This window comes from Nelumbo nucifera, chromosome 1 (genome assembly GCF_055504915.1).
Source record: "Nelumbo nucifera cultivar China Antique chromosome 1, China Antique-T2T, whole genome shotgun sequence".
Lineage (NCBI taxonomy): Eukaryota > Viridiplantae > Streptophyta > Magnoliopsida > Proteales > Nelumbonaceae > Nelumbo > Nelumbo nucifera.
In genome coordinates this window covers 209,978,120-210,122,298 of record NC_142649.1, presented here as the reverse complement: position 1 = coordinate 210,122,298, position 144,179 = coordinate 209,978,120, and the positions used below count along the sequence as shown (strand labels likewise).

General features: G+C 38.9%; 6 protein-coding genes, 1 long non-coding RNA gene, 2 other non-coding genes and 1 pseudogene across 11 annotated transcripts; 6 read left to right on the top strand and 4 right to left on the bottom strand.

Moving 5' to 3' along the window:
• The first annotated feature begins 2,743 nt into the window (after positions 1 to 2,743).
• Positions 2,744 to 2,850, top strand: LOC148804445 (small nucleolar RNA R71). The gene has a single exon (XR_016081710.1). It is a non-coding gene; the product is annotated as a small nucleolar RNA R71 (small nucleolar RNA).
• Positions 2,851 to 29,806: 26,956 nt separating this feature from the next.
• LOC148804444 (small nucleolar RNA R71) lies at positions 29,807 to 29,913 on the top strand. The gene has a single exon (XR_016081573.1). It is a non-coding gene; the product is annotated as a small nucleolar RNA R71 (small nucleolar RNA).
• A 9,311-nt stretch (positions 29,914 to 39,224) lies between these two features.
• On the bottom strand, positions 39,225 to 41,212 carry LOC148804443 (uncharacterized). The gene is made up of 4 exons (XM_088901364.1): positions 41,004 to 41,212; positions 40,485 to 40,619; positions 40,165 to 40,395; positions 39,225 to 40,011 (listed from the first exon to the last, which is right to left on the bottom strand). Exons 1-4 carry the CDS (start codon positions 41,210 to 41,212, stop codon positions 39,225 to 39,227), a joined length of 1,362 nt encoding a protein of 453 aa, XP_088757490.1.
• Positions 41,213 to 43,983: 2,771 nt separating this feature from the next.
• LOC104585645 (uncharacterized) lies at positions 43,984 to 46,677 on the bottom strand. 2 transcript variants are annotated; one of them, XR_016076013.1, is made up of 5 exons: positions 46,275 to 46,677; positions 45,945 to 46,067; positions 44,849 to 45,833; positions 44,456 to 44,773; positions 43,984 to 44,176 (listed from the first exon to the last, which is right to left on the bottom strand). It is a non-coding gene; the product is annotated as an uncharacterized LOC104585645 (long non-coding RNA). The 2 variants fall into 2 exon arrangements; XR_733338.3 differs by lacking the exon at positions 43,984 to 44,176 and having other exon boundaries at positions 44,302 to 44,773.
• A 5,728-nt stretch (positions 46,678 to 52,405) lies between these two features.
• Positions 52,406 to 53,498, bottom strand: LOC104585644 (agamous-like MADS-box protein TM6 pseudogene; annotated as a pseudogene).
• An 11,720-nt stretch (positions 53,499 to 65,218) lies between these two features.
• LOC104585643 (ABC transporter B family member 2-like) lies at positions 65,219 to 72,550 on the top strand. Its single transcript, XM_010242596.2, has 12 exons — positions 65,219 to 65,614; positions 65,717 to 65,771; positions 65,861 to 66,036; positions 67,963 to 68,163; positions 68,269 to 68,528; positions 68,638 to 69,187; positions 69,288 to 69,655; positions 69,847 to 70,262; positions 70,400 to 70,641; positions 70,800 to 71,047; positions 71,151 to 71,563; positions 71,658 to 72,550. The coding sequence occupies exons 1-12, from the start codon at positions 65,351 to 65,353 to the stop codon at positions 72,203 to 72,205; spliced, it is 3,741 nt and encodes a 1,246-aa protein (XP_010240898.1). The 5' UTR covers positions 65,219 to 65,350; the 3' UTR covers positions 72,206 to 72,550.
• A 6,297-nt stretch (positions 72,551 to 78,847) lies between these two features.
• Positions 78,848 to 80,850, top strand: LOC104585642 (transcription factor MYB92-like). Its single transcript, XM_010242594.3, has 4 exons — positions 78,848 to 78,922; positions 79,068 to 79,339; positions 79,450 to 80,205; positions 80,363 to 80,850. Exons 2-4 carry the CDS (start codon positions 79,077 to 79,079, stop codon positions 80,400 to 80,402), a joined length of 1,059 nt encoding a protein of 352 aa, XP_010240896.1. The 5' UTR covers positions 78,848 to 78,922; positions 79,068 to 79,076; the 3' UTR covers positions 80,403 to 80,850.
• A 36,827-nt stretch (positions 80,851 to 117,677) lies between these two features.
• On the bottom strand, positions 117,678 to 119,725 carry LOC104585655 (transcription factor MYB93-like). Of its 2 annotated transcripts, XM_088887254.1 has the most exons (5): positions 119,616 to 119,725; positions 119,283 to 119,550; positions 119,004 to 119,098; positions 118,328 to 118,904; positions 117,678 to 117,974 (listed from the first exon to the last, which is right to left on the bottom strand). In XM_088887254.1, exons 2-5 carry the CDS (start codon positions 119,546 to 119,548, stop codon positions 117,935 to 117,937), a joined length of 978 nt encoding a protein of 325 aa, XP_088743380.1. In that variant the 5' UTR covers positions 119,549 to 119,550; positions 119,616 to 119,725; the 3' UTR covers positions 117,678 to 117,934. The 2 variants fall into 2 exon arrangements, with proteins under 2 accessions (XP_088743380.1, XP_088743376.1); XM_088887250.1 differs by having other exon boundaries at positions 118,328 to 119,098.
• A 2,423-nt stretch (positions 119,726 to 122,148) lies between these two features.
• On the top strand, positions 122,149 to 122,577 carry LOC109115912 (uncharacterized). The gene has a single exon (XM_019200529.1). It carries the CDS (start codon positions 122,149 to 122,151, stop codon positions 122,575 to 122,577), a length of 429 nt encoding a protein of 142 aa, XP_019056074.1.
• An 18,123-nt stretch (positions 122,578 to 140,700) lies between these two features.
• On the top strand, positions 140,701 to 141,348 carry LOC148804442 (uncharacterized). The gene has a single exon (XM_088901348.1). It carries the CDS (start codon positions 140,701 to 140,703, stop codon positions 141,346 to 141,348), a length of 648 nt encoding a protein of 215 aa, XP_088757474.1.
• Positions 141,349 to 144,179: the final 2,831 nt, after the last annotated feature.

The window sequence follows — 144,179 nt, the reverse complement described above, 5'->3', positions numbered from 1 at the left end:
ACTCAATCCCTTTTTCACTCTAAGATTACATCAAGAATTTAGATCTAGAAGGATTCTTCTTAGTTTCTTGTTCTTGGATTCGTAAGAGACCTCCTCTGCAAATTGGGCTTCAGCCAGGCTTTTCTGCGAGTTGGGCTTCAGCTGCGGATTGGGCTTTCCTACGAAATTGCCGCGACTTCGGGCCCGGATTTGGCTTTGATGCAGGCCGCATCTACGAAAGCCCTAAACATGAAAGTTGTGGCTTTTTCTCTTATCTTTCCAGTGGATCTTGAATCAGCCCATTCGGAGTTTGGAGATGCGAGTTAGGCCTAGATCACTGAACGATGTCGAAACTATGAAAAATCATCAGATTTGTCTTTCTTTGCTCTTGATGCCTTCTTTCATATCCTGGACCAAAATACAAGAGATATGAGTCCAATTAGATGCTAATTTAGTATAAAAGATAGAATAATTGGGGATAAAAATATGATAAATTCTACTCTCATCAAATCCCCCACACTTAAACTCTTGCTCGTCCTCGGGCAAGACAAAACTCAAAACAAAATTAAAACAAGAACAAATTAACTAAAGTTTTGTTTTGGATTTCTCTCAATAGGGTATTTGTTCTCTCGCATGCCTTGATCAGTATCCATGCTTCTTCCCTTCGTCCACTTCCTTTCCTTTTTAACTTGTCCAAGAATAATCTTAAATTGCCAATCCTCATGTCCCCAAGTGAGATCGACAATCAAGGGAATCAGGCATCTCTTTGCATGAATAATTTAGGACTAGAGTAAGCCCTCTTTGTTTTCATAATCACATGTGGCAAGATTCAAAAAATACCCTCTCATGATTCTTCAGAAAGAAATAAGGAATGTTATTACCATAAGCTTGCTCATGTATCACATCTCCACCACTTATCATGAGTGCAATGCATCAAAAGGTGAATTAGGGTTTGGGATCTAGGGATGAGTGCATTTTATGCTCCATCTCACCCTTTTATTCTTTTAGTGTGAGTGCATTTTATGCTCCATCTCACACTAGCTCTTTTTTCTCTCGGTGTGAGTGCATTTTATGCTCCATCTCACATGAGTTTTTTTTCAATTTTTTTTTTTTTTTTGGATAACACGTTCCAATACATGAACTCATTATCGTGGTCTCAACATGCCTAACAAAACAAGTTCTAGAATAATCAAACCCTGTTTGTCCGTTAGAAACCAAATGCTCACAAGGGTCAACTCTATATTGCATCTTGCCCGTTGATCATTCAAACTACTAAGATACCTTCCCTAGCCAGAAATTTCAGCTAGATTTGCCTGCATCCTTTCTTATCTATCCTACCTAAGCACATGATTCAAGGTGATTTGCAATCATTTAAAAACAAATCTCTAATGAGTAGAAATTTCAAAAGGAAAGTTTAAAAAGTGATGATCAAAGCATACTAGAGTTCGAAAAAATTTTATCAACCCCTTAATCCTCCCCCACACTTAAGATCTACATTGTCCTCAATGTATGGAATCTGCATAGCAAGAACAAGGAGAGAGATTTAAGAGGACTTCCCTGCTATCTATGATTATGGTCTTAAGAAAGGAAAAAACACAATCATAATTAACAAAAGAAAAAATATTTTTTATTTTTTATTTTTTATTTTTTATTTTTTTATTTTTATTGTTATTTTATTTTATTTTTTATATTTTTTTTTGTTGTTAGCACGACCTAAACATAACCTAAAAGCAAAAGGAAAAAGAAAAACAAACTTCCTTATCATGAATCAGATCCTCTAACTCTCTTGGTTGCAACTTTCGGTGTGCTCCCCTTTCATCCATCATGGGCGGGTTCAGATCTGGAATAGGGGATTGCAAAATAGAGGGTAACGGTTTCTCATTAGGAATATAATGAGCATTACCTTGTCTTGGCTTGAACCCTTCTTGGTTGTCCTCTAAATAGTTCATCGCCTTCTTTACCTTTTCCTCCATGACCTCATTCTCCTTTTGCAGATTGGCTACATCAGCTTTCTTGTATTCTTTTTGGATTTCGCCAACTGCCTTCCCACTTCTTACGGCTATGGCGTTCACATGCTCTCTGGGATTCTTTTCTGTGTTACTGGGCAGCCTTCCTTCTTTCCGCTCTGATAACATGCTCACCACCTGCCCCATTTGAACTTCTAAGTTCTTAATCGATGATTCATGAATTTGGAATCTTGTTTCAGTAGCATTGATGAACTTAGAAATCATCTCTTCCAAATTACTCTTTTTTTCTTGTGGGGGCAGGTGGTTGGAATCCCATGGGTTTCTTTTGTTGATTGTTGCTCCATGAAAGGTTTGGATGACTCCTCCACCCTGGGTTGTATGTATTTGAATATGGGTTGTTGTTTGACCTGCCAGCATGAGAGATAAAATTAGCATTCTCATGAGAAATAAAATGACTGTTTAATTGAGAATCAGAATTAATATGTCCTATTTGACCACATAAATCGCATGAGATGCTAGATGGTGTATTCATGGCTGCAATACTAAAATTATCCAGTCTCTTATTTAAGTTGGCAATTTGTGCAGATAGGGATGCAAAGGAATCAATATGGTGTACTCTCCTCTGATTGGTTCGATCATTGCTCCACTGGTAGCTGTTTGATGCCATCTCCTCCACTAAGTCATATGCTTCCTCTGGAGTTTTCCTCATGATTGTACCACCTGCGGCTGCATCAATAATGGATCTATTAGAGGGGGTAATACCATTATAAAAAGTCAGTATTTGTCGCCAAATTGGTATCCCATGGTGATGACACCTCCTAAGCATCTCCTTGAATCTTTCCCATGCTTTATATAGGGATTCCCTCTCAAATTGAGCAAAAGTATTAATATCATTAATTAATTTAGCTGTTTTGGAGGGTGGGAAATATTTAGCCAAAAATTTCTAGGTTAAATCATTCCAAGTGGTGATGCTTCCTGCAGGGAGTGAGTTGAGCCAATCTTTAGCTCTATCACGCAGTGAAAAAGGAAATAATCTAAGCCTAATTGCATCATCACTAACTCCATTATGTTTAAAAGTATCACATATTTCCAAGAAGTTAACAATGTGTGCATTAGGGTCATCACTTGGTAACCCACTAAACTAAATACTAGTTTGGATCATTTGAATTATTGCAGGCTTTATTTCAAAATTATTGGCATGGATGGTAGGCTTGCAAATGCTGGATTTCGCCCCATCAATGTTTGGACAAGCATAATCCAAGAGGGTGTGATTTCCTTCTGCCATCTCTCCTTCTATCTCTATGGCTGGTTCGCAAATAACAACTGAAATCACACCCTCTTGGATTATGCTTTGTCCAACATTGAAATCAACTGCCGGCAGTTTGGTTTCCATCAGAGAGAGTGCATTCCCGATCATTACCCTTTGTCCAACAAAGTGGCTGATTCTGTCACTATGACCACCCACTCAAATGAATTCTCAAACTGCCCCAACATACCCAGGTTTTGATCCCCACTAAGGATCTCACTGATTGGCATATCAAAGGCAGCCTGATCCAGCACCTAGTGAAGTGTCATAATCGAGTCTAGGGGTCAGGTGTAACTTTCCAGTTTTGCCCATCTATCTCCAAGGCCCAGGGCAAGACTGGAAATCTGGTCCGGTTCAAGGATTCAAGTAATCCCATGCTGTATGTGCCTCGGGTCTTACCCTGATGGCTGAGACAGGCCATCCCAACACTTGAGGACACACCAGTATCAGCCTTGGCAGGATAAATCTCCCCAGACTTATCCAACGGCTGTGAACATTTAAAACTAACATGAGTCTCTACAAATGTCCAGTTTTAGGGTTTTACACAGAATTAAACCAAACAACATGAATCAAACATGCACTTTATTTATTTCCACTAAATAACAAAAGTACATCAAAATGATTGAAGCTAAGGGCATACAAAACTGTCTAACAGCTCCCACTTGCACTTAGGTCCAATCTGGTACAAGCCGGAGTCCCATACTTTCCACGTGTTTCTCAAACACCTTCTGTGTCAGTGGCTTAGTCAATGGGTCTACCACATTATCCGCTGATGCTACCTTCTGAATTAGGACGTCCCCTCTACCAACGATCTCCCGCAGTATATGGTACTTCCTCTCGATGTGCTTTGACTTCGAGTGGGCCCGAGGCTCTTTAGCCTGGGCGATCGCTCCATTGTTGTCACACAACAACGGGATGGGTGATGTGCTGGATGGAATCGCTCCCAATTCGTGTATGAACTTCTTCATCCACACGGCTTCCTTGGCAGCTTCACTTGCGGCAATGTACTCGGCCTCGGTTGTGGAGTCTGCAGTGGACCCCTGTTTGCTGCTTTTCCAGCAAACAGCACACGATCCTATCGTGAAAACATACCTAGATGTAGACTTTCTATCATCTGGATCCGACTGGAAATCGGCATCGGTATACCCTAGAACTTGCAGTGAACTACCATCGAATACCAGACAAAACTCTTTCGTCCTTCGAAGGTATTTGAGTATGTTCTTCACAGCAGTCCAATGCTCCTGTCCTGGGTTTGCCTGGAATCTGCTTACCACACTCACCGCCTGAGCTATGTCCGGGCGAGTGCACAACATGGCATACATGATGCTCCCTACAGCTGAGGCATAGGGAACGTCTCTCATGCTCTCAATCTCCTCAGAAGTCTTGGGAGACATCTTCTTGGAGAGAGTGACTCCGTGCCTGAAAGGAACGTTTCCTTTCTTGGAGTTTTCCATGCTGTATCTTTTGACAATTTTGTCAATGTAAGCAGCCTGGGATAATCCAATTATCCACTTCGATCTATCTCTATAGAGTCGAAGACCCAGTATGTATGAAGCTTCTCCAAGATCTTTCATGGAGAACTGTTGTGATAGCCATACCTTGACCGAAGTCAACATTCCTACATCATTCCCAATGAGTAGGATATCGTCCACATACAAGACCAAAATGGTGATCTTATCCCCACTGGATTTCCTGTAAACACAGGGCTCATCCGGATTCTGCTCAAAGTCAAACGTTTTGACTGCAGAATCAAAACGGATGTTCCAACTCCTAGAAGCCTGCTTAAGTCCATATATGGATCTATTAAGTTTACATACCATGTGTTCCTGACCAGCAGCAATGAAGCCTTGCGGCTGCTGCATGTAGATATCTTCACTAAGATCTCCATTCAGGAACGCTGTTTTGACATCCATTTGCCAAATCTCGTAATCATGGTACGCTGCTACAGCTAGCAGGATCCTAATGGATTTAAGCATGGCCACCGGTGAAAAGGTTTCCTCATAGTCGATGCCTTCTTTCTGAGTATACCCTTTCGCCACCAAACGAGCTTTATGTTAGACAGTTTTGTATGCCCTTAGCTTCAATCAGAATGATGTACTTTATGAGTTTATTGTAAATGAATAAAGATACATATTTGATTCATGTTTCCTTGGTATGTTTCTGTGTAATACCCTTAAACAGGACACTTAATGAGACTCGTGTTAGTTTAGAATGTTCACAGCCAGTGGGTCGGTCTGGGGAGACCTATCCTGACAAGGCTGACACTGTAGTGCCACCAAGTCGGTTGGGGTGGCTTGTCTTAGCTGCCAGGGTGAGACCCTAGGCACATACAGTGTAGGATTAATTGAATCTTTGAACTGGACCAGATTTCCAGTATTGCCCTGGACCTTGGAGATTGATGGGCAAAACTGGAAAGTTACACCCGACCCCTAGACTCGATTATGATGCTACACTAGGTGTCGGATTGGGCTGTCTTTGATGTACCAATCAGTGAGATCCTTAGCGGGGGTCAAAACCTGGGTATGTTGGGACAGTCCGAGAATTCATCTGAGTGGGTGATCATAGTGACAGGATCAGCCCCTTTGTCGGACAAAGGTAATGATCGGGGATGCACTCTCACTGATGGAAACCAAGACTGCCGGCAGCCGATTTCAACCGTTGAGATTTGTTTTGCATAATATATTTTATATAAGATATAAAAGTATATATGTATGGTTTCTAAATTGTTTGCAAGAAGGTTTTAATTCCTGGGATCCATGTAAGTGGAGAGTGCAACACTGTTCCTTGCAGCCGAGGGAGAGGTCCTCTCTTGTCGGGCAGTGTATGATCATTATGGGCTGAGAGGTTAAGTGTAAGACCATTGAGGATAATGCCTGATGGGCTAATCTTGCATCTGCCCACAGTCCCTGGGTGTTACAAGGTGGCTTGGCCCAGGGACCACTTAGTGTAAGTGTTGGGCCCATAGAGCCCATTTGATGGGTTTTAGGGGGTGCACTGTCATTAACAGTGTATTCGGCCCGGCCTTGTAACAAAGGCTGGGCCGAACCCATGTGGCTGATGTGTAGATCAATGCTTGGGTCCCACGCCATACAAGGAAGCCCAACTGGGCAGCAATTTGGAAGCCTTTTGAGTACATAATCTTAAATGGGCCTTAAGCCCATTTCGAACTGGGCTGATTTGATCAGTCATTTAAAGGGGGCGAATTCTAAAGAGGGTCAGCTGAAAGGATTGGGCTTAGACCCTATCCACTCAGAGAGTCCAAGATCTAAATGGGATTTAGATCTGGAAACCTCCTAATTAGATTAGGAGACAGCTGATCTTATCTGCAGATAAGATAAGGGTTATCCCTTATCACTAAGGGACTTCTAACCCAAATATGATTTGGATTAGCAGCTCCTAATCTGATTAGGAGCTGATCCCTTTTGAGATTATAAAAGGGGAAGGGGGCGGCAGCCTACTACACAACAACATCCATAGCATTCTTCTCTTTGAAGAAAGAGAGATTGAGAGATTTCCTGCATACTGCGAATTCTCTCCTGCCGCCACCTTCCTGCTTTTGCCATTCCTTCAGTTCGATCTCCAGTTCTTGGGAGCAATCAAGATTGGATCTTGATTTCAATCTTTTGTGAAAAGATTGGTTGGAGCTGTACTCAAGTCGTCCAGTTGATCCTTACGAAGGATCAAGTTCTTTTGAAGAACGTTGCTGATTCTGCTCCACCCTGCACTGCGCCATCTTCAGTGGGAGCAGATTTTGGATCCTTCCTTGGGCGTGAACACCTCCATTGGGAGATAGTATTTCTCCGTATCAGGTATAATCCTCTCCCACTCCTTTTGGTTCAGATCTGGTTCAGTTTATGGTTCAAGATTGATCCTTGAAAATATGATTTTCTAAATAGGGAATACGATTCCCAGTTGAAGGGAGAGATAAAATTTTTGAAATTCGCCCCTTATTCCGCAATCTTTTGGGCGTCCATAGGATGGATCTCTCATCCCTTCACTTTAAAGGTCTCAATCCTGCCATCGGGGCCCTTCTTCCTCTTGTAGATCCATTGGCAACCAATTGCTTTTACCCCGGAGGGCGGATCCACTAGAGTCCAGACTCCATTGGTCTCCATTGAGTCCATCTCGGCTCTCATGGCCTCCACCCACTTCTGGGAGTATATGTCTAACATAGCTTCCGCGTAAGTCACGGGATCCTCTTCACTAGTCAAGGCTTCCACCAGGTAACTATCCTGGTCATAACCATAACGGACTGGTGGTCTGGATACCCGGGTGGACCTTCTAGGTTGGTCATTACCTGGAACTTGTGGGACATCTCCCACTGCTCCTGAGCTCTCCTCATCAAGAACTATTTCCTGACGATGGGTGTCCAGGATGTAATCGGATTCTAAGAATCGGGCGTTTCGACTGCAGAACACTTTCTGCTCACTTGGGTCATAGAATAGATAACCCACTGAATCCTTTGGGTAGCCTATAAACAGGAAACGGCTGGTTTTAGATTCCAACTTGTCTGCACTTGTTCTTTTAACGTGCGCAGGAAAACCCCAAATCTTCAAGTGTCTCACACTTGGCTTCCTTCCGGTCCAAAGCTCATATGGAGTTTTCGGAACTGATTTGGTTGGAACCCTATTCAGCACGTAGATAGCTGTCTATAATGCGTATCCCCAAAAGGATGTGGGTAATTCTGAGCGTACGAGAAGTGACCGGACCATGTCCAACAAGGTCCTATTTCTCCTCTCTGAAACACCGTTGAGTTGAGGTGTAGCAGGAGGAGCTAGTTGTGACACTATCCCATTGGCCTTTAAGTAGTCCCTGAATTCGTCAGAGAGATACTCGCCACCTCGATCTGATCGAAGGGCCTTAATTTCTCTCCCTAACTGTTTCTCGACTTCCTGTCTGAACTCTTTGAACTTTTCAAATGATTCAGACTTATGTCTCATTAGGTACACGTAACCATATCGTGAAAAATCATCTGTAAAGGTGATGAAGTACACGTGTTGATTCCGTGTCCTAACACTCAGGGGACCACATACATCAGTATGTATTAGGTCAAGTGTGCCTGCACATCTTTCAGGCTTACCGTCAAATGGCCGCTTAGTCATCTTACCTTGGAGGCAAGGTTCACAAGTGGGAAGATTTTCTACGGTTAGAAAATCCAAAGGACCATCTTTTACCAGTCTTGTGATTCGGTCGACACCGATGTGGCCAAGTCGGTAATGCCAGAGGCACGTGGGATTTTCTGTATCACGAGTCCTTTTCTTGGGATTTTCGACCGACGTAGTTTCGGCTAAGTTAGTTTCCAAAGAAGGATGCAGAACATAGAGGCCGTTCTCTAGTTCCCCGCATGCGATGAGTTTATTATTCCGTTTAACAATAATCATATTACTAAAGTAAAGAGTATATCCATCAGCACACAATTTTGAAACAGAAATTAAATTCCTTCTCAAGTTCTGTACATAAAGACAATCTTCAAGTACAAGGACTCCTTCTTTAAAAACTAATTCTACGGTTCCTATTGCCGCAGCTGCAACACTTGCAGTTGTTCCCAAGAACAGTGTCACTTCACCTTCACTCAACCTTCTGCTAACTTTGAACCCCTGCAGTGAGTTACATGCATGAGTTGAAGCCCCGGAGTCAACACACCAGGACACAGAAGTAACTAACATATTAGTTTCTATGACACAAGTTTCGATATTACCTTTCTTAGATTCCAGGTAGGTAGGACAGTTCCTCTTCCAGTGGCCGGTCTGCTTGCAGAAGTGACAGACATCAGATGCCTTGTTCTTCTTCTGCTTCTTGGGTTTGGTAGTCTTCTTCTGGGGCTTCTTTGCCTTTCTCTTTCTCTTGCCCGATTTGTTAGCTTCAGCAAGCATAACCACAGGCTCATCCTTCTTGAGTAAATCCTCGGCCCTCTGCAACATATTGCTGAGTTCCTGGACGCTGACATTCAGCTTATTCATATTGTAGTTCATAGTGAATGCATTGAAGGAAGAGGGCAAAGAATTTAGGATGGCATCCACTTGCGTGCCAAGATCTAGCCCGGATCCAAGAGCTTCAAGTTCGTTGATGTATCCCATCATCCGAAGACAATGGTCATGAACTTTCTGCCCTTTGGTCATCTGCGTGGTCATGAACAATTTCAGGACCTTCTGTTGAGTAGAACGGTTCTACTCCTCATACATTGTCCTTAGACTGTCCAATATGTCTTTGGCAAGTTTGATCTGATCGAACTGCCTCTGTATTGAGTTGTCTAATGAGGCAATGACAAAGCAGCGGGCTAGGGAGTTCTTATCCTCCCAATCTTGGTAGTCCCTCCTACGGGCCTCAGAAGCCCTATCACCCGGACGTTCCGGGGCAGGATTTTTCACTACCTTGTCTAACTTTTCAGAAGTTAGGACCAGCATAAGATTTCTGTACCAGTCGGCATAGTTTGGGCCCTTAAGCTTGTTATCGTCTAGAAGCTTTGCAAATTGACCGTTTGCCATTTTCTGATAAAACAGCAAAATCATTAGTCCACAACCTTAGTTTGATTCATGTTTACCTACATAGATATGGCTTTTAATCTATGTTCCATTCCCATTTGTTCATCTCTGAGATTTCCCTCCTATCTCAGTGACGGAGACGACGAAATGTCTCTGGAAATGTGGGAAATCACATGGGGTGCGTGAAGCCAACTGTTTCAGCTGCATAACCACACCACCTTTCTGTGACGGATCATATCCACTCATCAAATGAGTTTCCCTTTGGCCTCTGTCAGACAACGTTCAGAGCCGTTTTCAGGTTAACCCTTCTGTCCAGGGAGTGCACACCCATCATTTTTAGGTTACGCCAAGGTACCGTGAGAGAGTTCCCATTTTCTGGTGAAGCCCCTCCCACATCGGTCTATGACGCCCCTATCATCTTATGAAACACTCTAACAGATCCAACAGCAAATGGATAGCCCAATTTTATGGTGCGTTTCCTCATTACTGATGGACCCATCATTGTGCTAATGACGGAAGGCCTTTAGAGAGTCCATCATATGGATCTCCCTATCACTTGCATCCATATTTGCTGGAGGGAACAAAATTACGCCCTAGTTCTAATTTAGGTCAAACCAAAGTGGCTCCCACTGACTTTCATAAAGTCAGATTTCTGGTGGGCCTTAATCGGCTAGGGGTTCCGTACGCATCCCTTTTTAGGGTTGTGGGGCCCACCAGGCAAAGAGGGGGTCATCCAATGACTTTCAGGGACACCGTGGCAATGATGTGCATTCAGCCATGGTGTGCGCAAGAGCCACTAATGAGTCATCACGGGCCAAGTACTTATGGCCCATTCCACTAGGTGTATGGGCTGAATCGCAGATAGCAGTTCGGCCCATACAGCTTATCTCACAATAATGGGCTTTTGCAGTTTTAACCCTTTAAAACAGGGCTTTACAGGTGGGCTGAATTAATCCCTGTAATTGAACATCAGATTTGGAACAAAAGTGTGAGATAATTGGACTGAAAACAGCCCCTTTCGAAACCCAGATTCGGTCCAAACAGTTTTGGTCCAATCTAGTCCGAAATGGTCCAAAACTGATTTTCAATTCAAGAATTAATTATTGAATGATCTGAAATTAATTAGACAGTTTTGTATGCCCTTAGCTTCAATCATTTTGATGTACTTTTGTTATTTAGTGGAAATAAATAAAGTGCATGTTTGATTCATGTTGTTTGGTTTAATTCTGTGTAAAACCCTAAAACTGGACATTTGTAGAGACTCATGTTAATTTTAAAAGTTCACAGTCGTTGGATAAGTCTGGGGAGATTTATCCTGCCAAGGCTGATACTGGTGTGCCACTAAGTGTTGGGATGGCCTGTCTCAGCCATCAGGGTAAGACCCGAGGCACATACAGCATGGGATTACTTGAATCCTTGAACCGGACCAGATTTCCAGTCTTGCCCTGGACCTTGGAGATAGATGGGCAAAACTGGAAAGTTACACCTGACCCCTAGACTCGATTATGACACTTCACTAGGTGTTGGATCAGCCTGCCTTTGATATGCCAATCAGTGAGATCCTTAGTGGGGATCAAAACCTAGGAATGTTGGGGCAGTTTGAGAATTCATCTGAGTGGGTGGTCATAGTGACAGAATCAGCCACTTTGTCGGACAAAGGGTAATGATCGGGAATGCACTCTCTCTGATGGAAACCAAACTAGCGGCAGTTGATTTCAATCGTTGGAATTTTGTTTTTTTGCAAAATTAATATATTTACATATATATGTACGGTTTCAAAATGTTTGCAAATGGTTTTAATTCCCGGGATCCATGTGAGAGGAGAGTGCAGCACTGTTCCTTGCAGCCGAGGGAGAGGTCCTCTCTTGTCGGGCAGTGCTTGATCATTAAGAGCTGAGAGGTTAAGTGTAAGACCATTTAGGATAATACTTGATGGGCTAATCTTGCACCTGCCCACAGTCCCTGGGTTTTTATAAGATGGCTTGGCCCAGGGACCACTTAATGTAAGTGTTGGCCCCATAGGGTTCATACGATGGACTCAAGGGGTTCATTGAGATTTTCAGTGAATTCGGCTGGGCCTTGTATTAAAGGCTGGGCCGAACCCATGTGGCTGGTGTGTAGATCAATGCTTGGGTCCCACGCCATACGAAGAAGCCCAACTGGGCAGCTGATTGGAAACTAATTAAACAGTGAATACTTAATGGGCCAAAAGCCCATTTCGAGGTGGGCTGATATGATCACCCATCCATGGGGCGAATTTGAGATTGAAGTTAGCAAAAAGGATTGGGCTCTTAGCCTTATCCACTCTTAGAGACCAAATTCAAATCAGATTTGAATCTGGTAACCTCCTGATAAGAACAGGAGTAAGCTAACTCTATCTGGGAAAGGGATTAAGATTATCCCCTATCCAAATACTGATTTGGATTGGGATAACTCCTAATTAGGAGATTTCTTAATCAAGAAGAAAGGAGGAGATTTCGAAAGTACCAAGAGGGAGAGAAATCAGATTTCGATCCAAGGGGTTTTGGTAAGCAAGAAGGGTTCCTGCGATTTGAGATTAGATCTCATACTCTCCAGAAAAGAAAACAGTTCAGCCTTTTCGTTTCTGGAAATCTCCTCCTGCCGCCGCCATCTGCATTATTGCAAGATTTGATCTTTGTAGAAAAGAAAGTCAAGAAACCAGTTCTTGACATCAGTCTTGCAAGAAAGACTGAAAGAATTCAGTGTTTAGTACATCCAGGGGATTCTTGTGAAGGATCCAGTGTGTAGGACGCACCCTGCTGGTTCTGTTCCATCCACAGCTGTGTCATTTTCAGCAGGGACAGATCTTGGAGCATTCTTTGGGCGTGAACACCAACTTTGGGAGATACTGCTTCTCCGGATCAGGTATAATCCTCCCATTTATCTTTTGGTACAGATCTGGTTTGATTAGGGTTCAAGTAGATCCTTGAATATTGTATTCTAAATTCAGGGAATATGATTCCCAGTTGGGAGAAGGTAGGAAATTTTTGAAATTCGCCCCACCCATTCCGCAACCCTTATGGCGTCCATCAGATGGATCCTACCATTCTTTCACTAAGTTGGTCACTACTTGGAACTTGTGGGACATCTCCCACTGCTCCTGAGTTCTCCTCATCAAGAACAACTTCCAGACGATGGGTGTCCAGGATATAGTCGGTTTCCAAGAATTGCGCATTTCGACTGCAGAACACTTTCTGCTCACTTGGGTCATAGAAAAGGTAACCTACAGAGCCTTTTGGGTAGCCTACAAATAGGCAACGGCTGGTCTTAGATTCCAATTTGTCTGCACTCGTTCTTTTAACGTGTGCTGGACAACCCCAAATCTTCAAGTGTCTGACACTTGGTTTCTTTCCGGTCCAAAGTTCATATGGAGTATTCGGAACCGATTTGGTTGGAACCCGATTCAGCACGTAAATCGCAGTCTCTAATGCGTAACCCCAAAAGGATGTGGGTAACTCTGAGTGTATGAGAAGCGACCGGACCATATCTAATAAGGTCCTATTCCTCCTCTCTGAAACACCGTTAAGTTGTGGTGTAGCAGGATGAGCTAATTGTGATACTATTCCATTGTCCTTTAAGTAGTCCCTGAATTCGTTAGAGAGATATTCGCCACCTCGATCTGATCGAAGGGCTTTAATTTCTCTCCCTAACTGTATCTCGACCTCTTGTCTAAACTCTTTGAACTTTTCAAAGGATTCAGACTTGTGTCTCATTAGGTATACGTAACCATATCGTGAAAAATCATCTGTGAAGGTGATGAAATACACGTGTTGATTTCATGTCCTAACACTCAGGGGACCACATACATCAGTATGTATTAGGTCAAGTGTGCCTGTACATCTTTCTGGCTTACCGTTAAATGGCCGTTTCGTCATCTTGCCTTGTAAGCAAGGCTCACAGGTGGGAAGATCTTCTACAGCTAGAAAATCCAAAGGACCATCCTTTACCGACCTTGTGATTCGGTCAACACCGATGTGGCCAAGTCGGTAATGCCACAGACACGTGGGATTAACTGTATCACGGGCTCTCTTCTTGGGGATTTCAGCCGACGTAGTTTCGGTTATGTTAGTTTCTAGAGAAGGATGTAGAACATAGAGACCGTTCTCCAGTTCCCCGTATGCGATGAATCTGTAGTTTCTTTTAATAGTAATCGTATTACTAAAGAAGACAGAATAACCATCTGCACACAGTTTTGAGACAGAAATCAAATTTCTTCATAAATTTTGTACATAAAGACAATCTTTCAATACAATTATTCATTCTCTAAAATATAATTCCACGGTTCCTATAGCCGCGGCTGCAACAGTTGCAGTAGTCCCCAAGTAGAGTGTGACTTCTCCTTCACTCAGCCTTCTGCTTACCTTGAACCCCTGCAGTGAGTTACACGCATGAGTTGAAGCCCCGGAGTCAATACACCAGGACGTAGAAACTACCAATAAATTGGTTTCTATAACATAAGTTTCGAAGTTACCTTTCTTGGATTCCAGGTAGGCAGGACAATTCCTTTTCCAGTGGCCGGTCTTCTTGCAGAAGTGACAGGCATCCGATGCTTTGTCTTTCTTCTGCTTCTTGCTTTTAGTGGCTTTCTTCGGAGGCTTCTTTGCCTTCCTCTTTCTCTTGCCTGTCTTGCCAGCTTCAACAAGCATGGCTACAGGCTCATCCTTTTTAATCAGTTCTTCAGCTCTTTGCAACATATTGCTGAGCTCTTGTAAGCTGACATTCAGCTTGTTCATGTTATAGTTCATGATGAACGGATTAAAGGAAGGAGGCAAAGAGTTAAGGATAGGATCTATCTGGGTTGCAAGGTCCCGCCCGGATCCAAGAGCCTCCAGTTCGTTGATGTATCCCATCATCCGAAGACAATGGTCGTGAACTTGTTAACCCTTGGACATTTGTGTGGTCATGAACTGTTTCAAGACCTTTTATCGAGTAGAACGATTCTTCTCTTCATACATTGTCCTGAGACTATCCAATATGTCTTTGGCAAGTTCGACCTGATCGAACTGCCTCTGTATCGGATTGTCCAAGGAGGCAATGATGTAACACCGGGCAAGGGAGTTTTTTCTCCTCCCATTCTGGATACTCTGTCCCTCGGGCCTCAGAAGCCCTATCTCCCGGACGCTCCGGGGCAGGATTCTTTGCCACTTTGTCAAGTTTTTCAGAAGCAAGGACCAGCATAAGGTTCCTATACCAGTCAGCATAGTTTGGGCCCTTCAACTTGTTGTCATCAAGTAGCTTTGCAAATGATCCGTTTGCCATTTTCTGATAAAAGAGCAAACATCAGTCCACGACCTAATTCGATTCATGGTCATTTCATAGATATGGTTTTTAATATACGATCCATTTCCATTTATTCATCTCTGAGATTTCCCTCCTTTCTCAGTAACGGAGACTACGAGTTGTCTCTGGAAATGTCGGAAATCACATAGGGTGCATGAAGCCAACTGTTTCAGCTGCATAACCCCACCACCTTTCTGTGAAGGATCATATCCACTCATCATATGAGTTTTCCCTTTGGCCTCTGTCAGATAAGGTTGAGAGCCATTTTCAGGTAAACCTTTCTGTCCAGTGAGTGCTTACCCATCATATTCGTGAACGCCAAGGTACCGTGAGAGAGTTCCCATTTTCTGGTAAAGCCCCTCCCACATCGGTCTATGACGCCCCTATCATCTTATGAAACACTTAGACAAGCCCAACAGCAAATGGATAGCCCATTTTCTGGTGCGGTTCCTCTTTACTGAAGGACCCATCCTCGTGCTAATGATGGAAGGCCTTTAGAGAGTTCATCATATGAATCTCCCTATCACATGCACTCATATTATCTGGAGGGAACAGATAATTACGCCCTAGTTCTATCTTTAGGTCAAACCAAAGTGGCTCCCACTGACTTTCATAAAGCCAGATTTTGGTGGGCCTAAATCGGCTAGGGTTCCGCACGAAACCTTATGATGAGGTGTGGGGCCCACCACTAAGGGAGGTCATCCAATGACCAAAAGGGAGACCATGGCAATGATGTGCATTCAGCCATGGTGTGCGAAAGAGCCACTGTCGATTGAGCATGGGCCAAGTACTTATGGCCCATGTACGTAGCACATCACACTACATCACATGTAGGGAAAAATTGATCCAATCAATTAATTATCTGTAAAGCCCATTTGAAGCCCATTTTAAATCCATAATATTAACCATTAATATTATTCAGGTATATGGGCCGAATGGTTCAACCCATATAGCTTTAAGGGTTAAGTGGGCTTTTAGCAGTTTTAACTGTTTAAAACTGGGCCTTTACAGGTTGGGCCGAATTAACCATTTAATTAAATATCAATCCTTAGGCCCATTAGTGGGAAATTAGGGCTGACTTTCAGCCTTGATTAAACCCTAGATTCGGTCCAAACAGTTTGAACCAATCTTGGTTCGAATGGGTCTAGGGTTTGATCTTTAATTAAATCTTTAATTCAAGAAAATAATTTGAAATTAATCACTGATAAAAGAAAAACAACAATCAGTAAATCAGGGCTGTTCGCACAATCCATCCTGCAAAACAGAGGTTAGATCACAGAATGCAGTTTCACAAACTGCAAATCGCAGATAGCGATTCTCCCATCTGCGAAATCTTCTTCTCTGTGAAATCTCCCTTTCTGCGCCGCCATCTTCAATCCATAATTAAAATAAATAGAAATCCTATTTCTATTAATAATTACATCAGATCGAATACCTATACATTGAGTCTAGAAAATAAAAAAAAAAATTATTTACAGACCAAATGTAATAAATAAATCAAGAAACTGCAAATCTTGCAGGTTCCCTGCGCAAACCAAGATTTCGATCTCCTCTTGTACGAACAGCCCATAAATCAAGAAAATCATAAAGAACAATTCTAAATAATAATCAGATTTATATAAAATTAATTTCAGATTATTCACCCATTAATCTTCGGAACAAATTTCCCAAAACCCATATCTGCGCAAATTGGGTAGAACACCTTCTGCCCAATTGCGCAGGTTTAGATCTAAAACAAACTGGTTCAAGATTTGAACCATGGCTCTGATACCACTGAAGGGATGAGAGATCCATCCTATGGACGCCCAAAAGATTGCGGAATAAGGGGCAAATTTCAAAAATTTTTCTCTCCCTTCAACTGGGAATCGTATTCCCCATTTAGAAAATCATATTTTCAAGGATCAATTCTGAACCATAAACTGAATCAATTCTGAACCAAAAAGGAGTGGGAAGGATTATACCTGATACGGAGAAGTAATATCTCCCAACGAAGGTGTTCACGCCCAAGGAAGGATCCAAAGACTGCTCCCACTGAAGATGGCGCAGTGCAGGTGGAGCAGAATTAGCAGTGTTCTTCTCCAAGAACTCTGTCCTTCGCAAGAATCAGCAAGATGGTACGTGAGCACAGCTTCCTTTCAATCCATTCTCAAAGGACTGATGTCAAGATCCAATCTTGACTTCTCCCACAAGTGGAGATTGAACTGGCAAACAGGGCGGCAAGAACAGGGAGGCGGCAAGAGAGTATTTGCAGGGAGCAGAATTCTCTCTTCTTGATTTCAGCACCAAAGAAAACCTGATGATCTATCTGTCTTTTAGGCTGCCGCCTTCTTCTTTTATAATCTTAAAGGGATCAGCTCCTAATCAGATTAGGAGTTGCTAATCCAAATCACATTTGGGTTAGAAATCCCTTTAAGTGATAAGGGATAATCCTTATCTTATCTGGAGATCAGATCAGCCATCTCCTAATCTGATTAGGAGGTTTCCAGATCTAAATCTTATTTAGATCTTGGACTCTCTAAGTGGATTGGGTCTAAGCCCAATCCTATTAGCTGATCCACTTCAGATTTTGCCCATTTATTAACTAAATAAACAGCCCAGTTCGAAATGAGCTTTAGGCCCATTAAGCTTATGTGCTCACTTAACCCTCTTAACTGCTGCCCAGTTGGGCTTCCTTGTATGGCGTGGGACCCAAGCATTGATCTACACATCAGCCACATGGGTTCGGCCCAGCCTTTGTTACAAGGCCTAGCCCAATACACTGTTCAAGACAGTGCACCCCCTGAAACCCATCAAATGGGCTCTACGGGCCAAACACTTACTCTAAGAGGTCCCTGGGCCAAGCCACCTTGTAACACCCATGGACTGTGGGCAGTTGCAAGATTAGCCCATCAGGCATTATCATCAATGGTCTTACACTTAACCTCTCAGCCCATAATGATCATACACTACCTGACAAGAGAGGACCTCTCCCTCGGCTGCAAAGAACAGTGTTGCACTCTCCACTCATATGGATCCTGGTAATTAAAACCTTGTTGCAAACATTTTAGAAACCATAATATATATATATACTTTTATATCCTATATAAAATACATTTGCAAAACAAATCTCAACGGTTGAAATCGACTGCCGGCAGTCTTGGTTTCCATCAGTGAGAGTGCATCCCCGATCATTACCTTTGTCCGACAAAGGGCCTGATCCTGTCACTATGATCACCCACTCAGATGAATTCTCGGACTGTCCCAACATACCCAGGTTTTGACCCCCGCTAAGGATCTCACTGATTGGTACATCAAAGATAGCCCAATCTGACACCTAGTGCAGTATCATAATCGAGTCTAGGGGTCGGGTGTAACTTTCCAGTTTTGCCCATCAATCTCCAAGGTCCAGGGCAATACTGGAAATCTGGTCCAGTTCAAAGATTCAATTAATCCTACACTATATGTGCCTAGGGTCACACCCTGGTAGCTGAGACAGGCCACCCCAACCGACTTGGTGGCACCACAGTGTCAGTCTTGTCAGGATAGGTCTCCTCAGACTGACCCACTGGCTGTGAACATTTAAACTAACACGAGTCTCATTAAGTGTCCAGTTTAACGGTATTACACAGAAACATACCAAGGGAACATGAATCAAATATGTATCTTTATTCATTTACAATAAACTTATAAAGTACATCATTCTGATTGAAGCTAAGGGCATACAAAACTGTCTAACACCAAGTTCTTATGAATAACTTAAGCTTATCAAATTCCCCCACACTTGAATTGTTACTTGTCCCCAAGTAACAAGGACACAAATCAAGTGATCTGTCATCTAGACTCTAAGTTTGGATAAAGGAAAATGGTTGAGCCAGGTTGGCAACTAATACTAAAAGTTTTGTTCAACTCTCATGATCATTGTAGACTACTTATAATTGGTTCACTATGTTCGGTTCACAATGCTCGGTTCATAATAAGCACAACTATGCTCGATTCATAATAAGCACAACTAATACTAAAAGTTGTTAAACACAACTATGCTTGGTTCACTATGTTAATCACAAGAGTCTCACCAATGCACTGCCCATGTTTTAATTAAGAGCACACAAGTCAACGAAATCCAGGATAAATCACCAACTCACAATGTAAATTCAAAAAAATTCAACAGACATCAATATGAGTATATGAACACTTTATAAACACTTCATAATAAGCACCTCAACTAGATTGTCAATAAATGAAATTACAAATGCAAATTCAAATGCCATGGATTTTACCAACTAAATAGCATAGAGTCACATGAGATCATTAAGGTCAACTCTCTTAAGCTTTTTACACGCCACTTGTGGGGCATTTTATTCTTTCCTAAGTTATTAAAATTCCTTTTGACACAAATACAAACGTGGGTAACGAATGCACCTGGTTACTCAACATATAATATACTTAGAATGCTTTGCATACTCTTATTCCCAGTCACCGTTTTACGTGAAAATCAACATTTATGATGAAGATTCCCGGTTACTAAGCAACCAAAAACATTGGAGTAGACACATTTTAATTTAATTGACCTTAAATCATGTCTCTGAATTAAATAATTTGACTTCCATTACAATTACAATGAATAGCATCCAAAGGAGTAAATGTAATTTCATTCATCAGCTACCTTGCCAAACTACCCATTAATCTGCATCTCAAAAGTATCATACACACCAAATTGATTTCCTAAATTTATGCACTTTACATTACAACTTAGTGAATTCACCCTAAATTCTTTTAACTTGATACGTCCTAAAAATAGCATGACTAGCATTCTTTCATTGACTCTGAAAAAGATTAACACTATTAATACCGAGCATAGTTCACACAATTTCTGCAAAAATTTTGCCTAGAATAGAGAAATTCAAAAGAAAAGACTGCTGCAATTAATTAAACATCACACCTAATCCCCCCCACCCCCCCCCCCCACACACTTATGCATGACATTGTCCCTATTGACAAATACATAATCAGAAATGGAAACTCCCCTGCATGGCAGTATCAAACGAGCTCAATAAGGGACACTATCTCCCTTTCTCTAAGCATTTCACCCTGAAGGTATGGCTTGCAATGGTGACCATTCACCTTAAAACGCTCTCCTTTCAAGTTTTCCAATTCAAGAGCACCATGAGAAAATGTCTGAGTGATTGTGAACGGTCCACTCCATCTCGACTTCAGCTTTCCTGGAAACAATTTCAAACGAGAGTTAAACAACAAAACCAAATTACCTACCTAGAAGTCCTCCTGAACAATATGCACATCATGCCATCTCTTTGTCTTCTCCTTGTATAGCCTAGCATTCTCATATGCCTGTAGTCTAATCTCATCTAACTCATTAAGTTGTAGCATTTGCTTTTCACCTACAGTCTTCATATCGAAGTTCAATGCCTTGATTGCCCAAAAGGCCCGACGTTCCAACTCGACAGAAAGGTGACACGCCTTGCCATAAATCAACCTATAAGGGGACATACCAATAAGGGTTTTGTAAGTAGTCTGATACGCCCATAAAGCATCATCAAGCTTTGCAGCCCAATCTTTCCTTGACCCATTGACAGTCTTCTCCAAAATCTTCTTAAGTTCCCTATTAGATACCTCGACTCGCCCACTAGTTTGGGGGTGATAGGGTGTAGCAACCCTGTGATAGACATTATATATCTTGAGGAGAGAATCAAACTGTTTGTTGCAAAAGTGGGATCCCCCATCACTAATGATAGCTCTAGGAACTCCAAACCTTGAGAAAAGCTTCTTCAAGAATTTAATCACTACCCTAGCATCATTGGTGGGGGATGCAACCACATCAACCCAATTGGAGACATAATCCATTCCCACCAAAATGTAACGGTTCCCATGTGAGGATGGGAAAGGACCCATGAAGTCAACTCCCCACACACATCAAAAAGTTCAATATCCTAAATAGAAGTCAATGACATCTCATTTCTCTTGGAGATATTTCCCTCTCGCTGGCAGGGATCACATCTAGCAACAAACCCTCTAGAGTCCTAAAATAATGTAGGCCAGAAAAACCCACTCTCTAGAACCTTAGCAGTTGTCTTTGTTGCACCAAAATGACCACCATATGCTGAGTCATGGCAATGAGTAAGAATGTCAAGCATCTCTTCCTCAGGCACACATCTCCTAATGATATTATCACCAAAAATCTTGTAAAGGTAAGGATCCTCCCATAAGTAATGCTTAGCTTCCGACAAAAGCCGCCTTTTCTGCTAATAAGACAAATCTGGTGGCAGGATATAACAAGCTAAATAATTTGCCAAATCTGCATACCAGGGTGCACTCAAATGTTGAATAGCTAGAAGGAGTTCATCTAGGAAGTTCTCATTGATCTCAAGCTCATCATCTCTTTTCTCAACACCCTCCAACCTAGACAAGTGATCAGCTACTACATCCTCCGATCCTTTCTTATCTCTAATCTCAATATCAAATTCTTGAAGGAGTGAAATCCAGCGAATGAGTCGTGGCTTTGCATCCTTCTTGGCAAAAAGGTACCTGAGAGCAGCATGGTCAGTATAAATTATTACCTTAGAGCCAAGCAAATATGATCGGAATTTGTTCACTGCAAACACCACTGCTAACATCTCCTTCTCAGTGGTTGTGTAATTAAGTTGGGCATCCGCCAAAGTTTTTCTTGCGTAATACACAGCATGCATCATCTTATCCTTCCTTTGCCCTAGCACAACTCCAATAGCTTGATCACTGGCATCACACATAATCTCAAAAGGCAAAGACCAGTCTGGTGGTGAGATACTAACGCTAATTTTAACCTACGAAAAGCATTCAAACATGCATAATCAAACTCAAAAGGGACATCTTTAATCAACAAATTAGTAAGAGGTTTAGCAATAGATGAAAAATCCTTAATAAATCGCCTATAAAAGCCAGCATGGCCAAGAAAATCTCTTAGTTCCTTTACTGATGTAGGAGGTGGCAACTTTTCAATGATCTCTGTTTTAGCTCTGTCAACCTCGATACCTTTGCTGGAAATTTTGTGGCCCAAAACTATGCCTTCCTCCACCATAAGGTGGCACGTCTCCCAAATTAGAACAAGGTTAGTCTCCTCACATCTTTTAAGAACCCGGTCAAGGTTAGCCAAACACAGATCAAATGAATCACCAAAAATAGAAAGATCATCCATGAATACCTTCATTATGCCTTCAATCATGTCAGAGAAGATGGCCATTCCCAAACACCAATTAACCCAAAGGAAGATGAAATTTAATCTTTCTCAAGAGTCAACTAGCTAACCCTGTGTTCAACTAAATGGAATTACAATCAATTAATTATCATTCTTTCGATCAAAATTCTCTTTGCATAAACACAAACTGTTAATACACCTATAAGGAAATCCTACCAACAAATGATATCTCCACCTAATTGAAAGAATGGTAGGATCCATCTAATGGACGCATTAAAGGTTGCGGAATGGGTGGGGCGAATTTCAAAAATTTCCTACCTTCTCCCAACTGGGAATCATATTCCCTGAATTTAGAATACAATATTCAAGGATCTACTTGAACCCTAATCAAACCAGATCTGTACCAAAAGATTAATGGGAGGATTATACCTGATCCGGAGAAGCAGTATCTCCCAAAGTTGGTGTTCACGCCCAAAGAATGCTCCAAGATCTGTCCCTGCTGAAGATGACACAGCTGTGGATGGAACAGAACCAGCAGGGTGCGTCCTACACACTGGATCCTTCACAAGAATCCCCTGGATGTACTAAACACTGAATTCTTTCAGTCTTTCTTGCAAGACTGATGTCAAGAACTGGTTTCTTGACTTTCTTTTCTGCAAAGATCAAATCTTGCAACAATGCAGATGGCGGCGGCAGGAGGAGATTTCCAGAAACGAAAAAGCTGAACTGTTTTCTTTTTCTGGAGAGAATGAGATCTAATCTCAATTCGCAGGAACCTTTCTTGCTTACCAGAACCTCTTGGATCGAAATCTTATTTCTCTCTCTTGGTTCATTCGAAAATCTCCTCTCTTTTCTTCTTGATTAAGAAATCTCCTAATTAGGAGTTTTCCCAATCCAAATCAGTATTTGGATAGGGGATAATCTTAATCCTTTTCCTAGATAGAGTTAGCTTACTCCTATTCTTATCAGGAGGTTACCAGATTCAAATCTGATTTGAATTTGGTCTCTAAGAGTGGATAAGGCTAAGAGCCCAATCCTTTTTGCTAACTTCAATCTCAAATTCGCCCCATGGATGGGTGATCATATCAGCCCACCTCGAAATGGGCTTTTGGCCCATTAAGTATTCAGTGTTTAATTAGTTTCCAATCTGCTGCCCAGTTGGGCTTCTTTGTATGGCGTGGGACCCAAGCATTGATCTACACACCAGCCACATGGGTTCGGCCCAGCCTTTAATACAAGGCCCAGCCGAATTCACCGAAAATCTCAATGAACCCCTTGAGTCCATCGTATGAACCCTATGGGCCCAACACTTACATTAAGTGGTCCCTGGGCCAAGCCATCTTATAAAAACCCAGGGACTGTGGGCAGGTGCAAGATTAGCCCATCAGGTATTATCCTAAATGGTCTTACACTTAACCTCTCAGCCCTTAATGATCAAGCACTGCCCGACAAGAGAGGACCTCTCCCTCGGCTGCAAGGAACAGTGCCGCACTCTCCTCTCACATGGATCCCGGGAATTAAAACCATTTGCAAACATTTTGAAACCGTATATATATGTAAATATATTAATTTTGCAAAAACAAAATTCCAACGATTGAAATCAACTGCCGGCAGTTTGGTTTCCATCAGAGAGAGTGCATTCCCGATCATTACCCTTTGTCCGACAAAGTGGCTGATTCTGTCACTATGACCACCCACTCAGATGAATTCTCAAACTGCCCCAACATACCCAGGTTTTGATCCCCACTAAGGATCTCACTGATTGGCATATCAAAGGCAGCCTGATCCAACACCTAGTGAAGTGTCATAATCGAGTCTAGGGGTCAGGTGTAACTTTCCAGTTTTGCCCATCTATCTCCAAGGTCCAGGGCAAGACTGGAAATCTGGTCCGGTTCAAGGATTCAAGTAATCCCATGCTGTATGTGCCTCGGGTCTTACCCTGATGGCTGAGACAGGCCATCCCAACACTTGGTGGCACACCAGTATCAGCCTTGGCAGGATAAATCTCCCCAGACTTATCCAACGGCTGTGAACATTTAAAACTAACATGAGTCTCTACAAATGTCCAGTTTTAGGGTTTTACACAGAATTAAACCAAACAACATGAATCAAACATGCACTTTATTTATTTCCACTAAATAACAAAAGTACATCAAAATGATTGAAGCTAAGGGCATACAAAACTGTCTAACACTAATCATTGGTCGAATAAGTGTTATTAATTCCACCTCGACTATCATCTCTCGATTGATAATCTTGATTAAAGAATGAATCATTGGTGATCAATCAATGATAAGTAATTAGCACAAATAACACAATATAGCAAGAATCTCATCGATTTTATTAATGACTGAAAATCAATGCATGATCAGTTATTAATCCCTAACAATAGAAACCTAGCCCCTCGTGATGTAATTAAGAACAACAAACTACCCTAATTAATTTTGGATCAAACCACTTTTAATGATACAAAGAGTACTGCATACAAGAATTGATAGAACCGATTTAGCAATCATATCTTTAGGCTGTCCAACCAAAGTGAATTCAGTCTTGGGTTGGTGAAACCCTAATTTATGAGCAGCCTCTCTCGAGTGCAGCCCACCCTGTCTACATACGACAATTCCTATATCTTTATCAGAAATTTAATCACCATAGATGCATTAAGAACACATAATTCGCAGGTCATCAATTTAGGTATGAATGATTGCCAACCAAACAATGCAACTTATCTCTAAGATGCATTCAGTCCGTTTTCTTGATTAGATGATCTGATTACCTAAACTCTTTCTCAAGTAATTCATGTAATCCAAGATGTAAGAACAATTCGGCCAAGATTATTCTATAAATCGAAACCCTAATCAAGAATCCCAAGACTAAATCACACTCAATCGGATCTGCTAAAAATTAATTACAAGTCAGAATAAAAACTCATCATGGTTTGCATAGAAGAAAGAAAGAAGAAAGATTCAATAGAGAAACCTCAAGAAACCCTAATCGAATCTAGGTTACTAAACTGTAGAACCAAAGAAGAAGACAACTTATGAATCTTTACATCAATCTTCGATCTCCTTGTTGTGCTTCTTCTCCAATTCGCATTCAACAGCCCTCTCTTCTCTCTAGCAATTCCTCTTCTTCAATTTTCTTTTTGGGGTTTGAACCCTAATCCTTTCTTTTTCTTTTCATTTTATACCTTTCCTCTTCTCTAATGGCAGCCGCCTTTCTCCCCTCTAGGGCTGCGAATTGGGCTACTGTTTTTGGTGAGCCGAACTGCTGTTCTTTTGATTTTCAGCTGGGTCTTGCTTCTTTGTGAGCCGAAGTGCTGCCCTTTTCACCCTATATTGTCCCAAATTGGCCCAGAACCTTCATCTTTGGTGATTAGTTACCTGAAAAGTGACAAAACATCCGAATGCATTAAACTGACTCATAAATACCCAAATTAACCCTAGAATCTCAACAATTAAGCCTAAAAAGACCCCAAGTTCTTATGAATAACTTAACCCAAAGGAATTTAATCACTACCCTAGAATCACTAATGATAGCTCTAGGAACTCCAAACCTTGAGAAAATCTTCTTCAAGAAATTAATCACTACCCTAGCATCATTGGTGGGGGATGCAACCGCTTCAACCCACTTGGAGACATAATCCACTCCCACCAAAATGTAACAGTTCCCATGTGAGGATGGGAAAGGACCCATGAAGTCAACTCCCCACACATCAAAATGTTCAATCTACTGAATAGACGTCAATGACATCTCATTTCTCTTGGAGATATTTCCCACTCGCTGGCAGCGATCACATCTAGCAACAAACCCTCTAGAGTCCTAAAATAATGTAGGCCAGAAAAACCCACTCTCTAGAACCTTAGTAGTTGTCTTTGTTGCACCAAAATGACCACCATACGCTGAGTCATGGCAATGAGTAAGAATGTCAAGCATCTCTTCCTCAGGCACACATCTCCTAATGATATTATCACCACAAATCTTGTAAAGGTAAGGATCCTCCCATAAGAAATGCTTAGCTTCCGACAAAAGCCACTTTTTCTGCTGATAAGATAAATCTGGTGGCAGAATATAACAAGCTAAATAATTTACCAAATCTGCATACCAGGGTGCACTCAAATGTTGAATATCTAGAAGGAGTTCATCTAGGAAGTTCTCATTGATCTCAGGCTCAACATCTCTTTTCTCAACACCCTCCAACCTAGACAAGTGATCCGCTACTACATTCTCCGATCCTTTCTTATCTCTGATTTCAATATCAATTTATTGAAGGAGTAAAATCCAGCGAATGAGTCGTGGCTTTGCATCCTTCTTGGCAAAAAGGTACCTGAGAGCAGCATGGTCAGTATAAATTATTACTTTAGAGCCAAGCAGATATGATCTGAATTTGTTCACTGCAAACACCATTGCTAACATCTCCTTCTCAGTGGTTGTGTAATTGAGCTGGGCATCCGCCAAAGTTTTGCTTGTGTAATACACAACATGCATCATCTTATCCTTCCTTTGCCCTAGCACAGCTCAAATAGCTTGATCACTGGCATCACACATAATCTCAAAAGGCAAAGACTAGTCTGGTGGTGAGATGATTGGTGCAGATACTAACGCTAATTTTAACCTGCGAAAAGCATTCAGACATGCATCATCAAACTGAAAAGGGACATCTTTAATCAGCAAATTAGTAAGAGGTTTAGCAATAGATGAGAAATCCTTAATAAATCGCCTATAAAAGCCAGCATGGCCAAGAAAACCTCTTACTCCCTTTACCGATGTAGGAGGTGGCAACTTTTCATAGATCTCTGTTTTAGCTCTGTCAACCTCAATACCTTTGCTGGAAATTTTGTGGCCCAAAACTATGCCTTCCTCCACCATAAGGTGGCACTTCTACCAGTTTAGAACAAGGTTAGTCTACTCACATCTTTTAATAACCCTGTCAAGGTTAGCCAAACACAGATCAATTGAATCACTAAAAATAGAAAAGTCATCCTTGAATACCTCCATTATGTCTTCAATCATGTCAGAGAAGATGGCCATCATACACCTCTGAAAGGTAGCTAGTGCGTTACACAACCCGAAAGGCATTCGCCTATAAGCAAAAGTGTCATATGGGCATGTAAAAGTGGTTTTCTCTTGATCCTCCATTATGTCTTCAATCATGTCAGAGAAGATGGCCATCATACACCTCTGAAAGGTAGCTAGTGCGTTACACAACCCGAAAGGCATTCGTCTATAAGCAAAAGTGTCATATGGGCATGTAAAAGTGGTTTTCTCTTGATCCTCTGGAAAAATAAAAATCTGGTTATATCCAAAATAGCCATCCAGAAAGCAATAATAGGCATGACCTGCTCACCCTCTTCGTTTTTCACAACAGTCATACCACTTTTCTTGGGTACACACTGAACAGGATTGACCCAAGAACTATCAGAAATAGCATAGATAATACTTACATCAAGAAGATTGACAATCTCTTTCTTCACTACTTCATGTGCGGGTTCAATCTTCTTTGCCTCTCAGCTGTGGCATGAAATCCATCCTCCATGTGAATCATGTGCATCACAATAGAAGGATTAATGCCCTTTATGTCAGAAATCTGCCAACCTAAAGCCTAAATCCTACGCCTTACCACATTTAACACTTTTTGTTCCTACTTATTCGACAGTTTGTTTGAGAAAATAATTGGCAATGTATTATCATCTAGCAAGAATGCATACCTCAAATGTGATGGTAAAAGTTTCAAATCAAGCTTAGGTGGCTCCTCATTAGAAGGAGGAGTGGGGTTAGCACTTCTTACCAGTAATTCAGGTTTAGCAAAAGGTTCAGTGTCACAAGCATTGCCAGCCACTGCATCATCTTCAAAATCTTGTTCTACCTCACTAACTTGACATACTTCTTTCACACATGAATTGATCACATCAATTCTCATACAATGTTCTTCCTCCATAGGATGCTTCATAGCCTTGGACATGTTAAACTCCACTTTGTCATCACCAATTCGAAGGGTCAGTTTTCCTTCATACACATCAACCAAAGCTTTCCCTATGTTTAGAAACGATCTGCCAAGGATCAAGGTGCAATCACGATCCTCCTCAAAATCGAGCACAACAAAGTCCACATGGAATATAAACTTGTCCACTTTCACAAGTACATCATCAACCACGCCATGAGGTTTCTTAATGGAATGATCTGCCAACTACAAAGTCATCAAGGTAGGTTTCACTTCTCCAAGACCAAGTTTCCAAAAAATAGACAAAGGCATCAAGTTAATGCTAGCACCTAAATCACACAAACACTTAGGAAACTCAATGCTACCAACAACACAAGGAATTGTAAAACTCCCTGAGTCTTTCAATTTGGCAGGCATCTTGCTGTTGATGATTAAACTGCACTTTTCATACAATGAGACCATTTGGTGATCCTCCCATCTCCTCTTATTATTGATGATCTCCTTCAAACATTTAGCATATTGAGGCATTTGGGCAAGAGCCTTATCCAAAGAAATATTGATTTGCAGCTTCTTAAAAATATCCAAAAATTTGGAAAATTGTTGTTCAGTCTGCTGCTTCTTCAGTCTTTGAGGAAAAGGGATTTATGTGACATAGGGTGAAGGTTGGGCATTAGAGTGATTCTCCTTGTCACCTTGGTTCCCCTATGACTTATCACTGGTTTCTTCATCATAGATTTCAGCATTGGTTGATGAAGGACTCTCAACATCTGTACTTGTCCTCTTACTTTACACATCTTGCTTTGGCTCCAGCACTTTCCCACTCCTTAGTGAAATTGCTTTGAGTCGCTCCCTTGGATTAGTCTCAGTGTTGCTTGGTAAATTACCTTAGTTCCTAGTCGAAACAGCATTGGCTAGTTGGCCTATCTGCACCTCCAAGTTGTGAATTGAAGATGAATAGCTCTTTGCAATTTAATCAAATTTAGCTTCCATCCTTCTCTGGGCCTCATCCCGGCTGCTCATCTTGCTACTCATCATGTCCATGAATTTATCTAGCTTGGCTTCAAAAGAAGTTGATCTATCCTGTTGAGGATGTGGCTGGAATCCTGATGGTCCTTGCTATCTAGGCATGTTGTTGTTTTGGAAACTGGAACTGCCAGCATTGTTGTTATTGCTACTCCATGAAAAATTGGGGTGGTTTCTCCACCTGGGTTATATGTGTTGGAGTAAGGGTTGTTGACCTGCCTTCCTTGGAATTGATTCCCCACAAAGTTGCATTGCTCCATAAAATTCCCTCCTACAAAATTAAAATTTCCATCACAACAGTCAGAACTAACATGACCTATACCATTACAATACTCACAGATTGGTTGCATAGAATTGTTGATGGCATTGGCTTGCACGTTCATGGTGACCAATTGCTTGATTTAGCTTAAAATTTGAGCCTGCAAGGACGGTATGGAGTCTGCTTCTGATTTGCCTCCCTGTCTAGGTGGATTTAGCCGCTCGGCTGGCCACAAATAATTATTAGCTGCCATTTCCTCTAAGAGATCAAAAGCAGCATCTATAGTTTTCCTCATCAAGGAACCTCCTTTTGCAGCATCAATAGTATCTCTAGTAGTGCGAGTGGCTCCATTGTAGAAAGTCTGAATCAAAAGTCCCTTAGGTAAGCCATGGTGAGGGCAGCTTCTCTATAAATCCTTAAATCTTTCCCAAGCCTCATACAATGATTCATTCTCAAATGGCTGAAAGGTAGTGATGTCTTTTTTGATGATCTTTGCGGTTTTAGCTAGGGGAAAATACTTAGCCAAGAAAGCCTGTGCCAGTTGTGCCCATGTGGTTATGGAATTTGCTGGTAGAGAATTTAACCACGCTTTAGCTTTATCCTTCAAGGTGAAAGAAAAAAGTCTCAGCCTAATAGCATCATCTGAAACTCCATTTGAAGGTATCGCAGATTTCCAAGAAATTTGCGATGTGAGCATTAGAGTCTTCATTGCCCATGCCATAAAACTACAGAGAAATAGTCATATTTTTCAAGGATCAATCTTGAACCATGAACCGAACCAGATCTAAACAAAAGCAGTAGGAAAGGGATATACCTGATACAGAGAAATAGTATCTCCCAATGGAGGTGTTCACGCCCAAGGACGAAACCAAAAACTGCTCCCACTGAAGATGACACAGTGCAGGATGGAGCAGAATCAACAGCGTTCTTCTAAAGAACCAGATCCTTTGCAAGAATCAGTTGGACGGCACGTGAGCACTTCTTCCAATCAGCCATTTTACAAAGGGCTGATATCAAGATCCAATCTTGATCACTCCTACTGACAAGAGGAGATCGAACTGGCAGATATGGCGACAGTAGGAAGGAGGCGGCAAGAGAGATTTCGCGCAGTGATGCTGAATTCTCTCTTCTGTGATTTCAGCTCTGATGACAGAATGTGATGAGTATCTAAAGGCTGCCGCCCCCTCCTCCTTTTATAACCTTAAAGGGATCAGCTCCTAATCCCATTAGGAGTTGCTGATCCAAATCATATTTGGATCAGAATTCCCTTTAAGTGATAAGGGTAAACCCTTATCTTATCTGTAGATTAGATCAGCCCCCCCTTATCCTATTAGGAGGTTTCCAGATATGAATCACATTCAGATCTGGACTCGCTGAGTGGATAGGGTTAAGACCCAATCCTATCAACTAATCTAATCTTAGAATTCGCCCCTCATTTAACTGATCAAATCAGCCCATTTCGAAATGGGCTTTAGGCCCAATAAGGTTATGCGCTCACTTATCCTTCCAAACTGCTGCCTAGTTGGGTTCCTTGTATGGTGTGGGACCCAAACATTGATCTACACATTAGCTACATGGGTTCAGCCCAGCCTTTGTTACAAGGCCTGGCCGAATACACTGTTATGGACAGTGCGCCCCCTGAAACTCATCACATGGGCTCTATGGGCACAACACTTACCCTAAGTGGTCTCTAGGCCAAGCCACCTTGTAACACCCAGGGACTGTGGGCAGATGCAAGATTAGCCCATTAGGTATTACCCTCAATGGCCTTACACATAACCTCTTATCCCATAATGATCAAACACTTCCCGACAAGAGATGACCTCTCCCTTGGCTGCAAGGAACAGTGTTGCACTCTCTACTCACATGGATCCCGGGAATTAAAACCCTTTTGCAAACATTTGGATACTATAATATATATATATGTATATCAGTATATAAATATATTTTGCAAAACAAAAGTTCAACGATTGAAATCGGCTACCGGTAGTCTTGGTTTCCATCAGAGAGAGTGCATCTCCGTTCATTACCTATGTCCGACAAATGGGCTGATCCTGTTACTATGATCACCCACTCAGATGAATTCTCAGACTGTCCCAACATACCTAGGTTTTGACCCCCGCTAAGGATCTCACTGATTGGCATATCAAAGACAGCCCAATCTGACACCTAGTGCAGTATCATAATCGAGTCTAGGGATCAGGTGTATCTTTCCAGTTTTGCCCATCAATCTCCAAGGTCCAGGGCAATACTGGAAATCTGGTCCGGTTCAAAGATTCAATTAATCCTACACTACATGTGCCTTGGGTCTCACCCTGGCAGCTAAGACAGGCCACCCCAACATTTGGCAGCACACCAGTGTCAGCCTTGGTAGGATAAATCTCCCCAGACTTATCCAATGACTATGAACATTCTAAACTAACACGACTCTCATAAGTGTCCAATTTAAGGGTATTACACAAAAACCCACCACAGGAACATAAATCAAATATGTACTTTATTCATTTACAATAAATTCATAATGTATATCATTCTGATTGGAGCTAATGGCATACAACTGTCTAACATGAAGTGTTGCCCTTTTCACCCTAGATTGTCCCAAATTGGCCCAGAACCTTCATCTTTGGCGATTAGTTACCTGAAAAGTGACAAAACATCCGAATGCATTAAACTGACTCATAAATACCCAAATTAACCCTAGAATCTCAACAACTAAGCCTAAAAATACCCCAAGTTATGAATAACTTAAGCTTATCAAGTATCTTTATCGACCTTGCAAATGACTCTTTTCCCATTCTAAGTTGATTATAACAATCAATTTCCTTTGTATGATAAAGGCATTTTAATAAATCATTATTTGTACATCTTGACTATTGAATGGTTCTTTATTAACATAATTAAAATATTCATCTACTAAGGCAATGCTGACTCTAGTACTGTAGCAGTAGAAGAAGCAGCACCACCAATTGCAATCGATGTCAGATCATCCAAACTATCCATCTAAAGTACATTCAATGAGAAATTTTTAAAATTTTCAACGAAAGGTATAAGGATTAACTTTATACAACATATATCCTCATACTAAAACCACTATTTAAATATGCGATCATATGACACTTATATGGATGAGGTTAAGCTTTTCATAACTTTTTTATCCAAAACAAAAATGAAATTTCGGAAGGAAAGTATGTCAATGCTCCATTTTGTCTCTTTTGTTTACATGCATTTATAAAGATAACTAGAAGAGAAGAAGAGAACTAGAAAAGATGAGAATATGTGAGAAATAATGGAGGAGAAGCAAAAAAAAAAATCTATCTGCTACCAATTTCATATCTACTTATATATAAAAAGAATCAATCAACAACTAAATATCAAAGAATAAACAAGATCCATGGTTGTAAGCTAGCTAGCAACTCAACTGACGAAATTTATTGTAATCAACACTACCAATTTAAGTTTATGGGAAACCAGAAGAGAGAAAAAGAAAGTGGAGCTTCTATATGATATATGCAATAGTGAATAATAAATTGGTTAATTATACCTATATACAACTTTGAGCATGTTTATACAGCTCTTGAGAAGTTGTTGAAAGATTTTTCTAGGCAAATGGGATAAACAACTGAGGGGTGGGAGTTTAACTCATTCCCAAACACCAATTAACCCAAAGGAAGATGGAATTTGATCCAGGTCTCTATTACAATGAACATGTTACATCACCAACTCAGCCAGTTGGCACCTTCATGAATTTCCTAAGAAAGGTTCTATTTATGTCATTGTCTAATTCCACCCCACTATTATGATTCTTGTTGATGTTCTTGATCTTCCCCACCCTTCTGTTGAAATGACTTAAGTCCCACCTTTTTGTGACAAATGATAACCTGATGCTCCCCCTCCCTTTGAGCTTGGGACTAGTAGTGCAAGACAAGCTTCAACACCAATGGAGTAATCTTTCTTTCTAAATACTACTGAAATTGTTGGCTTCATATGTTTGAATATTCTCAACTATCCATTCATTTTCTTCTATAAATGATGTTTGGTTAGAAATATGTAAAATTTAAGATTTAGTAGTAAGGTCTCTTTGCAGTTAAAAATGTCTTTGTTATTGCCTCTATAATCATAGCCTAAATGTTTTGTCATTAATAAAGTTCTTTTATGTACTCAAATACTTTATTCTGAACAGCATTATGGGATGATTAATTTCATGCAACATTTATCACATTACTTGATGGTGGCAACGAGCCGAGCTTTTCATGAGATGCTTGAGCTTGGCTTGCGAACCGGCTCGAATATATACAGATTTGATATTTAATATATAATATAGATATATACATAAAATAAAATTATAGAAAATAATATATATATATAATAAAAATATTAGAATTATTAATTATTATAATTCTTAATTTTTTAAATATAAAATAAATAATTTTATATACATAACTTTTATTTTTATAAAATATTTTTTCTAAATATTTTTATAATAAAATATTTATTAAATATATAATAAAATATTTTTATAAAATACAAAATGAGCCAAGTCAAGCTGAGCCGAGCTCGAGCTTATGAACTTTTGACTCAAGCCAAGCTCAAGCTCAAGGTTCTAGTTCAAACCGAGCTCGAGCTCAAGCTCAAGCCTTGTAGAATAGTCATGAGCTGAGCTCGAACCTGGTACTATTCGGCTCGAATCCACCCCTATTCGCATTGAATGAATAATGGGATTTTTATTTAAGGTAGATTGCTAAAACCTCACCTAAAGTTTCTAAGCAATGTTGAAACCTCCCCTTAAATTTGGCAAATGCCATCACTTCCCGTGAACTTTCTAACATAGTTGTAAGTAGATCCCCTGTTAGAACCATCTAAGAACAGACACAAAAATGTTCAAAATACCAATGCATGCAGTTACTATTGAGGATGGTTTTTACAAATATATATATATATATACAAACTATATGAACAAAAAAAGTTATAGCTTTACCTTTGAGTGATTGATATGAAGGGAAAATTGGGAAAATAAATCAATTTCTAAAATGAGATTGGAAGGATTTGGGATAGCAATTGACGTGAAGAGAAAATTGGAATAATAAACGTTTTGTAAAAACTACTTACATGGGTATTTTTGACATTTTCATGCCTCTTGTTAGAGGATTCTAATAGGGGATATACTTGCAACTATGTTAGAAAGTTACAGGGAGGTGATTGCAATTACCAAACAAAAAATTTACCTTTTTCTAAGTAGTTGTGCTAAGCATTTGATTATTAGATTTCAAAAAAAAAATATCCATTTTCTATATACAATACATTACAATGACCAACTTCAATTCTTATTTGTTTTTATGGACCGACACAATTCACTAATTTAAGGGATGTGCTTAAATTTACAAACATGGAATTAGGATGTTGATAGGTAGGGATGATCATTTATGATCAGCCCAACCTTCTTGGCTTGCAAGCTCTTGATGGCTGAGAGAATTTAGAAGAGAGAGGAGAGAGAGAAGAAGAAGAAGAAGAAGAAGAAGAAGGAAGAGGAGGAGGAGGTCACTTGCAGGCTATAATGGCAACAATGACGGCAACGGTGATGGCGATGGCGAACTACAACATAAATAGCAGCAGCAATGAAAGTAGATCTGAGATTTCTCTCAGTCTCAGACTTCACTCTCTCTCTCTCTTAGATCTGTCATCTAGACTCTAAACTGCTCTCCCAGATCTCTAAATGTGAGATCTCTCAGATCTTTTTCACTATCTCACACACCCCTCAACTGAGTACATATTTGATTCATGTTCCCTTGGTATGTTTCTATGTAATACCCTTAAACTGGACACCTAATGAGACTCGTGTTAGTTTAGAATGTTCACAGCCAGTGGGTCGATCTGGGGAGGCCTATCTTGATAAGGCTGACATTGATGTGCCACCAAGTCGGTTGGGGTGGCCTGTCTCAGCCGCCAGGATGAGACCCTAGGCACATGCAGTGTAGGATCAATTGAATCTTTGAATCGGACCAGATTTCCAGTATTGCCTTGGACCTTGGAGATTAATGGGCAAAACTAGAAAGTTACACCCAACCCCTAGACTCGATTATGATACTACACTAGGTTTGATCATTCTCAACTATCCATTCTAGTTGGCTTCCCCACCCTTCTTGTTACATTGAATGAATAATGGGATTTTTATTTAAGGTAGATTGTTGAAATCTCACCCAAAGTTTCTAACCATTGTTGAAACCTCCCCTATAATTTGGTAAATGCAATCACTTCCCATGAACTTTCTAACATAGTTGTAAGTAGATCCCCTGTTAGAACCATCTAAGAACAAACACAAAAATGTTCAAAATACCAATTCAGTTATTATTGAGGATGGATTTTACAAATATATAGATATACAAACTTTATGAACTAAAAAAGTTACAGTTTTACCTTTGAGTGATTGATATGAAGGGAAAATTGGGAAAATAAATCAATTTCTAAAATGAGATTGGAAGGATTTGGGATAGCAATTGATGTGAAGAGAAAATTGGAATAATAAACATTTTGTAAAATGTACTTACATGGGTATTTTTGACATTTTCATGCCTCTTGTTAGAGGAATCTAATAGGGGATATACTTGCAACTATGTTAGAAAGTTACAGGGGAGGTGATTGCAATTACCAAACAAAAAATTTACCTTTATTTAATTAGTTGTGCTAAGCATTTAATGATTAGATTTCAAAAAAAAATATCCATTTTCTATATACGATACATTACAATCATCCATTTCAATTCTTATTTGTTTTTATGGACTGACACTATTCACTCTAATTTTAGGGATGTGCTTAAATTTACAAACGTGGGATTAGGATGTTGATAGGTAGGGATGATCATTTATGATCAACCCGACCTTCTTGGCTTGCAAATTCTTGGGCCAAGGAAGTCAAATTTCTCTCAAGCTTGGTCTATATCAGACTCGTATCAAGCCTGCACATAATACATGTTGGGCTCAGGCCAACTAAGCCCTATGTCCGACAAACCTAACCCATCCCAGAAGTTGTATGTATATTTATAATATATACTATAATATATCTATAATGTCTATTTATTTGTATTGTATCTTAATGTTGTGTGGTAATTGTATAGTATCTTTCATTTATGGCATAGTATTTTACCAAACATATATAGTATAACATATTATTATACACAAAATAAACTTTAATATATTTTTTGCAATTTCTTGAAGCTTATTTTCTGTAGTTTGATTATAAAATTAAGCTAAAACTTTATTTGTTTTAAAATACAAATCCTGTATATTCATATGGACCAGCCTAGATGCTTGGCCTAGGACCAAACTCGAACATGTTTTATTAGGCCTAGGTAGGCCTCAAGGCTATTAACTGCTTGTAGAAACCTAATCTGACTCATGATCATCACTATTGGTGGGTTGTGTAGGCAAGGGTTTGGTCGAATCCAAACATGACCTGAAACCCAATTAAGGATAATTTGATCCAAACCTAATTAAGTCATTTTTCTTCTTTTATTAGTGTACTCAACAAATATAAAAGAAACACTACAAATGATCACTAAAGGGCTTTTAAAAAGTCTTAAGATACTTGTAAAGAACTAAAAACTCCATCCACATCCAAGGTTTTAAAAACTGACCTGCAAACGGAACCGTTCTGGCCACTGGTTTCCGGGTCAACGGTTTGAATGTCCGAGTCAAATGGTTCGAACAATTTAAATATTGTAACTGGTGATATGTCATCGTACTCATTAGATGGGAATATTAGGGTAAGATGCATATAAATACAAGAGAAAAAAGGTTTGACTGTTTGAGAATGAGAGAGATGTGAGAAGCTCTCGATGGTTAACAGAGTTTAGAAGAGAGAGAGAGAGAGAGAGAGAGAGAGAAGAAGAAGAAGAAGAAGAAGAAGAAGAAGAAAAAGAAGAAGAAGAAGAAGGAAGAGGAGGAGGAGGTCACTTGCAAGCTGTAATGGCGACAACGACGGCAATGGCGATGGCGATGGCGAACTACAACATAAATAACGGTAGCAATGAAAGTAGATCTGAGATTTCTCTCAGTCTCAGATTTCACTCTCTCTCTCTCTCTCAGATCTGTCATCTAGACTCTAAACTGCTCTCCCAGATCTCTAAATGTGAGATCTCTCAAATCTTTTTCACTGTCTCACACATTCCTCAACTGATCTCTCTCTCTAGTTGATCTCAGATCTGAGAGACATTCTTCTCTTTTCATTCTTGCTCTAACTTGTCAAAGTAATAAACTACAAACCGTTCTCTAGGTTGAATAGTTCAACAGTCAAACCATCTGGGTCAACGGTTCGTAGACTAATTCAACAATTTTTTACCAAAGACTGGGTTTAGGGTAAAACGGAACCGGTCATCTGAACGGTTTCCAGTGCAAACGATCCGACCATTTGGGTTAACGACAGTTCGAAAACATTGTCTACATCATAATAGATTTGATTCCCTTGGGGTAATTATGAATGATGATTTAGGGTCTATTTGGCAAGTCCATTTAGAAGATCTTTCGAGCTTTTCAAAGATTGCTATACCACAAGAGGGTCTTTTTCTATTTGACAATGAAAGATGGGAAACCAAAAAGACTCATGTCCCATAAAGCTTGAGGAAGCCCAAAATGGCTGAAAATCAAGGAGCTTCAAATTGAATCTTTTGGTCTTTATGCACTACAAGTTAGGTTCCAACTGAAAGAGTTACCATCCACACTTGATCCCAGTTTTCAACAAACATGAGCCTTCTTCTCCTTCTCCCAACCTCTCCAGAGAAAGTTTTTCTGAAGTTGCTCCACTTTGTTAGCCACTTTGGAAGAAATAGGAAATAAGGAGATGAAGTAAGTAGGTAAATTAGAAAGAGTACTCTTAATCAAAATCACTCTCCCCCCAAAAGAAAGGTATTTAGCTTTCCAGGAAGCCAATTTCTTATCCATTCTTTCAACCATTGGATTCCAAATCTGAAAGGAAGTATATTTAGCTCCCAGAGGGAGACCCAAGTACTTGATTGGAAGATGGGTAGTCTGACAAGTCATAACTTCTGCACAAACTTCTAGATTTGTAACAAGACCTACAAGGATAATCTGAGATTTACTCAAATTAACCTTAAGGGCAAACACCACCTCAAACCAACTCAAAATTCCAAGCACCACCTCCAGTTGATTAGGAGAAGCATCAACAAATCATAAGGTGTCATCAGCAAATTGAAGAATATTGACCTTTTCTTTCCCAGAGCAATTGCAAAGCCCTCCCAAAGCCCATTCTCAATAGCCTTCTTGCTAAAGAGAGGTAAAATTTCCATGACACAAATGAAGAGTAAGGGAGAGAGGTCACCTTGCCTCAAACCTCTTGAGCTTCCAAAAAACCCCGTCGTTTGTCCGTTGATTAAGATGGAGAACATAGGAGTCTTAACACAAACTTTGATCTAGTTTCTCCAAAGCTACCCAAAATTCATTTTCTCCAATCCAAGCAGTGCCAATTAACATGATCATAAGCTTTTTCAATATCCAGTTTGCACAGAACACCTGGGGTCCCCTCTCTTCTTCTGGACTCCAATAGTTCATTAGCAATGAGAACAGAGTCAACCATCTGTCTACCCGAGACAAAAGCACTTTGGTTACAAGAGATAACACTGCCTAACACACACTTCATTCTTTCAGCCAAAACCTTAGCCAAGATTTTGTAGAAACTGTGCAAGAGACTAATGGGCTTGAAGTCCTTTATATTGACAACCCCCTCAATTTTAGGAATAAGAGTGATGAAAGTTGCATTCAGACTTCTCTAAAAGGAGGCATTAATGTGAAATGCCTAAAACACCTGCATCAGATCACTCCTCACAATATCCCAACATTTTAAATAGAATAGATTAGAGAACCCATCAGGACCCGGTGATTTATCATTTTCTAGCTTCTTTACTGCACCCTTAATTTCCTCTTTTGAGAATGGTCTCTCTGACCAGATTTTCTGCTCTTCATTTAACTTATTAAATTGGAGCTCGGAGGGAAAAGGTCTCTGAACCCACTTCTCTTTATAAAGGTTATTATAGAAAGAAGTAGCTACAAATTTGATTTCAGAACTAGACTCACCACACCTGTCCTCCCACACCAGCTTGCTGATTGAAGAGAACCTAGCATGAGCATTTGCCATTTTGTGAAAGAACTTTGTATTTTTATCCCCCTCTTTAAGCCAAATGGATTTAGCTCTTTGTCTCCACTTCCTCTCTTCCTCAACTGCCATCTTATCATATATGACTTTTGCTATTGACCTCTTAAATCTCAGATCTTCAGACAAGGGACCCGCCTCTTCAGCTCTATCAATCTCTACAATGGTGCTCAACAAAGCCTTCTTATCAATAACCCATTTCATATTCTTCTCCTTACTCCAAATCTTGACAATCTTTAATTTTGATGCTATAACGAAAGAACTAGAGCCCTCCACTTGCAACTCATTCCACACAGAGCTGATTAAGGGGATAAGATTTTCCTCCTCAAACCAAGCATTTTCAAACTTAAACAGGGATTTGACTATCTCACGGAGACCACAAACAAGCTGAATAGGGCTATGGTCGGACATCGGTCTGGGAAGGGTAAGCTGTCTGAAATCAGGAAAGAATTAATCCCAGTTTGAAGAAACCAAGAATCTATCCAGCCTAACCAGGGTCGGGACAGATTGGTTATTGGTCCAAGTGAATCTATTACCCTGAATTGGGACGTCCATTAATTCCATACTGTTTATGAAGTCAGCAAACATGTTCATTGAACCAGTTCTTCTACCCCCTGTATTCTTCTCATCCACCAAAATAGATGCATTAAAATCACCCCCAATCACCCAAGGACAGTTCTGAGGGTGTCTCAAATCTGATAATTCCGCCCAAAAAGCCACCCGAAAGTTAGCATCAACAAGACCATAAACGTTTGTGACTTGAATAAGTTTTCCATCTTGTAGTTTCAGTCTCAGAGTGATTGAGAAATTACCAATTCTGCAAGAAACCAAAGAACAGAAAGTAGGGTCCCAAAGGCTCACAATTCCACCAGCACTCCCCAAGGCAGCCAAGGCCTTCCATCTGACCTGACCCTCCCCCAAACACTTCGAATTATAGCAACATCAACCCACTCCAGCTTAGTTTCTTGGAGCAAGACAATCTTAGACTTCAATTGCTTAAAAGAATCACATACCATCATCCTCCTTCCCGACCCCAGTCCTCTAACATTCCAAGAAAGAATTCACTTCCATAAGAAAAAACTAAAGAAAAGCACCCAAACTTCACATCTTCTTAGACCCCCTTGCAGCCCCTTCACTGCTCCCCGCCTTATCATTCAAACCCCAAGTTAATCTCATCATTTCTCTGCTTCTCTTTGTTTTTAATCCCCCTTTTTTTGCCGCCAATTTCCCCCTCTCCATAAGCACTCTTTGTTCAATTCCTTCCAAGAACTTAATAGTATCAACTTCCATCCCCTCCATCGAAATTCCCAAGAAAGTCCCCAGCCCCAGAAGTTTCGATGTCACCCAAGAAGATTGATTAGTTTCAGACTTATTGTCCTTGCCTACCTCCGCGGCTAATGAATTCGCTTTCCCCTTTTTTCTAACAAGACTTCTTTGTTGCTTCTCCTCATTTGCTTGGGGCTTACACCACTATTTCCCAACTCTTTGGATTGATCAAGACAATTTCCCACATTCCCACTATGAACCTCATTACCCACCACCGCAATAGGGGTCGCCACCAACGGAGTCTCTTCCACTATCTCTTCCACTAGCACCAGAGGTAGCTCTTGACTTTGTTGCCGCCTGTTGTTCATCTCCCATGCACTTTTTGAAGAAGACCGAACTTTTTGAGATGAAGTAGCAGCCTAACTCAGATCACCCATCACCATATTATCAGGGCTAGGAATGTGGGCTAGAGGAGAACCAACACTTGGATTCAACTATTGTTTGGATGGTAGACTAACCCAGGTCGGTTCCAACCGAACCGGACTATAATCTGTTTGTCTACCAGTGGACCACCGAGGCTCACTAAAAAACATTTTACCTTCAAGTTTCTTCGCCAATTAAATAGAGCGGGTAGACAAGGACTTAAATCTAGCTTGACCCAGATCCGGAACCTAAGTCCAAATCTGAATCTCCTCATCTTCCTTGGAATCCGATCCGGCCCCTTGTCAAGCCTCCCTCCCCTTAAACCTCGAGACCTCCACGTCTGATTTCGCGTGTAGTTCTTTAATGCATTGCTTTATGAGAGTTTTTAAATCCTCCACCCTCAGAAAATCCCCACTTCTTCCCTTCATTAATTCTGGCCGTCTAGCAGAATTGCTTGTGGACGGATCAGATTGATCCCACGACCATTTTCTTCCCCTCCATCGACCTTCGGCGAGCTACTCAGTGGCGGTTTGAAACTCAATGACCTTTTATGGAACTCTTGCGGCAGTGCGCTTTCTCCCTCGTCTTCTAGGACCACCCTGTTAGAGATTTCTGAGCTCCTTCCCTGCAATCGGAACTGCCTGTTCTCATGAATCTCTTGCGTCCAACTTCGGACCGTCGGCAGCAACTCCGGCCAAATACAGATTTCAAATAGCGACTCCCCCACAACAACCTCCAATTTTTCAAGAATCTTCCCAGACCTTTTCACCTTCATTCGAACCCACTCACAGGTTGAAAGCTCCTCAGGGGAGTCATCGGTTTCCATGAAACCACCGCAAGCATCCCCTATGTTCTTGATCACACTCGGGCACCACAGTATCATAGGAAGACCATACACTCTCACCCAGATGGTTTTTGAACGGTCTGAATCTTCGCTTGATTCCAGATAGAAGCAGCCAGCGCTTGCCCCCCACCAGTCCAGAAAGAGATGATTTCTCCCCATTTGCCATGGACCCTGCTACGTGAAGTGGGTTCACTATCGTGAAGATGAAAAGGAAAACCATCGGATAGTTGATTTCAGGCGAGAGTACTAGATGAAACAGGTGTGGCTATGAAAATAGTAGTGCCTGCTGGATCTAGATTGACAGCGGTAGATGTTGAGGATGATGTAGAGAGAGATAGAGGGAGAGAAGAGAAGTGAAAGAAGAGAGAGAGGGAAGAGAATGAGAGAAAGAGTTTGGGGAGGTCACTGCTGCTGCAACTCTATTTGTGAGAGTTGAAGTTTTACAATCATGGAAGAAAAGTATACCAGTTTGTGAGAGTTGAAGTTTCATCTTGGCCTTAACTCTTTCAGCTGGAGTCTGCAAACAATGTCATGTTTTACAATCAAAGACAACAAAAGTAATATTGGTGGAAAATGGAAATAGAATCAAAACGAATGAATAAACAAATAAAATAAAATGGCAAAAAGAGAAAATAGTAAACCCAAAAAGTAAACCATGACATTTTGTAATTTACCAGAATCCTAGTTGATTTTGCCACCTAGCAGTGAATCACCTACAAGGAAGCAATATCTAATACTAGCACACAGAAAGACAGCTCAGTCCCTTGCAAGGTAAGAAACTGCAGTTCCCAGCCCACCTTTATTTTATACCATGAACTGCTCGTTTTTAGATCCAACAACACTAACACTACCACACTTAAAAATAGCCAAAACAGTACAATGGAGGCACCTGGACAATCATTAGAAAAGAAAATCTAAAGAGTAAAGAAAGAACATGCATAGACAGGGGTCCATTTGGGAGAACTTGACTTAGGCAGCATATGGAAGTGGTTCAGCATCTGCTCAATATACAGAAGATTGTGTAGGATACTTATCATCAATGACGAAAAGCAGGCATCCAGGAAGCTAGGGTCGACTTCCATGTTTCCATTAAACATTGTCCATGAAGCCAGAAAACAGCTCCAGGATAGACCGCTCAAACATTTACTAGATGTTTGGATCAAAATCTTGCAAACTAGATTGCCAAACACTGATTACAAAGGCATGCTGTTAATAAACTTCTCTTTTATCATTTCCATAATGGACTATGACAAAACTTCATGGAACACATAAAATAAAGCTCCTAATGATTTTCTAGGACTTATTAGGAACCCAATTTTATCTATATTTTTAGAGCTTAGGCCCAGTAGATCCTGGGAAAAATTGTCTACCTTAAGATTGACATCTAATTTTATTGCTGCAAAAAAAAAAGAAAAAAAAGTGGCAATGCAGCATATGTGATTTAACATCACAATGCTACGGAATACGATTCTCTCCAAATAAAAGTCTCCAATAAACGAGGAAGCAGATCTAACAAGAACCTTAGCAACAATATCCATAAAATTTCAGCAACTTTTCAGTTCAATATCCTAGTTCCGTCCAACCAGCATGTTATACACTTAAATGTCCCAAATCTTTTCAATGGATCACTAGGTCAAATACAAAGAGGAAACAAGGACCTTGTTTCAGCATATAAACTTATTCATTTTTAAGTTTGACTTCCAAATGAGCATTACTAAATCAGAATTCCCTACTCAAATCACTAAGTTGTCTTGTAAATGGAGAGATCTCCACACACAATTGCCCTATGCCTACAGTTTCCAATTCATCCATCACAGTGGACCTCCCTCCCTCCTTCCCACTCTCTCCCTCTCTCTCATAGATATTGCCAAGGTTCAGTTTAACAGAGAGTTGATCATACACATCACACTAAAAATATAAATATCAAACACCAAGCTTGGGAGTGCATTAAACCAGTGTAGTTTGCTATCATACCAAGGGGACTCATTCCATCTAGACCCTCCGAGTGAACAACTAATGCTCTTCTCATTCTAAATCTTTGCAGTGCTTTGGCCATTTTGATGACCTGTCCAAGAATTAAGAATCCATTCACTTAAACATGGCATTAATTTGAAAAAGGACAATCAGTGAAAACAAAAATTCAAGTGAACTAATAATGCAACAAGTTAAAAGAATGGCCAGAAATTATGAAACGTTTTAAATAATTTTTTTATAAATGGTGTGAAATTTGCATTACTATATTAGAAACATGTAAAAGCATATACAAGGCTGCTATACAGCTATTTCAAAAATAAGAAAAAAAAATGTTTTCAGCTCTGTACATAAATCCACAAAAAAAGCTTACTAATTAGTAAATGGTATTTCTCCATTGATTCAGGAAAGTGTGAATGGGGACATCATAAAAAATCCTTTGGGACCCCATCCACTAAAGAAGCGAACACTCTATTTTGTTGATCACCACTTTGACAGGAGAGGACTTTGCTTCAAATATCTTATTGTTCCTGTACTTCCTGATAGCCCAGCAAAATGCAAGAGGGGAGAGCATCCAGATAATTTTTCCTTTAGTCGATAAACTGGGCTGCTTCCAAGAGGCCAACAGAGATGGCACATTAGGGGGTGGCATCCATCATCTCCCAAACAGGGTCAAAAAGTGAAGCCAAACCTGTTAAGAGAAAGCACAACGAATGAGTAGATGAGATAATTCATGAAGGGGAATTTGGCCCGACCTTACAATTACCTGACACGTGGCAGAAACAAGCAACTTGGAACAGTAGAGCGCCCGAAGCAAACACCGAAAGCAAAATCCAAGCTCGTTACTAAGCCCGAACTCCAGACCGCCCTACTAGGAGCCCGAGCTCCCCACCAAGGGCCCGAGCTCCCTACCCAGAGTCCGAACTCCTTACTGGGAGTCCGAGCTCCCTATTAAGAGTCCGAGCTCCCTATTAAGAGCCCGAGCTCCCCACCAAGAGCCCGAGCTCCCTACCAAGAGCCCGAGCTCCCTACTGGGAGTCCGAGCTCCCTATTAAGAGCCCGAGCTCCCCACCAAGAGCCCGAGCTCCCTATTAGGAACACGAGCTCCCTACTGAGAACCCGAGCTCCCTGCAAGGAGCACAAACTATATTGGGCCCCAAGCCTCGCAAAGCTGTGACCCGAGCTGGCCCGTGGCGGCTCGGAATACTCCCCAAACCGAACTCAAGACATCTCGCTCACTCCAACACTTAGCTTCCGAAACACCAGGCTGATCAAACGTACCTAACGCCAAGGACGTCCGTATCCGAGGACGACGCACCTGACTGATTTGGGATCTGACGCCTGACAGCCGCACTTCAAACGGCCTCCTACTACCGCCACCTGCCACCGTCGTTACTAGCCGCAGAGACGGCTCCGACAAAGGATCAGTGGCGGTTCTGACCGGCCAGAGGAAATGACATCCGAACTGGCAGGAGTTCAGAAGTAATCATGCCCGATCTGACAAAAGCCTGGAAGTGAGTGCGCGAGGTGGTTATAAAAGGCTCCTACCCCCCAGAAACGAGGTATGCTAACTTTCGCGCTATCTAGTCTATCTTGCCTTTGAAAGACTCTAACTTGAGCTTCGGAGCCCTCACGCCAGGTTCTCCCCGGAGCATCTCTTCTCCCTCCGTTTCAGGTCCCTGCCACCCGGTTTAGAGGCAAGATCATTGACAGCAAAGACCGGCCGGATTGCACACCATCAATACTGATTCCTGAAAATTGCCACACAAACAACAAGAGTTCTCAGGCTGCATGCCCCTGACCACTAGGTTGTCGATGGTTAGGATTTTATCCAAGGCTGTTGACCAAAGGAAGAAAATAACCTTGGTGGGGACCTGTCAAATCCAAGCCCATGGAGCGGGCTGAGATGGTTGGCCTGTGAGAGCTTTGTAGTCAGACTTGCACGAGAAACATCCTAAGTTGGCCTTGCTATCTATCATCAGCTTCTGGATGAATACCAAAAAAAGCAGAGTTTAGGGCTGAGAGACGAAAATCTAGAGATAAGCATTGGATCCATCGGGGAGACTGAGGATAAAGAATGAATTGGAAACAACAACAAAGAATGAAGAAAATCGAAACAGAATCTAAGAACACATCAACCTAAAATGCAAGTGTTAGATAATGAAAAATGACCAAAAGGGTTAGAGAATTACCTTGTTGAAGTAATATAACTACCGATGTTGGTACAGAGCTTCCCCAATCGGTGGAAACAAGTTTTCCCTTCTCTCAATCGATTGACTTACATCTCCATGGAGAACTCCCAAACGAGTAATGGTAGTACGAAGCTTTCCTAAGTCGTACAATTTTGGTATGCCATCAATTTCTCGGTCAAGTGATTCTTGTGCTCTCAGTCGAACAACGCTGGTACGGGTGGAACAGTGGAATAATCGATCTCTTCTTGTGTTCTCCCTTCTTCTTGCCGTCAATTTCACTGATTATCAATGGAGTTCTTTGTAAAAACTTCCTCTACCAAAATCTTTTGGCTGCCTCTTGACTTGACGAACACAAGCAAGAGCAGAATGCGAACGCGGGATTTTTTCGGCTTTTTGAAAAATTTTGCACTTACCCCCCCCCGCTCTCTCTCTCTCTCTCTTTATCGATTAATTACTGTTAGACAGGCTTAAGTCCGGTTCAAGAATAAAAATTGCCATTTCTGTTCCCAAAAACCGCCGCTCGAGTTGTACTTTTGTTGTAAGCGGCGGTTTCATGGGAAACGTCAGCTTAGTTTTCACTATAGCGGCGGTCTTAAATCTTTAAACCGCCGGCTTTGATCTTTTTTTTTTCGTAATTGGCTAAACAAGGGACTACCGGACAACAAATTTTTTGGGCGAAACAATTTAAGGACCTTGGCCTAGTCCCATGAACCTCTGGGGTTGGACCACTTTGTATCTGGCTGACCCAAACTGCAGCCTTACTCGAATCTGACCAATGATATACGTTGCAGCTCAACTTTAAAAAACGCACAACATGAAATGCTGTAAGAACCCAGCTAGCGTGTGCTTCAAGGAAATGCTTATACGGAATGCTGTTATTGTGTGAGACAATATTGAACACGTTGGGTTGGGCTTATCAGTGCCTATCCAAGACTAATCAACCCAACTTCAAAGCCCAAAACTGAGCATGTAATTTTCAGCCCAAGACAAGTCCTGTTGAATTCGATTTGCATGCATGGGCCAGCTCAGGTTCGGCTTGAAATCAATAATATACAATAGTACAATTGTCAGCATCAGTTTGGGTAAAGTTTACCGCGCGAGGCCTTACTTGAAGCTTCTCTAGTTTGAAAATTTTTAGGTCCAACCCCAACCAACAACGTAAGGCTCAGACTGGTCCAACCAAGTTAAATTGCAACCCCAGGCCGACTTGGTAAACCAACTTACCAAGGCAGAGCCTGATCCATCCAATAGGATAATTGCAAAATTTGAGTCGAATCAGATGGTCTAATAAAGGTTCAAAGTATTCTGTTGAACCAGATGGTCCATTCAAGGTTCAAAGTATAAGTTCCTTGATAAAAGTTGGCAAACCAACTTACCAAGGCAGAGCTGCGTAGGATAACCATCATAAAATTCGGGTCGATCCAGATGGTCCAATTAAGGTTCAAAGTATGAAATACTCTTGACACACAAAATTCGTGTATCAACAGTTTATATAAAACGAAACTCCTTTCTTTTAAAACCAAATACTTTGACAGGAGTTATGTCAATTAACATTTAAAATAATGAAAATCACCCCATGTTTTCTATTCATAGAATTGATGACCCCGAAAGCCTATATGTATCGTGATACGCTATGATACTTTTAAGTTTGAACGTTGGGTCCAATCGATCAATCCAAGATTTTTTTTTCTTCCTTTTGTTTTTATTGAAAGATCAACACAAGAAAAGAATATGATTTCTCTTAGGCTGAGTATGAAAGGAGTATAAATGCAAATATATAGAGTATAAAACCTTATATTTTATATTATATTATATGTATTTATGCTGTACATATTTACATTTATACTCTTTCCAAACTGATCCTTAGTGCCATTCATAGTTTGACCTAAAATAGGCCCACAACCTGTCAAACAAGTTCGGCCCAGGAAATTCTTTGTCCAAGATTGAGACCTGAAAAGTCTACAGATAGGACGGCGGGTTTGTGCAAAAATTGAAAAGAAACAAAGATTTTTAATTCCACTTTATTATTTCCTCGTAGCTAATTGAACAAACATTTTTTACATCTTTAGTTTTCGACTTTCCGGTAAGCTTAACATTAAATTTAAACATTCAGTCATCAATTCTAAGAAACTAGGGTTTAATTTCCATTTGCTTTGTGGTCACAACTGAAATCGGATTTGGAATTGGAATCAGAACCTTTCATAATCAAAATAGGAATAGTTTATTCCCATAGTTTGTTTGGTTCAGATAGGAAACGGAATGAGAATTGGAATAAGTTGAAATGAGATTTTATTCCTAAGGAAGAAGAGGGGAATGACAGTTCTCTCAAATGAGAGAATGTTATTTCACCGGGAATGTAAATGGAAATCCAATTCTGCTCAACCAAATAGTTAGAATTCGAATGTCCTACAAACCAAACGGGTCCAATCTCACCACAAAAATGACAGTTCTCTCAAATGAGAGAATGCCATTTTCACCGGGAATGTAAATGGAAATCCAATTCTGCTCAACCAAATAGTTAGAATTCGAATGTCTTACAAACCAAATGGGTCCAATCTCACCACAAAAGCATGAAAAACTAATTTCATACCACCTCATTTTAATTTTTTCTCAATAGAAAGAATGAAGCATTTAAACAAAGAGAAAGAGGAAAGGGAGACGATGTCAGCAAAGTAATTGCATTAGCTTCTTCCTGCCCTCGCCATTCTGGCATAGGCTTTTGTGGGTACTATTAAGGGTTTGAGGAAAAAGCAGATCATACTTTGGAAACACTTGCATAAACCACATTCAAAGAACTGTATGCATCGATAAAGTTATCCTCCCACCCATTTGGTAGGGTTTCTCAATGAGAGAGTTAAGCAGGTTTGAGTCCCACCAGTCATCCAAGTTGGTGCGAACTGGTGGGGTTAGGCTGGGGTCCAGCACCTATCTCCATGTTTGGTGTTTGGTGTAGCTTGGGCAGGGTATATAGGGTTGAGAATTTGTTAAAATTTGAAAGGTTTCAGTCTGACGATCTCGGCCCAACACTATCAATTCTTCAAATGCAGTACCTGACTTACATTTCCAATTGGTGCTCAACCATCAATAGGAACCAAAACTGGAAAAAAAAAAAAAAAGAAGGATTAAGAGCAAGAAGGAAACCCCCTCAAATAATGGTGAACCCACAGACATGAGTTCATTTCTTGAAACCCCCTCAAATAATGGTGAACCATTGGCCCTAAATTCTAGCAGGAAAAGACCAGTTGATCATGTGTATTAATTAATGGTTTTGATAACTGTTAATAAAATCTAAAGTTAGGAATAAATTTTGGAATTAAAAAGAAGGGTAAAATATAAAAATCTCGGTTTTTGACAATTATAAAAACTTCCCCTGAAGTTTCATTTTAACAAAAACCTCTTTTATAATTTTGAAAAATCCTACAATTACTTCCATCATTGTCTCAGTTCATTATCAACCTAACATTTTAATTAATTAGGTTTCCCTAACCCCTTGTTACTTCTGAAAGTTGTAGACTTGTACAGCTTTCGAAAGCTACCTGTGCCCCATTTCTTCTTCTTCTTCATTTTTTTCGAAAGCTACCTGTGCCTCATTTCTTACTCTTAACAAACTTCATATAGCTTTCATTAATTTATACCAAAAAATTTTTCTTCGCATTCAATTCAATCCTACAGCAGGATTGGTCTCAACCCTTATTAGTTGTGTGTTTGGCAGTGCCAAAGTGTTGTCAACTTCGGGGAGTGTTTACAATCTGATAATTTAATTTAGGGTAAAATACAAAAACCTTCCCTTAAGTTTTTAACAATTATAAAAACCTCCCCTATAGTTTCATTTTAATAAATACCTCCCCTAAACTTTTGAGAAACTCAACAAAAACCTCCCTTCCGTCACTGCTGTCCCAGGCGGAAAACATTAGATTGATGCACCAGTTTTCCAAATACCCATTATACCCTTTTATAAATTATTTTACATACAAAATTACTGAAATTATCCCATTTTAACTCAACAAGAAAAACATATTCCAGTAATTTTGTATGTAAAATTACCGAAATGATTGTTAAAAGAGGTTTTTGTTGAGTTAAAATGGGTTATTTCAGTAATTTTGTTTGTAAAATAATTTATAAAAGGGTAGAACGGGTATTTTGAAAAAACTGATGCATCAATCTAACATTTTCCGTTTGGAACAGTAACGGAAGGGATGTTTTTGTTGAGTTTCTCAAAAAATCAGGGGAAATATTTGTTAAAATGAAACTATAGGATAGGTTTTTATGTTTGTCAAAAACTTCAGGGGAGGTTTTTGTATTTTACCCTTTAATTTATTTATTGTGATTTTTATCATGGGTCTTTACTCACAACGAATTTGCACCACAAAATGTATAAACACATTCCTACTTGATTTCACATTGTGAAAACTGGATAGAGAATATTCCTTGTTTTCAAAATAAAATAAAAAACAGATAACAAGTTACCATCTAAAAGCATGGGAGATGGTATGAACATAGGATGGGTTTGGGTAGGGCTGTTCATAAGAAGGCCCAACCCGACCAACCTGGACCGACCCAACCCGAGTCGATCGGGTTTTCATCAGCACCGGGCGGTTTCGGGTTGTACAAATTCATAAACCGATGGTTCGGGTCGGTTTCAGTTTTCTTGTGTGAAAACCAAAACCGACCCGACCCGAACCGACTTAATTCCTACTTAACTAAAAACTGAAATATCTGAAAATATATATTCCAATATCTATATCTAAAAAATATATATTATGAAATATGTCAGATATATATTTTCAGAAAATATATATTCCAATATATTTGTATGTATATTTTTGTTTATATATATATATATATATATATATTTCTAAAATACATATTTCAGTTTTAAATATATTTCCAGAAAACTAGGTGGCCATGGGGGGCATGGATGAACTTAGAGCCGAAACCGACCGAAACCGACCCAACCCGACTCAACCCGACCAGGTCGAATTCGGTTTCCATCTCAAGTAACCCGACCAGGTCGGGTCGGTTGGAAAAAACTCAGTAAACCGACCCAATCCGACCCATGAATAGCCCTAGGTTTGGGGAGGGTTTAGTAAATTCTAGTCTCTATTTGCCTATCTAGACTTCACAAATCGTATCCTTCCCAAAACATGTAGTGGGTTGGATTTTTATAATCTAAACCTTCCCCACACATGAAAATGCAAAACCCTTCCCAACCCTATCTCTTTAGTATTTAAGGGCGAAATGAGTTGAATTGGTGAATCGAATTTAAAATCACATCTAATTTTTTATTATTTCTTGTTATACACAAGTGATAGACAAACAAAATATCATGAACAAACATTAAAATTTTCAATTATCAATTATATATCCTTCCAACAATGTACAGATCGGTAGAATAAAAATTGCCGTTCCTACTCATTCTTTGAAGTTAATTAAACTATATCATAAGATTGGAAAACAAGTATTCATGGTTTTCATAATGTGAAAATAGAAAAAGAAAACTCACTAATTACTGGAGACCTATTTTTCTCGAGAAAATCACCTCAGAAAACGACCACATTTGTTAACACCACCACAGGCTCAGGCAGTGGTTGGAAATAAATGCTCCTTGCCATTTCACCCACTCTCAGTACATATGAAAATTGGTTTTTAATTAACTACTTTGCATCTGTCACGATATTGGATATATTTCGATTTTCCCATCTATCTGGTAATGCTGCATTAATTACTATCATCATTATTATTATTATTATTATCACTAAAATAGTCCAACTGGTTCACTAATCACCATATCATCCTATTTCGTCTACGTGAACAGATGAAATATGATACTCATGTTTCCACGTCGATTCTACATCACATTGTGGAGCCTTTCTATTTATTAATTATGATCATCATCATCGTACGTACTACGCAGTAGTATAATTGTAATAATAGTTTGTGGGTGGGTAACTGGGTACTATGTCTATGTGGGTGAGTAACCAAGAAGCAGCCTAAATTAATTAAGTCTCCCTGTTCCCCTACTGCTAATTAGCTGATTAACTTTGTTTTTAAGTAATTAATATGCGTTGTAGTTTATGAAACTAATTAATTTTCACTTGTAGAGAGGGAATAAAGAAGTTTGAATTAGATATATACCAACATTATTCTGTATATATAAAGCAAAAGAGTGCAAATACATATACACAGCAGAATGCATAAGATCCATGACTATATTCAATGCAGCTGCTGTGTTACTGTTGCTTCAAACCTCACCAAACAATTAAGTGGCTTAGAAAGAAAAACCTTAGCAAACACTATAAATTAATAAGCAAACTCTGAATGCATAACCCGATCTTAGATGATAATAATTCATCACGCATTAGATATCACCTTTATTAATTGCTGATGCTATTCATCAAGAAAGGTGGTGCAGACTGTGAGAGCCATATAATCCTCCATCCCGAAGAAGATTATTAGGATGGTTAGATTGCAGATGGAAAGCAAATAAGTGGGAGCCCACATTTGCCAAACCAAGAGCAGATTTATAGCCTGCGCCATTGTGATCAACTAGCCCACAGTTTGGATTCTCATCTCGCTCTTCAATTTGACATAGTAGATTTGCATGTTCTGCTTGCAAGTTCCTTATCTTTTTCTTGTAAGTCTCAGTTTGGGTTGAGATCACACGGTACTTTCGCTCACGAATAACCTTCAACGAGTTCTCCAAATTTTGCTCAAGGCTTCTCAATTCTTCGAAGCTCATATCGTCCAGATGTTCACCCGCCATCCTCTGCCTAATCTCTCTTCGGAGATTATTATTAATCTCCTTTTGCTTGTTTAAATGCTCCTGCATTGTCTCATAATGCGACTTCCATAGATTTATCCCTGATATCTGCTGATATCGATCAAATATCTTCTTCGTCGTTGTGGTATGGCTTATGTACTCAGAAAACTTTCCAGTACTGGAGAACATGATGAGAGAAACATCGGCATCACAAAGAATGGTGAGCTCTCGAGCTTTCTTCATGATACCTCCTCGTCGCTTTGAATAGGTGACTTGTCGGTTCGTCGAATTCTCTATTCTCTTAATCTCGATCTTCCCTCGACCCATCTTTTGATTTGTTCTTCTTCTTCTCCTTCTCCTCTTCTCCACCACCACAACCATCTTTTATAGATGAATTAGCTAGCTAGGATTTCTTTTCTTGATATTCCAAATTCACTTAATAAGTACGTACAACATACATAACTGAGAATAAATTATATTTTCCAAATTAAGATCCTTATACGTACCAAATGGTGTATGGACAAATTTCACATATTGTTTGGGCTAAGGCTCTACCACCTCCAGACCCACCCCAATGCAACACATAATGGGTGTTGTCGTGTTGAGTGTAGGGGGAGTTCTACGGAGAAAAAAGCTTCTGAATATGGTGGGAGGAGGAGAGCGACTCTTTTCCCAGAAGCTCCCCCTTACATGATTATACATTTCGTGTTTTCTTGTCCTTCAACTACAAGTTAACATACTATTCATCATAATTGCCCTTATAAATACAAATATGTAGAGTATAAAATCTTATTTGCATTAATTCTTTCCCAACTGTACCATAAGCCCGTACAAATACAAATATAAATATGTACGGTGCAAATATATATAAGGCTTTATGCTCTACAAATTACAAATTTGTACTCTTTCTAAACTGAGCCTTAGATTGCATTTGGTTGCAATGCAAATAAATTTGTACTGATGCAAATGATTTGAATGTAAATTCTGACTTATTTTTGTTTCACAGTTTAGCTTATTTTGTTTGATTGAAGTACAAATGAAGTAATTAAATTAAGACATGAAGTAAAATCCAAAACAAAATTAAAATAGAATTTGCATTTTTTACATTTGCACTCCCATGCATTTGTATTAGTGCAAATAAATTTGCACTGCAACCAAACACAGCCTTAAGAGCAAATTAAATACCAAAGGCCAAATGAAAGTTTACGACTTTACATAGAAGAATATTTTTACTTCATACTTTTTTTATTTGTCATTTGGGCTCAGTTTGGATGGAGTGCAAATCCTTGTAATTTGTATTATTTTATATGCATTTGTACAGTACATATTTGTATTTGTACTCCTTCCAAACTAAGCCTTATAAAATACTAGGGCTGCAATTGGACCGGATTTGGTAAAGGGTATATTCGATCTTATTTGATAAAAATCCGATTGATCCGAATCTAATAAGAATCCATTGGATTTACAAAGTATGATTTGAATTTGAATATCTTATTGGATATTTGATTTGAATAGAATTGTAATAAAAAATGTTGATATAATATAAATAACATTATTTATATAATATAATAATATATTATAATATATAATATGCAATATATAATTGTTAGTGTTCGGCCTACCTGTTAGACTAATAACAGTCAAGGAAGAGAGAGAGAAGAGAGAAGGAGAAGAGAAGAAGAGAAACAAGGAGAAAAGATTCTGCTTTGAATGAGAGAAAAAGCACACTCTCCCATTCGGCCAGATGTATTTTATACTATTAAAATAATCTAAAAAAAGTCACATATGCCCCTACTTAAGTTAGGGACATTAAATCTAACATAAACTTACACATCAGCACCTAAATACAACCACAAAGACAGAAATACCCCTACATACTCGACACTAACCCTTTAGTAAACAAATCTGCCCACTCTCCCCCGACTCAACCCTTTAGTAAACAAATCTGCCCACTAGTTCCCTGTGTTGACATATGTAGTGTCTATCACTCCACTCACCACATTCTCTCTAACAAAGTGACAGTCAACCTCTATGTGTTTGTTTCTCTCATGAAATACCGGATTAGAGGAAATGTGAACTGCAGCCTGATTGTCACAGTAGAGCTTCATTGAAGTATCAACAATGTATCCCATCTCCTGTAGAAAGTTCCTTAGCCACACTAATTCACAAGTAGTATGTTTCATAACTCTATATTCTGCCTATGCACTGCTTCTTGCCACAACTGTCTGCTTCTTGCTTTTCCATGTCACCAGATTACCCCCAAGAAAAGTGCAATAGCCTGTGGTAGATCTCCTATCAGATACAAAACCGGCCCAATCAGCATCAGTATATCCTTCTATTTCATGTTTTCCACCACTTCTGTATATCAAACCATGACCAGGAGCCCCCTTTAAATACCTCACAATCCTTATAACCGCATCCCAATGTGGAACCAGAGGTTTCTGCATGAACTGATTTACCACACTAACTGCGAATGAAATGTCTGGCCGAGTGATGGTTAGGTAGTTCAGTTTACCTACCAGTCACTGGTATCTGCCAGGGTTTTCAAACACTTCACCCATATCACTGCTCAGCTTGGTGTTTGCTTTCATAGGAGTTTCAACTGGTTTAGCACCTAACAAACCTGTTTCTTCAAGCAAATCAAGAACATATTTCCTATGACACAAGTTAATACCATGCTTGGATTTTTCTACTTCTATCCCCAAGAAATACTTCAATTTACCAAGGTCCTTTGTCTAAAAATGTTCCTGCAGAAAGATCTTCAGCCTGTCAATGCCCATTTTATCATTCCCGGTAATGACAATATCATCTACATACACCACTAATAGGATCTTCCCTGCCTGAGAGTCATGACTGAAGATGGAATGGTCAACTTGGCACTATTTCATACCAAACTTCTTTACTACCTCACTAAATCTGCCAAACCATGCTCAAGGAGACTGTTTAAGCCCATAAATGGCCTTTAGTAGTTGGCACACTTTACCATCATCCCCCTAAGCAACAAACCCTGGTGGTTGCTCCATATAGACCTCCTCAAACAGATCACCATGCAAGAAGGCATTCTTGATATCAAGTTGATAAAGGGGCCAATCATACATCGCAGCAAGAGAAATCACAACATGGACTGAACCAATCTTAGCAACTGGGGAGAAAGTATCTATGTAATCAATACCATAGGTTTGGGAATACACTTTGGCAACCAATCTAGCTTTCAACCGTTTTACACTACCATCAGGTAAGTACTTAACCGTATAAACCCACTTATAGCTAACAACCTGCTTACTAGGAGGAAGAGTGGTGAGTTCCCATGTATGATTATAAGCCAGAGCTGAGAGTTCTTCCATCATACAACACCATCCTAGAGAGGCAAGGGCTTCCTGAACATCCTTAAGTATAACAACAGAGAATAACAAAAAGATAAACTGGCGATGGGAAGTGGAAATGTGAGTCAGTGAAACATAATTAGAAATAGGATGAAGGGTACAACTGTGCTTACCTTTCCGCAAGGCAATGGGAAGATCAAGATCAGATACTGGGGTCGGGGCTGGTGTGGTAACAGCTGCCAGATCTGTTGATGATGATGAGGCTGGAGGAGGAGCTGGTACACATGGGCAATGTGTATACATGTGATGGATCGGTGGTCGTTTAACAGGTGGTGGCACTGGAGGCAAAGACTTGGTCACTGCGAGAACAAGGGGAATAGAGTCCACAACTAAAAAGAGGAAGGGGAGGAGGTGATGAGGAGGAAGAAACATCATCGGACCCCAAGAAGAATGGAGTAGACTCAAAGAAAGTAACATCAGCACATACAAAGGAACGTCGAGAGCTAGGGTGATAACACTTATACCCTTTCTGAGTCCGGGAATAGTCAAGGAAGATGGACTTAATAGACCGTGCATCTAACTTGTCCATTCATGGCCCCAGATTATGAACAAAACAAACACATCCAAAAACTCGAGGAGAGAGAGGAAATGGAGACAAGGTATGAAACAATATAGTGAATGGGGAATGATCATCAAGGACAGACGTGGGCATCCAGTTAACCAAGAAGCAGGAAGTAAGCACTACATCACTCCAAAAGGATTTTGGAACATTCATGTGATGCATGAGGGACCGAGATGTTTCCAAGATGTGACGATTCTTTCTCTCAGCCACCCCGTTTTGTTGTGGAGTGTAGGTACATGAAGTCTGTTGGATAATGCCATGTTGGTCTAGGTAGTCTTGAAATGATGAAGAGAGATATTCATGGTCATTATAAGAAAAGACATATAATTATAAATATAACATATAATTATATAAATACCCCTACATACTCAACACTAATAAATATAACATATAATTATATAAATAATATATAATGTATATAGAAAAGACATATAATATTTCATGACCAATTGATCGGGTTGGATTGTGGTAGATGGGATCGAGGTATATCCAAATTCGATTCGTTAACTAAACAGATCAGCCTTTTTTATCTGTTCAGATTTGTTGGGATCAGGGGAGATATCCAAATCCAACTCTTACTGGATTGAATTTAGATTCGAACTGGATCTGATCCAACTTATTCACTGCCCTATAGAATATCTCAAGGCCCTATAAAACACCAATGAGAGGAATATTCTAATTGAGAAAAATATCTCAAGGCCCTATAAAATACCAACATTGAGAAGGATATTCCAATTCTAAGAAAATTACAAAAACAAAAGGAATCTTAAAAGAATCTAGATCAGTGCCAACACAAATTTGGAGTTATATATTCAAAGCTTTGTTTTAATCAATGATTGTCGACAATCTTCTCACCTTAATTGGATTGTTAAGGACGATGCCAAGGCAAATGATAGTTGTAGGCTCTTAAGGGAAGATAAGTTGGGCATACCTTAGATTCGATTGAAATATTCTAGGTTGGGTTTAGGAGGAAATTAATGGTGTGGATTTGTATTTATGGGCTTGGGGAAAGGCAAGCTAAGTCCTCCCCTGTATTGTTGAATTCTAAAATTTAAGATGACTGCTCTTCCACCTAGAGTAAAATTTGGGGTTAAAAATGTCTTTCATATCTATAAACGAAAAGAGGAAGGCACTATCTACATCATACATTATATACACTATGTGCCTTGAATTATGTTTACCCTTTGGGTGTGTTCTTTTTTCAGATTTTAAAAGGGGGGAAAGTTGGTCAATGGGATTTTGGTTCCCATTGACCGAGAATCCCATGTTCTTTTTTCAGATTTATGTGGAGACCAGGGAAATTTATTTAGGTGGGTAAATAACTTTTCCATCTAGGGGGAAAGTTGTCAACACTTGAATGGGGCAAAAATGCCCTTTTTAATAATGGATTTTTATGGCTAAAATGGTCATAGCCTTATTTATATGAGAAATAAAAGAATATGGGTAAATGCACTTACCCGGGTAAATGTTTCGCAGGAAAAACCTACCCAGGTAACTGCATTTACCCAGGTAAGTAACTTACTGAAAAGCTAGCGGGGCCTTTGTATCATTTATTTCCTTATAAGAAAAGAGTTTCATGTCACCATTTCTAAGAATCTCGAACTTATGGTTTTTACTTATGACACTTTTTCCTTTTTTATTTTTTTCAATCATGTCCTTATTTCTTTTTTATTCTTCATCATGCTTAATTATCAAATCCATCTTTGATCGTCAAGGCACGCCTCTAAAGAGAGGCATATGATCAAACTTGCAGAACTATAGGCTCTTCATGGTAATGCTTACCTAGGGATGCAATTGAATCGAGCTCTAATCGAATAGTTTGGACTCAAGTTCACTAGAAGTAAGTTCAATTAGTTATTTGAACTCGAGCTCAACTAATAAAAATTACAGTTGGAAAACTTGCAACCCTAGCTCAATTAACATATATATATATATACATATATTTATATATTATATACTATATTTTATAAAAAATATATTTATAAAGCATCAAAGTATAGTCATTTTCAAGCTTTCAAGCCAAACTTGAACTTAACAGTATTCTGGTCAGCCAAGGCTCAGCTCAACTCGATTGCACCCCAGAATGGCGAGTGGGCCTCATATGCACCCTGCTTTGTCAATCCTTGATACCCAAATAAAGAATCTCTCTCTCTCTTGCACCTCTAGTACAAGTTTTGCATGTTCAAAATTTATACTAGGTGGTCAGTATATAAAAAGAAGATTTTAATCCCTTTTAGTGTAGTCCAAATTTTTTCCATCTAATTGCCTATTCCTATTCAATGGATCCATCCACCATTGAGCTGTAAATACATATTACGTTGTCATCCTATAATAGTCACTAAAATGCAATCAGGTGAATTACAGGGTTAATGAACAAGTTGGCCAATGCAAAGAGTGTTTGTTTGGAATACCACTACACGTCAAAAATTGCTCTATGCGGGTGGATATTAAATCCATATCTCATGCTATCATTCTTAAAAAACATGGATGAAATGACTCTGTTATGAACCGTGGAAATAACATTCTCTCAAAAAGAGAAGTTTTCTCCCTACTAGCTAGGAAACATCTTATGGGATGAGGTGTTATTTTTTGATAATGCATACTATGAGATGTTAATTGGTGATTTAGCAAGTTTTAGTAAATGACAGATATCAACTGATGGTTGTTTAGTTGGTGTACAAGTTTTCTCCCTTACTAGTTGAAGCAGAGACTTGGGATTAAATCTTGCTGCCACCCTAGACTGTACGGGTTATGGATACGGAGTGTAGTCCATTTATTTTTTGGGAAATAAATGACAAAATGACCTTCTACTAATCGACTATATATCTGCTTTAATTTGATTTGGGTTTAAAAAGGACCCCATTAATTTGATTTGATTTGGGGCTAAAAGTGACCACTTGTCCACAAAACAGTACTCGAATTTCCTTAAACCAAAAAAAAAGAAAAAAGAAAGAAGGAAGAAAAAAAGAAATTTCCAAGAAAATTCAGATAGTTCCATTGACATAAAGCTGATATGAAGTGCAAGGGTGGATGTATGGACATGTCAGATGGTGCCATACTTGGGAGATTATCTGAATTGAACACAAGAAATACTGTGAAATAGGTTGGAAGCTTCCTAACCCAAACCCATTAGAAGAACCTTCTTCCTCATTTAACTACATGGTGGTAGCAGCCTAGCAGGCAACTCCAATAGTATATATGCTATATAACATTCCACCGAAAAATAATCTTATATAACACGCTTTGAAGTTTGAAGTACAGCGTGTACTTTGTGCTATCGATCCAATTTCTCCCTAGAGTGAAGGGTGGATCGCTGCACTTTTATACAGAATTCGTCAAACATTAATGGTCAACATTATCAACCAAACCAATATGAATTGGAAAAAAACTACCAACTGTTTTAATAGTTATTGTTATTAAGTAAATGTTTCAAAGGTATGAAACTTTCCAAGTCAATGTTCATACTTCATAGTTCATACCATTCCCATCACATTTGGAACCTTAATATATGTTCCAATAATTCCTTTTGGTCATTTGAGTAAAAAAATAAAAAGCATTGCCTCTATTTATAAATAATTAATTTTTAGTTTTAATTATTTTAATTTTAAATTTTTGAAAATGATCAATATGAAAGATCAGTTCTCTTAATTAATGGATAATTAGATGGTGTTAGTCGTAAAATGATAAATGATACAATAGTAGCGATCTATCTTCATATGGTGACATTTGGATACAGCATTCAATAAGGTTACTATCAATTTCACGTATTCAATTAACACCTGGCATACCATCGTATCAGTAAGCTCACCAGCTGTTTGGTTGTTGATGGAGTTGTAATCGTCTAGCTAGGTGGCGTGGCGAAGCCGTTAATTAAACCGATCAGACCCCAGCCGGCGGGATGGACGGCACAGTCAGTCAGTCACGGGTGGGGTGGGGACTGGGGAGCCAAACGATGCCTACCAAGCTGCTTTACCTTTAATTAATGCCGTCATCAACGCTGCTGTGCTGTCCGCATTCACTCTACCGTCGTTCTAGTGTCCAACTTTCGTCTTCTCAACCGTCTCTCACCAGTTTATTAATTATTTCTCATTTTCTCATCTCGCCGGAGTTTAAAGATATCATCCCCCGATATTTTGAAAAACTGATGAAACCCAAATTAGTCATTTGTCATTGGAGAACAATTAGCACCTATCTTCTGTCTTTCTGTCTTCCAAAAGGATTTACAACATTTGGATGATAATTAATTAAGATGGAATATGCCGCATGCATACTGTTGTGTTTTTTTTTTTTTTTTTTTTTATGGACAGAATGAAAGTTTGTACAAATTCTACAACCTCTTCTCTTATGTATCTTACCTGTCAGAAAGAACTATAACCTCCCCTTTCTTTTGACTGACGTGGCAACACAAAAACCACCCTTTGCTTAGTCTATGATCGATTTTTTTTTTTTTTTTAAAAAAAACTTGTAGTTTCTCTGTTTACCAAAATGTCCAACATATATAATTTCTTTAATATGAGCTTGTGCCAAATTTATATATGTATTTTTCATATGATAATCTGCTTTCTTCTTCTTCTTCTTCTTCTTTGAGGAAGAGCAAATTTGGAGTCCCCCTATCATCATCTTTTCCAGAGGAACATTTTCAAATTTTAGAATTGGGGGGCTCCCAACTACTTTTCTTGCTTCACCAATTTTTAGAATGTAATGGTTTTTGAGTCTTGCCTATAAAAGCTAAGGCTGCGTTTTGACAATGCCAAACAATTGCTTTTTCTTTTGTTCCAAAATTGGGATTCCAACTGAATCCTTATTTGTACGATCATATCTATCCAGACAAAAAAACTGGAAGGTTGGTTATTGGAGTTCAAATTAACCAGAAAGTCTAATTCGGCAATTCCGTATTGAATTAGATAGGTGGTTTGCCCCATCCAAAACCTAGTGCGGTAAATGGGTAGCGACTGGTTCGGAATAAGATGGGTAATGGATTAGGCCCAGACCAATTATTAATTAATTGGTTTTATAAAATAAATCCATAATCGAACCAATTTTTAATCAAGATAATCGGACCTGACTCAATTAGCTAACCCAGTTATATTTGACATAACAACTTGGATGTAACACTAACCTATCCTCAACAGAAAAAAAAATGATGATAGTAAATATTGATAAAATAAGTGCTTTTAATCAAAGTTATCTTATCCACTATCGGTAAAAGTTTCCCTGTTAAACATAAAAATTTAACAGAAAGTACAGAAAACCAAAAGAACTTCTAATTATTGGGGCGTTTTAGGACGTCAATTGTTTTTCTTGATTCAGGTTACAAAAGTAAATCAAAACCATCTTGTTTGAAAATACATTATTTCTTAAAATAAAAACATAAGAAACGTGTTCTTGGTTATGCATGTGTTTTTTGTTTTCAAAAGTGAAATCAAAATCATTTCTTAAATCTGGTTTCAAAAATATGTTTTCATCTGATTATTCAATAATATATTCCATTAATCATACAATTTCTACATTAGCAAATTTGTTTTATTTTAAAAAGCAATATTTTGTTGGTTCAAAAAACATGTATTGTCTTTTTTAAACAAAATCAACTTATTTTTCCTTTTGAAAATAAAAAACAGAATTCAAAAACATGATTTTGTTTTCTTGCTGATGTAACGATTCAAAAAAACAAATAAAAACAGAAACATTCATGTTGTAAAACAAACCCTACATAATCAGTTCAGGTCTTAATCTGTTTGGAACAATAAAAAATCGAATCCGACCCGTTATAATCACGTCTTAACAAAGAATTAAAACCAATATAATCAATTCAGTTGATTTGGTTGTATCAGATAGGCCCAATCATCCATTTCCCAGTTTTGGCTCATCCAACTGGTCCAATCTGGGTTTTCAGAACACAAGGTATACTCATTGATTTAGGGGGCGTCCTATAACGTGAATTGTTATTTTTTTTGTGGGTTTCAAAAATAAGTCAAAACCATTTTGTTTGAAACACTGATTCCTTCTAAAAGGAAAAATACAAAAACATGTTTTCGGTTGTGTATATGTTTACGTTTTTGGTTTTCAAAACCAAAACAAAAAACAAGTTTTTGAATCTTATTTCAAAAACATATTTTCATCTGATTATTCAAAATCATGCTTTATAAATCATATAATTTCTATACTAAAAAGTTGTTTTTTTTTTATTTTAAAAACCAATATTTTGTTATTGTATTGTTTTATAAATAAAACCAACTTGTTTTTCTATTTGAAAACAAAAACAAAGTTCAACATATATATATTTCTGTGGCGTTTCCAAAAACAAAGGAACAAGCAAACAAAACCAACCTGTTTTATTATAATTGTGGATAGGGGTGTCAATTGTATCAGAATTGATCCAATCCAGTCCAGTCCGGTATGAGTCCATTACAAATGGAGTAGGTCCAATCCAATCCAATGAATATTTTGGATTATTTAGGACTGGTCCAATTTAATGTTTGGACTGTCCAATCTACTCAAATTGATTTTAATTTAGATTTATTCCAGTCTAAACCTGGTCCATTAATACCTGTATTCTTATCTTCTATCAATGGGTCAAATATTGATTCAATCTTATCCAATCCAATAAATATTTTGAACCAATAAACCTTTGGACTGATCCAATTTAATATGTCTTATTGGTCTGTACAATCCATCCAAATAATTTAAATTTAGAGGGGATCCAATCCAAAACCGGTCCATTAACTCCTGTCGTTTTAATTGTCTGAATTTGATAAATGAGTCCAATCTCAAGAGAACCAGAAAATTAACTGAAAAGATAGCGTTTGCAAAAATTATTCACAATCAGTTAATATCCATTTTAAATCCACATGAAAATCGTTTCAGTCTCACGCAACTTCACTAGTGCCTATGTCCATGTACTGTTTTTCTTTGGAAGAAGGTTAGGATCAACAGCTGAAGTGCAGCTTCTAGATAAAATGGAATATAATACTAGCTACGTGTTTGTTGTAGGAACCATACTACTAGTAAATAGAACATGTGGAATCTACTATTTAAATGGACATGACAGAGGATGTTTTTTCCTGAGATTCATATATTCATGATATGCTAAATGTTGGTGAAATTTTATTGCATGATTCCACCGATAACTTTAAAATAAATTCTGGTTACTGACCCCAATCTTCATTGGGATAAAAATACCCTCCATCCCTGATTTCTGATGGAGATAGGGTTTAAAATTGGAAATTAAATTTTCAAAATTTTTAAAAACAATTTTACTTCAAATAAAAATTTGAAATATAAAGTTATTTTAAATATATTTAATATAAATAATATTATATATATATATATATTTAATATATAATTATGGTTGGATTGGGAAATTCACTCCTCACGACGGGGTTGGGGAATTTGGGTACATCGAGGACCGAAAAAACTGTCATCCTATGGCATCCTGGATGGATTTCAGCCAAAACTTTCATGTTTTGACTATTTATGTTTGGGTAAATTCCATTTTAGTACCCTAAATTTTGGGGGTAGTATCAAGTTAGTTCCCAAACTTTTAAATGTATCACTGTAGTACTTAAACTTTTAAAAAGTGTCAAATTGGTCATTGTCGTTAATCATCAATTATTTGTTGAAAATGTCAAAACTGTCCTTCAAAAGAAGACACTGCTCATTGTCTTCTACCGAGACTAAACCAGTTGAGGTGTTTGAGATTCTGGATTGGGTACCAACTCATGACATTAACTGACGGTTAGGTTAGTTAATGACATGGACCAACTTGACATGTGTTGTTATTGTTTTTATTTATTATTATTTTTTTCAGTATTGCTATTGTGCTTCAAGGTTAATCTCATGACTTGTACCCAGTCTAAAATCTCAAACACCTCAACTGCTCAGTTTCAAAGTAGAAAACAATAAACAATGTCTTTTCTTAAAGGGCAGTTTTAACATTTTCAACAGATAAATGACTGTTTGTTAACAAAAGGACCAATTTGACAGTTTTTAAAAGTTTAAGTAGTGCAGTGACATGTTTCAAAGTTCAGGTACGAAATTGCCACTACCGCCAAAGTTAAGGGTACTGAAATAGAATTTACCCTTTATTTATATAAAGGTAGAGAGAGCGAGAGTCCAATATCTCGTGATACATTTTCTCGAATACAGTCATGATTCCAAAGGTTAGTATGAACTCCATCTCCATGTTCATAAACAGAAGTTGCAAGATAAAAGTTAAGATAGCTCCCAAATCGATTAACTTGGTAGTTAAGTCTTACTAAATAGCTTCGTCTCTCTCCAAGCTTCAAAGCCCGATAGCTTCGGCCGCACTTTAGCTAGCTTCCTCCACTACCAGTGTCGTCTCTCTTCTTTCTCGGCCACTTTCTTGGCCAAAATGAGCTTCCGAGCACCTTTGCCCACCCATGTCAAAGAAGAGAAGAAAGACGAAAAAGATGAAAAGAAACCCCAGAAAGTTCCCTTCAGCAAGCTTTTCTCCTTCGCCGATTTCTGGGATTACGTCTTAATGTTCCTCGGTTCTGTTGGTGCGTGTGTTCATGGTGCTTCCGTGCCCGTATTCTTTATTTTTTTCGGAAAATTAATAAATATCATCGGTATCGGCTACCTCTTTCCCGAGTTGGTGTCCCATAAGGTCGGAAAGGTATATATCGCCATGACTTCTACCTTGAGCCTTCACTACTTCTCCATCATTTCAAGCTAATGGCCATTAATTAATTAATTGTTCTTGCAATGTTTTGAGCAGTATTCTTTGGATTTTGTTTACCTAAGCATCGTTATGTTGTTCTCGTCTTGGATAGGTACCGTTGCCCAATTCTTCTCTTTAATTTCATAGTTATTTATGTTTATGTGAGAGTGCAGCTTATGATGTGTTTGAGCTTATTTACAGAGGTTGGTTGTTGGATGCACACCGGAGAGAGACAAGCGGCGAAGATGAGGCTGGCTTACTTGAGAGCAATGCTGAACCAGGACATAAGTCTTTTCGACACTGAAGCTTCGACGGCAGAGGTGATCGCTGCGATTACAAGCGATGTTATAGTTGTTCAAGATGCTATATCTGAGAAGGTACGAATATTGTTGTTTGTGGTCCTTTTATTGTTAAATTCAAACCGGAAATCTGTGTTGGAAGCCATGATTAGATTAGAAGATGGGATGATGCATAATTACTGTTTGATTTATACAAACCAGTAAGAGGACCATGGATCTCATGGATTGAGCAGATATGGAAATTTGAATTGATTATAGCGGGAATTATTTCTAAATAATTGATTTTTTTAAGGTGAATTGGTCGGTTAGGAGAAGGGAGTTTTGGGGAGAGGGGATCTGGAGGGCTTCCATTCCATATTGTCTGGTCATTTCATTTTTATTCTCTTTTATTTTTTTCTGCTTTTGCTTTTTGAGTTGGAAATTAAATAGCTTCAGTTACATTTATTACTCCATGGCTGATGGCAGAAAGAAGTGCAAAATTAGGTTCATCGCAAAGGGAGGTGCTATTATTAATTTGAGTTATGACTGCATGAACCCCACTTAATTTTTTTGGTGGAAGAACCCACTTGAATTTAATGCCTTTCAATTTAAATTTGGGTAATACTATGGTGCATCAAGATGCATTATAGAGGTAGTTTACAGTGTCACCCCCGCCCTACATCTTCCAAAGAACTTTGAGTTCTGAGAAATGAGCAGTAGTCTGGCTTTTCCTGGCTTCAACAAAAAGTTCATATACTCATCAAATACCTACTGAGTTAGTGAGTTATGATTTTTGGGATGGAAGAGGCTTGGATCTAAACTCGGAGTCGGAGGACACAAGAGAACAAATTGAAGTTGAGTAGTCCTTTCGCCCATTACATAAAGAAAAATTTTGTTAATGGGCGAAAGGACAAATTGAAATCTGTTCACAAGAAGGTTTTTCATTGGGCAATCAAGAATTTATCTGGTCCGTATTGAGCAATTAAGATTGCCTAATGGATACCCACTTTATGAGCTATTTGGTAATGGGCCTCGTCCTTAATGCATTAGTACTTCCGTCTGTTTGCACTTGAAAGTTGTTGAAAATGATTCTCCAAAAATTGGAGTTTTTTACGGTTGATAAGTAAGCTCTTCCTGTTTTCTCTTGGGCCAGTCGAACATACTGGGTCCTTCAAAAAAGGCCCATATAAGACATTTAGCATAAGCTACGTCTCTCTCTCTGGCCTTCGGCTGCAATAATATGCCAGTTTTGCATGTTTAATGATCAAGACCTACCACTCGTTGTGCTTTTCAAAAGTACTTTCATGTTCGCACTTATCAAAAAGAAACAAAAAAACATGTATAGAATATGGACATTCAGATTTTGTACATAAAAGAAAAGGAAAGAAATCCCAATGAAAAAAAAAAGAACAAAATAAAAGTTAAATCTTGGTCTGATACATAGCACCGTGGATGGGTCTGGATTCCAATAACTTGCCACCTGTCCACGTTGGTGAAATGGGACCCATTCCCGCGTGTGCCATTTAGTAGATCAGTTTGGTACGCAAGAGTGCAAGACTATAATCAAAAGCTTATGATTCCAATGCAGTTAACTAAACATTAAACAAAATGATTGTTATAAAATTTAAAATGAAGATGGACAAATAATGCCCTAATAATTAACATTTTTTTATACTTGGGACGGGACCCATTAGGCCAGTGGTTACCCTCTGCCCCCTCTCCTATAACATGGGTCAGTGAAGTTATATGGGCCCATTCCCAATACCCATCTAAACTTAGTCCGTTCTTATGTCCAAGTCTAATACAATTCCTATGGCCCCTAAATGGAAAACCCAAATGGTGAAAACCTGCTTCTTTGGTATGGCCAGTCGGTCCTACCTGCTTCTTCTTCTGTTCTTACCTCAATACCCCTACTAACCTCTACTAGTTTGTCTTTGTATTATTATATAACCAGAATTCTCTCTCAGATGGTCTGATATATAAAATTCAAACAAATTTACCAATCTAATTATAAATGTGATACAGGTTGGGAATTTCATACACTACATAAGCCGTTTCATAGCGGGATTTGCGATAGGATTTGCGCGGGTTTGGCAAATCAGCCTTGTAACCTTATCTATAGTTCCGCTGATTGCCATTGCTGGTGGTTTGTATGCATATATAGCAATTGGTCTTATGGCCAGAGTAAGGAAATCGTACGTGAAGGCTGGAGAAATCGCAGAAGAGGTTGGTTTCTTCAATTGCTTCAATTGAATCTAGGTCAAGCTATATATTGTCTGTGATCAGTGATCACGATTCACAAGTTGATTAAGGTCATATTTTCTTTCACAGGTGATTGGTAATGTTCGAACAGTCCAAGCTTTTGTGGGAGAGGAGAAGGCTGTGAAAATGTACAAGGATGCACTTGCCAAGACGTACAAGTATGGCAAGAGGGGAGGACTAGCCAAGGGTATGGGGCTTGGAACAATGCACTGCGTTCTCTTCTTGTCGTGGGCATTGCTGGTATGGTTCACTAGCATTGTCGTCCACAAGAAGATAGCTAATGGCGGAGAGTCTTTCACCACCATGCTCAACGTTGTCATTTCTGGCCTGTAAGTTTTAGTCCCTGACCTCTCAATCAAGTAATGCTTTCTTTATCAACATGGCTGTGTACGTGTTGAATTAATTTGTTGTAGTCTCACTTGAATTTTTCCTCATCAGCTCTCTTGGAATGGCTGCACCAAACATCTCTACGTTCATGCAAGCAAGAGCATCTGCATACCCCATTTTTAAGATGATCGAAAGGAACACAGTTAGCAAAGCTAGCTCCCAGCAAACTGGACGACAACGAATCCTCAACAAAGTGGAGGGCCACATTCAGTTCAAGGATGTATGCTTTAGTTATCCGTCTCGCCCGCATGTAGTGATCTTCAATAAGCTTTCTCTCGATATACCGTCGGGAAAGATTGTTGCCATCGTTGGAGGAAGTGGGTCTGGAAAGAGCACCGTGATCTCATTGATCGAGCGCTTCTATGAACCCCTTTCTGGTCACATTCTCTTAGATGGGAACGACATCAGGGAACTCGACCTCAAATGGCTTAGGCAGCAAATTGGATTGGTTAATCAGGAACCCGCTCTCTTTGCAACTTCCATTCGTGAGAACATCCTATATGGGAAAGATGATGCCACCTTGGAGGAAATAACACAAGCTGCTAAGCTTTCAGAGGCGGTTTCGTTCATCAACAACCTTCCCGATAGATATGAGACACAGGTATATGATTTCTAATATAACAGTCGTTCATGATGGCAGGATCATGCATCCTGCTAAATGACAGCATTCTAATATAACAGTCGCTCATGCATGGTTGCAGGTTGGCGAGAGAGGAATACAGTTATCAGGTGGACAGAAGCAAAGAATTGCAATATCTCGTGCAATACTGAAGAATCCTTCAATCCTCCTCCTCGATGAGGCCACAAGTGCCCTTGATGCTGAATCTGAGAAGAGTGTGCAAGAAGCGCTTGATCGGTTGATGGTTGGACGAACAACTATTGTGGTGGCTCATCGGCTCTCCACCATTAGAAATGCCGATATAATTGCTGTCGTTCAAGGGGGAAGGATTGTGGAGAGTGGAAGCCATGAAGAACTTATGTTGAACCCAAACAGTGCCTATGCATCTCTAGTGCATCTCCAAGAGACGGCACCTTTGCAGCATCAAGACTCCATGGGGCGCTCACTCAGGTACCTTGACCAACACTTGAACGTTCATTTGGGCTCCTTATATATATGTCCCATCCCATCCAATCATCCATGGATGGAGTTAAAAAACACATTCTCTTCAAACTTCAACTGGGTTTCATATTTAACACCCCCATCAACTTGAATGCTTGAGTACTTACAATCTTAAACATGCAACTCATGAATTTTGGCAGCATAAAGCTTTCACGAGAACTGTCCCGCACAACCACAAGCTTTGGCGCCAGCTTCCGCTCTGATAAGGAATCCGTTGGCCGCTACGTTGCAGAAGATGGTGAGCCTGAAAAGAAGAAGCCCGTCTCCATGAGAAGAATGTTTTCCATGGTGCTTCCTGATTGGATCTATATTATCTATGGCGTCACTGGTGCAATTATGTCCGGTGCCCAGATGCCGCTTTTCGCTCTTGGAGTTACAGAGGCTTTAGTTGCCTATTACATGGACTGGAACACCACGCGCCACCAAATCAAGAAGATAGCATTCCTCTTCTGTGGAGGTGCTGCTGCCACTATCATTTTTCACTCAATTGAGCATCTTAGTTTTGGGATCATCGGTGAGCGGCTAACACTTCGGGTGCGGGAGAAGATGTTTGCAGGTAAATAAACCAATGCAGGTAGCTTAATATGTGATCCGTTTGAGTTTTTGGGACCAAATAACAACAGCCTTTCTGTTGCCCAAATCACGTTGATATATAGACGACTGATGATCTCTTCTTAATTTCTCTTATCTCAGCCATTTTGAGAAACGAAATTGGATGGTTCGATGATACTAGTAATACTAGCTCGATGCTATCATCACGTCTAGAATCCGATGCAACTCTGTTGCGAACTATAGTTGTTGATCGATCGACAATCCTTATAATGAATATATCTATGATCTTCACTTCATTCATCATTGCCTTCAATCTGAATTGGAGAGTCACGCTTGTTGTCCTGGCCACTTTTCCCTTGATAGTTAGCGGACACATCAGTGAGGTTTATCATTTTATGCCATTATTCTCTAGTTCGATTTCGATGTTATATATATGCTTATTATTACTATGGACCATCTCTAGATGAATGAAAAAAATTAACGTAACTGAGCTTTAAATTCTTATGATCATATATGCGTGCATGTGCATGCATGACTGCAGAAACTCTTCATGAAAGGCTATGGCGGTGATTTGAATAAGGCCTATCTTAAAGCTAACATGCTTGCTGGCGAGGCAGTGGGGAACATCCGCACTGTTGCTGCCTTCTGTTCAGAAGATAAGGTCATTGATCTGTACGCACGAGAGCTAGATGAGCCAAGCAAGCATGCCTTCCGCCGTGGCCAGGTTGCCGGCATCTTGTATGGTGTCTCACAATTTTTCATCTTCTCATCCTATGCCCTTGCTTTGTGGTATGTAATTCAATCAAATTTGATTTCAATTCAACCTAACTCAGCCTCATCCTATGCCCTTGCTTTATTATACTACATATATATATGATCAAAATCTAAGCAGGTATGGTTCTGTCTTGATGGGGAAGGGGATGGTCAGCTTCAAATCAGTCATTAAATCATTCATGATTTTAATAGTAAGTGCATTGGCTATGGGTGAGACATTAGCACTGGCGCCGGACATCGTAAAGGGGAACCAGATGGTAGCTTCAGTGTTCCAAGTGCTGGATAGGAAGACCGAGATTGTGGGAGACGTCGGAGAGGAGGTGACCAAGGTCCAAGGCTCGATTGAGTTGAAGCACATTGAATTTAGCTACCCATCAAGGCCAGACGTTATCATCTTCAGGAACTTCAATCTCAGGGTTCGTGCAGGTAAGAGCATGGCGCTGGTAGGGGCAAGTGGGTCGGGCAAGAGCTCTGTGATCTCGCTTATATTACGTTTCTACGATCCAAAATCTGGGAAGGTGATGATTGACGGTAAGTGTTTCCACTTTCCAGATGATGATCGATCTTAATTCCATGAAGATAATAATCTCATCCCCATATAAATGCATGAAATTCTCTCTCACAGGAAAAGACATTAAGAAATTGAAGCTCAAGTCCCTTCGGAAGCACATCGGCCTCGTCCAACAAGAACCAGCACTGTTTGCTACGACCATTTATGAGAACATTCTGTATGGAAAAGAGGGAGCATCAGAGGCAGAGGTTATCCAGGCTGCCAAGCTCGCTAATGCACACGCTTTCATCAGTGGGCTTCCTGAGGGATACTCAACTAAGGTTGGAGAAAGAGGAGTGCAACTATCTGGTGGGCAGAAGCAACGGGTGGCCATCGCCAGAGCTGTTCTCAAAGATCCAGCGATTTTGCTACTTGATGAGGCCACCAGTGCCCTCGATGTAGAGTCTGAGCGTATTGTCCAGCAAGCACTCGACAGGCTAATGAAGAACCGAACTACAGTAATGGTAGCACATCGATTGTCTACCATTCAGAATGCAGATCAAATCTCAGTAATTCAAGATGGAAAGATCATAGAACAAGGGACTCATTCTACTTTGGTTGAGGACAAGAATGGTGCGTATTATAAGTTGATTAGCTTACAGAAACAGCAGCAACAACAATAGCTCTACAATGGCAGAAAAATACCCTCCTCATCCTCGTCAATTATGAAGGGAGTCCAGAGATAGGTAGCAAATTAACCAACATACAAGATATGTACAAGGGGCTACGAAGCCCAATCAGGAGTAAAGTACTGGTTGCATCAAGTGTTCACTTTTGATTGGGTTTTGTAGCCCAATGTACAGGTATTGTTTATGAGCCTATTTTGTTTCATATTGTAGTTTCTTTCACTGTATCTTCTTCTTTACCATATCGTGCATGAATTATGAACAACAGTTATTGTTAATTTCTCAGAAAAATAAGAAGAATACTGAATACATGCCGGAATATACGAGATTAGAAAGTTTGAATGGGCCCGGACTGTGGATTTATTAAAATTTGAATGGGCCTGGGCTCTCATCTAAATAGTATTACTAGTTAACTACCCTACTATCTATGTAAAATAAAATTAAAACAAATCACTCGAACTGCAAATCAAACCAACTTATGGGCCACAATGAAGAATTTCTGCATGGGTGGATTATGCTTACACTACTAGTGACCGAGTGCAAGGGTAAAACTTGGGTGTGCTGGGCCAAGTGCCAAGTGTTGGGGCTAATGCAGGCCCAACTCTTAGAACTAATGCCAGGCCTTACAAAGCCCAACCTGGTTATCTGGCTAGCCCAACTCTTAAGGCGGTGTTTGGCATTGATGCCCTTGCCCCATAAAACAGCACCACATCATAACCATGTCAGAAAAAACGCTGTCCCAGAAAATGGCCTCATGTTTGGTTCCATTTTTTCAGAAACAAATGTTGCTCTAGACTATGCCTTGGAAATCAGGAAGTCATGGTCTGAGGAAGCGTCAAACTCAACATTTTTTGAAGTTCCATCCCATTGCTGCCAATGGTACAATGATGTGGCACCTATGTGGCGTCATCTGACGAGTTGGATAATGTAGACCAATGTTGAAAACAGTTATACAGCACTGCTACCAAACAAAACCAGTGCTATTTCCCCAAAAAACATCTTATGTGGCAGTATCAATGCCAAACAAAAAAAAAGGAGCCATTTTCTGAAAAACATTCTCATCCATACAACACCGTTTTCTCAGAAAATAGCTCTGAAACAACTGAATCCATGCCAAACACCTACTAAAGAAATCCTTGCTTCATATCTGATATCTGGTACAGTTCAAGTTCTTTGAACTGCATGTCAAAGCATATAATACCAAAAGAAAACATATGATACCGAAAAAACCTGTAACCAATCAATCACACATGGTATTTATCAAAATTGGCAGGTCAAAGCTCTTTGGGTATCATGTCTTTCCAAAACATAGATTAATTCCACGTAACTATAATGGCCTAATATGTTTGGTGGAAGACAATTTGGCGTCCTGCCATATCTACTTCATGGGTCAAAATAAGTGGAAAGGCACAACTGGAAATGTTTTGACCAATGATCAGGACTGGACAGAGGGCTTCAACATATTGTTAGTTTGACAGTTTAAAGGGTAAACAAAATGGGATTAGTTGTATAATGATCATTGGGAAGCATTAAAAAATTACTACTCCTTGATCTGCTAAGATCTGCTGAGAGATCATCTTGTACAGCATAAAACAAATTCCGAGTACTGGTTACTATTTGGATTAAAAAAATTAAAATTCCCATGAATCATGAATGCGTGGCATTAATTTGTTTCAATTTTTTTTAATAGTCGTATCTCATGGAAACCCCAGATCCTTTGCCTAAACTAATCTTCTTTACTGTGAAAGATAACGAAACCACTGTTTCATAATATTACAAGGAGACATTTTCTACAAACATGTTGCATAAATTTGGGTTTTCAGTTTCAATCAGACTAACATCTGCCGGTAGGCAACTAACCTGTAATTGTTGAATTATGAATATATTCATGTATATTAAAGGGTAGTTGGAATCAAAGCCTCAGAAGAAAATGACGTTGTCTTACACGCAGAAGCAGAAACAAGCAAGTAGGAGGGTCAATTCTCTTAATGGACTAGTATATATTAAACACACTTGAGAATTGAGACTGAGGAGACAATATCAGATCTTCTAATTTCTAAGATTCCTCTCCCTCTGTTTTCTTTTTTTTTTCGAAAGCAAGAGCTTACATTTTTATTATCATTTGTTATTTCCAAATCCAAATTCCACGTTGAAGTCTTGAAAACACACACAGATAACTTAAACCAGGATCATTAATTTTAGTGCTTCTTCTATTGTGATTTGAAAAAAAAAAAAACAGGATAGAAACTAATTATCCCCTTTTAACTTGCATCCTCCATTACCATTGATCGTTGTCAACACTGCTGTAATTAATCTAGTACAAGAAACTCTTAGCTAGCTAATTAAGATAACTATCCACCAATAAAACTAATTAAAGCTAGTCAGACAAGAAAACCATAACCCTAACAGCCAACCCCTCTTCTGGATAATTAGATGATCATATCCCTTGACTGTATCACCATGTGGCCCCCATGTTGTTAGCGACATAACTACATCATATGGCCTTTAAATAGGGACAATTTTATCTCCCATTTGCCCAGCTATTATAAAGATAATTGATTGTTTACTGATATATGTCAACTGACTCTTTTTTTTTTTAAATATATGACAACTGACTCATGTCTGTTTATTTATTTATTTTGTTAGAAGTGAGATATGACAGCCCTACCTTGTTAGAAGTGAATTGACAACAGCAGGTCCTACATCTCTTCCGGTCTATGTGGTCCAAAATTTATTGTATTTTCTATGGTTTTATGTTTAAACCTAAATATATGTTTTATATAAGACATACTCTAAGGGGGCGTTCTTTTTTGGGATTTTGAGAGGGGGAAAGTTGGTCAATAGGATTTTGGTTTTCATTGATCAAAAATTCCATATTCTTTTTTTATATTTATATGGGGACCAAGAAATGTTTATTATCCTGGCTACCTGGGTATCACTTACCCCTTCCTAGGTGAGTAAATAACTTTCCCACAATCCCACCTAAGGGGAAGGTTGCCAACACTTGAATGGAACAAAAATGCCACTTTTAATAATAGATTTTTATGACTAAAATGGTCATTGCCATATTTACCTACGAAATAAAGGAACATGGGTAAATGCATTTACCCGGACAAATATTTTTAGGAAATATTTACTCAGATAATTGCATTTACCTGGATAAATAACTTACCAAAAAGCGAACGGAGCCTAAGATATATAACTCACCACACCTGATAGAGTGAACTGAGGGAAGAAAGCTGATACTTCATGCTAGCTACCAAATAGGGCTGCAAATTAGAAGTCAAGTGATGAAGCTCGCCTTCTTGATCGACCAGTCTATCTCTTTTTCTTTCTTAATTAATTACTGATTTCTTTGACATTATTTTTCTACTTAACTACTTGCCTAGTTAGACATGCGAATGATTTCAAAATTTGGATCTTTTGTTTGGGTTGGAGAATCAAAATTGAATGGTCCTTCTCAACGGTGACCGTTTGGTTATTTCTTAGTTAACCTTTACTTAATTATTAACTTGTTAATTATAATTGGTTAATTTCTTGCGCTATATAGCGAGTATTTGTCAAATTTGAATTGCACATTAGTTTTACCATATAAACTCTCTCAGCCATAAAGATGCCTTCAATATTTTATGTTTTGTTTCTCTTCTAGTATGAGAAGGTTGCTTTTTTTATGGGTTCAATTAGGACAAAGATTTAGGTTCTCTTGGTATATCCTATGTTGGGCAGATTTTGTGATCTTTTCATGATGGAGAAGTACCCCCCTTTCATCATCTTCACCAGGAATGATGACTGACAATTATGAATCTAACAATGGCCTAAACATTGAATAGTAAATATATATATATATATATATATATATATATATATATATCTCATCGATGGGGACTTAACAATAATTAACAAGAAGGTTGGGATGCTTAATTAACAGTAAACTAAAATGCTAGACAGCATAAAACATCCGTCTAAATTAGGGTGGGCTGGAGAGTGAAGACCATATGTGTCGAATCCTAAGAACTTATAGGCCATGGCTCGTACATGGCTGCTTAAGTGAAACTAAGTTGGTTTGTATTATCATATAATTTGCAATAGGTGGCCAAAAGCAAATGCCGACTACTTCCTAGCTCTTATGAGCCTAGCATAGAAATAAATAAACAAATATTATATACAAGGCAATATTAAGAAAAAAATACCCATGTCACTCACCAAACAACTGTTTATATATATATATATATATATATAGAATTCACATATATATGATGCAGAAGACATGATTCATCTCTTCCATGCAGTCAGTTGTTACATTAGATATATTATGCCATGTTTTCTCCTCTTTTTCTGGTGATGTATTAACTTAGAATATCTGAAATTAGTGAAAATTTGCATAAGGATTCTTATTAAAGGAGATACATTCCTAGTTTTACTTATATAAGAAGTTTGACCTAAAATTTCCTTTCAACAAATCTATATTAATGGGTTTAAGCAGAAATTAACTAAGATCTTTATTTGTTTATTTAATTACTTATTATTGTTTCCCATTACTTTAATTAATGCCTTATTTAATTGTTATAGTAATAAATAAAATATTGCAACCACTTGGTATTTGTTAATAAGACTCAAATCTCCACTTGGTATTTGTTAATTGTTATAGTAATAAATATTGCATCCATGCCATTACCTTTAGATACAAATTTCTTATTGGAATATTGTTGGGACTTTGGAGGAGGATGTCGTCAGGGCTTAATGGACCCAATCCAGTAATATATAAGACTAGATTTTTTGCGTGTCTTGGGATGCTTCAGTTCACCATATACGACATCAAATATAGAAACCAGAGTGGGTGGTTTCTTCTCCATTGTGCCTTGTGAAGAAACTGATGACCCTCTTGACTCTCTTGTTGGATGCCACATGGCAACCTACCCATTGATCTATCCCTGTTAATTGATGAATATGTTCCTTCTAGCCCTCATTCATCTACGCTTCATCTTCAGTTTAGGTGACAGCCTTACATGTATGTATCTAATTTTTCAACAAATCACATGTGGTAAATTATTTGCCAAGCCTTTTGCCACGAGGCAAATATGAGTCGTTTTCTTTGTTTATTTGAACATACAAGCAAATAAAACAAGGGGTAATTTACTAATACATCCCCCCTATAGTTTACTTAGTTTTTGTAGGACCTAGCCTATAGTTTGTGTGTTACTTACTAGGACATCCCCTCTACCTTGTGACTGCATTATTCATTGCGGGTTCTCTTGAGCCTTGTTCATTTTGGCTTACGTGGATAAGTGTGTTTGTCCATGCAACTATTCTCCAAATAAATTTTGCTGAGTAAGAAAATTTCGAATGTTTTTGTATGCTACCAGTTAACTATGTAAAGAGAGAGGTAAGAGAGGGAGAAAACACTTATCGACAACAACCAACAACTACGCAGGTAAAATATTTACCCAACTAACTGATATTCTCAACTATTTTTTATTACTGTGGGACCCGATATAGTGGCAAATGAGCATGGGTATTTTGGTCAACTTATCAAGTCACCAACTTACCCCCCCCCCCCCCCCCCCCCTTTAAATACCGGCAAATGGAGGTATACAATGACATCTTTTACCCTCATATCTGTTTTACCAAAAAGAAAAGAAATAATAAAAATGTAGATTTGAAATAACAGAAAATAAAAAAACAAAAATAAAATAGATGAGAAGAAATATTTTTCTATTATTGTTTATTTTTTTTATATTTACTTTTATTTTTGTTATCTTACTTTATTTTTGCCTTTTGTTTTCCTATTAGGCTATTACTTCTAACTTGTTTTATCTTTTGAATAAAATATTGTGGGGAGGGTTTTGTCTCTAAAAAGGTGATATAAACATACGAAACCTTTTCTGAGTTGAATCTTATGTTGTTGTCGGTTTCCTTTACGTAGTCTCTTTTTTGTTCATGGGTGGTTTCTAAGGCTGTTCTGAATCTGTTTTTAAGGCTGCATTTGGTTGCCTGGCAAATAAATTTGTACTAATGCAAAACAATGATAGTATAAATGATTTGGGTATAAATTCTTATTTAATTTTTATTTCAAACCTTACCTTCTTTTGTTTGATTTCGTATAAATGACTTAAAAAAAGACCTGAAGTTAGAATATCATAAAACCCTAAACAAAATTAAATCAAAATTTGCATTTTTTTCATTTGCACTCCTATGCATTTGTACTAGTGCAAATGAAATTGCACTGCAACCAAATGCAGCCTAAGCCAAGGGTCAGATCAGATGTGCGTTTGGGTGGCTCTGTTTACATTATATATAGCTCAGACCTCAGATAAATATTTTCTATTTTATTAAAAACAATGAAAAAAAGCAATTGCAGAGTATAAATGTCGTCACCTTAATTTTAAGTTTCAAGCCTTCTCTTAGGCTTCGCAACTTTAAGATTAAGATTTAAGAAAAGAAAAAAAAAATTGAAAACCCCACGCCAAAGGTATAACCCTTCAATACCTTGAATTCATTGAAGACTCTGCGATTAGTTAATTACAACTTTACAAGAATACCAAATTCATAATTAACTAATTAAAATATCTGAGTTCTTTCAGACATGCGTATTTAACAATTTTAATCGTTATATTGGCACGTATCAAGACACTATAAAACCAACATTGCTCTCATAGATTTTTCCACGGTAAACCTCTCCTTGTCTTCAATCCAAAACCTATTTCAGATTCTCAGGTTGGTTTGCCTTTATGTTTGTCCGGCTATTTGCTTACTACACTGCGATATTAGCCAAGGAGACACAGTTCTGTAATCAAAACACATCCCCACTTAAACTTATTAGGAATTTTCCCTGAAAATTGCTTTTTCTATCCGTCTGCAGGTACATACCATGGCGAGGTCTCCTTGCTGCGATGATAGTGGTTTAAAGAAAGGGCCATGGACGCCCGAGGAAGATCAGAAGCTGATAGAATATATTCAGAAACATGGCCACGGAAGCTGGAGAGCACTCCCCAGGCTCGCAGGACTCAACAGATGTGGGAAGAGTTGCAGACTAAGGTGGACTAATTACCTAAGGCCTGATATCAGGAGAGGAAAGTTCTCAGACGAGGAAGAGCAAATCATCATCAACCTTCACTCAGTTCTTGGAAACAAGTAATTGAACTTCTGTTTATCTTTATGTTGTCTCAATTTTATATTGTTTTGAGGTTATTGGGCGATAGTACGTAACATGTAAATCAATTCTTTAATCTCTTCAATTGCAGGTGGTCTGCGATTGCAAACCAACTCCCAGGGAGGACGGATAACGAGATTAAGAATTACTGGAACACCCATATAAGGAAGAAACTCCTCCAAATGGGTATTGACCCCGTAACCCACAGACCAAGAACTGATCTCAATCTCCTCGCAAATCTACCTCAGTTTCTCGCTGTTGCAAATCTTAACAATTTGATGGGCTCCTGGGACAATTCTCTAAGGCTACAGGCAGAGGCCGCACAGCTAGCCAGAAGCCAATTGTTTCAGAATCTGCTGCAGGCGAACATGAATACCCCCACGCCTCCAAATTCTAATCCATTTAACCTCCTGCGATCAGCTTCCTTTCAGGGTCAGAACTTCGCAGAACACGCCGGGTCCAACGCCCAATTGGAAGGACTTCTGAGTAACCTTCTTGGTCCGGGTCCTGATGATCACCATACTCATCACATGCCTTCCACTACCTCTACAAATTTGGGAATCCAAGAGCCATCCAACGTTAACGATTATAATCAGATTCTTGACAGCTCAGTTTATTTGGGAGGATTTGGGTCGACACTATGTGACAGTAATGGGAGTAGTATCAGTGATCAAAACTTAATAAGCAGCTCGTATGACATTTCTGCTCTGGACATTATTCCTCCATTGGTTTCAGTTGATCCTAAAATGGAAGCAAAGAGCACCCCTTCCACCTCAACTACCTTTGATGCCTGGGGAGAACTGAATCTGGACTGTGAACCCACCAATTACTGGGGAGATATGATTGAGTATGTTTTCTACATTTCCATCCTTTTATCAAGTGCTGCCCATTTTTATTCTTTATTTATTTTTTTTGTGTATATAGCAGAAGATTTAGCTATAAAATATATCGCTACATATAATGAGTTTGACAGAAAAAACTAACATGTCAATATGGTTTTGCAGCCAATCATCTTCGGGGGCTTGGCCATTAATCTCGTCATAGCGCGCATCAGCATTAGGATAATGTTGGGAGACCAAGGAGCCATTGCAATCAAATTAGTTCATGGGTTTTACAGTATTTCCGGGACATATATTTATATATTAATTTATGAGCTAGGTCCTATTGGACAAACAAAGGACATTTTAATTTTCGTTCTATTGGTTTCTTCTTTATTATCTCCTGATAGATGCTTTACTACTCCTTGAGTAACAATAATAAGATTGTAAGCATCTAACCCATCACACTCTCTGATGCATGAGCATTAATTCATATCTTGTGTGGTTGATGATCCAAAATATGGTCTGAGTATGGAATGGCTAAGAATAGTTTGGTCTGGGCATGCAACTTTGCATGAGAATGGTGTTAGACAGTTTTGTATGCCCTTAGCTTCAATCAGAATGATGTACTTTATGAGTTTATTGTAAATGAATAAAGATACATATTTGATTCATGTTCCCTTGGTATGTTTCTGTGTAATACCCTTAAACTGGACACTTAATGAGACTCGTGTTAGTTTAGAATGTTCATAGCCAGTGGGTCGGTCTGGGGAGACCTATCCTGACAAGGCTGACACTGTGGTGCCACCAAGTCGGTTGGGGTGGCCTGTCTCAGCTGCCAGGGTGAGACCCTAGGCACATACAGTGTAGGATTAATTGAATCTTTGAACTGGACCAGATTTCCAGTATTGCCCTGGACCTTGGAGATTGATGGGCAAAACTGGAAAGTTACACCCGACCCCTAGACTCGATTATGATACTACACTAGGTGTCGGATTGGGCTGTCTTTGATGTACCAATCAGTGAGATCCTTAGCGGGGGTCAAAACCTGGGTATGTTGGGACAGTCCGAGAATTCATCTGAGTGGGTGATTATAGTGACAGGATCAGCCCCTTTGTCGGACAAAGGTAATGATCGGGGATGCACTCTCACTGATGGAAACCAAGACTGCCGGCAGCCGATTTCAACCGTTGAGATTTTTTTTGCAAAATATATTTTATATAAGATATAAAAGTATATATGTATGGTTTCTAAATTGTTTGCAAGAAGGTTTTAATTCCCGGGATCCATATAAGTGGAGAGTGCAACACTGTTCCTTGCAGCCGAGGGAGAGGTCCTCTCTTGTCGGGCAGTGTATGATCATTATGGGCTGAGAGGTTAAGTGTAAGACCATTGAGGATAACACCTGATGGGCTAATCTTGCATCTGCCCACAGTCCCTGGGTGTTACAAGGTGGCTTGGCCCAGGGACCACTTAGTGTAAGTGTTGGGCCCATAGAGCTCATTTGATGGGTTTCAGGGGGTGCACTGTCATTAACAGTGTATTCGGCCAGGCCTTGTAGCAAAGGCTGGGCCGAACCCATGTGGCTGATGTGTAGATCAATGCTTGGGTCCCACGCCATACAAGGAAGCCCAACTGGGCAGCAATTTGGAAGCCTTTTGAGTACATAACCTTAAATGGGCCTTAAGCCCATTTCGAACTGGGCTGATTTGATCAGTCATTTAAAGGGGGCGAATTCTGAAGTGGGTCAGCTAAAAGGATTGGGCTTAGACCCTATCCACTCAGAGAGTCCAAGATCTAAATAAGATTTAGATCTGGAAACCTCCTAATTAGATTAGGAGACAGCTGATCTGATTTGCAGATAAGATAAGGATTATCCCTTATCACTAAGGGACTTCTAACCCAAATATGATTTGGATTAGTAGCTCCTAATCTGATTAGGAGCTGATCCCTTTGAGATTATAAAAGGGGAAGGGGGCGGCAGCTTTTTACATCATCAACAGCATTCTTCTCTTAAAGAAAGAGAGATTGAGAGATTTCCTGCATACTGCGAACTCTCTCCTGCCGCCACCTTCCTGCTTTTGCCATTCCTTCAGTTCGATCTCTAGTTCTTGGGAGCAATCAAGATTGGATCTTGATTTCAATCTTTTAGGGAAAAGATTGGTTGGAGCTGTACTCAAGTCGTCCAGTTGATCCTTACGAAGGATCAAGTTCTTTTGAAGAACGTTGCTGATTCTGCTCCACCCTGCACTGCGCCATCTTCAGTGGGAGCAGATTTTGGATCCTTCCTTGGGCGTGAACACCTCCTTTGGGAGATAGTATTTCTCCGTATCAGGTATAATCCTCTCCCACTCCTTTTGGTTCAGATCTGGTTCAGTTTATGGTTCAAGATTGATCATTGAAAATATGATTTTCTAAATAGGGAATACGATTCCCAGTTGAAGGGAGAGATAAAATTTTTGAAATTCGCCCCTTATTCCGCAATCTTTTGGGCGTCCATAGGATGGATCTCTCATCCCTTCAGTGGTATCAGAGCCATGGTTCAAATCTTGAACCAATTTGTTTCAGATCTGAACCTGCGCAAATGGGCAGAAGGTGTTCTACCCGATTTGCGCAGATATGGGTTTTGGGAAATTTGTTCCCAAAATTAATGGGCGAATAATCTGAAATTAATTTTATAAATCTGATTATTATTTAGAATTGTTCTTTATGATTTTCTTGATTTATGGGCTGTTCGTACAAGAGGAGATCGAAATCTTGGTTTGCGCAAGGAACCTGCAAGATTTGCAGTTTCTTGATTTATTTATTACATTTGGTCTGTAAATATTTTTTTTTTATTTTCTAGACTCAATGTATAGGTATTCGATCTGTTGTAATTATTAATAGAAATAGGATTTCTATTTATTTTAATAATGGATCGAAGATGGCAGCGCAGAAAGGGAGAAATCGCAGAGAAGAAGATTTCGCAGATGGGAGAATCGCTATCTGCGATTTGCAGTTTATGAAACTGCATTCTGTGATCTAACCTCTGTTTTGCAGGATGGATTGTGCGAACAGCCCTGATTTACTGATTGTTGCTTTTCTTTTATCAGTAATTAATTTCAGATTATTTTTTTTTGAATTAAAGATTTAATTAAAAATCAAACCCTAGACCCATTCGAACCAAGATTGGTTCAAACTGTTTGGACCGAATCTAGGGTTTAATCAAGGCTGAAAGTCAGCCCTAATTTTCCCACTAATGGGCCTAAGGATTGATATTTAATTGAATGGTTAATTCGGCCCAACCTGTAAAGGCCCAGTTTTAAACAGTTAAAACTGCTAAAAGCCCACTTAACCCTTAAAGCTATATGGGTTGAACCGTTCGGCCCATATACCTAGATAATGTTAATGGTTAATATTATGGATTTAAAATGGGCTTCAAATGGGCTTTACAGATAATTAATTGATTGGATCAATTTATCCCTGCATGTGATGTATGGATGTGTGATGTGCTACGTACATGGGCCATAAGTACTTGGCCCATGCTCAATCGACACTGGCTCTTTCGCACACCATGGCTGAATGCACATCATTGCCATGGTGTCCCTTTTGGTCATTGGATGACCTCCCTCAGTGGTGGGCCCCACACCTCATCATGAGGTCTCGTGCGGAACCCTAGCCGATTTAGGCCCACCAAAATCTGGCTTTATGAAAGTCAGTGGGAGCCACTTTGGTTTGACCTAAAGATAAAACTAGGGCGTAATTATCTGTTCCCTCCAGATAATATGAGTGCATGTGATAGGGAGATTCATATGATGAACTCTCTAAAGGCCTTCCATCATTAGCACAAGGATGGGTCCTTCAGTAATGAGGAAACGCACCAGAAAATGGGCTATCCATTTGCTGTTGGGCTTGTCTAAGTGTTTCATAAGATGATAGGGGTGTCATAGACCGATGTGGGAGGGGCTTCACCAGAAAATGGGAACTCTCTCACGGTACCTTGGCGTTCACGAATATGATGGGTAAGCACTCACTGGACAGAAAGGTTTACCTGAAAACGGCTCTGAACCTTGTCTGACAGAGGCCAAAGGGAAAACTCATATGATGAGTGGATATGATCCTTCACAGAAAGGTGGTGGGGTTATGCAGCTGAAACAGTTGGCCTCATGCACCCTATGTGATTTCCCACATTTCCAGAGACAACCCGTAGTCTCCGTCGCTGAGAAAGGAGGGAAATCTTAGAGACGAATAAATGGAAATGGATCGTAGATTAAAATCCATATCTATGAAATGAACATGAATCAAATTAGGTCGTGGACTGATGTTTGCTCTTTTATCAGAAAATGGCAAACGGATCTTTTGCAAAGCTACTTGATGACAACAAGTTGAAGGGCCCAAACTATGCTGACTGGTATAGAAACCTTATGCTGGTCCTTGCTTCTGAAAAACTTGATAAAGTGGCAAAGAATCCTGCCCCGGAGCATCCGGGAGATAGGGCTTCTGAGGCCCGAAGGAGAGACTATCAAGAATGGGAGGAGAAAAACTCCCTTGCCCGGTGTTACATCATTGCCTCGCTGGACAATCCGATACAGAGGCAGTTCGATCAGATCGAACTTGCCAAGGACATATTGGACAGTCTCAGGACGATGTATGAAGAGCAGAATCGTTCTACTCGACAAAAGGTCTTGAAACAGTTCATGACCACACAAATGTCCAAGGGCCAACAAGTTCACGACCATTGTCTTCGGATGATGGGATACATCAATGAACTGGAGGCTCTTGGATCCGGGCTGGACCTTGCAACCCAGATAGATGCTATCCTTAACTCTTTGCCTCCTTCCTTTAATCCGTTCATCATGAACTATAACATGAACAAGCTGAATGTCAGCTTACAAGAGCTCAGCAATATGTTGCAAAGAGCTGAAGAACTGATTAAAAAGGATGAGCCTGTAGCCATGCTTGTTGAAGCTGGCAAGACAGGCAAGAGAAAGAGGAAGGCAAAGAAGCCTCAGAAGAAAGCCACTAAAAGCAAGAAGCAGAAGAAAGACAAAGCATCGGATGCCTGTCACTTCTGCAAGAAGACCGGCCACTGGAAAAGGAATTGTCCTGCCTACCTGGAATCCAAGAAAGGTAACTTCGAAACTTGTGTTATAGAAACCAATTTATTGGTAGCTTCTGCGTCCTGGTGTATTGACTCCGGGGCTTCAACTCATGCGTGTAACTCACTGCAGGGGTTCAAGGTAAGCAGAAGGCTGAGTGAAGGAGAAGTCACACTCTACTTGGGGACTACTGCAACTGTTGCAGCCGCGGCCATAGGAACCGTGGAACTATTTTTTAGAGAAGGAATAATTGTACTGAAAGATTGTCTTTACGTACAAAATTTAAGAAGAAATTTGATTTCTGTCTCAAAACTGTGTGCAGATGGTTATTCTGTCTTCTTTAGTAATACGATTACTATTAAAAGAAATAACAGATTCATCGCATACGGGGAACTGGAGAACGGTCTCTATGTTCTACGTCCTTCTCTAGAAACTAACATAACCGAAACTACGTCGGTTGAAAACCCCAAGAAGAGAGCCCGTGATACAGTTAATCCCACGTGTCTGTGGCATTACCGACTTGGCCACATCGGTGTTGACCGAATCACAAGGTTGGTAAAGGATGGTCCTTTGGATTTTCTAGCTGTAGAAGATCTTCCCACTTGTGAGCCTTGCCTACAAGGCAAGATGACGAGACGGCCATTTAATGGTAAGCCTGAAAGATGTACAGGCACACTTGACCTAATACATACTGATGTATGTGGTCCCCTGAGTGTTAGGACACGAAATCAACACGTGTATTTCATCACCTTCACAGATGATTTTTCACGATATGGTTACGTGTACCTAATGAGACACAAGTCTGAATCCTTTGAAAAGTTGAAAGAGTTTAGACAAGAGGTCGAGAAACAGTTAGGGAGAGAAATTAAAGCCCTTCGATCCGATCGAGGTGGCGAATATCTCTCTGACGAATTCAGGGACTACTTAAAGGACAATGGGATAGTATCACAATTAGCTCCTCCTGCTACACCACAACTTAACGGTGTTTCAGAGAGGAGGAATAGGACCTTATTAGATATGGTCCGGTCGCTTCTCATACACTCAGAGTTACCCACATCCTTTTGGGGTTACGCATTAGAGACTGCGATTTATGTGCTGAATCGGGTTCCAACCAAATCGGTTCCGAATACTCCATATGAACTTTGGACCGGAAAGAAACCAAGTGTCAGACACTTGAAGATTTGGGGTTGTCCAGCACACGTTAAAAGAACGAGTGCAGACAAGTTGGAATCCAAGACCAGCCGTTGCCTATTTGTAGGCTACCCAAAAGGCTCTGTAGGTTACCTTTTCTATGACCCAAGTGAGCAGAAAGTGTTCTGCAGTCGAAATGCACAATTCTTGGAAACCGACTATATCCTGGACACCCATCGTTAGGAAGTTGTTCTTGATGAGGAGAGCTCAGGAGCAGTGGGAGATGTCCCACAAGTTCCAGGTAGTGACCAACTTAGAAGATCCACTCGGGCATCCAGGCCACCAGTTCGTTATGGTTATAACCAGGATAGTTACCTGGTGGAAACCTTGACTAGTGAGGAGGATCCCGTGACTTACGCGGAAGCTATGTTGGACATAGATTCCCAGAAGTGGGTGGAGGCCATGAGGGTAGAGATGGACTCAATGGAGACCAATGGAGTCTGGACTCTAGTAGATCCGCCCTCCAAGGTTAAGGCAATCGGTTGCAAATGGATTTACAAGAGGAAGAAGGGCCCCAATGGTAAAGTTGAGACCTTCAAGGCTCGTCTGGTGGCGAAATGGTACACTCAGAAAGAGGGCATCGATTATGAGGAAACCTTTTCGCCTGTGGCCATGCTTAAATCCATTAGGATCCTGCTAGCTGTAGCAGCATACCATGATTATGAGATTTGGCAGATGGATGTCAAAACTGCATTCCGGAATGGAGATCTTGCTGAAGATATCTATATGCAGCAGCCGCAAGGCTTCGTTGCTGCAGGTCAGGAAACCATGGTATGTAAACTTAACAGATCCATTTATGGGCTTAAGCAAGCTTCTAGAAGTTGGAACATCCGTTTTAACTCTGCTGTCAAATCGTTTGACTTCGAGCAGAATCCGGATGAACCCTGTGTCTATAGGAAGTACAGTGGGGATAAGGTTACCTTCTTGGTTTTGTATGTAGATGACATTCTACTCATTGAGAATGATGTGGGAATGTTAACTACGGTGAAAGTATGGCTTTCGCAGCAATTCTCCATGAAAGACCTTGGAGAAGCCTCCTATATACTGGGTCTTCGACTCTATAGAGATAGATCGAAGCGGATAATAGGATTATCCCAATCTGCTTACATTGACAAAATAGTCAAAAGATACAGCATGGAAAACTCCAAGAAAGGAAATGTTCCTTTCAGGCATGGAGTCACTCTCTCCAAGAAGATGTCTCGTAAGACTTCTGAGGAGATTGATGGCATGAAAGACATTCCTTATGCCTCAGCCGTAGGGAGCATCATGTATGCCATGCTGTGCACTCGTCCTGACATAGCTCAGGCAGTGAGTGTAGTAAGCAGATTTCAGGCCAACCCAGGGCAGGAGCATTGGACTGCTGTGAAAAACATACTTAAGTACCTTCGAAGGACAAAAGAGTTTTGTCTGGTGTTCGACGGTAGCTCACTACAAATCCAGGGGTTTACAGATGCCGAATTCCAGTCAGACCCAGATGATAGAAAGCCTACATCTGGATATGTTTTCACGATAGGATCGTGTGCTGTTTGCTGGAAAAGCAGCAAACAGGGGTCCACTGCAGACTCCACGACCGAGGCCGAATACATTGCCGCAAGTGAGGCTGCCAAAGAAGCTGTGTGGATGAAGAAGTTCGTTCACGAGTTGGGAGTTGTTCCGTCCAGCACATCACCCATCCCATTGTTGTGTGACAACAATGGAGCCATTGCTCAGGCTAAGGAGCCACGAGCCCACTCGAAGTCGAAGCACATCGAGAGGAAGTACCACGTACTGCGGGAGATTGTTGGTAGAGGGGACGTCCTGATTCAGAAGGTAGCGTCAGCGGAAAATGTAGCAGACCCATTGACAAAGCCACTTTCACAGAAAGTGTTTGAGAAACACGTGGAAAGCATGGGACTCCGGCTAGTACCTGATTGGACCTAAGTGCAAGTGGGAGCTGTTAGACAGTTTTGTATGCCCTTAGCTTCAATCAGAATGATGTACTTTATGAGTTTATTGTAAATGAATAAAGATACATATTTGATTCATGTTCCCTTGGTATGTTTCTGTGTAATACCCTTAAACTGGACACTTAATGAGACTCGTGTTAGTTTAGAATGTTCACAGCCAGTGGGTCGGTCTGGGGAGACCTATCCTGACAAGGCTGACACTGTGGTGCCACCAAGTCGGTTGGGGTGGCCTGTCTCAGCTGCCAGGGTGAGACCCTAGGCACATACAGTGTAGGGTTAATTGAATCTTTGAACTGGACCAGATTTCCAGTATTGCCCTGGACCTTGGAGATTGATGGGCAAAACTGGAAAGTTACACCCGACCCCTAGACTCGATTATGATACTACACTAGGTGTCGGATTGGGCTGTCTTTGATGTACCAATCAGTGAGATCCTTAGCGGGGGTCAAAACCTGGGTATGTTGGGACAGTCCGAGAATTCATCTGAGTGGGTGATCATAGTGACAGGATCAGCCCCTTTGTCGGACAAAGGTAATGATCGGGGATGCACTCTCACTGATGGAAACCAAGACTGCCGGCAGCCGATTTCAACCGTTGAGATTTTTTTTGCAAAATATATTTTATATAAGATATAAAAGTATATATGTATGGTTTCTAAATTGTTTGCAAGAAGGTTTTAATTCCCGGGATCCATATAAGTGGAGAGTGCAACACTGTTCCTTGTAGCCGAGGGAGAGGTCCTCTCTTGTCGGGCAGTGTATGATCATTATGGGCTGAGAGGTTAAGTGTAAGACCATTGAGGATAACACCTGATGGGCTAATCTTACATCTGCCCACAGTCCCTGGGTGTTACAAGGTGGCTTGGCCCAGGGACCACTTAGTGTAAGTGTTGGGCCCATAGAGCTCATTTGATGGGTTTCAGGGGGTGCACTGTCATTAACAATGTATTCGGCCAGGCCTTGTAGCAAAGGCTGGGCCGAACCCATGTGGCTGATGTGTAGATCAATGCTTGGGTCCCACGCCATACAAGGAAGCCCAACTGGGCAGCAATTTGGAAGCCTTTTGAGTACATAACCTTAAATGGGCCTTAAGCCCATTTCGAACTGGGCTGATTTGATCAGTCATTTAAAGGGGGCGAATTCTGAAGTGGGTCAGCTAAAAGGATTGGGCTTAGACCCTATCCACTCAGAGAGTCCAAGATCTAAATAAGATTTAGATCTGGAAACCTCCTAATTAGATTAGGAGACAGCTGATCTGATTTGCAGATAAGATAAGGATTATCCCTTATCACTAAGGGACTTCTAACACAAATATGATTTGGATTAGCAGCTCCTAATCTGATTAGGAGCTGATCCCTTTGAGATTATAAAAGGGGAAGGGGGCGGCAGCCTTTTACATCATCAACAGCATTCTTCTCTTATAGAAAGAGAGATTGAGAGATTTCCTGCATACTACGAATTCTCTCCTGCCGCCACCTTCCTGCTTTTGCCATTCCTTCAGTTCGATCTCCAGTTCTTGGGAGCAATCAAGATTGGATCTTGATTTCAATCTTTTAGGGAAAAGATTGGTTGGAGCTGTACTCAAGTCGTCCAGTTGATCCTTACGAAGGATCAAGTAATTTTGTAGAACGTTGCTAATTCTGCTCCACCCTGCACTGCGCCATCTTCAGTGGGAGCAGATTTTGGATCCTTCCTTGGGCGTGAACACCTCCATTGGGAGATAGTATTTCTCCGTATCAGGTATAATCCTCTCCCACTCCTTTTGGTTCAGATCTGGTTCAGTTTATGGTTCAAGATTGATCTTTGAAAATATGATTTTCTAAATGGGGAATACAATTCCCAGTTGAAGGGAGAGATAAAATTTTTGAAATTCGCCCCTTATTCCGCAATCTTTTGGGCGTCCATAGGATTGATCTCTCATCCCTTCAAATGGCGTTGGACCCATCAAGTGGTGGGTGCTACCATCTGCTCGCATTTTGTGAAACTGGTCCAAGTCCAACTGGGTGGTGATGACATAACTCAAATTTTATATATATTCTACCTGCGGCAGAATTGAAGCAGCACAGACAGAAAGATGAGAACAAAGTTAGCTACAACACCGTCAACAGTATATTAATTTAAAAAAGAGTTAGTAACATAGAACGTAACACGAAATAGAATCTGAAAAGGACCTTCTTCTACTTTCTAGAATTACAGGACCTCGATCATCAGTAGCTAGTGAATGACATGGGGAGTTTGACATTTGCAAAGCCACAATTCATCTCCAGCGCTCCAACGTGGGCTGTCATAGATCACGAACAAATGCTATACCGTCTCCAATGATGTAGGAGATATATAGCTAGACCTCTTTGAATGAAAAATTGGAGCCGATATAATTAATAAAGCAAATAAAAAATTTATTAATGTTATACTGTTATCACTGTTATAGATTAGGATTTATCAAAAGTCAACATTGTTTGTTAACCATTAGGTAAGACGGTAAGAGTATTTTCTTTGGATACAAGCCAGCTATAAGACCGATGCAAAAACCATTGTTGTCTAAATCTCTCTCTCTCTTACAAAGGATCGTTGACTTGGTCATTGATCTCTTAACACATATGGTTCAACTGTGAACTCGTCTGATTTGTTTAGAGCTCTAAATTGGGCCATGCCGCTCGCAGCCCGGTATGGCACGGCACGATCATGCAGGTCGTGGTCGATACGACATGACACGATTATGCCGCCTGTGGTCTGCTTTCCGGCCTAGCCCAGCACGTGGCACAACACAGCCCATGGGCTCACAACAGACCGAGTGCAGCCCGTTTGTAAAAACTAGCCATTGGGCCCTTTGGGGGATCCCCAAACAACTAGTTTCAGATTTTCTAGGGAGTTTTTACAGAAATACCCCCTCTAACCCCTCAATCAACAACTATAAGTCTATAAATAAATATATATAGGGGGGGTACTTATGTATTTTGTCATTATGGGAAAAAGACAATAATGCCCTTTCAACAGCTATATGCCTATATCCTATATAACAACTAATTTTTTTAGGACTTTAAGGGCATTTGAGTAAAGTGATAAATGATTTTACAATGACCAAAATACCCCTCCCAAGAATAAAAATCGACTTATTTTTAGAGTATTTTGGACAACTAAATCATTTTCAATTCATATAAATAACCCTATCCTCCACACCAGTCTACAATTCTCATCACACCAATTCATCAATTCTCGTACTCTCTCAGTCTCTCATCTCAATTATCATACTGTCATACTGTCATACACTCAGGTAGTTAGGCACTTAGCAATTTAGACATTTAGGAGGCTTTGAGAGGCTTCAATCATTGAAATCAAGTTGAGATTTTGAATTGGTAATCCGATCATCTGGGTAAGTGCAATTAAATTAATTTTTATTTTTTTATAATTAAAAAAATGGTTGGCTCCTCCTCCCGAAATCAATTCCTTAACGGTAAGTTCATTAGCCCGATTTGGAAAATATTTAAAATACAGGAGGTTTAGGGGAAGGGAAAAACAACCATTTGCCACAAATGTAGGATTAACTTTAGCTTTAATAGCAAGGGTGGTACTGACCACTTGGCTAGACATTTGCTCTTCCATGAGAAACAAGAAAAAGACATTTATTTAAATTATTTGTTATTTTTTCAACAATGTAACTTTTTATTTTCAATTTGTAGTTTTTTATGCTTTAAATGAAATAAAATTCTTTTTTTTTTCCAATTTGTTGTCCATTTTATATTTTGGCAAGTATTTTTTAATTTCTTTGTTAGATTTTTTATTTTTTCAATTTGTTCCCAAAGCAGGCAAAGCCCAAACGAAAGTTAGAAAAAAAAAAACAATTTGTCTAGCAGTCTAAGCCTTTCTGGCCTAGTTCGGCCCAGGCCTAGCATGACGTATAGCCCCATCCTAGCATGGTCTAGGCCCACAGCATGCCTGCAACCCACTCGGCCCAAGCCTGTGGCCCGACACAACACAGCAGGGGCTTGGGCCATGGGCCACGCCAAGCTGACCCCCAACTTATCCCAGAAGGAACCACGACCCAACTCGGCCCGCTTGCCGACACGGCATGGCCCATAGATGAACTGTATCATGCTAGTACAACACGACCCAATTTACACTTCTAAACTTATTTAAACAAATTACCGTTTTTTCTCTCAAAGAGACACAATGTAAAAACCTATTTGCGAAGCCTTCCTTGAATGGACCGGTACTGGTAGAGTACATCATCTCTGATGTGATGGTTGCTAGCATACTTTGAAGGAAGATCATTGTATATATTATTAGGGAAATATCATACCTAGATATTGGTATCATATGTAATGAGCAGACAATTAATTTATACTTGGCAAAATTGCCAGCATAGGATCTTTCAAGTAAGAACAATGTACTTGGTTTCACTGATAATTGCTAATTTAATTTTTTGGTTTATCCCTTCTTGTTTTTGAGGCCAAAGAAAAGAGAACCATTACTAGTTTTTGCATTTTTTTTTTTTTACTTTGGCTGCGTTTGAATGTGGTGGAAAAGTCAATTATGTAAAAGTTAAATGGAAAAATTCATTGTGTAAAAATCCATTGGTTTAAAACTGCTTGGACTGTTGGAAAATTTTTAAGTGAGAATAGATGTAAAAGTACTTCAATCTTATCGGTGTATCATTTATATCGATTAACAGTGTAACAGTTGGCCAAAAAATAGAATTACATTGATTTTTTATATAACTTTTATATGGGAAACAAATGACTGGAAAAGTATACCAGATGTAAAATTTTACACCGGTCCTCTTTTTCACCGGAAACAAATAGATGTAAATGCGAACTGACGATTGAGTTTTATATAGATTTACATTTACACCTCAATCAAATGTAGCCTTTAATATTTAATTCCTTTCTACTTTTAGCATCAAATTAAAAAAGAAAAAATACAGACAGAGAGATGATTTCTTGACCAACTTATTTTTTGTCTAAAGGGATCATACCAAAAAGGGCCGAATTGGCTGTCACCATTAAAATAATATATGATTAGAATAATAGTCTAATTAGATATTCACACGTCACTACTGCAAATCTAAGCTGTTTTGAGCTGTGCTATTTGGACTATATACTTGCAGTAGGTAAGTTTGTTATTGATGATACAAATAGAACACCTGTCAAGAAATGAGATTTGAAACCTCCATTAAAGGAAAATGGAGAGAGTAATCCTCAATATTGATCACAATGTTCATTTATAAAAAATTAAAAAATGCATACACCTACTCCATCTGTAGTTTTCAAGTTATTTTCGTCCGACAAGAAAAGCTATTTAAATACTATTTCAGTTAGTTTATACAATTACACGATAGTTTGAATTTTAAGATATTTATCATCATCATCATCATTATCGTTAATCCTTGTCCAACTTTGTCAATCGATTACATAAATCCTGTTTGGCCATTGACGTCATTTAACATCTTAAGCTTTTAATTAGGTTATCAGAGTTTAATTGACTAAGTGGTTTAGTGTTTAATCCTTGACATCCTCATTATAATTATATAAATTTCAGCACAAGGTATAAATGGGCCTATGATAATCTATACTTTAAGTTTGATAGGATTTAACATGAAGGGTATATTAGAGAATAAAAACTTATTCAAAGACCTCATTTAACAATTTAATTAACAGTTAAATTATAGGTGCAACGGCAAATACCAACATCCAACTGTACATAGGGAACATCTCCCCATAAATGAATTTCATTTAAGATTTTGCCTTGGAGAAATCCATGAGGATCTATTCATGGAAAGATGTAGAAATTTGACTTGCTGATGACAAGGGCCCACATTATCAAGTTAATAGTGAAGCATACCATGACCGTTTAAGGCATACTATGTTGAGATTCAAAAGTAGAGGAAATCCTTTAATCAATGTACAAAGCTGGAGAGACACCCGATAAGATTGCTAATTTGGCACATTTTGGGGGACAAAAAGATCGAAGTTAGTGAGGAGCTGTTAAGAAATTAAGACTTATTGATCAACTAATAGATCACCTAACTGCAGGTAATACAAAATCTGACGTGGCACCAAACATCACCTTTGTGACATGAGGCGTTGCACTCATGCAGCCTAGGAATGAATGTAGTGAGAGAATAGCTCGTATTCTTCCATTCAACGGTTCATATATCATAAGGGAGAAATTATATCCATGACAAAAGGATTCTAGTTGATTACTTCTATTCCAAGTATGGTGGGAAATTTTTATTTAGCTCCAAACCATAGTCCATGTGGAGGGGCGACCACCTTTAAATTTTATCTATTTATCCATATATAACCAATTATCTCCCATCTATTTTTTTTAATCCTAAACTTTATTCTAAGTGAAAGAACAGCCACCTAAAATTTTATTAAAAAATTACAAAGGTCAAAGAAAACAAGGGGGAAGGGGGTATAGTCCGCCTTGACCCAAACCCAAGGGATAGAGACAAACACTAGCTAGAGCAGTTGGGGTCTATTGTACCTAGAAAATTTTTCTATAAGTATAAGAAAATAGAATACCCAAGGACAGCTTTATGAGTTGAGGTTTAGCTACAGACAAATTATTCGTCGTTAAAAACTATTTATCCTTAGTTAAAAGATATTTATAGTGATGGTTGTAAGGTATCGGTTGCGACAAGACACAAAGTTAGATGTTAACTTATAGCTACGATCATTTCGTCCATGGCTAAAGAGCTCATTTTTTCGTGGTTAAAAACTATTTATTACTATAGCCACGGAATTTTAATTATCCGTGGCTATAACTACGAACTTAATCAATTTTAGGTAATGGCTACAGCCGTTTTATTCCTAATGCTTTTGAGAATTAAAAAATAATAATCATATAATAGTAATTAAAAATACTTATTGTTTATTTATTACTATTCATAGTAAATTAATGATTATGAATTTACAAAGTAAATAAATGTAATTAATAATTAACAAATTATTAACTCATTAATATTGAATAACAATAATATATATATATATATATATATTAATGTGATTGTTATACTAATATTATAGAGCTTTTGATGACGGATGTACAGTTACTCTATACTTGATCAGTCTTAGTCTTGTTATTACATACTAATATTATTTTAGTGTTTTATTTCTTTTCACTTGCCACATCCACATGCCAATGTATTTCGAATTTGAATTTTAGTTTTCTAATTAAAAGCAATAATATCTCTATCATTGTCTCATGAATCCTTTTTCCAAAGTTGTATATTTATAATTTGAGGTTGGTTTGACACTCTGTTCTACCACAGTTCCCCCATCTTTAACAAAGAAAAATCGTTTTGATAAAAGCTTTATCATTAATAGTAAAGTCTTGATCAAACAATGTTGGACTTATGTCATTTATTTAAGCAATAATTCCAAGAAATTTCACAAAATTTTGGGTATATTATTCAAATTTAGTAAAAATGATCAATGGTTACAGAAAACTTTAAGAAATTAATAAAATAATTAAGAAATCATAGCAAAAGTTTTGCCTAAATTCTCAAGTATCTAAAAATTTCATTTCAGCTCCTATTCATCACAGCCCTGCCCGAGAATGCAATCCAATGCTAAAAACTTGTCAATGGAGATCTTTGCTGCTTGTACATCGGTTGAAAAATGGTTGAGTTAAATTAATAGAATCCTAATCTGGTCACTTAATTCAATAATATGTTAGAAATTAGTAGTGCAAAGGGTTTAAGTACTGAAAGAGTAAATTAATGGTCAACTAATTAAGCCAAAATTTGCCTCGTATATTCTTTTTGTATAGATTGGAATGTATGTATTTATTTATTTATTATTTGCTACCATATTTTACTATATTCGTTTGATTTATTTCACTAAGCTTTTCTTATTCTCAAATTTTAATTGAAGCTTTCAATCATTTCAAAAATCAAAATTAAACTAATAAGATACGCATCCCTCCCTGGTTCAGGGGTCTGGATGTAATAGGCACGTTAGGTAAGCATAATGAGTGAGCGCGTACCAGCTGTGTGATGCATGTCCCAATTAATGTGTCTTTCATCCAAACATTTTTGTTTTGTTAGAGAGAAATTATCCATTATTTTATTATCTTTGTCAAAATAATTAAAAATAAAAAACAATGAAAAAAGAAAACGTAAATGAGTCCCAACTCCCAATACGTTTAGGTTTTTCTTTTTCATTGTTTTTAGTGTTAATTATTTTGACAAAGATAATAAAATAATGAATAATTTCTGTCTAACAGAACAAAAATGTTTGAATAAAAAGCACATTAACTGGGACATGTGCCACACAGCTATTCCGTGCTCACTCATTGTGCTTACCTAATGTGCCTATTATATCTGAACCCCTGGTTTGGCTGCTTTGAAGAACTTCCATAAACTATTTAAAGAGGTAAAACGTGACAATCTCTAAATTTTTTACCAAACATAGCTTATATATCTATGTGGAGCCCACCTCCCTCAGAATCCAGATATTTTACCCACAAGAACCCTACCCTGTACTCACAACTACCCATGGGACACTATCTATACATTTGGAACATCTCCCCATGAATGGTAACATGAGGCACGCTCAGAAAGCCAGAAGTTGCTGCGCTGAGGAGCATTAAACTGCTGATAACTCCTCCACTACTCTCCACCTCAGAAGAAAACCCAGGCACAATACTAAGTCTTGGGCCTCATGCCGAATCCCATACTGAGCCCAAGATTAATTAAGTTGGACCAGCCTGCACTAAAATTTGATATATTCAGATTGGCCTCAGTTTTGAGTGGGGTCAATCAGCCTGCACTAAAACGTGATATACATGTATATGTATTAAATATATATGTGTATTATATCCAAAGTTTTGGGGCAGGGCCCCACCTGAGGACTGGTCCATTTTGTTTACAGTCAGTATCGGAATTACAATCTGAATGGTTTCCTCTGACTGTTTGGCTGAGATGGGAATTGAAATTGAAATCAGAATCAGCTAGAATGAATTCTCATTTGTAAGGGAGGGAGAGGGAATGGCCATTCTCTCAAATGGAGGAATCCCATTCCATCAAGAATGGGAATGGGTTTCTGATTCTGTCCAATCAAATGATTAGAATCGAAATAGATCATTCTGATTCTGATTCTAGATCCCTATTTTTACAAACCAAACAAATCCTAAATACAGCCTATATAAAATTGCGAATTGGGTCGATTTGGGCTCAGGTTAGGTCCGCCCAAATTGCCACCCTACCCAAAGCAAATTAGGACGAGAAAGTATAATTCCTCATTTGTTAAACAAACAAACTATTGTGAAAAATGAATTTAGTTGGGTCAGGTTGAGTTCAGTTATAGACCAACGACAATTTGTTAAACCTTCAAACCTCACTTTCTCTCTAACCCAACCTGCTCTTAACTAGGGGTGTCAATTGGACTGGATTTGGTCCAATCCGATCCAGTCCAATGTGACTTCATTATAAATGGACCAGGTCCAATCCAATCCAATGAATGTTTTTGACCAATTTGGACTGGTCCAATTCAATGTCTGGACCGTCTAATCTGTTTAAATTCATTTTGATTTTGATTGGTTTTACCCCAAACCCGGTCTATTAACACATATATTCTTATCTTATATCAATGGATCAGATATTGGCTTAATCTAACCTAATCCAATATAAATTTGTTACGGACGGACCAGGTCCAATCCAATCTAATAAATATTTTGGACCGGATTGGTCCAATCCAATATACTTTGTTGGTCTGTTCAATCTGTCTAAATTGATTTTGGACCGAAGGAGGTCAAATCCAAAACTGGTCCATTGACACCCTTACTCTTAGCAATAGATAAAATACAATAAAAAGGAGAAAAGACCATATGCCATTCTCTCCTAGTCTCCTTCACTTCCACAGTGGGCAAATTTAGGTCCCCAAACCAATTTAGCATATTCAACATTACTAGTCTTCCTAGATGACTTTACAGACTAGCATTTCAAGCCCTAAGTCTTAAACGAGATTTAGGTCCCGGCTTGGCTTGAACCAAATTTCAGCTCTTAAGTCTTAAACGAGAACGGATTAACTGAACTCGATGGCTGTCATACAGGTTGTAGGACCAATCATTTTACTCTATGCCAGACATTAAGTTGCATTTTTGGCTATTGTGGAGTCAAATGACTGGTCGGTCTCACAGCCCATAGAACAGCTATCAAACTCAGCTAATCCGTTCTAAGAACCAATGAGAACATTAAATGGTTGGGAGGGTCAGACTAGGAAACTTCATACCCGTTATAAAGAACACAAGGGCCCATTAAGGCCAATTTTGATAAGCCCAACACAAACCCATGAAAAATAGGGCCTGTCTGTAATTTTGGCCCAAAGTCATCCAATGGTCCGAATACTTCATCCAAAGCCCAGCCCAAACTGTGCCCGTTCTTAAAAAACAATACCATATAGGACCATTTACACAGCCATCCAATGGTCCTAATAATACATGATTATAGAATTAAGGGAAGAATGAATAATCCTATTGAAAGCTCGCAGTCCTCCGCTACATTTGGGCTCTAAGAAGTTTCCTTTTCAAACATATCCAATGCTGACACTCTCTGCAAACGAGGGACTTCACTATGGCAAGCAACTTATACTCATCAGAAAACCGATTGGTGTGCATAAGTTTGAAAAGTGATTCAGTCAAAATTGCTAATCCATCAAATAAGTTGCGTACTAATGCATCAAACACAATACCAAACTTAATATATGCTTAACCTATTGATAGACTTGATTCTATCTCCTACTTTAGTGGAGAAGGAAGAATTACTCTTGAGAACACTAAGGTGGTTAATATGAAACCCTCATGTCCATTTATTTAAAGCAGACCAAATCATATTGACAATCACTGTTTCTAATTCTAACGTGTTAGATAATGATTTTAATATCAGCTTCATTCCAGGCCAAAGCCCATGCTCAAATTGGTTTAAGTTTAGCCCTTAATCCCACCCGGATAAACCTTTCCATGTGTTATTATATTTAAAAGTTCATGCTCAAGATGGCATCTGCCTTGGATAATTAAATACCTTATCATTTTGGTTTCTCATTAACATAAATATGCCAAGAAAAAGGCAAGCTAACTGTGAAACGGGGAACACTCAAGAGAAGTTTGGAGTCATATCTAAACTGTTGAAGAATTAATATTCGATTAAAGGAAAACAAACATCCAATGGTCGGTCCATCTCTTGACTCTCTTGTTTATTTGCTAAAGCCGTATGGTTTGGCTTTAGAATTAATGGTGCTACACTGCTACCCAATAGGATTTCTCCCATTCACTTCTGTTGAGGAGTGGCAGCTAGTCCATATATAAATAGGGATGGGAAAATTTTCATACATGTTGGCAAGGACAAGTGGGGATGGGGAGAGCACTCCCCGCTTTGTAGGTCCAATTGTTTGGTTGGGCGGAATCAGAATCTCATTCTCATTTCTTTAGGAATGGCATTTTCCCCTATTTAAGGGAATGGTTGTTCCATCCCCCTCCCTTAAGAATAAAATCTCATTCCTATTAATTCCAATTTTCATTCTCATTCATGTCTGAATCAAACAAACAATGAGACCATTCCGATTCCAATTCCAATGTAAACCAAACGGACCCTAAGTTATTTTTGAGAAAGCCAAGCCCAATCCAACTAATGCCTTCATTAATTCTAAAGTTGATGATGCCAAAAGTAGCTGTAAGGTCAAAGTTGGAATTTCTAAAGTGATGAGGCCAATGGTCTAACTTGTAAACATAGAAAAGACATGAAAGGCCCTAAGGTGTGGCCCCAGGGGCGAGGACTTCAATGGTTAAATTAACTGAAGACTCAAGGAGGCCCCCACGTGATAGAGTTACTTGAGACCTTGAGTTCATACTTATAATCAAAGTCTCCCCTACATTGGTGCAGTGAGCTCTTGGTAAAGGCTCCGCAAATAAGGCACCATTAAAAATGGGAGCATTAAGGTAATGACCATGTGGTTGAGCATTACCCTACCATTAATGCATCATAGGAGCTTGGCCAAGGTTGTAACACCTAATGGCGCGCAAAATTTCCTACTTCCCTGCTGGTAGACAGCTTGGACGACGCGTGCTGAGGTCGGAGCACGGATCTGGAAAAGTGAGAGAGAACTAGAATGTCCGAGGCTTTAGACCCAAGGTGAGCACTCTGATACCTAAGTCAACCGAGCTATTAGACCAAGAGAGCAAGAAAATGAGAGCTATGTATGCACTAAATTGCGCGTACCTTGTAAAGGAGGGTCGAGTCCCTTTTATAGGCATCAAGGTCCAATTTCTGTGTCCAAGATATGTGGAGACACTGGACCTTATTGGCCCATTATCTTTAGGGTGTGTCTCTCCCACATTGGTAGGGATCCTCATCTAGTCTCTCCAAGTCATACGGAGATCAGAGTTATCCACACCCAGTTGGCGATGTGCTACTGCCTAACTCAGAACCGATAGGTGCGCTACTCCGAATAAGGTTAGCCTAACATGTAGATCATCAGGTCGGTACCCTAGAGGCTAGTTGGCTGCTTGGATCGTTGGTTGCTCGGGTCAGATGAGTGTATGTCAACATTCACTCCCGAGGTGGAAAGTGCTCCCCTATTGTGGGGTGTCTGGTTGGTCTCCCTAGGTTGGGATACACATCCCATGTGACACCGAGGTGTCATTAGATGGTTCAATGAGCTTCAAAAGGGAGTAGTCTGGTTGGCCAAATCACCCTCTACCAATTGCCCCAACTCCTGAGGCCAAGGTTAGTGAGCTCAAAAAGGGAGTAGTCTGATTTGGGGTGAATCCGGTCAGAGTTTTGACATAGGGTCTTCAACGGGCCAATTGTTCAACGTCTGACCGATCCGTGATAGGTCACATCCTGGGCACACGTGGACATCATGCAAAAATTAAGCCCCATAGACATAAAAAATCTGATCAATTAATTTGGCCTCAAAATATGAACCACTTGGTTTTTTAGCCATTGGATCGCTCAATCTCAGCCGTTCGTAGACGAAGTTCTCCGCCTATAAATAGGGGATCCATTTAAATCTGTTGAGAACTTTGAGTGAAGTCAGAGCACTTCCAACCATGAGCAGTTCGGTGTTCGCGTCTAGTTAGGTCAATCTTAGTCATCCTTTTCTCAATTCAATGACTTTTCTGTCTCTCCTTTTCCTTTTAATTTCATCATGTTGAGTTGTTCATCTAAAGGAGAGGACCCGAGGGGTGCCTATGCCGAGGAAGGGTCCTCAACATAGGAGTAGCGAGGTTCCCACAAAGGGGCTTCAACCTCTCACAAGAAACATCAGACAAGGTTGGAATTTGGTATCATCGATGTTACGGGTGACAACGCCCTTAACTTACCTAGCATCTTTAGGATTCCAAACGAGTTTGACCTCATATTTCCTGGTGACAACTATCTCCCCTAGAACCACAGGAAGACTAAGCTTTGTCTCTTCCAAGAGGCCTTGATGGCCTAGCTCAGGTTTCCCCTTCACCCATTCATCCCTAAAATTCTCGACTATTATAGGGTCACCCTTGGTCAACTCACTCCAAATTCCATTAGGATCGGGACCATCTCCTTTTGCCACCATTTCGAATTACTCTTAAACCTAAAAACCTTCTTTGACCCATGTCAAAAGAAGAAACTGCCTAACGAGTAGTACTACTTCTATTTATCTTATTGATCTAGCTACAAGCTGCTAAGCGGCTTCCCTTCTAAAGTAACTTCTTGGAAGAGGAACTTTTTCTTCCTAGCCAAGTAAGGTGGGTGGCCTCCTAATACAAAGTGGAGGCAGGCTATTAGGGACATCAGGGAGTCTGACCTGGCTGACCTCGCGTTTTCCTTGCAGGAGAAGATATGAAGAGAAAGAAGAGAAAGACTTCCAAGAAGGATGCCCCCAAGCAAGGGCCTTAGAAATGACTCTGTTGGTGGACGAGGAGGGAAGCTTGATGGTTATCATCGAGGATGAGCCGCAAATCGAGTTCAAAAGGGAGCTTGTAGAGGGCCAAACACCCAAGGACTGTTGTACTGCTCCACCGAGGAAGGAGCCTACTATCCTAGGGATTAGGACTTCGGGGAGACGTTTTGTCTTCAATAAGGCCACAATGCTAGGAATGAGTAAAGCAGTCGTAATTCATGAGGAGGTCACTGAGCACCACAAGAAGCGCCTACCGTCACCGGTAGCGTCATCCTACACCATCTCATGGTAGTAAATACCCGAGCTCTTCCTCATGCAATGCAGTTGGTTCCCCTAATTTGCCCTATGCTGACCTTCCTTCTCTTTTCTTTATGTTTAGGCCAACACTTTAACGCATGCCCTCATGGGCCAGGCTGAGGTGAGCTTCCATCGATGTGAGGCTCTAGAGAAGGAAGTCAAGGAGTTTGGCACTAAGATAAGGGACCTGAGGGCCGAGGTGGCTAGGGTGATGGCTGAGTAGGCGAAGCAAATGAGGAGGGTAGAGGGCCTCATAGGCAATCTAGAGCAAGTGAGGGCCGAGCTTGAGGAGTGTAGGTCCAAATTTTCTAATGAACTCTCCTAAGTGAAGGAGAAGGCCGTCCAGGAGTACATTAGCTCGCCCGCATGTCAAGAGACCAAGGATGACTATGCTCTCTTGGCCTTCCCGAAGGGCTTCAAAGTCTTCCACATGTTGGCCAAGTCTCTCTTCCCGAAGGGCTTCAATGTCCCTGATGCTATGCTTGATCAGGTTGGTGAGGAGCTGGACTTCAAGCCCGAAGGGAGCAATGGTGACGAATAGGACGGCGATGGCAACGATGAATTGGTTGAGGGTGAGGACACATCAAGGGTCGGTGACAACCAACCTCCCATTGAACAATGAAACTTTTGTCTCTTTTCTTTGGACCTCCGTGCATATACTATGTATTTCAAGACTTCAAGCTCGGTTCTCCATGCTTTTTGCTTTTGTTGTTTTTTTTTGAAGTATCTATGTACTTGTCTTTCTTTTGTTAACTAGTAGAATTTTCTATTGCTAACGTGCCATATCTTGTTGCAATTATTTTCCAAGTCCTTAGACTTTTGGAAAATTGGCCAAGTTAAAAAGCATTTGCCAAGGTGCTTTTATGCTGACGTGCCCCTAAAAGGTCGGCTTTAGAATTTACGAGTCGAAGTGCTTAAAGCAGGTCGGCCTTCACTTCTAATTGGACTAAAGAGCTCATAGCGGGTCGATCGAACCAAATCTCATAGTAAGTGGTCACACGGGCCAGCTCGGAATTCTGACTTGGTTGTTGCTAACACTTAGAAAATTTTTTTTTGAGTCATATGTGCTGAGAACCACTATAGATGTAATACATTTTTTAATTTGAAAGCATTCCACGTCCGAGGGACTTGCCTCCCCTCCAAGGTTTCAAGTTCATAGGTCCCCAATCCGATTACCTTGGTCACCTTATAGGGACCTTCCCTGTTCGGGCCAAGCTTATCAGCTCCCACTTCAAGCACCATGACTTTTCCCAGTACGAGGTCCCCAACTCGGAAACAATGTCTCTTGACCTTGGCGTTGTGGTGCCGAGCTACCATCTTTTGGTAGGCGGAAATTTTGATATACACCCGATCATAGATTTTACCAAGTCCAGATTAATGTGCAAGTCATCGTCATTCTCTTCACCATTGTCAGTTTCCAACTTGAAGGCCGACACCTCAATTTCGGTTAGGATAACGACTTCCATCCCATACGTCAGGTTGAAGGGTGTTTCACTGATAGGCATCCTACTCATTGTATGATATGCCCAGAGGACACTAGGGAGCTCGTCTGCCCATACACCCTTAGCTTAGGCGATCCGGGATTTTAGACCTTGGAGGATTGCTCTGTTGGTCACCAATATTGAAATCTAATGTCCTGTTATTTGAAATCAAGACCCGAGGCAGCCATATCGGCATACGATACTTTTATAGAAGAAGTTCTATACATTCCAAGTTGTGATGGATACTAATGGCTTGGCCACCACCCATTTGGTAAGGTATTCCACTGCCATGACCAAGAACCTTCTTTTCCTAAATGCTGGTGGGAAAGGACCAAGAATGTCTATCCCCCATGGTGCAAATGGCTATAGGCTACTGAGGTATGGTGGCGAGCCTCTGGCACTAATCGCAATGCCATTCGAAATACACTGCTTTGGTCTTCATGGTAGGACAATAATAGCCTTGTATAAGGGCTTTCTTGGCTAGTGCATTGCCCCCCATGTGTTTGTTGCAGAGACCTTCATGGATCTCACGGAGCATGTATTCAACCTTGCTAGGTCTAAGGTAGTGCAAATATGGAAGGGTGAATGACTTCCTATACAGCTGTTCGCCGATGATGATGTAGCAAGTTTCCCTACGCTGAAGTTTCCAAGCCGCATTCCGATATGATGGCAATACTCAATTGTTCAGATACTCAAAGATGGGGTCCATCCAACTCGGTTTTGCGGTCTGCATAGGTGTGACTTCCTCTTTTTCTATCATCTCTATGCTAGAACATGGCAGGTCTTCTATGTAGACTGTCCTAGTATATGTCCACAGTGCTAGCCAACTTCGATAGTGCATTGGCCTGGGAGTTCTACGATATTGGTATCTAGTGGAAGGAGGACAAATCAATCTAGCATATAAGCTCTTGAACCTTCGCTAAGTATTTTACCATCGTCGGCTTTCAAGCCTCATAGTGTCTGTTCACCTAGTTCACCACAAGTTGGGAGTCGCCGCATACTTTCATGTTCCTCATACCGACCTCTCTAGCCAATGGTAGGCCGGCTATTAAAGCCTCATACTCAATTTCGTTGCTTAACGCTTGAAATCCAAATCAAAGGGCGTACTCTAGCATTACCTTGTCAGGCCCTAGCAGGTTGAATCCAACTCTGCTACCTCTCTGGTTCGACGATCCACCCACTTTGAGGACCCAAGGTTCCTATTCCCTATTTGGGGAAGGGCCCGTGCTGGTCGGTGCCTCTAAACTAGGTCCAAGCTCGTTAAGTTCCAAGGTCGGTGAGCTGAATGTGCACTCTACCATGAAGTCTTCTAGTATTTGTGCCTTGATCGCCAGTCACGGATCGAACCCTATGTCGTACTTGTTGAGCTCTATGGCCCACTTTGTTAGTCTTCTCAATACCTCAGGCTTCTGCAAAACCTGCCAAAGGGTTTACTCGATGAGGACGACGAAGGTATGAACTTGGAAGTAGGGTTGCACCTTCCAAGCCGAGATGATTAGTGCGTAGGTGAGCTTTTCACTATCTGGATATTTGGTCTCAGTTGTGTGCAGGACTTTGCTTACATAGTAGACTGGTTGCTGCACTTTGTTAACGTATTTGACCAATACCGAGCTGACTACCTCATTGCTTGTGAGAGGTACAGTTGAAGTTTGTTCCCTGACTCAGGCTTTGTCAATAATGGTGGCGAGCCAAGGTACTCTTTGATCTCATCGAAGGCGAGTTGGCACTCCTTAGTCCATTTAAAGTCCTTATACTTTTTATGGCCTTAAAGGCTAGCCACCACCCAGCCAATTTGGACAAAAAGTTACTAAGGGTGGCTATCCGGCTTGTTAACATTTGGACTTCCTTAATGCACCAAGGAGGTTGCATGTCTAAAATTGCTTGGATTTTTCTGGGGTTTGCTTCGATGCCTCATCGGGTGATGATATAACCCAAAAATTTACCTGACGTGACACCAAAGACACACTTGTTCGGGTTGAGCTTCAAGTTGTATTTTCTTAAGACAAAAAAAAACCTCAGTTAAATTGAAAATAAGAGAATTAGCTGACCTACTTTTTGCAACCATATCGTCAGCATAAACATCAATTTTATTTACAATTAAATCAGAAAAAAAAAATTGTTTACAATGTGTTGGTATGTCACCATGGCATTTTCAAGCCGAAGGGCATAACTTTATAACAGTATAGGCCGGTCTCGGTTACAAATGAGGTCTTTTCTTGGTCTTCAAGATCCATTTGAATCTAGTTGTAACCAGAGTAAGCGTCCATGAAGTTCAACAGCTCAAACCCCGAGGTCGCATCTTCTTGTGTATTTATGAAAGGGAGAGGGAAGTTATCCTTTAGGTAAGCTCGGTTGAGGTCAATGTAGTAGACATAAAGTCGCCACTTCCCATTTGCCTTTTTTATGAGAACCACATTTGCTAACCAGCTTGGGTACTCTACTTCTCTAATAAATTCGGCTTTGAAGAGCTTCTCGACCTCCTCATCAATGGTCCTTCATCACTCCGAGGCGAAGTCCCTCTTTTACTACCTTATAGGTCTAACTAGAGGATTTACATTAAATTTGTGAGTTATAACTAAAGGGTCTATGCCAGGAATACCGGTTGTCAATTAAGCAAAAACATCTAAATTAGAACAAAAAAAACATGGTAGTTCGGAGCGTAGAGGTTCCTTGAGTTTTGACCCAATCTGTACCGTCTTCTCAAGGTCGGTATCAAAGACTGACACCAGGATGGCATCTTCCACTACACAAGCTTGGTCCTCAAGTTTTGGGGGTGGTTCCAAGTCTACCACCATAGCCTTTTTACCCTTTCCTTTAAGGGTCGCCATGTAACACTTTCTATATTCCAACTAGTCCCCCGAACTCGCTGAAACCAAAAAGTTGACTCTAACCAATGGTTTGACGACATCCCCACTAAAACCGACCAGGGGCAGGTCAATAGGGACGAGATCCTCCTTCCGCATGTCCATCTTCTCAAAGACTTCTAAGAACAAAATGTCAGTCGAGTTTCCACTGTTTACCAAGATTCTCTTTACCTTGAAATCATTAATAAAAGCTTGACAACAAGGGTGACATCATGTGGGTAATGCACTCCGCATGTGTCATCGTCAATGAAGGAGATCATTGGTTTGATCTTTGGCCTCTTCGATAGGTTGTCCTCTTCATTGACGTGGTCCTAGACAGTGGCCTTGCCAACCGATGAGCTGCAACTGGCCACAACGGAATCACCATTTATGACATTAATGACCCCTATAATCGATTAGAGGTGTCATTAGACAATTCAGCGTGCCACCTGTCACTTCATGACTGGCCAACCAAATCACCCTCCATCAACACCTTCATTCCTCATTAAGTTAAGAAGGAAGTGTCAAAAGTGCCCTCCAAGGTCTGCATGATGATGTTGCCCATGGGCACGCCGCGTGTCCACACAATATAAGATAGGTTTCGACGAATCCATAATACTATAAGGATATTTTAGCAAATGGCCCTTTAATTCAAAAATAAATAAACCACATGCACAAGAAAGAGAATGAGCTTTATGTGAGGACTCTCTCTCCCCCCTATATCTATCTATCCTTAGTAATGCTAACATAATGGAGTACATAGTGGTTGGAGAAACTAGCTATAGCATATATGAAAGAATGATAATATCCATCATATGGACGCCAAAAGGGTGCGGAATGGGTGGGCGAATTTCAAAAAATTTCTTACCTTTCTTCCAATTGGGAATCATATTCCCTAAATTTAGAATACAGTATTCAAGGATCTGACTTGAACCAAAACCGAACCAGATCTGAACCAAAAGAGAAGGGAAGGGATATACCTGATTCGGAGAAACAGTATCTCCCAATGTCGGTGTTGACGCCCAAAGAAACTCCCAAGAACCGCTCCCACTGAGGATGACATAGTGATAATGAAGCAGAACCAGCAGTGTTCGTCCCACGAACCAGGTCCTTCTGAAGAACTCGATGGAAGCAATGAGCACCACACACGATCAACCTTTCAACAAAGATTGATATCAAGAACCTTTCTTGATCTTTCCCTCACAGAGAAAACGAACTAGTAGTAGATGGTGGTGGCTGCTGGAGGAGAGAGCTAGAGCAGAAGGTGGCGAATAGCTTTCTTCTCTCTAGGGTTTTCTCTAAGATCCTATCTCAAGATGCAATGTGTTCTACAAATACCCTTAAGGTTCGAATTCTTGTAATTCGAAATTAGGGTTTCTCCTCTTTTCTTAGTGATTAAGAAACCTCCTAATCTCATTAGGAGTTATCCTAATCCAAATTTGTATTTGGATAAGGAGTCTTCTTAATCCTATCTGCAATTAGATCAACCCACTCCTGATCTTATCAGGAGGTTACCAGATTCAAATCCTAATTTGAATTTGATCTCCATGAGTGGATAGGGTTAAGACCCAATCCTTTTGGCTTGACCCAACCTCAGATCCGCCTCTTTAAGTGATTGATCAAATCAGCCTAGTTCGAAATGGGCTTTAAGCCTAATATGCATCAAGTGCTCAATAGACTTCCAAATTGCTGCCCAGTTGGGCTTCTTTGTATGGCGTGGGACCCAAGCATTGATTTACACATCAGCCACATGGGTTCGGCCCAGCCTCTATTACAAGGCCTAGCCGAATTCACTGGAAAGCCCAGTGAACCCCTTGAGCCCATCACATGGACTCTATGGGCCCAACACTTACACTATGTGGTCCCTGGGCCAAGCCATCCTATAGAAACCCAGGGACTGTGGGAAGATGCAAGATTAGTCCATCAGGTATAACTCTAAATGGCCTTACACTTAACTTCTCAGCCCATAATGATCCAAAACACTGCCCGACAAGAGAGGACCTCTCCCTTGACTGCAAGGCATAGTGCTGCACTCTCTTCTATGATGGACCCCGGGGATTAAAACCTTTTTGCAAACGAGTTGAAACCGTACACATATATTATATCATTATAAATATATTTTGCAAAACAAAATTCCAACGGTTGAAATTGACTGCCGGCAGTTTTGATTTTCATCAGAGAGAGTGCATCCCCGATCATTATCTTTGTCCGACAAAGGAGCTAATCCTGTCACTATGATCACCCACTCAAATGGGTTCATGAACCATCCCAACATGCCCAGGTTTTGACCCCCTCTAAGGATCTCACTAATTGGCATATCAAAGACAGTCCAATCCGCCACCTAGTGCAGTATCATAATCGAGTCTAGGGGTCAGGTGTAACTTTCCAGTTTTGCCCACTCGTCACCAAGGTCTAGCGCAATATTAAAAATCTGGTCCGGTTCAAGGTTTCAAGTTGAACCCTCATTGCATGTACCTCGGGTCTCACCCTAGCGGCTGAGATAAGCCTCCCCAACCAACTTGGCGGCACATCAGTGTCAGCCTTATCCGGATAGGTCTCCTCAGACCGACCCACTAGCTGTGAACATTTTAAACTAACACGAGTCTCATTAAGTGTCCAGTTTAAGGGTCTTATACAAAAACATACCACACAACATGAATCAAACATGCACTTTATTCATTTACACTAAATATCTAAAGTACATCAAAACTGATTAGAACTAAGGGCATACAAACTATCTAACAATATATAGGAGTTATCTCTGTTTTATATCCCCTCCACCCCAAATTAATTGTTGAGAGCGTTAGGAAAGGAATTCTAGAGATTTTTAAACATTTAGGTCGGTTTCTTGCTTATGTTTTACAAAGTCTCAACATATTCACAAAGTGTAGTGTCATAATGGAACTCAATAGTCCTATATAATTATCCCATTTGTTCCCATGTGTCTTTTTTAATTCATATAGAGTGAAAAGCCCCAAACTACTCCAGGTGGAGCGGCAGCCACCTTAAAGGTTTATTAACTCATTTTTAAATGAAATTCAGAAAAAAAGGACATAACCCACCTTGACCCTAAGCTCAGGATTACAAAGCACTCCCTCAATCCTTAATCCACTCAAAAAAAAAAAATAAAGGAAAATAAAAGAAAGAAAATACATCCAAAGTCAACCACACACAACCTAATTTGTTCTAATAACCAGTAAGCCCAAGTTGTCTTCTTGGTTAAGTCTAGAAAGCCAAAATTGATTATTTCTCAACAATACTTGTATGGACTAAGAAATCAGGACATGGATTTCCTTCACATAATATATGATTAAAGTTGAGACACGTTTCTTGCACAATACTTTCCTCTCAGAATATGTATATAGATTTCCAAGGGCAGTTCCATTTACACATAAGAAGGTTGACTAGTAGCATATTGTCATTTTCAATCTCCATTTCTTTGTAAATAGATAGAGCCTAAAGCCCATCATGCAAAGCAAGAAGCTATGATACTGTTTTAGTTGATATATTTTAGTTGATATATATATATATATATACTATTGTTAAAATTGTAAATGAGAATGTGGCATTTTTGATTGATTTAAATATCTTAATTTTTGAATTTGGTTTCTTCCTAATTGTAAGGACAAAAATGTAATTTGAACAACCACTTTCTCCTAATTCAAATCCCTCTCATTAAACCTTATGTTTAAGTTATTAACTCCCATTAACATTTGTTATATCATCTTCTTGACTAAAATACCCTCATTTTTTAATTCGGTCCTTTTTCAATTTGAAGGTTAGAGAATATAATTTGAACTACATTTAACTCCCACTTCTAATTACTTTTTGCAGGTTTCAGTCAATCATACACTGTGGTTGTGAAGAAAATGAGAGAAAGAAAAGAAAAGGAATTAAAGTAAAGGAGAAATGTTTTTAGTATTAGAGAGACGAAAGATTTTATTTTGTATCAAGGAAAATAAAATAAAAAGGGGGAAAATCAATAAAAGAAAAACTTTTTATAAGAGAGGGTGGGGCCGCTTTTGCCCTTTTACTCTACTTTTTTCCTTTGTCTGTCCTTACCATTTAGGCCTTTTAGGAGAGAAAAGAAAAAGAGGTCAAAGAGAGATTATTTTCCTATTTTGCCTCAACTTACTTTTCCCTTTTTTCTTTCACTTGTCAATCAAACTATTGAATGTCACTTTCTTTTAGATTTTCTTTTCTTTTCTTCTATTTTCTTCACAACCAAAGGAAGCGATAACATTTTGTATTTTTTCATAAAATTGACAACAGACAAAATAATGCGATAATGATGTATGGTGACGATGAAGGGAACCTTAAATATATATTGACCATAAATTTAAGTCCTAAGCTTGTAAGCCACTAAAGCACCAAAGTTCAATAGTAATTAGAAAGATGATGTATTATCTGTGATATCCTATATGTGTATTAACGATATGAACTAAAATGTTGAGTCACAACTCACCCAAATATGAAATATGTAAATGGGGCAGGTTAGTTAATTTGAACTGAAACCCCACCTAGCCAGAACACCATAGTTAATCTACAACCTAACAACATATACATTAATAAGTTCGAGCCTAAAGGTTGAGCCCTAGTTATCTTACTAAAGCCCATTATGGCTTGTGTCTGGTTCAGTCATCTGGCTAAGTTGAAGTTGAATTAATTCAACTTGGTTAATTATCATAGAATTTGTTGTAGTAGACGCCTTGGGGGGTAGGGGTGGGGGTCTCTACTGGTATTGAAAATGAAAACTCAATTTTTTTTGGGTTCTAGGACCACAAAATGCAGTGTGTCTAGAACAGGAAATTCCCATCTTATATGAACAACGCGAAATGTAGTGATCGGAAAGAGAAAACTCTTTCCACTAACGGTAGGATGATGTGACTTAATGATTTTGAGAATACAACAACATCATAATTAATTGATCCCATTTGAAAAGCCAAAACAACCGGTTTCGAGAAAATTTCCCAGCCTTATGACTCAGTCAAGAAAAATAAAAAGTTCTTACAACACTTTTCTATCTTTTTTTTAGGGGTTGGAAGTAGGGGTGACCAAGAAAAATAAAAAAAAATCGATCGAAAAAGAACTGAAAATCTACTTAACTTAGTTTGATTTCGGTTTGGTATTTTTAAAAAATGAAGGTATCGATTAGGCTTCAGTTAATTAATATAGAAAACCGACGGTTAATCAAATCGGTCGGTATACATATATTTTTATATATTTTATGTATATTATATTATTTTATATTTTCTATATATTATAAATTAATAAATACGTATTATGTATATATATATATATTTATAATATATAATATATTATTTATTATTTAAAATATAATATTTTATATATATTTCTAGCTTTTATTATATATTATAAATATAAAAAAACTGAATCGATCAACCAATTAACCGATCGGCTTCAGTTTAATTTTCGTTACTAATTTTCTAGAAACTGATGATACCGGTTCGGTTTCAATAATAGGCCTACAATTCCATTCCGTTAACTGAACTGTGAACACCCCTAATTGGATGGGGTTCAAACCGTTTATTTGCATTTCCAAGTTTATGAGTCAGTACTGTGATAGATGCCCTTCCCATTTGGTTGGCAAATACACCATGAAAAGTATGAATTCTTTTTAAGTTCTCCCCTGTTTTGAAACTAAGTTTGGCTCTAAAATACAAAATATCATAGATTTTAAAATACATCAAAACCTATATTTCAAAATATATAATTCATTGTAAAACTTAATAAACATTGATTTGTTTACCAAAATAAAAAGAAAATTGATTTGATATATGTTCACAAAATTTTTAAATCTCATCTCAAATCCCAACACTTTAAGTTAAAACAGACATTACCACTATATACACAAGTGTGATGAGTTTCAAAACTATCATTTCAAATATTTCATAGTGGGGCCTAGTAACCTCAAATGTATCACATTTTTTTAGCCAAAATACTAAATACACTTTAAATATAAAGGAAAAATTGAAAACAGAAAAGCGGACTCGCTATCTAACTAGTTCGGGTAGCAAATTCGATCTCCTTAAGTCTCAATACTATCACACCGACCTCACATCTCTATAATTATAAAATTTTATTCATGGAGATAGAGAAATGCTCTCAATACACAGCTGAAACTTGCTGTGAGATTGGTGTGAGGCATGCTTTGTGAGGAGAGGAACAAATTCGATCTCCTTTCTAAAAAGTCTCCACACTAATAGTAATAACAAAAAAATGGCAGGATTTTGGGCCCAATTTGATCACTTAATTGCATGGTTTTTAAAACCGACTCAGTGATTGAACTAGTTAGGGGTCCGATTATCGGTTTGAATGGTCTGGCCGTTCGATCCGAACAGTTGGCCCGTTCTGACAAAAAAATAAAAAAATTGAAAAACGGTCAAAACCATTCAAACGGTTAACCAGCCGGTTCAGCAGTTTGTTGACCAAAATCAATGGTTTTGGAGAAAAATGGTACCGGTTAGGTGACTGGTTCTTGGTTTTTCCGGTCCAACCGTCTGGTCCGGTCTGATTTTGAAAACCATGCTTAATTGGGATCTTTTAGAGGACACTAATTGGCAAGATTTTTAAAACCAAACCGGACAATAAACCAATCAGGGGTCTAATTCCTGGGTCGAATGGTTCAACTAAACTATTGGACGGTTTGAATGGTTCAATTATCTGAATCAGCAGTTTGTTTACCAAATCAACGGTTTTTGAGGAAACAACATTGGTTCCCGGTTTTTTCTTATCCGACCATCCAGTCCGGCCAGGTTTTGAAAACCTGATTGGCGTATTTATACGTGATTGATTATGTAGCCCCTTATAACTCAAACCAGGCTAAAAACCATTTTGATGACTGGATTACAGGTTTAACAGTTTTGACCATGCGGAATTGCGGATCAATCATTTAACAGAATTTAAATAAAACAAAAAGATAAAAATATTTTTTTTATTATACTTTTAAAGCAATTTTAGATTAAAATAAACTTAAAACAATAAATATTAAGGTATAACCTAGTTTAACACATTTTTAAGGGAGAAGTTTAACTAATCCAACATTTATTTCTAAGAACCGAACAGCATGCACGTAAACACTTAATGCAGCCAAAAAGACCGTTTTGGCTACATTTTTGAAGAATCCAAGACCAATCGGTCGTTTGGAAAGGTTTCAGCAGAAACTCAATTTATTAATTGAACTAGGACTATGTCGTTTGGTTTGAAGGAAAAGGTAAAAAAATCTTTATAAATTTTCTTGTCTTTCCCTTCCTTTCCCTACCTTTTCCTTTAAACCAAACATAGCCGAATCTGTTTGAGAGGGCTGGTTCAGGCATCAGCTGCTTTCACTGAACTGGTTTGAAGAAGCTTCAGTCGTAGTCAGAAACCATGTTTTTGGCTTTCAAACAGTCATTTTGGGCTCCCGGGGTTTTCACCAAACATGGTCCACAGGCCGTCCGGTTGGGGCCCACCTCCCAAAGCCCGAAGTGGCTGTGTGAAAAGTGAAAACCATCCTAAACGGGCACTAAAGTGAAATTCCGGGCAGGCTTGCTGGGCTTTTCACCAAATATAGCTGAAACAGCAAGGCTTTCGATGTGGGGCCCATCTTGTAAAGCCAGAAGAAAAGCCACTCTCCTGAGTCCTGACTGAGTGAGAGCCCTCCCAACTTCCCAAGTCCCAAACGCGAACAGGTACCAAATCTGACAACGTTAATCATTTATATATACAATCGTAATTAACGACGAAGCAGAGATGCCTAACCCTTTTTTGTTGTTATTTTGGAAACTTTTGTTTTGTTGTCGTCCTCCTCCTCCACCTTCCTTTATGAAATGAAGAGACTCATTTTCCTAATTCATTGTTCTGTTGCTATATATCATCCACTGGTGTCTACTAGATAGGAGAGTTCTGTTATCTCTGTTGGTCACTTTTGTCTTCGTATGTATGTCTTTACTTGTAGAGTCTCGGTTGCCTGCAGGAAGGTGGGTCTTGGGTGTTGTTTAACGCTGGTCGTTGGTATACAATCAAAGCCCGACAATAAAGCATCAGCTTGGCGGTGATTTTTGTCGTTGGTCCTATTTCCTTGGCCGGAGTTTGCATCCGATGATTTGTTCTGTTCTTTGGTTGCATTGTTGTATCAGCAGGGTCACTGGTTTACTTTCTTCGTTGGATGCTGTGTGTTTTTTTGTTTGTTTTTCGTTTTTTTTCCATTTGTCTTCTCCACATCTTCTTCAGTTGACAGAGCTATGTTCGTTCCTGACGATTTTATTGTATTTTATTTTTTGGGTCTCAGATGGGACCACGAGCCATTTCAGGCTTTTAGAACTCTCTGTCTTTTTGCATGTTACGTGTTTGATATAGGGTTCGTGCTCCCTAGGTCTTTTTCTTCTGCTATGATATGGGGTCCACTGGCACTTTTCGGAATTTACAAATATAAATATATTAGGTGTTTGTTAAAATGCATTTAAATATTCCTACCGTTTGTACCTTGCCGAGTTGCTGGCTGGCTGTGTAAAAAGAAGTTGCCTAGCTAGCTATGGACTATTGTGAAGGGAGAAATTAATGTTTAGACCTTGGCTGACGTGGCAAGATAAAAATCACCCCTCAGTTTGTCATTAATTGTGTTTGTGTGTGATGATACTTGACCTATAGTGCTCCTACTTGACATTGGATAATAATCTGCTTTTTGCTCAAGTCAGGGGAAGATGAGCATGTCTCGACTGTAACATTGGAAGCAACGTAGTTTAAACTTTAAAGGATTGTCTTTTCTGATCGCAATGTATTCTACTGTTGTAGAGAGTAATTAAATTTCAATATCTCTATTTGTACCGGACATTTAAGTTTTTTATTTTTTATCAAATTCAAACATCCATATAAGGACATTATTGATATATTTCCCACTGTTCTTTTAAGGCTTAATGGCCAACAGGCCAAAATGAATTTATAAGTAATTTTTGAGGATTAGGATCAAAATTGAGGAGACATTCTTACCTCTGGCTCAAGGCCCAGGAGCGGTTTAAGTATTCATCCTAATGAAAAAATTTACAGGATTTATGGATTCTATCATTCTTCTATACATACTTTCCCTCTTTAAAACTTGTCCATCAAAAATAAATGGAATCATTTAGGGCCTTCGTGCTCGAATCCTCTAAGATCAACTTTCTGGCTAGATGTAGGCCCAAATAATCAGGCTAACGTAGTTTATCATGCTTGGCCCACTATCCACACGTACCCTTAGAAGATTCAAAGTCCCTCTTGAAAGCTTTGTATTCACTCCCCAGGCCATGTCAGTACATAGCATAGATGTTCCTAAAATATGTATGCGGGGAGTCCAGATTTCCTATAACTTTTCCTACCCACTCTCTACCTGCCGTGAATTATAGCCACACATCTCTCGATTCATAATAGAGATGTATGGCTCCAATTCATGGTCGGTAGAGAGTGGGCAGGAAAAATGAGTAGCAAATCTCAAGTGGTATGTGGGGTGCTTGTAGGGAATGTGAACTCGCATTAAACATAATGGAATGAGAAAAACGAAAAACAGGATTCATGTAACCAATTATCCCATATAATTGGGATAAGGCGTTGGATGATGATGCATATTCCCACCTTATTATATTAAGCCATTAATCCATTAAACAAGTTGTAAAACAAAAGCCCTATACTTTTAGAATTTTTAACTTTTGGAGTTTCAACTACTTGCCTTCCTTAGAGGTGAGGTTACATGAATGAAAAGATGAGCATATTAATATTAATTAATCCTTTATGAAAGTCTTAATTAATATATGATCACTACAAGCCATATATATATATATATATATTAAACAAGGAGCATTTTTATTTTAGAGGGATAGTACCAAGTGAAGAATCAATTTTTGCAATACTTAATTTGTTTTCTCCAGCCTACAAACAAGGTGGCACCCATGAAAAGACCCATCTAATTACTTAGTCTTGAAATGTCTCTTTCCATATGGGTCCCAGTGTCTCTGTAGAGCAAAAGCAAATAATCCAAGAGTTGCACAAACTGGTTTTAAATACACTTGCAACAATAATCGCAATAATTTCATTTTATTGTTTATGATGAGTTATATATAGGAGCTTCCATTGTGTGACCTCCTCAAATTAAAGAGAAGAATTGAATATATATCCCACACGTAGGAGAAGGGTAAGATGGATATCTAGTGGTTTTCAAGTGCCCACAAGTTGTGTTGGAGATTTTGATAATCTTTGTCGCTTTGTAAAGGTCAAATCCTCAGTCATTCACAGTAATGAGGTCTTCTGAGGTCGTCCATTTCATATTTCTGTTTCGTGACCAAGCCCTACACAACCAACTCATTTTAAATTAATATACTGTTGATCCAGTTTTAGCTAACTTGCTTTGCCTAGGTTTCACTTTGCTCCCTCCTTGACGGAGCTTGGGTCCATCCGCCCATAAGTTCACTGAATTATGGGTGACGTCGTGACTTTTCTTATTTACCATCGGCAGCAACGCTCAAGGAGACTAAGCTAAGCAGTTTTTTCATGCTGGGTTAATACCACTGCAAGAAGAGACTATCTATCTAACCCAGTTAGACCAGAGCTCTCTCTCTCTCTCTCTCTCTCTCTCTCTCTCCCTCTCTCTCATTATGTGCACATGTTACATGCAGAAGTTACTACCCACCACTTAATGGGTCCAACCCCCACTTGCAAAAAGTTTGGCTAGATCAAAATGATCTTCAGCCATTACATAATGAAGCTTTTCCTGAACCATTTATCATGTAAGTTTTAAATATTCATTAAAATTCTGATGGATCGGAAGGCAAGAATTGTGTTATAGCATGAGGAATATATCAAAGCAAAGATGTACATGAAGAAGAAACCAATCCATCTAGTACAATCTTTATTCCTACAGTATAAAATAAAAGAAACCATGAATGAAGTCCATCTTTTGGTAAGGTAATGCTTAGCTATTTTGTCTATAAATATATATCATATATATATATATATATATATATATTGATTTCCTTCAGCTCCCACGCCACTATATAATCCTTGGGAAAGCTGGTGCTACGATGAAACTGGCCATGCTGGTGGACATGATGATTGACTGCAAAAAGGATGTTGATCAGTTCAATTTTGTTAGTTTATCTGCAAAAACAAAAACAGAAAGACAACTTTGGCTCCTTCATGGAATGAGGGGAAAGGCTCCTTCCAACGGTACTGGATGACAGAGCCATGCATTTCGCCCATGCCAAGTAATATTATCATCACATGGGTACGTGGCCATGTTTTTGATGATCACCAGCTGATAGGGATAGGGTCCTCCCCTCCTTCCATGACCTAGAAAAGTGGATGCAAATGAAAATACATAGTATAGAAAGCATACCGTTATAGAATAGGAAGACAAAATAAATATTGAAGACTGCATTTTGACAAGAAAGAAAAGTAGAAAACACCTACTCAACCATATCTCCCCAGTTATCTCCAGCGTTAAAATCCAGCAGATTAAAGTCTCCCCAAGTATCAAGGGCGGTTGAGTTTATGGACACATTCTTCCTTTCATTTTCTGGGGAGGTCGAGACCAATGGAGGAACACAGCCGTCTAAGTTTGTATTGATATATGAGCTGATGATGATGTTATTGTTATTACCTGGGTTGTATACACCGTTAATGCCAACCCCTCCAAAGTAGACTGAGTTATCAAGAATCCGGCTGTCGTTGGGTGGTTGTTGGACCTCCGAATCTGTGAATTCAGAAGACATTTGGGGATAGTGGTGAAATCCAGGACAAGAAGGGTTGTTTGGAATTCCTGATGAGTTATTGGGAACTACTTGAGGGTTATTCAGAGGTCCTTCCAATTGAGTGTTGGGTGCGAGATATTCAGCGTGGCCGTAACCCTGAATGGGAGCAGATGCCAACAGACTAACTGCCTCTACATTCGTCTGAGGCACGCTGGTATTAATGGCTTGCACTAGGTGCTGCAGAAGTTGGTTTCTGGCTAGTTGTGCCGCCTCTGCCTGTAGCCTGAGAGCATTGCCTAATGGGTTCATCAAATCAATGTTTGCCACAGCCAGCAACCGAGGTAGATCGAGAAGATTGAGATCAGTTCTTGGCTTATGGGTTACAGGATCAATACCCGCTTTGAGGAGTTTCTTCTTCAAATGGGTGTTCCAAAAATTCTTGATTTCGTTGTCCGTCCTTCCTGGAAGATGGCTAGCGATCGCAGACCACCTGCCAAGGAAGAGAGAACGAAAGTGAACTACGCTAACCCAAGCACGCTTAGTTGCAGAGTTGATATATATCATGTGAAACATTAATATATTATTAGATCAGATCAGACCAGACCAGACCAGACCAGACCTTAATTAATTAAAAAAGAAACAATTAACAAAGGATGATGATTAGGAAAGATTACTTATTCCCAATAATCGAATGAAGGTTGAGGATGACTTGCTCTTCCTCCTCGGAGAACTTTCCTCTCTTGATATCTGGCTTGAGATAATTAGTCCACCTCAGTCTGCAACTCTTCCCACATCTGTTCAATCCTGCAAGCCTGGGGAGTGCTCTCCAGCTTCCATGGCCATTTTGCTGAATGTAGGCTATCAGCTTCTGATCTTCCTCTGGCGTCCATGGCCCTTTCTTTAAACCATTGTCATCGCAACAAGGAGACCTCCCCATCATACCTGCAAAAGGGGAAGAAAATCAACTTTCAAGGCAACGCAAATTCTAAATGTTTATAAGCTCTTACCTGACTCTTTGGCCGATATTGCAGTTGAGAAACCAGGCAAAAAGCCAAAAACAAAACCTGAGAATCTGAAGTTAGATTATGGCTGGCTAGGAGATATGGGAAGCTGTACTGTGGGAAAATCCAAAAAGAGCAGTGCTGTTTTTATAGTGTAATATTTCGTTGTGCTCTTTGAAATAAAAAATGCTTTGGGTTGGCTACCATTACAGTCCACTAGTAAGCAGACGTGTGGCATGTGGGAACCCACACACAAAATCAATCCGTTTTCATTTTCTTTAGTTTTGCTTATTTGGGTTTATAGATTCCTTTTGGTGAGCCTTTCAGTTTATACATTCAATTTCCATTAAAGGACCCTAATTAAAACAATAATTTCAGTGCTTCCCAACTCTCTACTCCTTTCATATCTATATGATCGATCATAATTGATCTTGTTTTTTTTTTTTTTTTTTTGAATAATGATTGATTCTATCTATCTAGTTTTAATTCTTAAATACCTCTTTCTCCTGAGAGACAATGATTCAAAACCTTGATGATTAAAGAAAATCATTATCATTGTCAGTTATTTATTAGTATTAAAAATGGAAATCCGTGATTATTGATATTAAAACTTGGATTTCATGAGCTTAACATATAACAAGATTTTACGAGATTGAATGCATGCTTAACTATTCATGCATCCTAAAAATCGAAAGTATATATAGGGCAGTCACTATATATATATATATAGAAAAGGGCTGAGAACATTGCAGGCTTTCCATTAGGATCTGATAATTAATCTTACAGGCTTCCATTCATTTCCACAAGAAAATTAAATTGATCTTGAGCAAATTGTCCTTACCCATGTCTGTGTTAGTTTAGTTATTTGGTTTGAAACTATTAACCATTAGTACTTTCTTTGCATACAAGAAATTGACTGTAGCAAAGGCCATTTACTGACCCAAAGTTACTCTAACTTTGATTGAGAGGCATATATACATATGATGCAGGGATTCCTATATATATATCCAAATTAAAAGATATGGTAAATAGCTAGCCCCAACTTAATGCTTGTTGTCATGAGGTTTTAATTGTTATACACACAGTAATTTCAGTCACAACGGAATGTATCTTTCAGTCTAACGATTGATATTTTGAGGAATTGAAGGAAACGAGGTCAAGTTGAAATTAATAATTTCAATTAAGGACAGAATGAGCAATTAATTAAGCAATAACATAATCCAACCTCACAATCACAAGCCACTCTTCTCCAAGAAAAGACTCCATGAAATTTAGTCGGTATCATATTGACCTATAAAAAACAACTAACCTACCTACCTCTGCTGAATATGTTGAGATTCTAACCTAATTAAGCATATAGGATGGCATCACATTTATACATAATGAAGGAAATTAGTGACTAATCAAATGATTTTGATACTTGGGTTACTTTTGCATTAACCCCACTGCACCATTGTCAAAGTTTGGATGACTGCTGATAGTACTTGGAAATTAACAAGAGATCAAATTCAATTAAGATTATGTTCAATCGAGGCAGAAAGATGATCTGATGTCGCAATAAAGACGTGCTACTGAAGAAACACAAAGAAAGGCAGTGAAATTATCATCAATAGTTTAATTGATGGAGACACGTTAATTTCTGTGGACATGTTTATGATTTTTAAGGCAACAACAATAAATATGTCCATGCATCTACGAGAGTCGAGACACAATCTGGAATCAACCCTTGAAGCATTTCATTTGGTCGCTTTCTCACTTGCCAGCCTTTTGACTTTGGATTCAGCAACTTGATGATGAAGAGGATTGATTCGCCCAGTAACAATCGAGTTGGGTTACTTGAACATGAGAGCTCGCAGAGTCTGTAATCAACCCAATCACAATCAGTCGGGATTAAAAGGTTTTTTATTTGGTTTAGTAGCAGACTTCAAATCCTCCCTTTTAACCTGACTCGGAAAGTGGGAATATGCCCGCCCTGGCTTATAAAAATAAGGGGGTGTCCAAATCATATACCAGTTTTAATTATATTCAATCCCTTTTTATTTAGGGTCCATTTGGTTCGCAATCGAAATCAGAATTGGAATTGGAATCAAAGTCCTTCAGAATTTGAATTGGAATGGTCTATTTTTATAGTCTATTTAGTTCAGACAGGAATGGAAATGAGAATTAGAACCAACAGGAATGAGATTTCATTCCCAAGGGAGGGGCAAGGAAGCAGGAATGGGAATGAGAATGAGATTCCGGTTCCACCAAACCAAACAGTTGGAATCGGAATTATTATCACATATGTCATTTACATAGATAAATCTAGAAGTTGAGTTGTGTCGGTTAAACAACTAGAAGTTTGCCAACTGTACTTCTACAGCCAATTGTAATTCTACATGTCCGTTATCTATTCTGTATAAATTCCCACTTGTATATTGAATAAAGATAGTAGTTGTTTTCCTCTTCCCCTTATTTTCTGCACCCACCGGATAATCTAGGAGAGGTGCTTATTTCAAGTCCTCTCACCGGTGAGAAGTACTTGACATGGCAATGAGCAATGCGCAACGCCCTGCAAGCAAAGAACAGATATGCTTTCGTCGATGGTTCATTGCCAAGACTAGAGGATTCCGAGAAGGAACAGGCTTGGGTGAAGTGTAATTCCATGGTGATCTCTTGGATCTTCAATTCTTTGGCAAGAGATCTCCATGAAAGTGTTGTTCATATCGAAACTGTGCAAGAAATTTGGAAGGATATTGAAGATCGCTTCTCTCAAAGCAATGCACCGCGCATACATCAATTGAAACGGGACATTGCTCTATTACAGCAAGGTGGACAATCAGTTACAACCTACTTCATAAAGCTGAAGGGGCTCTGGGATGAACTCGTAATTTTGTCATTAATACCTATGTGCATATGTGGTGTTGCGAAGGAATTTGCTGTTGAATATGTGAACGAGAGCGACTTCATCAGTTCCTCATGGGACTGAATGAGAGCTTCAATAACATCCGCACTAACATTCTCAGTACATATCTGTTGCCTGGAATCAATAAAGCCTACAATTTGATCGTTCAAGAGGAACGACATCAATCTTTTGTTGGTGTGTGATTTGTTCATGCCATAGATGCAGCGGCCTTGAATGTCGTCACAAAATCAAATACAAAATTAGGGGAATCGTCATGGAGGTCAAATCTCAAATGCGGCTATTGCAAAAAGGGGGACACACAAAGGATCGTTGTTATGAGCTTCATGGTTATCCTATTAATTGGGAAAGGGGGCGCACAATTCACGACCCAAGAAATCCGGTGACACTCGGACTGCAGCACAGGCGTCTGTTGAGACAGAAGAAATTAAGCAATGCTTTCTGATAATGCATTTCCAGTCACTGGACTAACATATGAACAATATCAAAAGTTGATCAACATTCTTGGACCCAAAAGGACCTCATCAACAAATCCTATGACTTCATCTAATTTTGCCAATATGATCATTGAATCTTCATCCCATGCATCATCCTGGATTCTAGATATAGGTGCATCGGATCATATGACACCATATCCTGATCATATGATTCCATTGAAATCATCCCGTCCTACAAAATTATCGGATGGTATAGTCTTACCAGTCACTCATCACGGATCAGTATCCCTTACACCTTCACTCACCATTGATAAAGTGTTGTGCATCCCACAATTTCAATGCAATCTTTTATCTATGAGCAAGTTAACCTCACAACTTCACTGTTGTGCTATATTTCTTCCAGAATTTTGCATATTGCAGGACCTAGTCTCGAACAAAGTGATTGGAGTAGAATGCATAATGGAATCTATCACCTACACACTCCCAAATCCATGCCTTCTACAACCCCTCCATTGCCGACCACTGATGCTGATTCTTTAACTTCACCTACCATAAATAGCTACAACATTGTTGATTACCAGTTGTGGCATAAACAGTTAGGACATGCATCTTCCAACCGAATTACTTCATTGTTTGGCTGCTCCCTTGTTAAAGATCATTGTTTTGAAGCTTGTCATAGAGCAAAATTCACTCGGCTACCTTTTCATCTCCACACTTCCAGGGCTGTTGCACCTTTTGATTTACCGCATTGTGATATTTGGAGTGGGTAACAAACCCCATCCATTACTGGTGCTCATTTTTTCTTAACAATTGTAGATGACCATTCTCGATGCACCTAGGTGTATTTTATGAAAAATAAATTAGAGACTTTTTCTCTTTTGATTGGTTTTTGTGCTATGGTCAAAAATCAATTTGGAACCTCAGTTAAGGTCATCCATTCTGATAATGGGTCCGATTTCACATCTGGACCAATGATAGAGTTTTATACGACAAATGGAATTATTCATCAGCATTAATGTGTTGACACTCTTCTAGAAAATGTAATAGTTCAGCAAAAACATCGGCATGTCCTGGAAGTGGCATGGGCTCTTTGATTTCAAGCATCGTTGCCCTTGCGATTTTGGGGTGAGTGTGTCCTAACAACTGCTTATCTCATCAACTATACACCCACACCTACACTGAATGGGCACACACCTTATGAGACTCTATTTCGCAAAACCCCTTCATATGATCATATTCGTGTTTTTGGATGCTTGAGCTTTGCTAGAGCCGCTCCAAAATCACATGATAAGTTTGCTGCAAGGGCACGAAGATGTATCTTTGTTGGTTATCCTTTTGCGCAAAAGGCTTACCATTTATATGACCTTGACACTCATCAAATATTTGTCTCATGAGATGTCACATTCCATGAATCTGCCTTTCCTTTCACTGCCACCACAAATCAGAACACTCAAGTCCAATTTCCAATTGTGCCATTACCTAGTGCCGATGATGGCCTACGTATAGTTGCTCACCCTCCATCTGAGCAAATCACCAATTCCAATATGGAATCCTCAATAGCACAAGCACTCTCTTTCAATCTTGCCCCTGTCATTAATCAACCTACTGAACCCAGGCCAACGCGTACTTGATGCATACCATCTCATCTTCAAGATTATGTTTGCTCTCTCCCTGCTTTCTTACACTCTACCTTGTACACCTATATCTCATCTCACATTGAACCCTAGAACTACCATCAAGTTGCCAAGGATCCTAAATGGCAACAAGCTATGGTAGATGAAATAGATGCTTTGGTATGGAACAATACACATGGAGTATAGTGGATTTACCCCCAAGAAAGCGTGCCATTGGCTCAAAATGGGTGTACAAAGTCAAATTTAAAGCAAATGGCTCTGTTGAATGATATAAAGCCCGCTTTATAGCAAAGGGTTACAACCAAATTAAAGGGTTAGACTATCACGACACCTATGCTCTTGCAGCTAAATTGGTCACTGTACATGCTCTTATTACTATTGCCACAACAAAACATTGGGATTTGCATCAATTAGGTGTAAATAATGCCTTTTTGCATGGTGATTTGCATGAAGATGTTTACATGACTATTCCTCAAGGGTTCGAACAAGGTCAACCTAATAAACTTTGCAAACTACATAAGTCATTATATGGGCTCAAACAAGCCTCCCAAATGTGGTTTGAGAAGTTCACTATCACCTTAAAGCAGTATGGCTTTCAACAATGTCTTAATGATTATTCTCTCTTCACTCTTCATCGTGATGGGCATTTCACCAGTGTACTTGTGTATGTGGATGACCTCATCACTGGACTCTTCATCATGTATTGAAGATCTCAAGAACTATCTTCAATCATGCTTTCCTCTTAAAGATCTTGGTCCACTGACATACTTTCTGGGTATTGAAGTCATCACTACTCAGCAGGGTATTTTTCTTTGCCAAGAAAAATACATATTTGACATTCTTCAAGAAACTAGCATGCTAGAGTGCCAGTTTAGTCATATTCCATTGGAGCAACAAAAATATTTCCATGATGACAACAGCCCATTACTTCCAGATCCAGCTCAATGTCGATGCCTAGTTGGCCGCCTAGTGTAACTTACAGTCACATGACCAGATTTATGCTATTCAGTGAACATCCTAAGTCAGTTCATGCATCAACCACGACAAGAACACATGGATGCTGCCATGAAAATTGTTCATTATCTTCGGGCCACTGCCAACTTAGGCCTTTTTTTCTCATCTACTAATGACCTATGTCTCATTGGATACAGTGATTCAAACTAGGCAAGTTGTCCCATTACCTGACACTCCACCATAGGTTATGTTACTATGCTTGGTACATCCGCCATATCCTGGAAAACCAAGACATACAACCTCCCGTTCTTTAGCTGAGGTTGAATACTGAGCTATGACATCCACTAAAACTAAGTTGATATGGTTAAAGCATATCTTACAAGAAGAGCTTATAGTTTCATTCAATCAGCCCATCGAACTTTGTTGTGACAGTCAATATGCTCTACATATTGTGACCAATCCGGTATTTCATGAACATACCAAACATATTGAATTACACAGTCATTTTGTCCATGAGCAAATCATCAACAACACTATCCACACTTCCCATTTGTGAAACGCACAACTAAGGCTGCAACTTGGGCTGGGTTAGCCCAAACCCAACCCGAAAAAGTCAGGTTGGGTTAGGTCGGGTTGATGCTCAAGTTAGGGTTAGGGTTGAAATTTATGAACCTGGCTTTACTTTGGGTTGGGTTAGGGTTGACCTCTTGGGCAACCCGGCCCAACCCGAACCTGACTCTATAGTACATCATATATAAATATATGTTATATACATGATCATACATTGATTTGTTTAGATGCATGATAGTTGTATAGCCACTACCACATACTATCATTTATTTCATTTACTTAATCCTAATTGGAAATACTAAAACCTTGATAACATATTGTATATTTTCTGAACATTTTATTCTTTATTTCCTCTCTGTTGTTTGCCACCCATATCTTGCTGCCCATAAAAGATCTATTATAAGTCATCATAATAAACTATAGTCATTTCAAACACTTTTTTTTTTCTTTAGGGTTAGGGTTGGGTAGGTCAGGTTGAAGGTCGAGATGGGGGTTTAGAACTTAGGGTTGGGCTAGGGTTGGCCTCAACCCGACCTAACCCAGCCCGACTTACAGCCCTATGCACAACAGCCTGTTGATTTGTTCACAAAGACACTTGGCACTGATCAATTTAATTTCCTAAGAAGCAAGTTGGGCATTCAATCTCTTCCCGCTCTAACTTGAGGGGGCGTATTATCACATATGTCATTTACATAGATAAATCTAAAAGTTGAGTTGTGTCGGATAAACAACTGGAAGTTTGCTAGTTGTACTTCTACAGCCATCTGTAATTCTACATGTCGGTTATCTATTCTGTATAAATTCCCACTTGTATATTGAATAAAGATAGTGATTGTTTTTCTCTTTAGGAATAGCCCATTCTAATTCTGATTCTAGTCCCCTATTCCTACGAATCAAACGGGGCCTAAAATTTCACCAACTCAACTTCTCCAGCATTTGCTAAAAAAAAAAAGGATGACAACCAGCAGAAGCAGCATATTCATTTCATTCCATCACGATGGTGGTTTCTATCAAGTAGGGCGTATGCCCTATATCAGTACTCTTTTTTTTTTTTTTTTTTTCGAATCCGGTTTAAGGCCAATCTACCCCCTGAACCACTTGTCGACCCAAAACACCTCCTATAGGGGCATATCGGCAAGGATCCGATATGATACATATTGACTGATACGTATCGATACTTTGAACCTTGGTTTATATCTCCTAAACAGAGAAAATTCTCCAAGTCAATTACGCATGTAGAGTGACCATAGTCCAAGGTGTAGGCTGTCAACTAACATGCATGTTGGTAATAAGGTCTAACTGGGTAATGGAGACATGGTATCGAGTCCCACCTTTCCCAGGTTTGGGATTTAATTACGATGGGAGTGATCATGGACTCGATTGATCTTAGCACTTGCAATAAGGACTATAACTCTAGGCCTGAGCTAGGCCAGGCCCGTATATGAGTTTTCATGCCATATATAAAAATTATTTTATGCATTTTATAATATAAAATATAACATAAAATAATATATATAAATAATATATAATATAAATATGTGCAGGTCCATATCCAACCCTAAAATTTGTGAGCTTGATGCAGGCCTGGGCCCGGGCCAAACTGAAAATGATCATCCCCAATTCAAGAGTTTGGGGGAGGCCTATCCCTGTATGTAGTTAGCGATGCCAGTGGGCCAGGTCTATCCAATAATACTGAACCAATTGAACTGATATGTTATCTCTAGTTCTATGTAGTTTTGGACTTTTTTTTTTTCGCTTTTTTAAACCAATTAAGACCTAAGAGGATTATATAGTTAATCTATAAATCTATATATATACTAAAGTAGAGCTTGCCATGCCAACAGTTCTCTCCTTGCTCCGTTAAATAACTTAGAGGTAGTAAAGATTTTTATTAGTTATTTATTGTATTTTCTTTATAAATATATTTTTAGAAATTGTGTATTTTTGCTATAAATTTTTAATAATTATTGAAGATTAAATTATTGTTATTTGTTAGAGATTAGACTATTAATTTAGCTAAAATTAGGAGTGTTCATTAGGCAATTCAGTTCGATAGAAGATTGTTTGTCTAGCCAAACTGATCTGATCAAGTAAGGGAGTTGGTCACTCGAAACCGACCAACCATTAGTGAAAACTAACCATTGGTTAATTAATAAATGTTCAAATTTTTAATGTTTAGTGTAATTTACACTATTCATTATATTTTAATAAATTTCCATTAAATTTTTACAATGATTATTTATTCATAAAAGATATTAATAATTGGCATAATTTACTAATTTCTATAAAATCAATAATTATAGTTAGCAATTATCAAATTAGTCAAGGAAACTCTTTAACTAATAATCCACACTTTTTTAAATAAATAATAATTAAAAAATTAATAAATTAATCTACGAAAAAAATATTCTCCAAAACTATTATATAATAGTCCATTGTTATTATTGAACTAAATAATTATTAAAAATGTTAGTAAAATTAAATTAGGAAACTAATCTATTATTATTCAGAAATTGTTTCATATTTATTTAAATAACAATCCATTATTATTATTTTAATAAATAATTATGAAATAATTTAGGAAAATTATTAAATCTATCCATAGTGGTCTAGACCACTTGGTTGACTTCAACCACTCTTGGCTTTACATTAATTAAGAACAAATTATTTACTTTTAATTAAAATTAATGTAATTTACTATAATTACATCACATTGATTAATAGTAAAAAATTTAGGCTTAAAAAGTAAATAATTTACATTAATTTATTGCTATTGTAAATAACTAAGTTAGTATACATTTTTTTTTTCTAATCAACAACATTTCAATACTTTTTGGAAATCATCATAAAATATTGTAATTTATTGTTATTTAATTTATTAGTTAATTAGTTATAGAAAATTATTAGAATTGTAGGGATGGCAATTTTCCCTGTAAAACCAGGGCCCTACCCTACCTCACCCTGAACAAGGCAAGTTTTCTCGAATTTTTAATATGGATGGTGAAGAGAGAAAGTGGGGACGGAGAAAATACTTTTGCTCAAAATCAAGGATGGGGTTTGCATACAATTCCCCAAACCCAATCATAAATTAGTAAAATATCAGTAGATTTAATATTGATTTTTAAAATATCTCTAAGTTTTCCTCATATTCTTATAATCCTAAGATCCCATAATTCCATTTATAAAATACCCCAGAATTGTCATAATCCAATTTCTAAAATATCCCCGAATTCTCATAATCCTATTTGTAAAATATCCAAAAATTAGATTATTTTTAGGTGGTTTTCTCGTGGTGGGAAAAATTTAGGGATTCCCCATCCTCGACAGGGAATGGGTGCCTCGCTTCGAACCCGACCCACCACCGAGGACGGGGTGTGGATGGGGTAGAGCGTCTTGACTACAAGGGCGAGGGACAAGAAGGAGTGCCCATCTTGTACCCTGTTAATATATATTAAAACAAGGAAATCTAGATTTTTTCTCATTTTCTCTGAATTTTTGAATTTTTTAATCCATGCCACTTTCGAAACTACCAATTAAAAACTCTACTTTCTCAAAAATAAATCTTCCTAAAATCTCTCTCTCTCCCTCTCTCTCTCTCTCTCTCTCTCTTTCTCGCTCTCTCCCACACGTTCCAATAACCTAAATAATCTAATATCCTAAAATTTCTCCTAAACACCTCCCTCATTATCCCCAACTTTATCCTAAGTTATCTCTAATTTAGTAAAGAGTATATCTCCAAAGTTATCTCTAATTCTTACTTATCTTCTCCCCCACTTTTTATCTACATCTATCTAAAGAAAGTTTGAATTAAAAAAAATTAAGAATTATATAAATATTCTCACAAAATTATATAATAACTTTAAAATATTTGTTAAAAAGACAAAAATTAATTATAATCGATTTAATAATATTTATATTATTAATAATTAAATATTTTTACAAAATTCATCACAAAATTATGTATATACAATATAAATTATGATTTTCTAGATTATTCAATCTAAATGTTATTCAAATGATAAACATCTAACATTAATTATGAAATATTATTTAAATATTTCAACAACTAAATATCTTAAATAACAAAATACTAAAATTAATATTCTAAATCAATTAATAATATATTTTAAATAGTTACTAAATAACTTTCAATTATAATAAATAGATTAAGATTTTACATATTTATTTAAATAACTAAATATTTTAAATAACCAAATATTTAACATAACTAGATTTTAAATAGTAAAAATAACAAAAGTATGTATTAATAGTACTATAATTTTATGGATTATTAAATTCAACAAGTAATTAATATTTTAAAATTTAAATAATATTATCTAAATATTTCAATAACTAAATATCTTAAGTAAAAAAATATTAAAATTAATATTTTAAATAGTTACTAAATAACTTTCAATTATAATAAATAGATTAAGATTTTAAATATTTAGTTAAATAACTAAGTATTTTTAAGTAACAAAGTATTTAACATAACTCGATTTTAAATAGTTAAAATAACAAAATTGTGTATTAATAGTACTATAATTTTATGGTTAATTAAATTCAACAAGTAATTAATATTTTAAATTTTAAATAATGATATTATTTCAATAATCAAATAATATTGTAAACAACTATTTTCATTTATACTGATTAATAATTCTAGAAAATTAACTTTCAAAAAAATTGTTGTTTATTAATAATAATTTTAGAAACTTAATCTTTATTTATTATATATTTATCTATACTAAAATTAATATTTATTGTATTTTAGTAATTATTTATTACTTTTTGGGATAAATATATTTTCAATAATTATGTATAGATCTATTTTTGTTTTGTTATTTAATAGAAAATTTCCAATAATTATTGGAGTTTAAAGTTTAAACTACTATTATTTAGTTTTTTAAATTTAAATTTTTGTGTCTTTTTGCTATAAATTTTTAATAATTATTGGAGATTAAACTATGGCTCACGGGTTAGTTCGGTTCTGTTCTAGGTTGTTTGGCTAACCAAATCGACTTGGTCAGGTTGGGGGGTTGGTCACTCAGGTTATATCGGTTTTGGTTAACTTTTGGTTTGGTCAGTTGGTTCAAAAGATTTAAACTTAAAAAATTAAATTTAAAATTTAAGTTTAAATTTTAAAAAATTACAATGGTATTATTAAAATATTAAATTTATAATATAAACTATTTTAGCCTAAGGAATATTGGAATTTTCCACTTTCCCGTATTAAAAAAATATATTTAAATATATATATATATATATATGGTCGTCGTTCGATTTTAGTCAATTTACAAAATGGCCAAAACGAAATTGATCCAACCCAGTCAGGTTGGGAAATTATTAAACCAAAGACGACTACAGATACTAGAAAACGGGTTGGTCAATTTCATTAGTTTGATTCAGAATGGCAATGGGGCGGAGTGGGGACGAGGAGCCTCTCCCTATCCCCGTCACATCCCCACTAACAGGGACAGTTATCCCCATCCCCATTCCATAGGGATCCCCACTCCCTATGATTCTTTATGATGTCAACCATTATGTTTTTATTTTTTATTTTATTTAAAAAATAAAAATAAAATAATTAAAATTTATAATCCTATTAGAAAAGATTCAAACATTTTCAACCATATTTTTAAAAAGGGTAAATTACAAACCCCCTTCCGTTAGCCTTCCGTCTAAAAAGGCTGTTACAATATTTTTTAATCCCCATACTGCCCTTGTAATAACTATTTGGAGAAGAAAAACACTGTTCATCTTCCCCGATTTCATGATACACGAACAGCAGCGGCGGACAGGCAATAATCCCCGACTTCCCCGAATCTCATTTACCTTCCATGTCCCTCGGATTTCCTTTGCAAAAACCTCAGTTTCTAACTCTCCTAATGCAAAACTCAGGAGCTGTGATGTTTCTATAGGCTTCCATGGCCAGAATTCCAATCTGATACGCTTCTGTAAGTGGCTTAAATCAGAGCTTGAGCTCCAGGGAATAGCTTGTTTTGTTGCAGACAGAGCTAAATATTCAAATACTCAGAGCCATGAGATTGCTGATAGAATTATTTGCTCAGCCACTTATGGTGTTGTGGTTGTCACGAGTTCAAGCTTTCTCAATCGTCTCAGCATTGAGGAGATCAGATTCTTCACCCAGAAGAAGAACCTGATCCCCTTGTTGAGATTGCTGGCCTTCTCAATCGTAGTTCAAATGATAAAGAGTGGAAAGAAGTAATTGAAAGCTTATTAAAATCACATGAATTTAAGCTGGAGGCGAATGGGATTAATTGGAGAAGTAGTATATAAAATATAAAATTAATTATTGTTATTTTGTATTGTAAAAAAATATTAAAAATAGTATAAAAAATATAAATGATTATTAATTATTATATAAAATAATTGTATACTCTTACATGTTTCTATTATTTATCTTTAACTTAACAAATCCCATGTATCGCACAGGTCCCTGCTAGTAATATATAAAGGAAGGTTTCTTGGTTTTTCTTGTAATTTTTGTTATATTCTATATGTAAAATGGTAAATTAAATGGACAATATAAAAGATAATTTGATTAAATGTTTTATCAGCATATAAACAGTTTAAGTTACTATTTACTGTCATTTTTATTAAAGTTATATTATCAAAAATGGAGTTCAAAATTATTATTATTATTATAGTTCAAGTATAGTCAGGCCAAAATCTGATTATCTCGATTAATAACAAGGTTTCAAAAACCAACCCGGAACTGAAACTGTTCTGAGTCTTCCAAACACTAGTTTCCAGGTCAACGATTTGACCATCCGGTTCAAACGGGTGACCCCTTCCAACTTAAAAAATAAAAAACGGTTAAAATTGTTGAATGAATCAAACGGATCGATAATTTGACTACCCGGGTCAGCAAGCCAAATTAACGGCCGATTTTTGGCCAAAGACGAGGTTAAGGGTGAAACGAAACCAATTGCGTAAACGGTTATTGGGCCAAATAATAATCGATTTTGGAATTGGTCCATCCTGTCTCAAATCCGACCTGACCTATTGACAGTTTCCATGTGTTGCTCATTTGCCTACAAAAGAAAAAAGAAAATATACAGTGAACATGGTTTCAGCACATTCTAGCAATCGCCCAACAAAACGTGGACACGTTAGAGATCCAACCACAGAGAAGATCAGCAGATCCTAATCCTACCTCCATTATCACCCATGCCATCTAAAAATGCAGCACAAGAGGCGAAATTAATGAAGTTATCTTCTGATTTTTCAAGGACAAATTAATTTGATGCACCCATTTTGGTTTTAATTAAAATTATTGATTCTTCAAAATTATTTTCCTCTTTAAGTAAATAAATAGTATAATAAATGCCATCTTAGTTAGTTATCGATATAATAATTAATTCTTGTTTCAAGTTAGTTTATATAACAAAATTTTGACACTACTGAAAATAAATATCACATTTAATGCTATTATTTAAAGCGTTTTTCCATCTCTAACATTCTTCTTTGGAAAGTGAACATCTGGTCTTTCCAGTAAGCCAACCACCTTTGAGACTTTTCCCTTGCATCACGCACGTTTCTGAAACTCAATCCTTTTCAGCCCTAAAGCCTATTTATACTCACTACGTCTACAGTCACCAAATATTGAAAGCGATCAATTCAGCAGTTCAAGGAAAAACCACTGCACACAAGATGGGTGTTTGCAAACGAACACAGATTTGTTTAGAATTTGAAAGTCTAGTCAGGATTTGATTCTTTGAACGAATCTCATGGCAACTTCTTTTTTTTATTCTTTTTTAAAAAGGAGGAACCACTAAAAACATTACATTTACAGGATTTAAACTACTTAAATGAGGGGAGAGTCTATCAAAAGAGATAAAAGAGTTCCTTAGTCTAACTTTCCTGGCTAGATCATGCGTCTAAAACTGTAATACAGTATTTGTATTGTAAGAAGATAGATAGAGACCTGTTGCTGCTCTGTGTGTATTTGTGTTCCAAGATCCATTCACTATTATACAATTGAGAGATAAGCAGTTTAAAGACAGCCAGTGTGTCGTGTTTAGGGAGTCACCTTTCACATTTCCTTCTATATTGTTCACATTCAAAGGAAAATAAAGAGCGATGTGGTCGCTCGTTAGCATGTGGTCGGACACTGTTGTCCAGAGCAAAGCATTTCCCTTTTGACAAAGCCCCAAACATTTTCAATACTGACTTGTATTTGAGGGAAGGTTCTACGTCATAAGGTTCTTTCAACAACCTTTTGAGCTTCCTCTTTAGGTTCAATGGAGATCTCGAAGTGTTCCCCAGTGACTTTTGCGAAATGAGCCAACTCTTCATCGAGTTCTGTTAGTTGTTTCTCACTTGAAGCATTGGTTAAGGCAACATTTAATGAAGCCATCTGCTACTTACGAGAAGACTACAAGAAATAATAACTGACTGACCCACCCAGGTCGGACGATTGATGGGAATATAAGGAAGTGTGTGATTAGAAGTAAACAACAAAACAGAGGAGAGAGTGTGCAATGAGATATAAACAAACAGGAGAGAGAGAGAATGTACGATGAGATATAAACATGGCAAACAGAGAGAAGAGAGAGATGAAGGAAAGAAAATGTTTCTTCAGCAAAGGTTGATTGATTGTATTGCTGTTATGTATTCAATATATATATACATTGAGAGTTGTATTTGTACATGATTACTAGGAATTTGATTTATACAAGAATAGCTACCAGTTTTGGCTTATTTAGAAATATAGTCCTATCTTATCTAGGATTTACAACTTAAGTTTTATCTTTACAACAATGAGAGTCCTCTTGGACTGGTGCACTAACACGCCCCCTCAAACTTAGCGGCAAGGAAACGACGCTGAGTTTGCTACGTAATTCCAGAAACTGAGTTCGAGGGAGCCCTTTGGTGAGGATGTCGGCCAACTGATCTGCAGAAGAAAGATGTCGAACTATCAATGCTCCACTGGTGACCCATTCCCTAATGAAGTGATAATCCACCTCCACGTGTTTTGTATGGACATGATAAATTGGATTTGTGGCAAGATAGTTTGCTCCGATGTTATCGCACCAAAGCACGGGTGGGGAGGAAATAGGTATGTGCAATTCTTTTAGTAGAGACGAGAGCCAGACGACTTCAGCTGTAAGATCAATGGAGCACAGAATTCATCCTTTGTGCTGGAGTGAGCAATAGTGGCTTGTTTATGAGCCCTCCAACTAATTAAATTTTTGCCAAGAAAAACAGCTATTCCTCTAGTTGATTTTCGGTCATCTGGACAACTGGCCCAATCAGCATCACATTACCCAGGAACGGATAGGTCACCGGTGGAAGTGAAGGATAGACAATGATCAATTGAGCCTTTTAAATAACGAATAATGCGTTTAACAAAACTCCAATAAACATCAATAGGCTGTTGAAGGAATTGACATGCTTTGTTCACACTGAGTGCAATATCTAGCCTAGTGATGGTGGCATACTATAGAGAGCTGACAATGCTACGATACTCAGAGGGATTTTTGAGAGGCTGCCCTTTATACTTGGAAGGGGAAGAATGTGCAGGAAGAGGTGTAGCAATTCGTTTTGAATCTATAAGATGACACCTATGAAGAATGTCGAGTATGTATTTACGCTGTGAGAGTTGCCATCCTGAAGAGGTGGAGTGAACCTCTATGCCAAGAAAATGATGGAGTGTCCCAAGATCTTTGATCGCAAAAGAGGACGCAAGGTGATTTATGACTAATGAGAAAGTGTAATCATCATTTCTAGTGAGCAATAAGTCATCAACATAAACAAGCAGACATATAAGAATGCCATCATGATTATAAATAAAGAGAGAAGAATCGGAGTTAGAGGCCACAAAATTGAACTTAACCAGCTTGGAGCTTAGCTTAGAGAACCAAGCATGGGGTGCTTGTTTCAAACCATAGAGAGCCTTCTACAGTAAACAAACATAAAAGGGGTATTACAAATCCTCAAAACCTTGAGGTTGGTGCATATAAATAGTTTCATGTAAATCACCATGTAAGAAAGCATTACTAACATCAAATTGCCGAATCCGCCACCCCCTATTTAGAGCAATTCCAATAATAGTTCTAATAGTGACCAATTTTACAACTGGGCTGAAGGTATCCCCGACATCAATGTCGGGTTGTTGAGAGAACCCCTAAGCGACCAACCTCGCTTAATGGTGCCATCAGAATTATGCTTAATTCGAAAAACCCACTTGGAGCCGTTAACATTCATAAGGGCATCAAACTCCTCACACATGGCTCTGCACCACTAAACCTATTTATTTTCTTGAGAAAAAGAGGTTGGTTCAGTAGGCAATGTGATACGTGCATGTGCATGCATGTACTAGGCGCACAGCAGCCGAAGACCCGGTCAAAGTGGATAGCAGCAGAAGACCCGGTCATGTTAGCTCTTAGTTGTGGATAAGCCTTAGCCATTCAGTTTTAATTCTGTTAGAATAGATAAGTCTTCAATTCTGTTCCTATATAAGTGCATTCTGTTTCCTAGATAAGTGCATTAGATAAGTCTTCAATTCTGTTCCTAGATAAGTGCATTTTGTTTCCTAGATAAGTGCATTAGATAAGTCTTCAATTATGTTCCTAGATAAGTGCATTATGTTTCCTAGATAAGAACATTCTGTTTTTTGTTGATAAACTCCTAAGATTAAGGGGCAATAGTTCCTATTTCTACTCCCCGTTTGTAGCACAATAAGGCTATAAATATAGCCTGAATGAATGGAATTGGCATTGGCTTTTCTACAAACAAACTCTCTCTCTCTCTCTCTCTTCTCCATATTCTAGATCCTTCTCCCTCTTGTTAGATAACTTGAGCGTATCATTGGTATCAGAGCTGGTTCGACCATGGACACCCGTGGAAAGACTAACACGGAGTTCCACAATGAGGTCAATGAAACCTTAGCGCGACATGAGTCGAGCTTCGACCAAGTGAACAATGTCTTACAAGCAGTGTTAACCGAACTCCAAGCCCTTCGAGCCTCACGAACCACTCCCAATACCACTCCCGAGACCAACCCCTTCGCCCATGAAGAATCCTCACACCCCCATACTTCCCGTTCAAGCTCCATCCATGACCACCCTCATCAACACGTCAAGCTGTCATTCCCAAAATTTAATGGGGATGATCCGAGCGGTTGGATTTACAAGGCGAAGCAGTATTTTGAATTTCAAAATATTATTCCGGACCAACAGGTGCAGCTAGCTTCCTTCCATTTGGAAGGCATCGCCTTACAGTGGCACAGGTGGTTGACTAAGCATCGCGGACCGCTCACATGGGAAGAACTCTCCAAAGCGGTGTTACAACGGTTCGGCCCCACCAACTACGAGGACCCATCGGAAGCGTTAACCCGCCTGAAGCAAACCACCACTGTGACGGCTTATCAAGAAGCCTTCGAGAGGCTCTCTCACCGAGTTGATGGCCTGCCCGATAACTTTCTCATTGGCTGTTTCATTGCAGGACTTCGTGATGACGTCCATTTAGATGTAAAGATCAAGCAGCCTCGAACCATGATAGAGGCCATTGGAGTGGCCTGGTTAATTGAGGAATGAAATCACTTACAGCGGAGAGCTAGCCAGCCGGTTCGATCCCCATCAGCCATGACAACCCAGAAGGGGTCACCCAACCCCATGGCCGGTGTACTTGGGCCTCCACCAAGCTCGCGTGCGAACCAGGTTTCCAGTGCTCATTCCCTAATATTCCAGTGACTCACCAACCAGGAGGCGCAAGAACGTCGTGAAAAGGGGTTGTGTTACTACTGCGATGAGAAGTTCACCCCCGGCCACCGTTGTGCACGTCCATAACTATTCATGATTGAGGATCCAGAACCGGCGGATGTGGAGACTGTCGAATCAGAGGAAGAAAACCAAGAAGCCATCCCTGAAATCTCCTTCCATGCTATTGCAGGAGCTGAGCACCCGCAAACCATACGTGTTCTTGGGAAACTGAAAAACAAGAATGTGACAGTATTAATTGACGGCGGCAGCACCCACAACTTCATTGACCAAGCCATCATCTCCAAGTTCGGGTTGCCAGTGAACCGAGACAAGAAATTTCAAGTTATGGTGGCCAACTGTGAAAAGATCGAGTGCATGGGGCAGTGCCGAGCTCTCACCCTCACCATTCAAGGACACCCCATTACCGCTGACTATTATGTTCTTCCCGTCGCAGCATGCCAGTTGGTGTTGGGAGTACAGTGGCTAGAGACGCTTGGACCCGTCGAAATGGATTACAAACAACTAACCTTGACGTTCAAAAAGGAGGGACTCTCTTGCACCTTCCAAGGATTGGGACGAGCTAGCATCGAAGCCTTAACCAACAAGGAATGCAATGGATTCCAAGGTACGGGATTTTTTTTTCAAATAGTTCCTTCACATAGCAGCGGCCAACCAGGTTTTCTTCCACCCGAGATGGACCACCTTCTCATTGAATTTTCCCATGTGTTTGAGCCGCCTGCAAGCCTGCCTCCTAAACGACCACATGACCACCGGATTGCACTGCTTCCCGACAAAGGACCGGTTAGTGTGAGGCCATATCGATACCCGTATTACCAGAAGAACGAAATAGAGAAGATGGTGAAGGAGCTTTTGTAGACAGGGCTGATAAGACCAAGCAATAGCCCATTCTCATCATCGGTTTTGTTAGTGAAGAAGGCTGATGGAGCTTGGCGGTTTTGCGTGGATTACCGAGCACTGAACGAAACCACTGTTAAAAACAAGTATCCCATCCCCGTGATTGATGAATTATTAGATGAGCTCTACGGCACCAAATTTTACTCCAAACTAGATCTACGATCAGGATACCATCAGATTCGAGTGCAAGAAGAAGACGTCCCTAAAACGGCTTTCCAAACACATGAAGGGCATTACGAGTTCTTAGTGATGCCATTCGGCTTGACGAATGCACCTGCAACTTTTCAAAGCCTCATGAACGACCTCTTCTGCCCATACCTCCGGAAATTTATTTTGGTCTTCTTCGACGACAATCTGGTTTATTCTAAATCATGGGAAGACCACCTATCTCACTTAAGAGTTGTTCTAACTGTATTATCCTCTAACAAATTATTTGTAAAAATGTCAAAATGTCAATTTGGTGTTTCGCAGGTCGAGTACTTGGGTCATGTGATTTCAGAACAAGGCGTGTCCGTTGATCCAGCCAAAATACAAGCTGTTCTCGCATGGCCTACACCGACATCAGCAAAGGGGATCTGTGGCTTCCTCGGGTTAGTAGGATATTACCGGAAGTTCATCCGCGACTTCAGAAGCATTGCAGCTCCCTTAACCCAACTGTTAACCAAAGGGGGATTCCAATGGAACGAGGCAGCAGAGCTGGCCTTTCAGCAGTTGAAGAAGGCACTCACTTCACCGCCAATCCTATGTCTACCAGATTTCTCCCAACGGTTTGTGATTGAATGTGATGCGAGTGGAACCGGGATTGGCGCCATCCTCATCCAGCAAAACTGACCGGTGGCCTACTTCAGTGAAAAATTGAAAGGTTCAGCCTTAGCATTATCCACCTATGAGAAGGAGATGTTAGCTATTGTCAAAGCCGTTAAGAAATGGCGCCCATATCTACTTGGGAAACCATTCACAGTCTGCACCGACCAAAAAAGTCTTAAATATTTACTCGAGCAGAGGATAACCACACCGGCACAAACACGGTGGTTGCCAAAGATACTGGGCTACGACTATGAGATCGAGTATAAAAAAGGGGCTGAGAACCAAGGTGCGGATTCCTTATCACGTATGGCTGAATTTCAGTTTCTTTCCATCTCTTTACCACACGCAGACTGGTGGCCGACGCTACAGGAAGAGGTCAAACAAGACACCTTTTATTGGGAGTTGATGAAGAAGCGACCCACCCACAAGTTGCTTCAACGGGATGGGGTATGGTTCAAGGGGGACAAGATTTATTTGAGCCCCACCTCTACCTTGATTTCAAAGGTGGTGGCGGACTGCCACTCATCCCCTGTAGGGGGACACTTTGGGTTTCATAAGACCCTCTCTTGCATAAAGCACAGCTTCCTTTGGCCCCACATGCGTCGGACGGTGAAGGAGTTCTTGCAGCAATGTGACGTATGTCAGCACTTCAAAACAGATTGCATGAGACCAACGGGATTGCTTCAACCATTACCGATTCCTACTCAAATGTGGACAGACATCTCCATGGACTTTATCGAAGGATTGTCTCCCTCCAATGGGAACACGATTATCATGGTAATTGTGGATCGGTTGACAAAATATGCCCACTTCATTCCCTTAAAACACCCATTCACTGCCACCATAGTCACGAAGGCATTTGTTGCCAACGTTGTCCGCCTACACGGAGTACCAACATCCATTGTTAGCGACCATGACAAGGTATTCATTAGCTCATTCTGGCAGACACTTTTTTAGATGCATGGGACAAAATTGTGTATGAGATCAAGTTACCACCCCCAAATCGACGGGCAAACCGAAGTTGTTAACCGGACGTTGGAGCAATGTCTACGATGCTTTGCAAGTGACCAGCCACGAAAATGGTTAGAGTGGGTTCCTTGGGCAGAATATAGCTACAACACCTCCACTCACTCTTCCACCAAAATGACACCCTTCAAAGCAGTCTACGGGATCCCACCCCCTAGTCTCCTGACCTATGTACCGGGTACTGCTCAAGTAGGGGCAGTTGATGAATACTTGCGTGACCGGGACATCATCCTACGCAAGCTACAACATAACCTCCAAGTAGCCCAGAACCGGATGAAATGTCAAGCGGACCAGCACCAACGAGAAGTCTCGTTCATAGCAGGTGACTTCATGTATGTGAAGCTACAGCCTTACCGGCAGACATCGGTGGCGTTTCGGCGTTCCATGAAGCTCGCCCCACGTTATTTTGGGCCATACCCAATCATTGAGAAGATTGGTTCAATAGCCTACCGCTTAGCCTTGCCCCCCAGCTCTCAAATCCACAATGTGTTTCATGTCAGTTTGCTGCGGAAGCACTTGGGACCCATCACCCCTACTTCCACTCAGCTTCCTCCAATCTCGGATACTTTGACCATCCTACCCCAATTGGAAGCAATCCTAGATCATCGTATTATTCACAAGGGCAGATACCGCCCAAAATCCGAAGTCTTGGTCAAATGGATTGGGGCGTCAGCCGAGGATGCAACCTGGGAGAATGAATGGCGCTTCAGAAAACCTTATCCCGACTTCCTTGCGGACAAGGATCCTTCAGGGGGGAGGAAATGATACGTGCATGTGCATGCATGCACTAGGCGCACAGCAGCCGAAGACCCGGTCAAAGTGGATAGCAGCAAAAGACCCAGTCATGTTAGCTCTTAGTTGTGGATAAGCCTTAGCCATTCAGTTTTAATTCTGTTAGAATAGATAAGTCTTCAACTCTGTTCCTAGATAAGTGCATTAGATAAGTCTTCAATTCTGTTCCTAGATAAGTGCATTATGTTTCCTAAATAAGAGCATTCTATTTTTTGTTGATAAGCTCCTAAGATTAAGGGGCAGTAGTTCCTATTTCTACTCCCAGTTTGTAGCACAATAAGGCTATAAATATAGCCTGAATGAATGGAATTGGCATTGGCTTTTCTACAAACAAACTCTCTCTCTCTCTCTCTTCTCCTTATTCTAGATCCTTCTCCCTCTTGTTAGATAACTTGAGCGTATCAGAATGTAGAATAATGTGCTATTAACGCCTCTGATAATGGACATCGTGTAGATGCACGGACTGAGATCTCGTAGTTATAAAATGGTTCCGTAATTTTTTACTTGTAATTATTGTTGTCAGAACGGGCCATCCATTTGAACCAAACTGTCGAACTGTCGGTTGTCAGAACGTTATTAACAACACTTATCAATAATAGTAAGTAATTATAATATTTAATTAAATAATCATTAATGATAGTTTTAATAATATTATTTAGTTATTTTTAATATAACAATAATTATTAAATTTATGAATAGGATTTATTAACAATATTTATTAAATTAATAATTACCAAAATTAAATTATAATATTTTATTAAATAATCAATAACAATACTTTTAATAATATTTTTAATTATTTTGAATATAACAATAATTACTATATTTATTAAAAGTATTTATAATTTTAATTTAAAGTAAGATTTAAGTAAATATCTATTTATTAATAATATTTATAATAACAGTAATTATTAATTATAATCACTAATATATATTTATTAAATTATTGTAATAATCAGTAATTATTATTACAGTAATTAATTACTGTAATTAGTAATTAAAGTAAAATTTAAGTAAATATCTATTTATTAACAATATTTATAATAACAGTAATTATTAATTATAATCACTAATTATATATTTATTAAATTACTGTAGTAATCAGTAATTATTATTACAGTAATTAATTAGTAATTATTGTTATTAATTAATAATTAATTAGTAATTAATTACTGGAAATGGGTGCATGTTATTACACTATTAATTACTGTAATTAATTAATAATTATTATTTGTTAGTAATTAATTAATAATTAATTACTGAAAAATGGGTGTTCGCATGTAAAATCTACTCGCACGAGTAGATTCCATTTCCTGAGTGCAGAGAGCACCCATATCCTTTTAATATATATAAGATATAAGATATGCAACATTCTTAACAGCTAAATCACATCAAGAGTACTCTCTCTCTATTTATATAATTTAATAAAAGCAATTCTACTATACAAAGCACAATTAATGTTTTTCAGTACGTACCAGCAGCATCGTATATCAAATATCTGCAGTGTAAATTTTGCACCATGAGTTACATTGTTACAATTTATACAGGTTCCACCTCTAACCAATAATCACAAACCACCAACTCACCTAGAGTTACCTGTAATTGCAGAAATAAGTAAACGATTCAGTACTATTATGACCAAATTAAAATAAAACACATAGGTTGTTCAGTACTCATTTCAGGACCACTGATTTTCTTAGCCCATAGAGCTTCCATACTTCCCATCCAAGGTTCAAAGTATTGAAAACGTTAAGTGTATCGAAAAGGCAATTTTAAGAGATGTATCGGAATACACCTTGAATACGCATGTATATCGGAGAAAAACTAAGACACACATAGATACGTTTGGAAACACTATAAATACTTTAATATATATATATATATTAATGGTTTTATGAAGAAATATATTGTAGTTATTTATAATTTCATTAAAAATCTTATGCTTAACAATAATTTATAAATTATAATTCTTAAGTTTTTAATGTTTTATGGGATGGGAAAAACCCAATTCTCCTATCCAACCATAAAACATGCATTGGCACAACTTCTATGTGAAAATATACTTAATAATTATTTATTATTTAAATAATTACTATTTATTATTTATTTCCAAAAATTATAAAAAATAAATAAACATTATATAATATATTCAAAAAATAGATATTAAAGAAGAAATTGCAATTTCTTGGTGGATATGATAGATCATCCATAGAATTATAATATATACAATCATTGTGATCAAATGATAAAATATAATTAATTATTTATTTATTTTTAAATTATAAAATATAAAAATAATAAAATAATTATTAAAGAAGAAATTTCAATTGGTCTATGGATATAATAGATCATCCATAGAATTATAATAGTTATTAAAGAAGAAATTTCAATTTCTCGATGGATATGATATATAAATCCATAGTTCTAAAAAATATTTAGTTTTTAGAGAAAAAAATACATTTTCAACGTTTCTTGTTAATTTATATTTTCCCAAATATCTTCATGAAATTTTCATAAATCTACTGATAACACAAAATAAAAATGTGATTTTGAATGTAAGAAATGTAGATCAACATAAATTTAAAGAGTCAAGGAAAAAAAATAAATCACAAGATATATTAAAAATTTGAAAAAATTACTTATTTTTCCATATGCTTTTAAAATTTGAAAATTTAAGAAAAAAGAATTCACACTTGCTTCTTGCAAACTTTTGCAAATCTAGCACTCTAGGAATGAGGTTTGGAGTTTCAGAGTCATTTGGGGGTGAAAGGAAGCTTATTTCAGGGAAGAGAAGCTTTCTTTCC

Bases quoted from the DNA above. Each gene is read 5' to 3' on its own strand.
- LOC104585643 (XM_010242596.2), top strand. From the start codon at position 65,351: ATGAGCTTCCGAGCACCTTTGCCCACCCATGTCAAAGAAGAGAAGAAA. The intron at 65,615-65,716 runs GTATATATCGCC...TGTTTTGAGCAG, and splicing joins TGTCCCATAAGGTCGGAAAG to TATTCTTTGGATTTTGTTTA. The intron at 70,642-70,799 runs GTTTATCATTTT...GCATGACTGCAG, and splicing joins TTAGCGGACACATCAGTGAG to AAACTCTTCATGAAAGGCTA.
- LOC109115912 (XM_019200529.1), top strand. From the start codon at position 122,149: ATGCGCAACGCCCTGCAAGCAAAGAACAGATATGCTTTCGTCGATGGT.
- LOC104585642 (XM_010242594.3), top strand. From the start codon at position 79,077: ATGGCGAGGTCTCCTTGCTGCGATGATAGTGGTTTAAAGAAAGGGCCA. The intron at 79,340-79,449 runs GTAATTGAACTT...CTTCAATTGCAG, and splicing joins CACTCAGTTCTTGGAAACAA to GTGGTCTGCGATTGCAAACC. The intron at 80,206-80,362 runs GTATGTTTTCTA...ATGGTTTTGCAG, and splicing joins TACTGGGGAGATATGATTGA to CCAATCATCTTCGGGGGCTT.
- LOC104585655 (XM_088887250.1), bottom strand. From the start codon at position 119,548: ATGATGGGGAGGTCTCCTTGTTGCGATGACAATGGTTTAAAGAAAGGG. The intron at 119,099-119,282 runs GTAATCTTTCCT...CTTCCTTGGCAG, and splicing joins CATTCGATTATTGGGAATAA to GTGGTCTGCGATCGCTAGCC. The intron at 117,975-118,327 runs GTAGGTGTTTTC...TCCTTTTTGCAG, and splicing joins AACTGGGGAGATATGGTTGA to TCAATCATCATGTCCACCAG.
- LOC148804442 (XM_088901348.1), top strand. From the start codon at position 140,701: ATGACACCCTTCAAAGCAGTCTACGGGATCCCACCCCCTAGTCTCCTG.
- LOC148804443 (XM_088901364.1), bottom strand. From the start codon at position 41,212: ATGAACAACAGGCGGCAACAAAGTCAAGAGCTACCTCTGGTGCTAGTG. The intron at 40,396-40,484 runs GTCAGATGGAAG...GGTTTCTTGCAG, and splicing joins AGTGTTTGGGGGAGGGTCAG to AATTGGTAATTTCTCAATCA. The intron at 40,012-40,164 runs GTTTGCTGACTT...TCCTGATTTCAG, and splicing joins AGAACTGGTTCAATGAACAT to ACAGCTTACCCTTCCCAGAC.